We start from the raw sequence: 144,179 nt of genomic DNA on the forward strand, positions 1-144,179 counted from the left end.
AAAAGAATAGAAAGTAACTGTGTCATTCTTAATTTATAGATATGTCTGGTAGTTTTGCTAAACTGTTGGTTTCTTTTTTATAGAAAAGACCTATGGTTTGTAGGAAGGAGTTATTTATTAGAATGTGATCTGCGTGTCAAACCAAAATGCATCAATAATTTTTAAAAAGCTACTTACTGTACCCTGAGGGCAAGGGAGATATAAATAAATAAGTAGTTTTCTATTTAAAAAGCTGAGAGTCTTTATTGCCAGTATTCCTGAAGAGCGATTATATGCAAGGTTCATAATCTGAATCCGTTAAATTCAATGTGATATGATAGAAAAGCAATGAATTAGGAGTGTCATTGATCTTGGAGGAGTCACTCCATCACTCTTTGTTTCTTGGTTTCATTTCCTCAGGAGTTGTTTGTCCTTCATTCTTTTTTATTGGGGGGTGGGGGGCAGGGCAATAAGGGTTAAGTGACTTGCCCAGGGTCACATGGCTAGTAAGTGTCAAGTGAGGCCAGATTTTGAACTCAGGTCCTCCTGAATCCAAGGCCAGTGCTTTATCCACTGTGCCACCTAGCTGCCCCCTGTCCTTCATTCTTTTTTTTTTTTTTGCAGGGCAATGAGGGTTAAGTGACTTGCCCAAGGTCACACAGCTAGTAAATGTCAAGTGTCTGAGGTCGGATTTGAACTCAGGTACTTCTGAATCCAGGGCTGGTGCTTTATCCACTGCCACCTAGCTGCCCCGCCCCCTCCTTCATTCTTAAAGAGACTCCAGGACCTCAGTCTCTCTACTGCACTACCTAGCTGCCCCTCCCCAAAAGTAAAATGAGGTGATTGGACTAGACTACTTCTAAGTTCTCTTCCACCGATGATCTTATGAATCATATTTCAAGAGCCATTGAATGCTAACCATGAGCATCACCCCAAATAATATACTCTACATTCACTGTTGTCATCAAGTTCCATGGTTAACATTTTCCTTCATTGAGTACAAAAGTACCTTATCCCTTTCCTTTATGATATAGCTTTCTTATTTACTTCACATATAAATTCAATAACTTGCCTGTTTTTTATCCCAATGTGAGGAAATGGAGATTGGTCTTCTCTCAATGCCTGTTTGAGGAAGAAGGTCTCCTCCCCGCCCCTCCCCCCAACAAAATCACATGGTTCAGAAAAACCCTGACCTGAGCTGGTACAGATTAGGTCCACTCCTGAGCTGTGTCCACATAAGGGAGGAATTGAAGAATTGTCCCTGTATCATCTCTCCCATTGGCTAAGAAATACTGCATTCCGATTAGCTAGTTCTTGTGCGTAGATTATAACCGTTAGTAATCGAAATAATGGTAAAAAAAAAAAAAAAGGGAGGGGCCATTCTTGTTAGGGACTAGGAGATAAAAGGAGGTCTTCGAGCCTCCATTTTTGGTCACCTACCAGCTAGACAAGGGGTGGACCATTCTCACGAGAATGACAATAAATGAGCCTTTGATATATCACCAACACTGAGTTCCAGAAGTTATTGGACTGATATTTCTCACACCAAAAAACTTAAGAAAATTTATTCTTTGCTCAATATATTCATTCCTTTCTTTCCTTTCTAGCCCTTTCAAATTCTCTTCACACTATATTGATTAATAATTGGGTTGCCGACTACACCTCAGCTTGGCCAGATGAAATGAAGTTCAATGGTTCTTAGATATGAGAGCTAGCAGGGGTCTTAAACTAAGAAAATCTCCTCCAGTCACCTCATTTTACAGTTAAGGTTACTGTGGCCCAGAGATACACAAGTAGCAGTGTTGGAATTTGAGTTCCAATGCTTGGACTATAGGCCCAACATACTATTATATTCACTGGGCCTTATACATAGAAGGCACGTAATAATGTAAGGCAAATTGAACTAAATTGCAAGATCAATAAGAAAATGCTTATCTCCCATTCACCATGTAATCCAAAAGCTCTGTTTACTTGTATTCTATCTCTACCACTATCTCCACCTCTATCTCTACTTCTGTCTCCACCATTATCACTATTGAAATATAAGGGAATTATGCAAAAGGTTATTTTCTTCACTGGGTTGCCATGGACAAAAAAGTAATCACCTAGCAACCAACCTGCTGGTGATGAATATCTCTATCCTTAGTCAAGTTGGTCCTCAGAGATCAGGGAATATCAGGACTTTTCCAGATAGACAGAACTTGCCAGAAATTGTATTCTACTAACATATTCAAGAACCTTGGGGCACCCCTATGCTGAGGGGAGGCCTTAGAGTTGCACCTAACAATAAACAACAATCATCCGCTCTACATCAGCAGCCATCTGAACATCATTTTAGGCTCAGAGCGTTAGCCCTTTTGTCATATACCTGGCTGGAAGTGAATCCCAAAGTTCCCATGAGGTGTAATCATATCCTAATTTAAACATGCCATACAAAATAAATATTTTGTACTTCTTACCCAAGATGAGAAGCATGCTGCTAATCTGCTGTTAGGGGGGTGATTAAATTTTTGCAAAACATATGTATTTAAATTATTAGTCATCTCAAAAACAAAAACAACCCCCAAAACCCAGGTCCCAAAAGTCATTGAGTGGTACATACCCTTTGACCCAGAAATGTCACTACTAGGCCCATACTACAAAGAGAACAAAGAAAGAAAGAAAGGACCCCATGTGCAAAAAATATTGTACTGGAAATAAGGGGATGCCGTTAACTGGAGAATGGTTGAACAAATTATGATATATGAATGTAAGAGGATATTATTATGAAAGAAAACATGATGAAAAGAATGATTTCAGAGAAACCCAGGAAGATTTGTGTGAAGTGAGAACAATATACAACTGCAATATTGCAAAATCAAACAACCTTCAACACAATGACCAACCATGATTCCAGAGGACTCAGGATAAAACATACTTTGACCTTCACAACAACCCTGTGAGGTAAGGGCTGTTATTATCCCTATTTTACAGATGAGGAAACTGAGATTTAGAGAGGCTAAACCAGGATCACACATCTAAAGATCATCTGAGGCAGCATTTGAACTTGGGTTTTTCTTGACTCCAGGTCACATGCTCTAACCATTGCACCACTTAGCTGGGATCACCTCCAAAATCCCTTCTACCTCTAAATCTTTTGATAGACTCAAGTATAAGGACTCTGAAAGTACCTCTCTTAAGTATCTTGAAGGCTCTGGAAATTAGCCTCTAACTTGTTTAGAGAGGCTGCCCTCTAAATTTCCCTGATACAGTGAATAGAGTGGTGGCCTTGAAGTCAGAAGGATCTGAGTTCAAATTCTGTTTCAGACATTTACTAACTGTACATCTCCTGGCAAAGACTCAAGAAGCAAATTGATATATATATATATATATATATATATATATATATATATATATTTGCACATGGCTAATGCCGGGATTTTTTTTTTCTGTACTAGGAGGCATTTTCATTACAAGACTTTGTTTTGTTTTGTTTTTTCCTTTTCTTTCTCCAATGGTGGGGGGAGGGGGGGAGAGGTGAAAGAGGAGAAAAATAAATGCTTGTTAATTGAAAAAGAAAATTTTAATAACTTTAATCACAGCTTCACCTTAAGCAAACAACAACTCACTACATTTCTTATTTTTAAAAAATTGACGAGATTTTTATTGTTGCAATCAAGTCTAGAAGAAACTCAACTCTCTTATATAAACAAGGGACCACAGTTTTGAAGGACCGGACCACATTTCCCTCCCAATTCTCTACCATGAGGCTCTCCAGATTAGCTCCACTAATCACCAACTATTTAAGTTTTCTACCACCTAAATGACTTGGAAATTCCACCTATTTGTGGCTATATATCTATTGATTTCTTTTTCATGCTTACAAGAGTCCATATTTGCCTTCTTTGATTTCCACCCTTCCCCCCTCCCAATTTCCCTGAGGTCAAGGGACCATATCTTTGATCTTTTTTTCCTTTACATTCACCTCAGGACTCCTAGCTGGGTGTACTTTGCCTAAAAGAAAGCACTTACTTAGAAATCATTAAAGAAATAATCTAAGTTAAAGAACTAAGGCTCTTAATTATAACTGATACCCCACTGTGTAGAAGAAACCACTTCTACATAGCATCAGGGAAGCCTGAAAGGAAGTAGTTGGGTTTTGTTTTATTTTTTTCCCCAAGAACACAGAAAATAAGTCATCAAACACCCTTTCCTTTAAATATTACATTTAAACCCCACAAACAAATATATAAAGCACACTGAGACAAATGGCCAAGTTACTTTATAAACTTGAAGTTTTCATCAGGGAATATTTCTAGCACTTGGGATTTAAGGGCCCTAATTTATTGGGGTGGGGGAGGAGTTTGCAATCAGTTGATTTCTCTAGAGATGTTTAAAGGGACAAGCAGCCCTTGAAAATGACTTTCCCACTGTAGTCTCAGAGAAACAGTTCCTTTTACAGTAATCCATCTGTTTCAAAACAGCATGTGGGTTACAATGGAGAGACATGAGGTAGGTGCAAATCTATTTCTACTGATGACCTGTGCTGAAGCAAAGATATGAGGAAGTCACCAATGAAAGAGATGATGGGAAAAGGTGGAGCAAGGATAATAGACGGATAACTTGGATGCTATACTGATACTCACAAAGTATTAGGAGACCTAAAGGAAGACCTCCACCATGTTGGATAGACATTCTCAAGGATCTATGGGTAAATTTGGATAAGAATTTCACAGGATAGGGAGTAGATGAGTTATGGTCTACAGTGATGTGGGGAAGAGCCATGAGATGAGAGCCCAAATCTATTGCGGTAATGGAAGTATGCTGTATATATTTTGTAATGTGAAAATGACTCACTAAACAAGCAGACATTTACTGTGTTAGGCACTGTGGGAGATTAAAGCCTCCAGCTTTAATCTAAGATATGCCTCAAAGATACCACCGTTTACTTTGGAGCAAAAACTTTAGACACATTAAAAATTATCAAATAATTCAAGGTAGCATATAATTAAGCACTAACCCATATTACAGACCAGGGCTTCTTAAACGTTTTCCACTCGCCACCCCTTTTTATTGAAGAAATGTTTACTCGACCCCAAGTATACTGGTATATAAAATAGGTATACATAACCTTTTAATGTTGCCAAATTTTTCATGATTCCCACAGTTCCACAACCCCATATCAGGTCATGACCCACAGTTTAAGAAGCTAGGCTCTAGACCATATATTTCTTTTCTTGCAGGGCAATGAGGGTTAAGTGACTTGCCCAGGGTCACACAGCTAGTAAATGTCAAGTGTCTGAGGCTGGATTTGAACTCAAGGTTCTCCTGAATCCAGGGCCAGTGCTTTATCTATTGTGACACCTAGCTGCGCCCTAGACCATCTATTTCTTATTGTGGTGAGTCTTCAAAGAAAAGGGCAAACAGGAAAGGCTGAAAATGAGTTCCCAAAAGCCCAGTAGAGACTGAAGACCTTGAAATATGATTATTGAGTGTTAGAGTTAGAAGATCTTAGATATTATCCAGTTTAGACCCGTATTTTTACAAATGAGAAAACTGAGACCCTATGAAGTTAATTGCCCAAAGTGATATAGGCAGCTAGGTGGCACAGTGAATAGAGGTTTTGGCCTGGAGTCAGGATTAATTAAATCCTTTAAAAAAAATTTTTTTTTTGGTTCCACCAATCTTATTTTTTATCATTATTTTTTATTTTATTTTATTTTCCAGTTACATGTAAGGGTAGTTTTCAACATTCATTTTCTTAAGATTTGGAGTTCCAAATTTTTCTTCCTCCCCCTCTACAAGATTGCAATCAGGTTACATATGTACAATCCACAAGTGTTCTTTTTATCAGTTCTTTCTATGGGGGTGCATAGTAAGCTTCCTCATTAGTTCCTTGGGATTTTCTTGGATCATTGCACTGCTGAGAGTAGTTAAGTCATTGACAATTGCTCATTGAACAGTACTGCTGTCACTATGCACAATGTCCTCCCAGCTCTGCTCACTTCACTATACATCGATGTTCATTAGTCTTTCCAGATTTTTCTGAGATCATCCTGTTTGTCATTTCCTGTAGCACAAGACCATTCCACTACAATCACATAACACAGATTTTTCCATCATTCCTCAATTGATGGACATTCCCTTGATTCTCAATTCTTAGCCTCCACCAAGAGTTGTTATAAATATTTTTTGTAAAATTTCCCCCTTTTCTGTTTTTCATGATTACTATTGTTAACTGTTTCCCTTCCATCCTATTCCCTTTCCCATTGATATTTATTCTATTATCCATCTTCTTTCATCCTATCACTCTTCAAAAGGGATTTGCTTCTGTCTGTCCCCTCCCCAACTCTACCCTACCTTCTTTTGCCCCTCCCTCTTTATCCCCTTCCCCTCCTATTTTCCAGCAGGGTTAGAGAGATTACTCCACCCAATTGAGTGTGTACATAATTCCCTCTTTGAGCCAATTCTAATGAGATTGAGGTCCTTGAGCCAATTCTGATGAGTGTTAGGCTCATTTACTGCCCAGATTAAATAGATTACTCCACCCAGTTGGGTGTGTCTGTTAATCCCTCCTTGAGGTAGGTCTGATGAGTTTAAGGTCTTTGAGCCTTTTCTGATAAGTGTAAAATTCATTTACTGCCCTGCTCCTCTCCTATCTCTTCCCCTACTCCATAAGCCTTTTCCAGTTTCTTTCATGTAGGATTTCACCTCTGTCCTTCCCCCTCTCCCAGTGAATTCCCTTCACCCCTCAATTTAACCCTAAAGATGTCATCACCTAGCTAGGTGACACAGTGGACAAAGCATCACCCCTGGACCCAGGGGGATCCCAGCTAAGACCCAGCCTCAGACACAAGACAGTCACCCACTGTACGACCCCAGGTATGTCCCCCAGCTCCAATTTTTTATGGTTCTCTAGGGTCTTGTATTTGAAAGTCAAATTTGCCATTCAGTTCAGGTCTTTTCATCACAAATATCTGAAAGCCTTCTTTTTCATTAAAGTCCCATTTTTTCCACTGAAAGATAATGCTGAGTTTTGCTGGGTAGGTGATTCTTGGTTGTAATCCCATTTCCTTTGCCCTTTGGAATATCATATTCCATGCCCTCTTGTCCTTTAATGTAGAAGCTGCTAGATCTTGTGCTATCCTGACTGGGGCTCTACAGTACTTGAATTCTTTCTTTTTGGCAGCTTGCCATGTTTTCTCCTTGACCTGAGAGCTCTGGAATTTGGCTATAATATTCCTAGGAGTTTTCCTTTTGGGATCTCTTTCTGGAGGTGATTGGTAGATTCTTTCAATTTCTATTTTAGCTTCTTCTTCTAGAATTTCAGGGCAATTTTCCCTGAGAATATCTTGGAAGATGATGTCTAAGCTCTTTCCTTGATCATGGTTTTCAGGTAGACCAATAATTTTCAAATTATCTCTCCTGGACCTATTTTCCAGGTCAGCAGTTTTTCCCAGAAGATATTTCAATTGCCCTCTATTTTTCTATTCATTTGGATTTGCTTTATTGTGTCTTGGTTTCTCATAAAGTCACTGGCTTCCATTTGTTCAATCATTCTTAGGCAATTATTTTTATCAGAGAACTTTTGTACCTCCTTTTCCATTTGGCCAATTTGACTTTTCAAGCTGTTGACTTTTTTCTCATGTCTTTCCTGAATCACCCTCATTTCTCTTTCCATTTTTTCCTCTACCTTTCTAACTTTATCTTCAAAGTCATTTTTGAGCACCTCTATGGCCTGAGACCAATTTGTATTTTTCTTGGAAACTTTAGATATAGGGGCCCTGATGTTGACATCTTCCTCTGAGGGTGCCCCTTGGTCTTCCTTGTTACTGAAGAAACTTTCTATGGTCCTCACCTTTCTCTGTCTGCTCATCTTGCCTTTCTTTTACTTGACTTTTAGCTCCTTAAAGTGGGCCACTGTTTCCAGGCTGCAGTATCCCAAGCTTAAAAAGTCCCAGGTGGTATGATTTAAGGAGGATCAGGTTCTTCACTCGCCCGGCCTGTTCCCTAGTCCTTAGATGACCCCAGACCAACTTGCTAATGAACCAGCTTTGTGTGTTGTGGTTGTCAGCTCCAACAAGCCTGTGCCCCTCCCCTACCTGGGCCACTGCTATTCAAGCCTACCTTCTGGTTCTCAGCAGGGGTGTAAAATCCAAGTTCTGCCTTAGCACCAGCATAGACCCCTGTAGTCTCCCCCCTGCCCAGGGCTCAGCCCACTCACCAGACTGTGAGCTTAGTTCCAGATGACACTGGCTCTTCAGCTGATTCAGAGGCTCTGGGGGTCTCCTTCTCTGGTGAGGCCTTCCTGGGATTGGATCTGTGTCAGGGTGACTGTGGGGTTGGGCTTGACTCCTGTATTAGCACAGCAGCTCCCTTCTTCTGACCTTTTTGAGAATATTTTGACTTACTAGGGCCTAATTTGGGGGGACTTATCTATGGAGGACTAATTCGGGGACTTTTGACTGTTTGGCTATCTGACTGCTGTTAATTTAATATGGGCTGTTTATAAAGTTCCACCACACTGCTCCACTCCCAAATTGATAAGTAAAATATTAAGAAGCCTCTTAACTAAATAATCAAAGCAGAGTTTATTTATGAGATACTATTTAAAATTAGGAATACAGGGAAGTGCGCTTTGAACTTTTTTAATACAATAAGGGCCTTAGCTGCCTCCGGCCTCAGGGCACATTACACTCTCCCTGGTTTGTAATAAGGCCTGTAACCTTTTTAACACAATAAAGGCCTTAGCCCACCTCACCTCAGGGCACTCAGGTCCTTTATTCTAACTCTTTATTCTAAGCCCCTTTTACTTTGTAAATCCCCCTGCTTCTAACTCTGCTCTCCTTACTGTCACTGCTGAACCCCTGTGTTTCTCTCTCACTGACCTTCTGTCTGTCTGCTCTGTCAGTCTGCCCTTCAGCCTCTCTTTTCCCTGCTCCTAGTCCTTCTCGTCTTCTCCTTTGTCCTTATAGCCCCGTCTCTAGTCCCCAATCTTTGCCATCTCCTCAGCTGCCTCTTGACCTCTTCTTGTCTGTCCGAACCTCTTCTTAGCCTCTCTCGTCTGCCCCCCGTCTGACCAAACCCCCTGCTGTCTAACTCCCAGGTCTATATATCTTTCTTATCTCCACTCAAATCTCGGGGCTTCCTGTGCCCACACCAAGCTAATCTGCCAGTCAGGGCTGCGGCTGGGACTGGGGCTGGGGGGGTGCACTTGAGCCTCACGTCCCTCAGCCCAGCCTACGCCAGAGCCCAGCATCTCTCAGATACCTCTGCTCAGGGCGGAGGGAGCTGGGGGCTTTTTTTTCCCCCAGCTGTCGGACCTGGAGTCTTGTACAGCCCACGGGGCTTTTTGACTCAGCTGAATCTGAGGAGGAGGGGAAGAGACCCTGAGGACCTAAGGCTTTCTAATCTCAGCCTAAAGGTAGGGTCCCCAAATCAAAATAAGTTTCCACACCTTCCAAGCCATTCTTGGTTAGAAGATGATTTCAGCACATTCTTCTGTGAGTTTTGCTGCTCTGGGTATTTTTCTATGGTGTTATTTGGATGTTTTTAAAGCGATTGTATCATGAGTTTGGGAGCTTTTTTTTTTTTGTGTGAGGCAATTAGGGTTAAGTGACTTGCCCACGGTCACACAGCTAGTAAATGTCAAGTGTCTGAGGCCAGATTTGAACTCAGGTCCTCCTGACTCCAAGGCTGGTGCTCTATCTACTGTGCCACCTAGCTGCCCCCAGGAAGACTTAAATTCAAATCTGATCTTGGACACTTAGTGACTGTGTACCCTTAGGCAAATCATTTTACCTCTGTTTGCCTCAGTTTCCTCAACTACAAAATGGGGGTTGACATGGGCTTAGGATAAGTCTTTTGTGAGAAGCAAAACCAAAGGTGACCAGTTAACAGGACAGACACATTGAGGAATTAAAAGACTATTAAAGCTTAGTCTGGCCAACTAGATGTCAGGATGGACACACCTAAGAAGTAAAGAGAGATAAAATTATATAACAGGAAAATCAATTAGGTGTGGTTACTACCTGAGCTAGGAGACAGAGATTACTCCAAAGGTCAGGATTATCATTCAAAAAAAAAAATCCCCGGACTCTCAGGAATCTTTCTCCACCCCACCCTCAAAAGGAACTTTCCATTTTCAGGTGGTCACCCCATCTATCCCCTATAAAATCTTTTGCCTTCCTTCTATTCTGGGAGGAAGATGTTTCTAAGCTATCTCCTCCCCTTGAGGCTGTCTTCAATTTCCTTCTTGGTCACTTTCTCTAGTGCCCAATAATTAAGGGCTATTTTAATTCTTTTTTTTTTTAAATGAGGCAATTGGGGTTAAGTGACTTGCCTAGGGTCACACAGCTAGTAAGTGTTAAGTGTCTGAGGCTGGATTTGAACTCAGGTCCTCCTGACTCCAGGGCCGGTGCTCTATCCACTGTGCCACCTAGCTGCCCCCCATTTTAATTCTAATAGGACTGTGTGGGACAGTATAATTCTTTACAGAGGAATACCTTTTCCTCTTTTTCCCCATGACAGGGGTGATAACAACCTTAGGGCTGTGAAAATTAAATAAGATCTTTGTAAAGTACTTAGCACAGTGCCTAGTTCATAGGAGGTACTATATAAATGCTAGCTATTATCTATAATTTTTATTATTGTTGTTGTTGTCTATGTATCAAGGTCAAGATCAAGTTGAAGCAGGGGGTCAGGTCTTCTGACTCTCAATCCAGCATTCATATGTTGCAGGATAATATTGCATATTATAGACCTTCAATATGAGAGACAGCTGGTGGTACAGTGGATAGAATACCAGGCCTGGAGTCCAGAAGACTCATCTTCCTGAGTTCAAATCCAGCCTCAGAAACTTACCAGCTATGTGACCCTGTGCAAGTGATTTGACCTTGTTTGCCTCAGTTTCCTCATCTGTAAAATGAGCTGGAAAAAGACAAACCACTCCAATATCTTTGCCAAGAAAATCCCAGATAGGTCATGAAGAGTCTGAAATGACTAGATAATAACAAAAGAGATCCTTTCTTTAAAACACACACACACACACACACACAACTAAATCCTTGGTTATTGTGGATCTTAGTGGCTTCCTTTGTTATTAAGGCAGAAGAATAACTGCATTGTGTCAAAGTGCCTATCCAGAAATTGTAGAGAAAAGACAACTTAGTCATTGTGTCTGAAAGGCCATCCTCTCCTCTTTGCACCCTCTTTGCAACTCTTCAACATCTACGTCTAATTCACACAGCACATCCTCTCAGAAGTCTTCCCTAATTGCCCACTCTGTGATAATCTTGCCCCTGTGAGGGTCAAAATTAGATATATTGAGCGTTATTTGGGTGACTTGCCTTATTATTGGGGTCCCAGAAATATGAGGGACCATTTTAGATTTAATCTCCCCTCTGAAGTATTCTTTTTAGATACTTCTCCCAGGCCAATAAGAAAGGAGCCTCTAAGCTTTAGTTCACAAAAGGATCAGATTTTATTACTCGGGAATTGATTAAACAACAAAGGTGAAACTAATAAAAATCAAAGATAAGGAAATGGGAAAATAGAAATACAGATAGATGCTCTTAACTCTAAACTTAGCCTAAACTAGTTCAAAGGAATTTAGGGTTTTCAGTAAGTAACTCACCCAAGCCTGAACACCCTGCCAGATTGAGAACCAGCAGGCCACCATGACCTCAGTCAACCGCCAGAGAGAGCAGTCCAAGTTCTGGAAGTCCCCCAAGAGCTTAGCCTACCAGAAGTGCCTCACCTCCCTTCTGGTCACATTCAATCTTTCCTCCCCCAAAAGGGGAGGTCCTTCAAAAGCTGCTCATGGAGAGTTCTCCTTCTGATCTCAGTAGCATATATAATCTCAGGGTGGGCCAGGTGTGGCCCTTCCCAAATGATTCAGCTGAAACTTGCGATATTAATCTTTACCACAAATAATTTTACTACACCCTGATGTAATTTTAAAGCATTTTCCAGCTATTGTGGATTGAGCATTTTAGTTACACCTATGTGGACAAGACTATAAACTCCACCAGGGCAAGTTCTTCACCACAGGGAGCTGCTTAATAAATGTTTGCTCTCATGTCAAATAGCAAGAGGTATATGCTAAACAAGTGGTCTTGGTGACCATCATCAGTTTTCCCCAGTATTTTCTTCAGGTAGCCATTTCCCAAGAATAGAAATGAGATTTTTCCTATGAGAAGCCACTATCCAAACTAGGTAAAAGGCTAACAGGATTTGAGTTAGAGATACAAAATGCAGTCCTCACAGCCATCTCTCACCCTATTAGTAATACAAGGTCCCCATTTGCTGGGCTGCTTTAAAAAACAAACAAAAAAAAATTTGATAAAATATTTGGATGGCAGGTTAATATAAAACTGAGATAGACTGCTACATAGATTATTGTTTTTCATAGAAACACAGAGGAGGAAGGGCTTAGAGATCATCTAATCCCATGACCTTGTATTTCAAATGAAGAAACTGGAGTTTAAGGAGTTCAGGTGGCTTGCAATGCAGTCAAGTTCAATTCAGCAAACATTTATTAAGCACAAATGCTATGGGCAAAAATGAAAGCGTGTCTTGCCCTCAAAGAGCTTACCGTTTATTGGGGGAAACAATGGATACATATATAAGGAAATACAAAATAAATACAAGTAATTTAGGCAGCTAGGTGGTGCAGTGGATAAAGTGCTGGACCTGCAGTCAGGAAGAGTCTTCCTGAGTTCAAATCTGATGTCATACTATTACTAGCTGTTATCCTTAACCCTGTTTGCCTCAGTTCCTTATCTGGAAAATGAGCTGGAGAAGGAAATGGCAAGCCGCTCCAGTATCTTTGCCAAGAGAATCCCAAATGGGGTCACAAAGTGTCAGTTTAGGAGGGCGGAGAGGTACATTAACAATGGGGGCAAAGTGTTTTCAGGAAAGACCTCCCGGGGTACTTGAACTGTACCTTGGAGTGCGTTTTGAATTGCAAGAGGCAGAGAGATAAGGAGAGAGACCACCCCAGACCGAGGAGACAGATTGGAGCTTTTCTCACTGCAACAAAATAACTTCCATTTGAAAGGGAAGGACTCCCTATCCTGTCAGCATGCATAGCTCAGAAAACATATTTAGAAACTTAGAGGCCAGGATCTTGAAATGACAACAGAACAGTTTTAAATAAAGTCTCTGCCATCCTAAAATCAATTAAAACCTGATTATATGGGCATGATTAAGTAGCAGGCTGTATTATAAATTGTTTATTTCAAGTAGCATTTGTATTGGTGGGAGCAACAGTAACAGATCCAAGGGCCTTGATAAGATCAACAAATTACTAAGTGATAATTGTTTCTGCTGGGGTGTCTGGGAGGAGATAAATAGCTTGTAAATTAAACAGCGGTGCCTGAGGGTGAGTCATTTATGGAGTCGTGGGCTGTTCTCATACATATACTCTCCAGCAAAAATAATTTCCTCTTGTTCCATAATTACAGATTTTTAGCTTTTTGAACTGTACTCATCAGTGTATACGGTAACCTTCCACTGCCAAATTTAGAAGGAAAAGGGGGGAAAAAGGCAAGGGTGACAACTGCATGCTAATATACCAAATGCCAGCAAAGTTTCATTGCTAAAAATGTAACTAAGATAATATATACAAAGTGCTCAGCAAACCTTAAATCACTAGCTACATTTGAGAGGTTACAATTTTATTCCTTCCTCGTCTATATCCTGGGAGAATAAGATTGTAATCTCATTTAGTTCCCTACGTTTATCTCTCTCCCTAATGAAGGACTGACTCTTCTCATACTTGAGTGCATGATGCTCTTGACCCATGCCACAGTCTTCATGAAGCCTTCCATGATTTCTCAAGCTGGAAGTTTCCTCATTCTTATTTCTTAGCCCTTTGACCAGATCTTTGTACTTTCTCTTAAATATATATGTGTATGTATAAATATACGTGTGTGTATATACATATAAACAAATAAACAAAATTAATATGATTTTATATTTATTTATCTGTTTATTTTATTTATATTTACTTATATTTACAAGTTTATTTATTTATATTTATTTGTTTTATATCTATCTCTATCTCTATCTGTCTATCTACATCAGTGGGGGAAAGTCCTAGACTACATCTAAGGGAATTTGAATTCAAATTCTGCCCCAGACACTTACTAGATCCTGGACAAGTCACACAACCTCTATCTGCCTTGATTTCCTCATCTGTAAAATGGGGACAATAATAACATCTATCTCCCAGGATTGCCAAGAGAGAAAGATGAGATTATCTGAAAAACACTTTACAAACTCCAAAGTGCTATTTAAATGCTAACTACTATTAATTAGATTGTAAGCTTCTTGAGGCAGGGAGTACTGATGGTTTGGGTTTGTTTTTGAATCTCCAGTGTCTAGCACAGTACCTTGCACATAACAGGTATAACAAGTATTCCTTCAATTCAGTGATAAGGCTAATAATACCTTGGATTTGTTTTGCTTTTTTTTATTTTTCAAAGCATGTTCATATTCTATGACAATATCACGTGACCATATTATGTCACCTCATTACTGTTATTTGGGTTCTTTGCATCTGTAATTTGGTATTTTCAAACCCAACATGCCCAGCTAATTTTAGTTTTCCAAGCTTTCTGTATTAATTGAGAAAGAGAAATGATTGCTACTACAGTACTGACATTATGGAAAACAGATTCAGAATAGGACATCTAATGTCTTTAGACAAACCCTATAAGCTTTTTTTTTTTCTTGGTGAGGCAATTGGGGTTAAGTGACTTGTCCACAGTCACACAGCTAGTAAGTGTCAAGTGTCTGAGGCTGGATTTGAACTCAGGTCCTCCTGAATCTAGGGCAGGTGCTCTATCCACTGCACCACCTAGCTGCCCCGCAAGCCCTATAAACTTTAAGTGAAGGGGCCTAAATTTCCTCATCTGTAAACAGGGAGGTTGGATTGGATGATCTCTGATGTCCTTTTTCAGCTCTAACAGTCTATGGTTCCAGGTCTATGGGCCCTCTGATTACCACCTCTAAGTCTCTCATCTAATAATGATGTCAGGACTGAAAAAGTTCTAGTTGGACAGTATTCCTTTCCTACTCCAGGCTGTAAATAATACAGAGACTGAAAAGTGGAACAAATATCCAATAAGACAATGCCACAAATGTTTATTCAGTTCCTACTGGATTCAGAGCACTGTGCCAGCACTGGGCAGGGGGGCAGGGCAGGAGGGGAAGCTGAGATAAACTCTAAAAGAATGTGATCATTCATTCAACATTCCAGCTTTAAATCTGTGATCCTGTGATTTGTCCGGCACTTCCTTCCTGAGAAACATGGTGCCAGGGACTGATACGATGATGATGATGCGTGGGAGAGATGCCTGACTCTTCAGGAGTCTGCAATCCTTTAGAAAAGAAAAAACATGTGCCCAAGTGACTACAATACAGAGCAGCCAGCACTGAATTCAACATAAGAGAAATGCAGAAGGCTAGAAGAGCACAGAGCAGTGGCTCACAACCCACTTGGAGCCCTCAGTGGACTTCAAGCACCTCTGAGAGGCTGCAAGGTCAAAACTATTTTTATAACAATTCTAAGACATTATGTGCCTATTGTAATTACTCCTCCCTTTTCCAACTAATTATCTGTATTAAGCTCGGTTTTCTTAATATTCTTCAACCAACATCATATCACAACAGATTGAATACAAAAGGAGGGGTGAGAACCCAGCCATCTTCTACTAAGCCAGACAGTAAAGAAATTTTCAGGAATAATATAAAACAATTTCATTCTTGTCTTTTTTTTTAGGCAATTGGGGTTAAGTGACTTGCCCAGGGTCACACAGCTAGTAAGTATTAAGTGTCTGAGGCCAGATTTGAACTCAGGTCCTCCTGAATCCAGGGCCAGTGCTCTATCCACTGTGCCACCTAGCTGCCCCTATTCTCACCTTTTTTTAAAAAAAAATGTAGATTTTTTTTCATAAAAATGTGTTTTTGTTAACATGTAAAGGGGTTAATTATTGTTATGTTAAATTGAATTAATAAATATTTTAAATTGTATTAGTTTTAATTTCTCATTTTTTTTTGTCTTTCATTTTTGAAGAGGACCAATGGCATCATGGGTAATGTCTTGATTTTCACATGAATTGGATTTAAGTGAGGCAGAATTTTTCAGAGTCATCAGCCTCACTCTCTCTTCCAGAGTCATCAAAGTCCAGTGGCAGAACAAAAGTCAGGACAATTGGCAATGGCCCAGAGTGCAGTGGATGAGCTTGGCATCTTTGATGTCCGACCAAGCTCCACAGTACCTCCTTCAGCCAACTTTATGACTATTGGAACAAATTGTTCTCATTCGCCCATTTCACTGGGGGAAATCTTCATAGGCTTGGGGTAAGTGTCCCCCTAACTCACCTGTCAGCTACCCTCAACCTGGTTTAGCCTGTCTGCTGAGACAGTTTACTGGGGTATGACTGCTGTGCATGCTACAGCTTCTTGGAGGCACAGCTGAGAACTGGGTGACAGATGGACACCAAAGATGGATGAGCAGTCCTGAAAAGGGATCAGCAAGTTCTCACACCAGAGGTTCTAGTCCTCCTTGAATACCACATATACCCATAATTGCTAATATGGTAAATACTGATAGATATAACCCATAACCCACAACCCATACAAACAAAAGCCTTTTAGGGTCCTCAATAATTTTATTGTTGCTGTTGTTTGTGGTTTTTTGTTTTGTTTTGTTTTTTCGGGGCAATGAAGGTTAAGTGACTTGCCCAGGGTCACACAGCTAGTAAGTGTCAAGTGTCTGAGACCAGATTTGAACTCAGGTCCTCCTGAATGCAGGGCCAGTGCTTTATCCACTGCGCCACCTAGCTGCCCCCCCCCAATAATTTTCAAGAATGTAAAGTGGTCCCAAGACCAAAAAGTTTGAGAACCACTATTATAGAGGTAGGACAGGGGCAGCTAGATGGTGCAGTGGATAGAGCACTGGCCCTGGATTCAGGAGTACCTGAGTTCAAATCCGGCCTCAGACACTTAACACTTACTAGCTGTGTGACCCTGGGCAAGTCACTTAACCCCAATTGCCTTACTAAAAAAAAACAAAACAAAACATAGAGGTAGGACAGTTTATATCTGGCAAGAAAAATCAGCTGGTCCTTGAATGACTAAGAGTTCAATAGAAAGAAATGGCTAAAATATTCTAGTTACTTGCTTGGAGTCACAGAGGCAGGTAAAGTATTATTCAAATACTAATTCATGTTTTCTGAAATACAGAGCTCCTATTGGGAAGCAGTGGGAGATAGCCATTTGGATTTGGAAGCCATTGAATGCCAAGAGGGTTGGACTTCGTGGACAGCAAGGAGCCATTGAAGGATGGCATCAACACAGAATAGCTTAAAGGAGGGAGTCAGGAGACCAATTTGAATGCTCATAGCATCTAGTGAACTAATAAGAGCCTAAGCTATGGTGTTGAAAATGGAAAGGGAAAGAAAGAAAGGAAACTACATTGTGAAAACCAATTGTCAATCAATAAGAATTTATTAAACATCTTCTATGTATTGGGCACTTTCCTAAATACTCTCTTGGATGCAAGGGGTGATTAGCTAAATGTGAGATAGGGAAATTAAAGATAATTGAGGCTTGCAAACTGGATAATGGGGAAAATCTAAGGTCTTTAAAACTGAAAAGGCCTTTTGTTATTGTTCAGCTGTGACAGACTCTTCATGACCCCATGGACCATACAGCCCATGGAGTTTTCTTGGCAAAGATACTGGAGTGATTTACTGTTTTCTTCTCCGTTCGATTGAGGAAAACAGAGGTTAAGTGACTTGCCCAGGGTCACACAGCTAGTAAATATCTGAGGTCATCAGGTCTTCCTTGACTCCAGGCCCAAGGCTCTATCCACTGGGCCTTACTATGGAAAGTTTAAGCTCTTTATCCTTGCATTGAAGGACTACCACAGTATGTTATGTTCTTATCCTCAAGCTTTACAATTCAATCAGAGATAGGCAGAACCTCAGAAATGACAGGAAAATGAAATGAGCTGGGGAACAGCTAGAAAATGCAGAAGATACTATTCATTTTTTTCGCTTTACATTTTTGCCAGATATAATTGGACAATGACATTCACTTTGTTCTTTTGCCAGTTAAGGTTGATGTTATTCATATTATAATCATCTGTGTATATGCGCTCTCCTTCTTACTAGAGAATAGTGTCCCTCATCTCATCTATACCTTGTATCTATCCCAGCCCTTACCATAGTGCTCTGCATGCAGTAGGTGACTCATAAATATCAGTTGTTATTGAATTGAGCTTCAGTGAAGTTTATACTTAGAAGGCTTGACCTTCTCTATGCAGCAACACTTTATTTCTCAGCAGAAGCAAGGCTGTGGATGCCAGAAAGCTATTCCTTCACTCAGTTACCTCATTCATTGACTCATGCGACACATATTTACTAAATGCTACTCTTGGCTAACCCCAACTGCTGAAATGAAGGGGAAAGTGGGAATAGCTATGGTGATTGGCTAGGGGCTGGTCATGGCTTCCCTGCTGATAGGCTAGTGGGCTGAATGAAGGTCCTACCTTGAGAAAGATGGTCAGCCTGACATCCCCAGCAGATGTCAGTCTGGGAACAGAGGAAGAAGTATGTTTTTGGTTTATAGAAAAATAATAAATACAACCATGAGAAGGCTCTTTTATTCCAAAGTAAAAAAAAAAAAAATGCTTTAATGACTAGAGCATTTAGCACATGGGGGTTTTCATTGTTTTCAATTATGTGCAATTCTGAAAGGATAGCACAAATTCTTAGGCTGAATGGAGAATTGTGGTGGAGCTATTTGTGCTTTTTAAAACATTTGCTTTACTACTTTAAGAAGAGAACTGTAAAATGGAAATAATGATATATTATTACAAGGAAATTACACTGTGGAGTAGCATTAATATTGCAGTTGAAACCTAGAATTTGAAATAAAGACGGAAATATTCATTTGTACATAGTTTTTGTTCTTATCAAAAAAATGATTTGGAATTAGGGAGGGAATTACTTCTGCCAGCACACATCCAGTAAGTGTCCGGTCACCTGGCTCTGAAGCCACCTGCCAAGCTCGTCTGTCACAATGTGCCACAAACCTCCCCCAGAGTCTCCCCTAACCTCCCAACCACAGCTAATCAATGGTAAATGGGTAAGAAGTGCAAGTGAAACATAGTTACAAGAACATTCCCCATATTAGGACATTTACCTTTCTGCATTTCAGACAGTTGGGGTTAGCTGTGCCAACCCTCTTACCTTTTGTACTTCTGGCTTTAATGAGTTCTATGGGTGCATAACCTCTTCTAAAGGAGAGTTGGGGAGTATGGCGATGGATGGTTAACCATCGTATTGTAGAATCTGGATATTTTACTCCCTGGCCAACTAGGTAAGGAAGGTGGGAAGCTGGTGGCTGGAGTAAACACCATCCTCAATATCATATCATCACACTTTCCACCCCTAAAGTCCTCTTCTACAATGCAAATGATTTCAAAAGGACTTAATCTCTTACACTATTGAACGAATTACAGTTCTCCCTTCCACATCATGACTGTCACCATCGGGATTTTGATATCTCTGATAGGCATAAGAAATTAAATGGGAATTTATGGGGAGTTTTGTGGAAGTCTTAGATGACACACGAAAGTCAGCAGATGACAAAGAGCCTGTGACCAAATACTTAACCCATATTTTACAATAAGGTCCTGTACGCACACCACAAAAGAAAAAGAAGAAACTCAGACTTCTTTGGTACAAAGGGAGGGCCAAAAATTTTTGCTCAGATTTTCCAGATCTTGGTGGAGGGGAGGACCTAGCCCCTAACCCCCCACGATGTAGAAGGGATGATTATACTTCCATCAGACAATGGGGAAGGAAGGAGGGAGAAAGAAAAAAAATCATTATTCTTCCCACCCCACCCTCCCCAGCAGCTAATGCATTCCCTCAACAAATGCCTCAGTATTTATTTGTATACATTAAATGGAAAATTAGGGGTTTGATTTCCAGTGGCCTCCACTCTGTTTCTTTCCCATTCTAAATTTATGATGCTATGAATATTTTGTATTATATGTGAGCTTTGTCTGCATTGTTAGAATATAAGTTCCTCAGCACTGGGCATAGAAGGAGTATTTAATAATTGTTTTCTGATTGATTGACTGATTGATTGATAGATGGAAGGACTGGGTAGAGTAGGGTGAGCATGACCAGGAGGGCTGCATTCTTTGATGAAAGGTGATTGGATTAGAATTCCAAACCATTCGTTTCTTTTCTTTTCTTTTCTTTTCTTTTTGGTGAGGCAATTGGGGTGTAGTGACTTGCCCAGGATCACACAGCTAGTAAGTGTTAAGTGTCTGAGGCTGGATTTGAACTCAGGTACTCCTGAATCCAGGGCCAGTGCTTTATCCACTTTGCCATCTAGCTGCTCCCATTAGTTTCTTAAATGGCACTTCTAGAAAGCATTGGGAAGTCAGAAGACCTGCAGGAATGTGACCTTGCTTTGTGCCTCTATTTCCTCATTTATAAAAGGGGAAATAATTATACCTGCCCTACCCACCTTAAATGGATGTTTTGAAGATGAAATAAGATAATAGTTTTATGATGTTAAATTCACTTTGGAAATCAAAGGCATTGTAGAAGATCCCAGAATATTGCTATTTATCTTATTATACATTATTGCATTGATGTGGTAGGTGTTCAATAAATGCTTGTTGGGTAAAATTGAATGTAATACCACACACAATTAGGCCATGAGGGAGGGAGATATAAAATGTAAGTTAAAGTACAAATCCCTGGACTCAAGAAGCTAACAATTTAGTCAGGAAACAAATGCCACAGTCACCATCACTACCACCACCACCACCTTGTTGTAGTCATTCAGTTTTGTCTAACTTCATGACCCCATGGAATTTGCTGTGGGATTTTCTTCATCTTCTTTTTTTTTTTTTTTGGTGAGGCAATTGGGGTTAAGTGACTTGCCTAGGGTCACACAGCTAGTAAGTGTCAAGTGTCTGAGGCTGGATTTGAACTCAGGTCCTCCTGAATCCAGGGCTGGTGCTCTATACACTCTGCCACCTAGTTGCCCCTGTGGGATTTTTTTTTTTTAATGTATGAGGTATTTTATTTTTTCCATTACATGTAAAGATAGTTCTCAACTTTTGTTTATACATGCTTTACAATTTCAGATTTTTCTCCCTCCCACCCCTCCCTCCCCCCTCCCCTAGACAGCAGGTAATCTGATATAGGTTATATCTATATATCTCTATACATATACATATATATATATATATACACACACACATATATATACACATAATAACATTAATCCTATTTCTGCATTAATCCTGTTACAAGAGAAAGAATCAGAGCAGTGATGCAAAACCTCAAAATAGAAAGAAAAAAAAAACCAACAGCACCCAAAACAAAAGAAATAATATGGTTCAATCAGCATCTATACTCCACAGTTCTTTCTTTCTTTTTTTTTCTTGGATTTGGAGATCCTCTTCTATCATGAGTTCCCTGGAACTCTTCTGTACCATTGCATTGGTGAGAAGAATATAGTCCATCACAGTAGGTCAACACTCAATGTTGATGATACTGTGTACAATGTTCTTCTGGTTCTGCTCATCTCACTCATCATCAGCTCACGCAAGACCCTCCAGGTTTCTCTGAACTCCTCCTGTTCATCATTTCTTATAGCACAATAGTATTCCATTGTATTCATATACTACAACTTGTCCAGCCATTCCCCAATTGATGGGCACCCCCTCAACTTCCAATTCCTTGCTACCACATAAAGAGCAGCTATAAATATTTTTGTACATGTGGGTCCCTTTCCCCCTTCCATGATTTCTTTGGGCAAAAGACCTAAAAGTGGGATTGCTGGGTCAAAGGGTATGCACAGCTTTATCGCCCTTTGGGCATAATTCCAAATTGCTCTCCAGAATGGTTGGATCAGCTCACAGCTCCACCAACAATGCATTAGTGTTCCAATTTTCCCACAGCCTCTCCAACATTTATTATCTTCCTTTTTTGTCATTTTAGCCAATCTGATAGGTGTCAGGTGGTACCTCAGAGTTGTTTTAATTTGCATCTCTCTAATCATTAGAGATTTAGAGCATTTTTTCATATGGGAATAGATAGCTTTGGTTTCTTCATCAGAAAACTGCCTGTTCATATCCTTTGACCATTTCTCAATTGGGGAATGACTTGGGTTCTTGTAAATTTGATTTAGTTCCCTATATATTTTAGAGATGAGGCCTTTATCAGAAGCACTGGCCTCAAAAATTGTTTCCCAGCTTTCTGCCTCCCTTCCAATTTTGGATGCATTGCTTCTGTTTGTACAAAAATTTGTTAATTTAATATAATCAAAATCATCCATTTTGCATTTTATAATATACTCTATTTCTTGTTTGGTCAAAAACTGTTTTCCTTTCCAAAGATCTGATAGGTACACTATTCCTTTCTCTCCTAATTTACCTATGGTATCACCTCTTATGTCTAAATCATGTATCCATTTTGACCTTATTTTAGGATAAGGTGTAAGATGTTGGTCTATGCCTAATTTCTGCCATACTATCTTCCAGTTTTCCCAGCAGTTTTTGTCAAATACTGAGTTCCTATTCCAGAAGCTGGAGTCTTTGGGTTTATCAAACACTACATTACTAGTGTCATTTACTACTGCATTTCCTGAGCCTAGCCTATTCCATTGATCTACCACTCTATTTTTTAGCCAGTACCAGATAGTTTTGATGACTGCCGCTTTATAGTAAAGCTCCAGGTTTGGTACCGCTAACCCACCTTCCTGTGAATTTTTTTTCATTATTTCCCTGGATATTCTTGATTTTTTGTTTTTCCAGATGAATTTTGTTATTATTTTTTCTAGCTGTATAAAATATTTTTTAGGTAGTCTGATTGGTATGGCACTGAATAAGTAAATTAATTTAGGCAGTATTGTCATTTTTACTATATTAGCTCTGCCTATCCATGAGCAATTGATATCTTTCCAATTATTTAGATCTGATTTGATTTGTGTGAAGAGTGTTTGGTAGTTGTGTTCATAGAGTTCCTGGGTTTGTCTTGGCAAGTAGACTCCCAAGTATTTTATATTATCTACCGTTACTTTAAATGGAATTTCTCTTTCTATCTCTTGCTGCTGGACTTTGTTGGTCATGTATAGAAATGCTGATGATTTATGTGGATTTATTTTATATCCTGCTACTTTGCTAAAGTTGTTAATTGTTTCAAGTAATTTTTGACTTGATTCTCGAGGATTCCTTAAGTATACCATCATATCATCTGCAAAGAGTGATAGTTTTGTTTCCTCCTTGCCTATTCTAATTCCTTTAATTCCCTTCTCTTCTCTGATTGCTAAAGCTAACATTTCTAGAACAATATTAAATAATAGGGGTGATAATGGACATCCCTGTTTCACCCCTGATCTTATTGGGAAGGCCTCTAATTTATCTCCATTGCATATAATACTTGCTGATGGCTTTAGGTAGATACTGTTTATTATTCTAAGGAAAGCTCCCCCTATTCCTAAACTCTCTAGTGTTTTTATTAGGAATGGGTGTTGTACTTTGTCAAAAGCTTTCTCTGCATCTATTGAGATAATCATATGATTTTGGTTGGTTTTCTTATTGATGTGGTTGATTATGTTAATAGTTTTCCTAATGTTGAACCAGCCCTGCATTCCTGGTATAAATCCCACCTGGTCATAGTGTATTATCCTGGTGATCACTTGCTGTAATCTCCTTGCTAATATCTTATTTAAGATTTTAGCATCAATATTCATTAGGGAGATTGGTCTATAATTCTCTTTCTCTGTTTTTGCTTTGCCTGGTTTTGGTATCACCACCATATTTGTGTCATAAAATGAATTTGGTAGAACTCCTTCTTCACTTATTTTTCCAAATAATTTGTATAATATTGGAATTAATTGTTCTTTAAATGTTTGGTAAAATTCACCCGTAAACCCATCTGGCCCTGGGGATTTTTTCTTAGGGAGTTCATTAATAGCTTGTTCAATTTCTTTTTCTTTTTTTCTTTTTTTTTTTTTGAATTCTTTTTTTTTTTTTTTTGCAGGCAATGGGGGTTAAGTGACTTGCCCAGGGTCACACAGCTAGTAAGTGTCAAGTGTCTGAGGCCGGATTTGAACTCAGGTACTCCTGAATTCAGGGCCGGTGCTTTAACCACTGCGCCATCTAGCTGCCCCCTCAATTTCTTTTTCTAATATGGGTTTATTTAAGGATTTTATTTCCTCTTCAGTTAACCTGGGCAGTTTGTATCTTTGTAAATATTCATCCATTTCATTTAGATTGTCAAATTTATTGGCATACAGTTGGGCAAAATATTTCCTAATTATTGATTTAATTTCCACGTCATTGGTGGTAACATCACCCTTTTCATTTTTGATACTGGTAATTTGGTTTTCTTCTTTCTTTTTTTTAAATCAAATTAACCAATATTTTATCTATTTTATTGTTTTTTTCATAAAACCAGATCTTAGTTTTATTGATTAATTCTATAGTTTTTTTGCTTTCAATCTTATTAATTTCTCCTTTAATTTTCAGGATCTCTAATTTAGTGTCTAATTGGGGATTTCTAATTTGCTCTTTTTCTAACTTTTTAAGTTGCATGCCCAATTCATTAATCTCCTCTTTCTCTTTTTTATTCATGTAAGCATTTAGAGCTATAAATTTTCCCCTAAGCACTGCTTTGGCTGCATCCCATAGATTTTGGTATGTTGTCTCATTATTGTCATTCTCTTGGATAAAGTTATTGATTGTTTCTATGATTTCTTGTTTGGCCCATTCATTCTTTAGAATGAAATTATTTAGTTTCCAATTGATTTTCATTCTACTTTTCCCTGGCTCTTTCTTACATGTAATTTTTATTGCATCATGATCTGAGAAGGATGCATTTACTATTTCTGCCTTTCTACATTTGACTATGATGTTTTTGTGCCCTAATACATGGTCAATTTTTGAAAATGTGCCATGTACTGCTGAGAAAAAGGTATATTCCTTTCTATCCCCATTCAATTTTCTCCAGACATCTATCATGTCTAACTTTTCTAGTAATCTATTCACCTCTTTCACTTCTTTCTTATTTATTTTTTGGCTAGATTTATCTAATTCTGAGAGGGGGAGATTCAGATCCCCCACTAGTATAGTATTACTATCTAATTCCTCTTGTAACTCATTTAACTTCTCCTCTAAGAACTTGGATGCTATACAACTTGGCGCATACATATTTAATATTGATATTACTTCATTATCTATAGTACCTTTAAGTAAGATGTAATTTCCTTCCTTATCTCTTTTAATGAGATCTATTTTTGCCTGCACTTTGTCTGAGATAAGGATTGCTACCCCTGCCTTTTTTACTTTAGCTGAGGCATAATATATTCTGCTCCAGCCTTTTACCTTTACTCTGTGTGTATCTCTCTGCTTCAAATGTGTTTCTTGTAAACAGCATATTGTAGGGTTCTGGTTTTTAATCCACTCTGCAATTCGCTTCCGTTTTATAGCAGAGTTCATCCCATTCACATTCACAGTTATTATTACTGACTGTCTATTCCCCTCCATTCTATTTACCCCCTTTGTACTTTCCCCCCCTTCTTTCACCCTATTCCTCCTCACCGACGTTTTACTTCTTACCCCTACCTCCCCCAATCTGCCCTCCCTTTTTATCACCCCCCTCTCTTTTCTTTACCCTTTTCTCCCTTGCTTTTGTCCTCCCTTCTATCAGTCCCCCCCTTTCCCTTCCCCTTTTGTTTCCCTAAAGAATGAGTTAAGTTTCTTTATTCCAATGAACGTATATGTTATTCCCTCTTTGAGTCAAATCTAATGAGAATAGGGTTGAAACCATGTTCCCCCCTCCTTTCTTTCCCTCTATTGTAATAGGTTTTTTTCCACCTCTTCATATAATTCATCCCATTCCACCTCCCCTTTCCTCTCCTCCCCATAGACTCCCTTTTTATCCCCTTAATTCTTTTGTATCATCACATCAAAGACAATTTATATTTATACCCTCTATATAAAGTCCTTCTCTCTGCCCAAATACATTTACAGTTCTTAAGAGTTATGAGTATTATCTTCCTGTGTAGAGATATAAACAGTTTAACCTAATAGGGTAACTTTTTTTTCCTCTCTGTTTACCTTTTTAAACTTCTCTTGAGTCTTGTATGTTGAGATCAAATTTTCTATTCAGTTCTGGTCTTTTCACCAGGAAAGATTGAAAGTCCCCAATGTCATTAAATGTCCATCTTTTCCCCTGAAAGAAAATGCACATTTTTGCTGGGTAATAGATTCTCGGCTGCAATCCAAGCTCCTTTGCTTTCCGGAATATCATATTCCAAGCCTTGCGGTCCTTTAATGTTGAAGCTGCCAGGTCCTGAGCAATCCTGATTGTGGCTCCATGATATTTAAATTGCTTCTTTCTGGCTGCTTCGAGTATTTTCTCCTTCACCTGATAATTCTGGAATTTGGCTACAATATTCCTTGGAGTTTTCCTTTTGGGGTTTCTTTCAGGAGGTGATCGGTGGATTCTTTCAATGATGATTTTATCCTCTGATTCTATGATATCAGGGCAGTTCTCCTTAATAATTTCCTGGAATATGGTGTCTAGATTCTTTTTCTGGTCATGGCTTTCAGGCAGTCCAGTGATTCTCAAATTGTCTCTCCTCGATCTGTTTTCCAGATCAGTTGTCTTTCCAATGAGGTATTTCACATTTTCTTCTATTTTTTCATTTTTTTTATTCTGCTTGACTGATTCTTGGTGTCTCATGGATTCCTTATCTTCCAACTGTCCCACTTTAATTTTTAAGGCATTGTTTTCTTCAGTGAGATTATGCACCTTTTTTTACATTTGGCTAAGTGAATTTTTTAAGGTATTGTTTTCTTCAGTGAGATTATGCACCTTTTTTTCCATTTGGCCAAGTGAATTTTTTAAGGTATTGTTTTCTTCAGTGAGATTATGCAGCTTTTTTTCCATTTGGCCAAATGAATTTTTTAAGGCTTTGTTTTCTTCAGCTTCCTTTTCCAAGATGCTGATTCTTTTTTCATAGTTTTTTTGTTTTGCTTTCATTTCTCTGGGATTTTCTTAACAAAGATACTGGAGTATTTTGTTTTTTCATTCACTAGTGTGTCCCTATTTTACAGATGAGTAAACTGAGGCAAACAGGATTACATGACTTGCCCAGAGTCACGCAGCTAGTAAGTTTCCAAGAATTCAGATCTTCCTGACTCTTCTAGATTCACTGGATCACCACCTACCACCACCACCACGTATATTATATATATAAAATATATAATATGTTCATCAGAAACAAACAAAAAGTCCTTTGATGAGGTCTGAACAAGCAAGGACATCAGGGAAGTCTTTCTGGAGAAGGTGGCATTTAACTTGACATTATTTTATTTTTACCCATATAAGAATTTATTATTGAGTAATTAGCAATTGTAAGCATAGGTTGGTAAAAAAATATTATTTTTCCCTTGATAGGTAAATAATATATAAAATTTTAAATAATATTCCTACTTAAGTTATATAAGTAGGTTTTGGCCATTACCTGTGAGACTCTGTCTTTGAATTTATTTCTCAAGACTAGGTTTTGTTGGGATTTAAAACTAGATTGGAAGAACCATCCAAAAAAAAAAAAAGAAACTTGGATCACAATTTAAAACTATAAGCTGTAGTGTATTCTTTGTGTATCCTTGAATAGTTTCTTTTTTTATTTGACTATGTTGAAAAAAGGAAAAAATACCTCAAATATTCAGTTTTTATTTTTCTTATTCTCATGCAAAGAAACTTCAGTAAAGGCCATTTTAAAATAATAAACATTTTTATTTAAAGTTTTGAGTTTCAAATTCTATCCCTCCTTCCTTCCCTTTCCCCTTCCCTCCATGAGACAGTAAGCAATCAGATATAGATTATGTGCAATTATTTTATATATATATATATATATATATACATATGCAATTATTAACTTGACTTTAAAGGGTGGTCAGGAATTTAGAAGGAAAAGGCAAGGAGAAAAAGCTTTCCAGGCATAGGGAATAATTTGAATGAAGGCATGGATTATGAGCGCATTATTACATTTCCTAATATTTAGGGAACAGTTGTTAGGGTTAGCTAAAACATAGGTTTTATGGAGACCATTATATTATGAGACAAGTATAGAAAGGAAGGGTGGCACCAAAGGGTGGTTTCAAAAGCCAGTCAGGGTATGGAGGTCATGGTGAATTTTATTTAGTAAGCAATAGGGAGCCAATGAAGACTTTTGGGGGGGGGGGCGGGGCAATGGGGGTTAAGTGACTTAGCCAGGGTCACACAGCTAGTAAGTGTCACGTGTCTGATGTCAGATTTGAACTCAGGTACTCCTGAATTCAGGGCTGGTGATTTATCCACTGTACCACCTAGCTGCCCCACAGTGAAGACTTTTGAGCAGAGGAATAATATAATGAATCTATGCTCAAGAATGATTATTCTGCGGAAGTATGAAGGAGGGATTGGAAAGGGCAGACAGTAAAAGGAAGAAAACTGGAAAAGAGAGTATTGCTATGATCAAGACTGCATGTCTCAGCTTTCCCCAATTCATTCAAGCCAAGTTCCTTAGTCCAAACTAATTTCTTCTTGCCTGCTATCTCCCCATTCAGTTCCCAGTTCCCCCATTAGAATATAAACTCCTTGAAATCTGGGACTCTCACTTTTGTTTTTGTTTTTCTATTCCCAAAAGACTTAGCCCAGTGTCTTAGGCATAATGAATGCTTAATAAATGCTTGATGATTAATTGCTTGAAGAACTGGGTATGGTTGGGGGAGGAAAGAAAATATACTTGGGTAGTTGCACTGGAAATAAAGAACTGGAGAAAGAGTCAAGGGATGTATGGATGGAATCACCAAGTTCTCCTAATTGGTTGCTTATGAGAAGTGGGAGAGAGGGAATGGGTCCAAAAATAACCTAAGGTTAAGAACATGGGAGATTGGACAAATGGTGGTACCACAGATAGAGCAAAGTTAGAAGGAAGAACAGGTTTGGTAAAAATATAATGAGTTCAGTTTGGGGTTCAGGACACAGAAGATTTCATGGATTCGATGACAGTTCAGTTAGGTCGATGCGGAGCTGGTTGAATGACTGAATCCAGAGTTGTTAATGGCTTCATATTAACTTGGAAGGGCATGTCTGGATGAAAGCCCCAGGAATCTGTGCTGTTTAACATTTTTATGAGACGAATCCTAATAGGAATGCATCTACCTTCACCCAGGCAGATTTATCTCAAATAGGCCTGAACAAACTTTTTCAAAATTAATCCATCAGGGCAAGGCTACTGTAAGATAGCTCAGCTTTCTGAAGGAGCCAGCCTACTCCACTATTGCTCTACCTGATCCAGAGAACCAGACAGCTGGCTGGGTTTTTTTTTGTTTTTTGTTTTTGGGGTTTTTGGGGGGGTTTTTGTGGGGCAATGGGGGTTAAGTGACTTGCCCAGGGTCACACAGCTAGTAAGTGTCAAGTGTTTGAGGCCGGATTTGAACTCAGGTACTCCTGAGTCCAGGGTTGGTGCTTTACCACTGTGCCACCTAGCTGCACCCTGGCTGTTTGTTTTTTCTTGTTTGTTTAGCCTCAGAAATCCAGTCTTCTTGAGCTCCTGAAGGAGTACCTTTATATCAGTCAATAGGAGGCTATTCTCCACAAATTAGGAAATGGCCCAACACCAGAAATGCCCCTTTAACCCAGGCAGTGGGAAGTCCATGAATGTGACAGTCTTTCCTTAAGAAATCCTCATAGGTCCTCAGCCCACCAACAGAAGCTAAAAGTAAAGTGATGAGCACTTCAGGTATGTGAGGGGATTCTTGTTTAGGGTCAAGTTGGACTGGATGGCTTCTAAGGTCCTTCTCAGGGAAAGTGATCTGAGAAATTCACTGGGCTGCTGGGGCAGTCTACCTGTTTCCAAAGCCATTCATTCATAGTATCAGTCAATCATAAGTGCTTCTAAAGTTTTGGCTCACTCAATTCCTGGACCCATTCCCAGACCACAGATTTGTAGCCTTTAGCCAGAGGAGCAGAGCAACAAGTACCTCTGGTCATATCAGGAGAGAGGTGTGTATTCGTTTTCACTTTGGGTGTGAAACAAAATTAGTGTGTGACTGACTTTTTTGTGGAGGTTTGGGAGGGGCAGAGAGAGGACAAATGGGAGCCAGTTATGTGCCAAGCCATAACTAGGAATTCTTGTAACTGGGGAAAGCACCACAAACTATGTCTAGAGGAAGATGCGTGAAAAGTGCCTTCAGCTGAGAAGTAAGGCTAGACAACTCACCACGGGGGAAGAGAGAGACAGTTTCCTCCCACCCAAAGCAGATGGTAGAGAGGTTGCCCTCTCTCTCCTGCATGGTAGCTTTCCTGTTTTAACTAATTAATCTTTTTTTTTTTTTTTTAAGTGAGGCAATTGGGGTTAAGTGACCTGCCCAGGGTTACATAGCTAGTAAGTGTTAAGTGTCTGAGGCCGGATTTGAACTCCTGACTCCAGGGCCGGTGGTCTATCCACTGCGCCACCTAGCTGCCACTTTTAACTAATTAATCTTGGTAACTGAGTGCTAAGGTGAGTTGTTTCTTTATCCTTGGTCCCGAATAAGATTGATTTTTAGAGAGTTGGGGGTCGAGTGGTCACCCTTACAACAAACAGATGTTTTAAAATGAAAGAAAGTTTGAATCAACCTCCCCTCAAAACATTCAAAATAGCATGTTAGGACTTAAAGGGAACTTATCTATCCCTCTTCATTTTTTTTTTAAGTGAGGCAATTGGGGTTAAGTGACCTGCCCAGGGTCATACAGCTAGTAAGTGTTAAGTGTCTGAGGCCGGATTTGAACTCAGGTACTCCTGACTCCAGGGCCCGTGCTCTATCCACTGCACCACCTAGCTGCCCCAATCCCTCTTCATTTTACAGAAGAGAAAACTAGGGCCCCAGAGAAGGGAAGTGATGTCCAAGTGGCATAGTGGATAGAGTCCTGGATTTGGAGTTCAGGAAAACTTGAGTTCAAATCCAGCCTGATGGACTTACTAGCTTTATGAATCTGGACAAGTCACTTAACCTCTGTCTGCCTTAGTCTTCTCATCTGCAAATGGGAATAATAATAGCCCCTACCTCCCAGGGTTGTTTTGAGGACAAAATGTGATATTTGTAAAGCACTTAGCATGTAATAAATGCTTCTTAATTTGATTTACAATTTTAATTTACCCACAGTCACAGAGAGGCACTTATTCATCCCTTCCAGAAACTGATACTGAAGTAGAGTAATGGAGTCCAAATTTCAGAGACTTAGAGGGGTAGAACTGGAAGGCAGTTATGTGCCAAGCCATAACTAGGAATTCTTGTAACTGGGGAAAGCACCACAAACTATGTCTAGAGGAAGATGCGTGAAAAGTGCCTTCAGCTGAGAAGTAAGGCTAGACAACTCACCACGGGGGAAGAGAGAGACAGTTTCCTCCCACCCAAAGGAGATGGTAGAGAGGTTGCCCTCTCTCTCCTGCATAGTAGCTGCAAGGAACTTTAGAAACAACCTTGTTCAAATTCCTCCTTTTGCTGAGGAAACAGAGGCCCAGAGTCAGAATCAGAGCAGGATTTAGAACTCAGTTCTCCAAAATCTTAGGCCAGTAGTCTTGCTGCCAAGTGGCTAAAATCCAGCCTCCTCCAGGATCATTGGTTCATTCTGAACAAGGGCCCCTAGTCTCATGACTCAAGATGAATAACTCATGTATATATGTGTGTATACACACACACACACACACACACACACACACACACACACACAAACACACACACAGTATATGAATTCAGTACTGACCAGACTTTGGCCTGTAACCCTCTGAGTTTAGTTGTAATATTCAGTGCCATGGTCCATTCTACCCTAGGTCTCTGTATATATCAGGATGTGGATTTGCCCAGTGACTTGAGGTTTGTCCATACCTGTGGTTGAAATTCATGAGCTATGGTTTTTATTTCCAACTACATTGAGATCTACCTTCCTTTCAAGGACTCTCTCATTTATTGCTATCTATGTTCCTGTGATTTTCAGGTCTATCTTACAAACTAGAGTAAATTTGACCATTATTGCCCTTCCACGTTGTCTGGCCCATTTCCTTCTTAGTGGATTGTGTGGTGCTCTAAACTTTTACTTTTTACCAAATTTCACCATCAAGCTACCTGATTTCTTTAACATATATTATATTATGCATATATCATCATAACATTTTATTATAATATATATTATATATGCACATATACTATAGTAATAGATGTTATATATGTTTGTGTGGTTAAATAGAGACGTATACACACACCATTTATACAGTAATATATGTACACTGCAATATATATATATATATACTATATCATATACTATAATATAGAATATATATGGCTTCAGAAAGGGCTGAGGAATGGTTGATATGGTGTTTGCTGCCTGACAACTCTGGGGGAAATGCCAGCAGCAGAACAGGGGTCTGCACACAGCATTCATAGACCTGACAGAGGCCTTTGATACTGTCACTTGTGAGGACTTATGGAAAATGATGTCACAATTTGGTTGCCCGGAGAAGTTCATCAGTATTGTTCATCAGTTTCACAACAGCATGCCTGCCCAGTTTCTAGATGATGGACAATTCTCTTGCACTTTCCCAGTCACCAGTGGAGTGAAACAAGGTTGTGTGCTTGCTCTCATGCTTTTCAACATGATGTTTTCAGCCATGTTGTCAAACGCCTTCAATCAAGGTCAGCTACTGCACTGATAGTAAATTCTTTTTTAAAATAGTATTTCCCCCAATTACATGTAAAGATAGTTTTCAACATTCATTTTTATAAGATTTTGAGTTCCAAATTTTTCTCCCTCCTTCCCTTCCCTTCCCCTCCCAAAGACAACAAGCAATCTGATAAAGGTTATATAGTACAATCATGTAGCCATATTTCCACATTAGTCATGCTGTGAAAGAAGAATCAGAACAAAAGGGAAAAACTATAAGAAAGAAAACAACAACAACAGTGAAAATAGTATGCTTTAATCTGCATTCAGACTCCATAGTTCTTTTTCTGGATATGGAGAGCATTTTCCATCATAGTCTTTTGGCATTGTCTTGGATCATTGTATTGCTGAGAAGAGCTAAGTCTATCAAAGTTGATCATCAGACAATGTTGCTGTTACTGTGTACAATGTTCTCTTGGTTCTGCTCACTTCATTCAACATAAGTTCATGTAAGTCTTTCCAGGTTTTTCTGAAATCTGCCTGCTCATCATTTCTTACAGTTAGTATTCCATTACATTTCATATACCACGACTTGTTCAGCCATTCCCCAGTTGATGAGTATCCCCTCAATTTCCAATTCTTTGCCATGATGTTAAATTCTTCAACTTGAAAAGACTTTGAGGCAAGACTAAAATGGAGTGTTGGTGCATGACTTTGTGTTTGCAGATGATTGTGCATTCAATGCAGCCTCTGAAGCTGAGATTCAACAAAGTATGCATAGACTCTCTGCTGCTTGTGATAATTTTGGCTTAACAATTAATACCAAGAAAACACAGGTGCTCCATCAGCCAGCACCATACCATCAATGAGTATAACCGTCAGCTACAAAAAACGGAGAAATTATGAATACTGTGGATAAGTTTGCTTACCTTGGCAGTACACTTTCCAGGGATGTACACATTGATAATGAAGTTGTCACATGCATTGCCGGAGCTAGCTCAGTGTTTGGGAGGATCTGAAGGAAAGTGTGGGAGAGAAGAGGTTATTAGGCTATCTACCAAACTGAAGATCCATAGCGCTATTGTGCTGACCTCACTGTTGTATGCCTGTGAAACCTGGACAGTTTCCCAATGCCATGGCAGGAAACTGACTTGCTTCTGTTTGATTTGGCTTAGGAATTGCCTGGCAGCATAAGATACCAGATAACGAAGTCCTCTCTTGAGTTAAACTGCCAAGCATTCAAACTCTACTACAGAGAGTTCAACTCCAATGGACTGGCCATGTTGTTGGAATGTCAGATGTAAGCTTGCCTAAAAGACTATTTTATGGAGAACTCATAGAAGGCAATCACTCACATGAAGGTCAGAAGAAGCAATATAAGGATACTCTCAAGAACTTTGGAATTGATTGTGTGACATGGAAGACATTAGCACAGGACTGCCCAACATGGCATGTCCTCTTCAGAAAAGGTCCTGTGCTCTATGAGCAAAGCAGAATTGAAGTAGCTCAAAACAAATGCAAGATGCTCAGATTTAGAGAATTCAACCAAAATGTTCACATGGATTAATTTGTGCTTGACCTATGGTAGAGCATTCCAAGCTTGTATTGAATTGGTCAGCCACAGTAGGACACACTGTAACTTGACTCTAACATAGTGACATCATTTTGGTCCTCTTCCAGAACCAAGGAAAACAACTTTACAGTGGTATGTAAATATATACACATATATGTATATGCATACATGTATATCTGTATATACACGTGTTTATAATTTGTATAAAATAGATCTCCTTTCTGTTTCCTCTGCCACCATTCTGCCAATGGTCTCCATTATCACTCAGTGATACTATTTCTTTTTTTTCTTTTTTTTTTTTAAGTGAGGCAGTTGGGGTTAAGCGACTTGCCCAGGGTCACACAGCCAGTAAGTGTTAAGTGTCTGAGGCCAGATTTGAACTCAGGTACTCCTGACTCCAGGGCCGGTGCTCTATCCACTGTGTCATCTAGCTGCCCCTCAGCTATACTATTAAGATAGCTTCCTAATTGATGTTTTTACTTGTGCTTCTTCTCTCAATAAATCAATTGACCAATATACATTTAAGTGTTTACCATATTCCAGGCACTGGCCAAGTGTTGGGGATGCAAAAAAGGGCAAAAGATAGTTCTTGGCCTCAAGGAGGTTACACTCTAACGAGGGAGACAATATGCAAATAAATACATACAAAGCAAGCTATATACAGGATAAATAGGAAATGATTAACAGAGGGAAGGCACTGGAATTGAGAGGTTGGGAAAGGCTTCCTATGGCAGGTGAAATACTCTAATCCATCTTTCATTTTGCTACCGGGTTTATCTTTCTTATGCAGAGATACTGCAGTATCACTCCTCTGCAGAAAACCTTTTGATAATTCCCTATTGCCTAGCAAATACAATTCACAATCCTTCGTCTAGAATTCAAGTCCTTTTACCATTTGGCCTTGCCTCACTTTTGCAGGCTTCTTGTATACTCTCTCATTCACATATTATACATTTTAGACTATCTAGATTGAGTAACATCCCTTAAACATGACCATAACTTTTTTCCCTCCGTGCCTATTATTCCTATGCCTAAAATGTCTGCCACATTTTAGGAATTCTTTAAAACCCATCTTAAATGTAATATCTCCTATAAAATTTCCCTGACACCTACTTAAAAATGATCTTTTTTCTTTTGGACTTCATGTTGTATTTATAGTTCTCTAGATGTCACATTACCTTGCTCAGCTGAAAACTCCATGGAGGTAGGGATTGTATCTTCCGTAAGATTGCTTTCTCCTTTGTTGTTTTATACAGAGAAATGTTCAATAAATACTTGTTGAATTCAATTGTTGGGGACATTGTGAGCAACTATTTAAAGTTTAAAACAGCACCATGACTTTTTGCATACATGGTATTAATTGAGGTATTAATTGACGATAAGGAAGAAGACACTTTGGGTCATCAAGTTGACAATCCAAGATCCTAATTAGCATAAAACATTGTGTTAGGTTCTGTGAAGATTGAAAGTAAGTAAGAATTAGTCCCTGCCCTTAGGGACCCTACATTGTCTTTGGGGAGACTAGGCACAAATGCATTTAAAGTTAGATAATACAGTTCACTCATACAAGAACTCTCACAAGCCTGTCCTTTGATTAATTGCCAAATGAATGATGAAGCAATTATGTCTCAAAAGTTTAGACAGAAGAAATTACTATGGTTTGTAGTAGACTGGAAAAAGGCTTTATATGCCCAAAAGTTCTTGAACTGAGCCTTGATGGATGTGCAGGAGAGGAGTAGGGGCAAGGTTCAAATCCTAGCTGCAACATTTTCTAGTTGTGTGACCACAGGCAAGTCACTTAACTTGTCTAAGCCTTGGCTTTAAATTAAAAATTTTCAATTAAAAATCTATTTTATACCTTTCTCACCTACCTTCTCTTTTCCATCCTCCATTGGGAAAAAATTTAAAATATATACATAATCAAGCAAAAACTAATTCCCACATTGGCCAGATAAAAAAAAAATACATGTCTCATTTTGTACACTGAGTCCAAACCTTTCTGTTAGGAGGTGGGTAACATTCTTCATCATCAGTCCTCTGTCCTTGGACTTTTCTCATGGGGAGATGGGTCAGAGACCTGGTTCTCTGAGATACCTATCTCCCTGAACAGGAGAAAGGCAAAAACTTTTATAGAGGATGGATGGTGGAGGGCCTGATGGGGTGATCATCTGACTGTGGAAAGTTCCCTTTGGGGGTAGGGAAAGCTTGAGTAAAGGCTTGAATGAGAGGGCTTCTGGAGTTATCGCTATCCCCTAGGCACCACTTAGCCAGTAGCCCTGCCTAATAGGACGATCTCCCAAGGGGTGGGGGAGACTGGCTTCTTTAGGTGTCTGTGTCTGTCCTTTGCTTTAGCTTCTCCAGAATAAGGTTCCCTGAGTTCCCTCAGAAAACTTCTGAGGTACATACCCCAGGCCCATAGCACCATGGCTGGTCATTAAGTAATATTACATCAGAATGCAAACTCCTTGAGATTTTTTGCTTTTCTTTGTATCTGTCAATCAATCAAAAGACATTTATTAAATACCTCCTATGTAGCTGGCACTGTGCTAGGTGCCAGGGATCAAAAGACAAAAAAACAAGGCACACACACAGTCTCTGCCCGTAAGGAACTGCCATTCTTTTGGGGGAGACAACATATACATAAATAAGTACATATCAAATGGTGAGCATAGCCACATTCTGGTTATATCCTCATTTCTCAAAATGGGGCCAGAATTGGGACTTGTGAGGTGTATCTTACTGATCTCAATTGGTAAGGAGGAGGCTTCTGCTCTAATCTCTCCTCTCTAGGAGAGAGGTAGGGAGGAAAATTTAACTAAAGCCTTTGGTGGTGGTGGTGGTGGTCGTGATGGCGGGACAGTGTTTGGCTATGGATTTAAAAGCTAAGTTCTTAGAAAAGTAGTCAGTAACATAGACTGCTTCACCTTTGAATTCAATTCATGCAAGATTGGAGCTGCTAGTGGCCACTAAAAGGGAGGAATGCTTTGAGATTTCCTCAAGTAACACTCCCTAACACAGAAACAGAAATTCCAAAGGAGTATAAGAAACAGGGACCTTTGCCCAGGACTTCAAGAAAATGAAGAAATTTAGAAGAGGTGGGGGAGGGGGACGGCAAATCCTTGTGTTATAAGTCAAACTCCAAGAGTGGGTAACCAGCCCATTAGTGTGGGAACCTGGAAACTAGCTTTTCTGCCATCTCACCAAACACACCTACATTCATTGGACCCTTGAAAGATCAAGGTGCCTGAAAACCACTCCATTCCCTGAAACTCCTAATTTATATTGGGAGCCAGCTGAAAAGCACTCTTTGGCCCCCATCCTTCCCTGCCAATGATAAAGAGTGTATCACATCACACCATATGAGACACTTAATCAAAACCCATCTTCTTTAACAAATCCTTAACCTCCGGCACACAGAGTCACTGAGGCCAAGGGGACAAGACAGAGTTCCAGCTAAGGGTGGCGCATCCTTTGATTAAGATGATACACAGCTAGCCTCTTTTTTTTTTTTTCCTTCAAGGTTACAAATTCCAGATCTGTCCTCTTTTTGATTTGACAACATCATATTTCAGCAGAGGTTGACACCAAAAAGAGACCATGACTAGTTCTGTCTTCAACTGGGGATTAGGAGATAATTTCTCACAATCCTTTTCAGTAATGATGTTCAGATCTTCTGATCTTCCCATAAGCAAGGTTCTTTTTCTTCTACGAACCGGGTTTTAAACTATGGCACCGACCCTCCTTGCTTCTAATTCCTTTCTTGGGGCGTATCTAAATATACTTAATCTACAGACCCTGGACAAGGCTTCCTCTTTCCCTCATCTTTTCCTTCCCTTTTCTTAGCTTTTTTTTCCCCAGAGACTTAAACCTTCAAGTGAGTGGAGCTTTTACTCTCTTGGATTTGGGAGGCAGGAGGAAGCTTGACTTCCCCTACCATAGAGCATTTTAGACAGGAGCCGGGAGCCGGAAGTCCCAGGGGGGCTTCAGCAGTTTCCATTATCTGTAGCCTAACAGAATTCCTTTCAGCACAATGCATAGCATATGCCTTCTGCCATAACTTAGACTAGGAATTTATCTTTAAAAAAAAATCATTCAATGAACAAATATTGACTGAATGCCTTCTGTGGATGGGAGGCAGCATGACATCATGCATAGAGAGCTGGCCCCAGTCAGTCTAAGTCGTGACTCAGGCACATCCTGTTGGTGACTCAGGACAAGTCTTAACCTCTCAGTGCTTTAGGCAACAACCTGAGACTACAGGTGACAGAGAAGGAGCTGACCTGCCTTGCTACACAGTTTCCTCTTTAGGGAGTTCCTTATAACTATGAAATGACAAAGTCCAATCCCCATACCATCTTCCGGGTCTACAGCTCTGTACCCTGCCCTCTAGAAGCTCACAATCTGGTTAGTGAGCCAATATAAATAGATGTGTGTTTAAGTACTGAATTGCACCGTATATCCTAGAAGTGCTCAGGGAGTTTAGAGGAGGAGAAGATCAATGAGCAATCGTGGAAAGGTACTTGAACTTTAGCAGGACATTGTAGAATAGGATAAATAGTGGAGAGGGAAAATTGTGATTCTTTTTTGTTTGTTTGTTTGTGGGGCAATGAGGGTTAAGTGACTTGCCCAGGGTCACACAGCTAGTAAATGTCAAGTGTCTGAGGCTGAATTTGAACTCAGGTCCTACTGAATCCAAGGCCAGTGCTTTATCCACTATGTCATGTAGCTGCCCTGAAAATTGTTATTCTACGAGAGAATCACAACCTGAGCAAAAGCAGAGTGGTGAATTCATGGGAAAGTGAGGAGGCAGACCCCATTATAGAAAATAATATATTGGTGAGCAATGGGAAATAAAGTTGGATGGATAGAAGGAGGTCAAGCTATAGAAGGCCTCAAAAGCCAAGCAGAGAAATGTATAATTGGTACAGTAAGGAATTGGGGAGTCATGAAAAATTTTGAACAGGGAGCGAGCAACAAGATGAAACTACATTTAAAGAAAATTAGGTTAGTAGTGGTAGAAATGCAGAGATAAAAGATTGTTATATGAGCTCAGGCCTAACACAAAAAAGGCCCTGAATAGTATATTAGCAATAGGCATAGAGAGGAAAGGATGATTACTAAAGGCATTTCAAAAGAAAAGCTGGCAGTAGTGAGTAAATACAGGGCATGAAAGAGCAGGATAGGTCAAAGACTCAATAGTTTTAAGCCTGAGTGAGAGAGAATGGGTAGTGCTATTGTCCCAGAAAAGGAAGTTGGGAGAGGAAGCTGGGAGGAGGGAGAAAATTTTTAAAAGGATAGGTTTGGTTTGGTTTTGGTTTTTGACCTTGGAAGGAATACTGTACCTGTTTTCCTAAAGACAGGATTATTTCTTGAGGAAGGACAAAGGACCAGAAATGTCCATGGTAAAGCATAAAACACGTATTCTAAGTATTTTGAAAATTGAACAGAAATCAATGGGAGTTGCCTTTAAGATGCTGATGAGTGATATGGACTCCTCATAGGGGATATTACAAGGGAATATAACATCCAAGCTGGAGGAAAAGGAGGGAAGAAAAGGAGGGGGGAACCTTCAGTTGGACAGAATTGAAAAGGGAATGCTTTTAGAAGAACAGAGACAAGAACTACACCCGCAGGCAAAGACCACTAATAAAGAGGAAAAAAGAAGACACTAAAAAAATAGATGAGACTACCTCAGTATGATTTAACTCAGAGATGTAAAAGGTGGGGTAGTGGATAGAGAGGGGAGCTTGGAGTTAAGAGATTCAAGTTCAAATCCTACCCTAGATATTTACTAGCTGTGTGATCCTGGGCAAGTCACTTAACTTCCTTAACTTCTATTTCCTCAACCATAAAATAGGGATAATAACAGTACCCGCCTCCCATGGTTGTTGTGAGGGTCCAATGAAATAACAGGTAAGGCCCTTTGCAAACCTCAAAGTGCTGTGAAATGATGCTATTATATTATTTTGTAAAAAACTGGCATCCTCCGGAAACATCTTCAGAGGAGACCAGCTCCTTCCCTAATGAGGGAGGAGAGAATGTGAAATGTAACCCAGAGGCCGAGGAGCTGGAGGGAGTAAGGAGGCCAGACTGTTCTATGGACCCTGTTCCTCTGCTCTGGTGAGAAGTTGCTTCACTCCCTCATCTTTGGGGATCCAGTGACACGGGCCTCCCCCAACTCCTGACCTACTGTCTCCTTGGTCTAGAATGCTCTCCCTCTTATCTCTGCAAAAAGCCTGTCCTGAATTCCCTTTTATGCCTCTCTTCTGTTGATTATTTCCAGTGGATACTGTACATAGCCTGTTTGTACATAATCATTTTCATGTTGACTCTCCTATTAGATTGGGAGCTCTTTGAAGGCAAGGACTGTCTTTTGCTTTTCTTTGTGTCCCCAGGGCTTAGCATAATTCCTGGCACAGAGTAACAGCTTAATAACTGTTTATTGACAGACTGCCCTGTTCACTCAGGGGCAGCCAGATAGCTCAGTGGATAAAAGCACTGGGCCTGGAGCCAGTAAGATCTGAGTTCAAATTATCTGATGGGGGGCAGCTAGGTGGCGCAGTGGATAAAGCACCAGCCCTGGATTCAGGAGGACCTGAGTTCAAATTTGGCCTCAGACACTTGACACTTACTAGCTGTGTGACCCTGGGCAAGTCACTTAACCCTCATTGCCCTGCACACAAAAAATAAATAAATGATTTTTTTTTTAAAATCATCTGATCTCAAATACTTCCTAGCTGTGTGACCTAGGCAAGTCACTTAATCCCGTTTGCCTCAGTTTCTTCATCTTAAAATGAGCTAGAGAAGGAAATGGTAGATAGCTCCAGTATCTTTGCCAAGAAAACCCCACGGACAACATGGTCCACAGAATCACAGAGTCGGACATGACTGAACAGCAACAATAGCAACCGGGTTCGCTCCTATAAGGTTTCTTTAGATGTCATTAAAATGACTCCAAGTTAGTTCGAATTGTGCCCAGTGATAAAAGGCCAATCATGGGGTGGCTAGGTGGTGCAGTGGATAGAGCACCGACCCTAGAGTCAGGAGTACGTGAGTTCAAATCCGGCCTCAGACACTTAACACTTACTAGCTGTGTGACCCTGGGCAAGTCACTTAACCCCAATTGCCTCACTTAAAAAAATCTTTAAAAAAAAAAAGAAAAGGCCAATCATGGATGTCCTTAGCTGATTCTCTTTGTATTTTAAAAGCATTATTAAGAGGAAAAAAAGAGATAACCTACTGTTGGAATAGAGAACTGGCTTTGGAGTCAGGATGACTTAAATTCAAATCCTTCCTCTGATGTACTGGTCTTGTGTGCTTGGGCAAATCCCTTAACCTCTCTCTGCTCTGGGCAATTCTCTAAAAAATCTAAGTTAGGGCTGACTTACAGATCCACATTGGTGGAGGCACTTCCTATATGGAGAGTTCTTCATATCAGTGAATTCACAGATGGGGGCAGGACGGGGGAAGGGAAGAAGAGATGAGAAATAAAAGAGAATCATTTCTTAAATTTCCAGAGAGATGAGACATGGCCCCTTATTTTTTCACCCCATCTCTTACATGATGCTCTTCATCATAGCCCCTCCTCCCAACTTTACCCACGGGACATTCTAATAACAAAGTAAACAAAGGCCAGAAATAGTCCTCTTTAACAAACCTCTGGAGAGGGGACTTAGGACCATCCAGAGATAGAATGGAAAGTATGTGAGCTGGGTCAGCAACAATGCAGAAAATAGCTCAATTTTCAGGCTTAGCCATTCCAAATAACTTTGATGAATTTTTTTCTTTTTCCTGTCTGGTTCCTGACTAAGGCTGAAAAGACCATTTCTTGAATGGATTCAGGGCCCGTCTATAATATGGTATTTATCATTTTTGTTGATAATACTATTTACCAGCTTTGGTGGGAGGTAATAGTAGAACTTAGAAATTATTCTTGGGGGACCCAAAGAAATTCAGACTGCATAGTGATGGATGGAACTTTGGGAAGATGTCGCTCTGCTGGTACCCACATGTAAGTCAGTTATCTTGGCAGCTGCTAATCTGGTCTGCATCTGATCAATTTTATCTACAAAGTATTCAGAAAATTTCTCCCAGGAAGAACATGTTGACCTTGTAACCAGGAAAATGCAATCTGGATTCACCAGTCTGAGTGCACTCACAGTTTTGATTAAGCTTTTGTAGAAACCATGGGAGATGAGTCTCAGAACATGAGCCAAACTGAGGAGGCAAAGGCTATTGGGGAAGTGGGGGGGGGGGGAGAGGGAGAAGACTCGACTAACAACAAAAAACCACCAGAGGCCTTTGGTGAAACTGCATCTTCTCCCGCCTTCCATTTTACGTGTTTACCAATTGTGAAAGCAAATCCAGCTGTTGGGAGCAATTGCTTCCAGATGATTTTATGGGAAAGAAAAGCACTTTATAAAAAAAAAGCTGCAGAATAAGAAATAGGACATGTGTGTTTTGTGGGCCAGGATGTCATATGGACTGTTTCCTGATATTGTGCAATAAGGCCCCAGCTAGGACCCAGGGTCAGTAACAAGATTATTGTAAAGATTCACTAGCCTAGAAACAGTAAACTGAGGCAGCCCCTAACTCTGTCCAACTGAACCTATGGGTTCACTGACCTCGATGCTCAACCAAATCCACCCCCCACCCCAATCCTTTCTCCTTACCCTACCTCCTTCTGTATATAGTTCTGAGTGAATGTTTCATACATGCTGAATTCCTTTGATAAAAAACAGTGAGTCACGCAAACAGCTTGGTTTTGCTTCTAAAGGCAGCACGTATTTGGTATTTGACAATATGTTGTGTTTGCTTTCTCTACTATCTTGGAGGCTAACAGGCTGGAATCAGGGCTTCTCTTCTCTAATTTGGTTATACAGGTCACAGGATAAAACCTACTTAGAAGGGTTTAGAGGAGGATTACAGTATTTACAGCTCTCTCAAGTTGACTTTGTAGGCCGGGTCACTTAGCAGCTGGAGACTCCCTTGGCTAGGAGCCTGTTTTGTTTTATAAACTGGAAGTTTTAAAAGGGTTGGGTCCATGTCTCTAAAAACTCAAACCAAAAGCCTGGTCTCAAAAAGGCCACCTTGGCTCGGTGGTCAGAGGGTCTGGGTTTAAATCCTCAAATCAAATGACACTTACTAGCTGTGTGACCCTGGCTTATTAACTGACTTCCTGGGCCTCAGTTTTCTCATCTGTGAAATGAAAAATTTGGACTAAATGACCTCTGAGGTTCCTTCCATTGCTAAATCTATGATTCTCCATGGAATTCTATGACCAAAGTCATGTGACTGTGCATCTATGTACAAAAGGTCATGCATTCAGACATCTATGAGACAAATTTTTCCAGTGACTTGCCTGGCCAGACAAAAAGAAGGAAGATTGGGATCAGAGGGGAGGAGGGGATGGGCCAAGGGGAACCTGCCTGAGGCATGACACATCGGTCAATCTCAGTCCTTAGTTCTCTAGGCCCTGCTCAGTGAGACAGAGAGGCAGAAGCAAGAGGCAGAGATAAAGGAAGGGGGAGGGGGAAGAGAAGGGAGAGAGAGATAGACATAGAGGAAGAGACAGAAAGGCAGAAAGAGAGGATGGGGGAGGGGGAGAGACAGAGACAGACACACACACAGAGGAGGGGGGAGAGAGAAAAAGAGGGAGAGAGACAGAGACAGAGGAAAGAGACAGACAGAGAAGCAAAGGAAATGAATTTAACTCCTTAAACCAGAGTGAGTAGGCAGGTGGCCCTTGGCAAAAATGCCAGCATGCACTTACTATTTAATCTACGTGCATGCATATTTTACAAAGATTCTCTCTCCACCCTGAGCCACAAAAATGTGTGGCTGGGTACAATAAGTGCATTGGAACCGAATGCTGCATTTGAAGCGTTTGTGCTGTGATCTCTGCCTTGGAATACTCCTCCCTCCATTCCCCTGGTCCACTTTCCTCTTCTCTTTCCCTCTCCACCCAATCCGGTCCCTATCCATCGGCTCCTTTGCCTCCCGTCTCTCTGGCTCATCAGGGCTAAGTCTCATCTCCACCAGCTGGAAGACAGATGTGAAAGCCTTGGTTTGTGGGGCTGGGACTTGGAGGCTTAATGAGTGGGACTTGAGGTCCCACCCATTGCTTTCCCAAACCACTGTTTCTTGCCTCCACTTCACTTCCTCTGAACTAAAATGAGCCTAGCCACTGGCTTTACCAAAGTGAAAGTCTTAGAGATTCCTAGATGCTTGTAACAGAAGCAATCATTCAATGTGCTAGGCATTGCAGGGCAGGAAGAGGGAAAGACCTCTGCCTTCAAGAAAGCTTCTAGTCTATTAGGGAATATAAGAGAAGGTACACAAAGAAGCCTCAGATGTGTTATTGTTCATTAATCTGTAAGCACTGATCCACAGAACAGCTTGTGAAGATCCAATGAATTTGCTTTGCAAACTTTAAAGTGCTATATGAAACTTGAAAGCTACTCTAAAATTTGAAAGTACATATTTATTTTCCACTCATTTGTTTTATTGAGATTTATCTCTAACCAATCAATCAAGAAACAAGCATTTATTCAGGCCTACTACATGTCAAGCACTGTGCTCTAAGCCAGTGGTTCTTCCAGAGGAGTCTGAGAGACACTTTCAGCATTAGTGTCTGTGAGGTGGAAATAATTTTCCCAATGATATTGCTGTTTTGTTCAGTCATTTCAGTCGTGTCCGACTTTTTGTGACCCCATTAAGGGTTTGCTCAGCAAACATACTAGAGTGGCTTGCCATCTCCTTCTCCAGCTTACTTTACAGATGAGGAAACTGAGGCAAAAAGGGTTACATGACATGCCCAGAGTCACACAGCCAGTAAGTGTCTGAGGCTGGATTTGAACTCAGGTCATCCTCACTCCAGGCTCCACATTCTATCCACTGTACCATCTAGTTGGCCCTCACAATGATATTAAGACTTCTTAATTTCCAATATGGTAACTATCAATGTAACTATTAATAAGTGCTACCCATATAAGCGAAAAGCTCTTTGGGGGACTTTTCAGTTTTTAAGAGTGTAAAGGGGACCTGAGACCAAAAAAGTTTATAAATCACTACTCTAATGTAATCCACAGCTTTCTCAGTTTTTCTCAGAGCTTATGATAGTCCCATAATTATCCTCTAAAAGGAAATCTGTGAAGCATATGTTTGAGAAGCAACATGTATTTGTAGCTAGGTGGAGCAATGGATAGAGTGCTGGGCCTGGAGTCAGGAAGACCTAGGTTCAGATCCAGCTTCAGACACTTACTATCTGTGTGGCCCTGGGCAAGTCACTTAACCAGTTTGCCTCAGTTTCCTCATCTGTAAAATGAGCTGGAGAAGGAAATGGCAAAACACTCCAGTATCTTTGCCAAGAAAATCCCAAATGGGGTCATGAAATCATTGGTGACTGTAATGACTGAACAACAAACGATACTTTCCTGATGTTGACTGTGTAATTTAAGATTCTAAATGTGGATTCTAATCTGTTCCCCCAGTTTGGGGGAAACTGACTAAAAATCACTGATAAAACGAGTTTAGGTTTTTAAGGGTTTATTGGAAAATAGAAAGAAAAAGATTGAGAACAGAATTCTAACAGCCTGGCATTCCTAGCTTTCCTCAAATTTCCTGTGAAGTCCTCTGCCGCCACCACCACCAAGTCAGGAAGCCAAAAAGCCCAGCGCTCTCTGCGCAGGCTCCCTTTCCTCCTTCCTGTCTCCTCCCAGACCATAGGAGGCTCCTCAAGTTGATTGGCTGGTAGCCTTGATAGACAGCACCCATGAGCAAACGTCATTTCCTGACGCCAAGGAAAAGCCACAATGCCTCTGAGGCATTTTCCTCATGGTGGAGCTTTCCCACAGCAAGTCTCCAGTAGGTGGCATCATTCCAATCATTACATGACTATTGGAATAGGAGGCATATCAAGGAACCAGAACCTAGTTGCCTGTGAGAGACTGTGCTGAGAGACCAATCTAGAGTATGCAAAAATGAGAACCCCCATGGAGGGTTAATGCTTTTGTTTTAGTGACTGAAGCAGAGAATAATGGTGTAAGTTGCATAGAGAGGGGTGGTAGTGGCCTGTGAATGAGGCTGTGTTCAGGTTTGCGAGCATGTCTTGTGGGATGTCCACATGCAGATTCAGTGCAGAAATGGGGAGAGTGGGGTCCCCCCCAGGAGGCACTTATCCCCAGACAAGTGAAATGGAATGAGTCCTAGATGCTAGGGCTCCTTTGAGCTATTCTGGTTCTGGTGAGAAGAGTGATTATTACAGAATCATATCAGAGAGGGTATATCCCAGATGGCATAATTCTGAGCCCACGCAAGTCTCCCATGGGAAAAGGGACCTTGGTAGGGGGGAATTTCAAATGGGAGTATGAGTCTCTGTGACATGCCAAGCCAGATTCCTTTTTTAACACACCCCATCAGGCCATTTTGAGCCTTTGCATTTTTATTTAAGTCACCAGACTCCATGTATGCAATCAGCACATGAAAGCCCACCTGCTTGGGTCTGGCAGAGTTCTCAAAGTCCTTCTTAGTGTGGGTGGGTGTATAATTCGGAGGGAGAACAATGGAGTGATAATTGCCAAGATTTTCCAAACTGTCTTTTTTCAGATTCAGGATAACTCTTGAAGATTTCTGTGCGGGAGAGACTGGACTCCTCACCAGGAAACATTTGAATCTTTCTGCAAATGCCCGGTACAACATTTGTCTCTCTACCCCAAAATCTCCAGAACAGACTTTGTCATTTCTGGGGTGTTTCCCAATTGGCCTCCACCTAAGGAAGGGCCTTGGTCCCTTCATCCTTCTTGATATGCTTGATGTTTCAATAGGGGGATCAGAGATTGAAGCAGACAGCATTCTTTGCAGGCGCTGTTCATTTGCTCACGGCTCTATGGTCGGTTTGCTGTTCTCATCTCTCAGGGTGGCTTAGCATCCTCAGCTTTCGGACAAAGATCTCCATGTATCATCTTCAATCTCGGCATCTTCTCAGCTGCCTTTGGGAGGTGAAGACTTCTGAATTCTCACCAGTCTTTCTGCAGGGCCACCTGGATTTCCTGGCCCAGCTTTTTGTAGTCTTCTCTTTCAACCTTTCTGGTGGCTTTCATCTGCACCTTCCTTGCCAGCCTGTGTTTTGTAGCCTCACCAATTCACCTTTTTCAGGCTCCAGAAGGTCTTTCACTTGTTCTGTCAACAGCTGAGGTGAGTTCCTTAATGAAGCTCTTCATAGTCTCTGCTGACCCTTTTCTCCTTGAACAGATCTGATTCCAGTGTATGAGCCATTGCTTTTGCACAAAACTGGTTCGTGTTTCTTCCTCTCTGTCTCTCTGTCTCTCTGTCTGTCTCTGTCTCTGTCTTTTATTTTTATTTTTGCTTCGGGGGTAGAGAACAAGTCCTTTGTGCTTTTCTTATCCTGTCTTCATTTACTATATATAGGGACAAAGATGCCCTGTGATATTGATGGTCCAATCAGTTACAAATCTTTTTTTCTTTCTATTCAGTGTCCTCCTCTTAGAAATTTTCTATATCCTTAGGCATATTTTTTTCATCTTTTGAAAATGTCTTCATGATACAGAAACAGTTACTGCTATCTTGTCCCCAATGAGGGTGGCAGCCCAAGCCTGGAACCAGGGTCTTCAAGCCCCAAGGCCAAATGGAAAAAAAAGGAATCTTAATCTAGAGGCTGGTGAGTGAACCTAACTAGGAGCAAGCAGCACAGGTGCTTAATTGTAGTCAGCAGCTAAGGAGATAAGGAGATCAGAACTCTGTACTTAGGACAAAGTTCAGGATGAATTTAAGCTGGTGGGGCAAATTCACAAATGAAGGAAGAGCTGAGAGACAGAGGTTTGTGTATGTTATCCAAAGGGGGAGGGGGTTCAAGGATAAAGCAGAAAAGATCCATGGAGGCACAGCTGCCTCCCTGAAAATGTGGCCAACTCTGATGTCAGCTCGAGAGCAGCATCTTTGAGAAGGGGGGGGGGAGGTGGGAGGAGAAATGGGAGGGGGAATATAGGAGGCTTCACATCCGCCTTCTCTCCACTCTGGGTGCTATAAACCGTCTGTGACACCTCATGATAAAAAGGAGCCAAACAAGATCCTCATTCATTGTCTTTTGTTCTAAATTCATGTAAGTAACATTTATACAGCACCTGCTATGTGCCAGGCACTGTGCTAAGTGCTTTGATCCTCTCAACAATCCTGGGGTGTAGGTGCCATTATTATTCCTATTTTTCAGATGAGGAAACTGAGGCAGAGATGAAGTGACTTGCCCAGGGTTATACAGCTGGTAAGCGTCTGAAATCAAATGTGAACTTAGGTCTTCCTGATTCCAGAGTTGGCACTCTATCATCTTGTACTCCTCAAGTCCTTGTCCAATTATGATGATGGGATTCCCTGTACAGTGTGCAGATCATTTTTCCAGAGTCTTTCAAAATCTCAGTAGTGGTAGACTTTCTGATTCCTCAACTACCCCACAAAATAGGACCCACCCTCTTGTTTGACAGATTGGAGACTAATGCCCAGAGAGATTTAATGACCTGACCTAGGTCATCCAGAATAAAAGAAGTCAGAATTTAAACTTAAGCCTCCTGACTCCAAATTCAAATCTCTCCCTTGGAGGTTCTTGTGCACTGGAGCCTACATCCTTTTCAATGACTTGCATCTCTGTAGTTTTGACATTAGTACTGCTATTCAAGGGGACAAGAAACAGCCGACTTTAACAAAGCATATAACATACTTTCAAATAACAAAGTCAACCCCACTTGCCCAGGGAACAGATCCATTCTGACAAAGAGTTGTTGCTTTTTGCTTTTCCCATAGGACAAGGCAGTGATGTCCAAGGAGGAGCTTCTTTACATGGGAAGACAACACCTTTCTTTATCTCCCATAGAATCTCTCCAATAACTAGATGAGATGACAACTTTTGGTAGAGAAAAGCTGGACCCTCTAATTGGTCATAACCCCCAGAAATTCAAGTCACAAGATTGTTGGCTCTGTGCAGTTAGCCTCAGAACACAACAAAGAACAGCCAAATCTAAATTCATCACTACTTGCTGACATCTTGCTATGAGCTGTTGACCAATAACTATAATTGAGACACATGCATATTTGTCTAAGAGCGGTGCATCAGTTCACACTAGCCAGAGGTGTCAGGGTTGGGGCTCTTTAGAAATACACTAAATCTAACTGTTGAAAATGGTAACTTGTGATCAGTCAAGCTGAAAGGCTCATTTTTTTATGGGAAGAGAAACTGTTAGTGGCAAAATAATTAGGACATAGGGTAGATGTCTGACAATGAGAGAAACTTTGTTGGAGAAAATGACAGGACATTAATAGAGAAATAAGTGATTTTCTATCGCAATATGATGGTTGGTTATACTAGAGGGAAATCACTTAACCTCTCAGAGCCTCAGTTTGTCCATCTGTAAAAAAGATAGTATCTACATTCCAACGTTGTTGTTATGTTGCAATGAGACAATGCATAGAAAGTGCTTTTCAAACTTTAAAACGCTATATAAATGTTAGTTATGATCATTATTGTTGTTTTTGTTAAAAGCAAAAATACAATTAAAGATACAAAGGAGATTTCCCTCCATGGAGGAGACAGGCCCATCCATGGACTCTTTATCATCTTATTGACTAGAAGGCCTTGAGTGAGGTTTCAGGTCTCACCTCTGCCACATACCTGAAAGGATTTATTCATTTACTGCTGACAAATGTTAAGGTCCCTCATAATCTTAAGGGATTCAACATGGAGTCAGTGCAATGGTTAATTCTTCAAACATTCATTCAGCATCCAGGAAGTACAAAAGTACCATGATTGGTCTTGGTAATACCAAGACAAGACTTATATTCTAGGACAGAGTCTCTTCATCTTTATTCTATCATGGACTCCTCACACAGTATAATCAAACCTAGGGACCCCTTCTCAGAATAATATTTTTAAACTCATAATAATACTAAGGATTACAAAGGAAACCAATCATATTGAAATATTCTCCATCCAAGTTCATAAACTCACAGGTTACTAAGAGGGTCTATGGACCCTACGATAAAAACCTCTGTTCTACTAATTTAATCTAGAATCCTATCTAATCTAATCTAGAACTAATTAAGAGCTCTAATCCCAGAATATTAGCACTGGAAGGGATAAGGAGGAATCAATCCAATTATCTCATTTTGCAGATCCAGAAACTGAGCTCAGAAAGAGGGTCACACCATTGAGAGACAGACCAGGCACTTGAACCAAGATTCAACCCCAAATTCAGTGTTCTTTCTGTTATACTATACTTGTTCCTGCAGTTGATCAGTGAGCAAAGTGTGTGATTATAGGAGGAAAATGGAAAGAGTAACTTGCTTTCCTACTCTGCCTCTCAAATAATTTCAAAGAATAGATAAATAGGGCCCCAAGTTCAGTAGTAGAACACATCCTTTGATGTTTTTCTAGCATTTTTCCCCCTTAGCACGATATACTTTCTTTACATAGTGAACTATACTTTTCCACCACACTTCCCTCTTTGGTGAATTTTGACTTACACTGGCCAATATCAATTTTAAGTTCCTAAGTGTTTTTTCTTTGCTTCCTCCCATCACCATTCCCCTTAGCTATTCTTTGTAATTTCCTCTCTTGCTTGCCATTTACCCAGCTCTAACTGTCCAATGAGTTGAGGCCAGAATTGAATAAGAGAAAGATAACATCTTTCCCAAATAAAACGTATTGTATTTTAATTAATGAGAAAGGACTAGTAATGATATGACAATAGAAATTACCACTAAAAAAAAAAATCAAAGATTTTTAGTTCAAATATACACAGAGAAGTTTGTGCCAGAGCGGAGAATAGCAAACACTATTATTGAAAAAGATTCATTTATAAAATATCATTAATTACTGATCTATATGTCTCCTTTTCCATCACTACAAAATCTTGAGAAAAAAAATCTGTACATACATTAAGATGTGCTTGATTAGGGCTTAATAATTCTTCTTCCAGCTCTGTTTCTGACTCTTTGGATTTCAGCCCAATACTTCCCATCTGCCTTCTCATCTTGGAAGTTCCCTCAGCCCCTGTGATCTTCTCACCCACAAAGCATCCTTCCATCCTGTGTTCCCCTTTTTCCATTGGTGTGTTCTTCTTGGAACCTCCATTTTGAGGAAAGGCCTAGGCCAGCCAGCCATCCTCTATTCTTCCTGCTCTGATTCTGACTCAAGACTTTGCCATCATTCCCTGTTATAGGTTCCTTTCCCTCCCACCCCTAATCCCACTTTTCAGGTCTCTTTTATGTGTTCTTTCTCCATTAGAAGATAAGCTCCATGGGATCAAGTACTATCTTTCTTCTTCTTCTTTTTTTTTGCAGGGCAATGGGGGTTAAGTGACTTGCCCAGGGTCACACAGCTAGTAAGTGTCAAGTGTCTGAGGCCAGATTTGAACTCAGGTACTCCTGAATCCAGGGCCAGTGCTTTATCCACTGCGCCACCTAGCTGCCCCCAAGGACTATCTTTCTTTATGCTTGTCTTTGTATTCTGGGCTCTTAGCACAGTGCTAAGTACATAGTAAGCACTGAATAAATGCATGCTGACTTGACTTGGCAAAAAAGAAAAGGTAGGCTTTGCCAATCACATGCTTGACCGAAAGGTGCAGAGACCATGAGATCCCACTGTTCTTACTGTTTATTGACTATGAAAAAGTATTCAACATGGTAGAATGAAATGGCATTTTAAATATGCTTTCTCCTCCAACAACATTTATTCCATGCAAATGTTAAAATCGCACAGGATTCCTTGAAAGATGTAATGATAAAGACAACTTTTTCAATAATTCTCCAATGGTTAATACTAAGTGAAATATAAAACAAGGAGATGTAGCCTCACCAAAATAGTTTGTTTGCCTCTCATTTGGGATATCTAGTGCAGTGTCCAAACTGAAAGAGTCCTTATATCATTCCCTATGGGTGAGATCCTCCATTTCCTCTGATGGTGGATGATATTGTGCTGATTATACCAAGACTCAGGATGCTGCAGGCCTCCTAAATGAAAGTCACAATTACTCAAAAGAGTCCAGTCTAGCTACACAAGACAGAAATAAGTGGTTGCAGAATGACTATTGTTTAGACATGCAGTTGGATGAACAACTCATGAACCATCAGCAAATATATCTTGAGTACTCTAAATGTAGATGTCCTACTTTTCTTTTCCTTAAAAAATATTACTGATGCTTACTTATATCATTGTCATATCATTGTCACATCCTAATGACTCTCTCACCACACCAAGTAGAACTATTGTTTTTATAAATAACAAAAGCGTTCAGTTGTTATTCAGTCATTTTTCAGTTGTGTCTGACACTCTGTGACCCCATTTGGGGTTTTCTTGGCAAAGATACTGGAGTGTTTTGCCATTTCCTTCTCCATCTCATTTTACAGATGAGGAACTGAGGCAAGCAGGGTTAAGTGATTTGCCCAGGGTCACACACCCAGTAAGTATCTGAGGCCAGACTTGAATTCAGGAAGATGAGTCTTCCTGACTCTAGGCCTGGAGCTGTATCTGCTATTCCACCTAGTTGTCCCAATAACAAAAGTAAACTTAAACCAAATTAACACATTGGCCAATGCTAAAAATACACCACATCTCTATGCACGTCTCTGTCAAATCTCTGTCATCACAGTTGGTAATTACATTGATCAGAGTTATGTCTTTCAGTGTTGTTTCCCTTTACGTTATTGTGGACATTGGGTCATTGTGGAAATCTGTCTCCTGAATCTGGTTACACTGTTCTCAATCCTATCTTTCTTTGAACCCTTTAAAATCTGTTTTCCCCAAATCTAGGACATGTGCTAGTTTACACATGGCTGTCCTTCTTATTCCTATCACTATCTCTCTCACTGAGCAGCCATTTACTCCCAAGGGGCCTAGACGTTTTACTTCAGAATCAGCACTAGAATGGCAGAATTACAGAACCTCAAAGTTGAAAGGGGTGTCGGTGGCAACGATCCCCAAATGAATCCAATGCATACCCCCAAAAGAATCTCCTTTACCATAGACTTTACAATGGTCCCCCAATGTCTCTTGAAGATCTCCAGGGATGGGGAACATAAAGCAGACTATTCCACTATTCAACAGTCCCTTAAGAAAGGTTTTCTTCACATTGAGCTTAAATTGACCTCTTTGCAATTACATCTATTACTCCTTTTTGTGTTTTTGGTTTGTTTGTTTTGTTTTGTGGGACAATGAGGGTTAAGTGACTTGCCCAGGGTCACACAGCTAGTAAGTGTCAAGTGTCTGAGGCTAGATTTGAACTCAGGTCCTCCTGAGTCCAGGGCCAGTGCTTTATCCACTGCGCCACCTAGCTGCCCCACATCTATTACTCCTAATGATGTCCTCTTGGGTTAGGCCAAACAGAACACATCTAATACCTTGCCCCCATAACAGCTCTTCAAGTAGTTGAAGACAGCTATCATGTTTCCCTTGAGTTTTCTCAAGGATAAACATTCTCAGTTCCTTCATCTCACCTCTCTAAAAAAGATCACGAGTGAAACAAGAATAAGGTCTCCAGTATCATTTTTTTTTTTTTGGGTGAGGCAATTGGGGTTAAGTGACTTGCCCAGGGTCACACAGCTAGTAAGTGTCAAATATCTGAGGCCGGATTTGAACTCAGGTACTCCTGACTCCAGGGCCGGTGCTCTATCCACTGCGCCATCTAGCTGCCCCCTCCAGTATCATTTGACATGGTGCTAGAAATGCTTACTACAGAAAGAATGAAAGAGGAAAAAAAGTTAAGGAAATAAGCAAAAATAGAGAGGGAATAAAATTACTTCTATTTGTGGACAGCATTATGTTTTACTTAGAAAACCTGAAAGGATCAACAAAAATCATTCAAAGCAATTAATATCTGTCATAAAGTAGCAGGATACAAAATGACTGCAGGAACGATCAACATTTTTGCATAAGAGATAAAGAGACAAAATTAATTTTAAACAACAAAATGCATTAGTTATCTGTGACATAATGTACTAAGATGCTTGAGGACATTCTCTCTCTCTCTTTTTTTCTCTCTCTCTCTCACACACACACACAATTACAAGACTGTTTTCACTGAAATGAGACTTAAATGAATAAATAGTCAATGTACATGGCTAGGCTTTGCCAATCAAATGAAAATGATGCTACTGCCCCAAATGCTCCATACATGTGCAATTGACCAAGTTGTTACTTTATAGAATTAGACAGAATAATAGAATTAATATGGTGGTATAAAATGTTAGTAATAAGGCAAATCAATAATTAATCAGAGGGTCCTACTTTTTGGTAAAGTGAAAATTTTAATAGATTTCTATAAAGGTGATGTGCCCTTTCACCACTAGATTATGCCTTTGTGTCAAGATCATGGTCTGTTGTTTTTTCCTGGTTTGCCTCAGACTCTCCAGATTTAACATCATGCCTCTTCTTAATCTGGAACCAAGCTCTACTGTGCTGGTCCTTTTCTCCACTGGTAAATTCCTTCAGGGTCCTCCATTTAGGTAGGGGATCAGGCCTTTTCACTCTAATCAGGTCTCTGCTTCTGATTTTCTCAACCTCAATTATGCCCCAGTGCAGGTACTTTTCCTCCCCCTCTTTTTCAGCCCCCTTTTCTGTATCTTTCTCCATCAGAATATAAATTCCTTTTGAGGGTAAGGACTGTCTTTTAGTTTGTACTTACTTGTATCTCAGCCCTTTAAATAGTGCCTGGTATAGTAAGTATAGTAAGTAAGAAATGCTTGTTGTCTGACTTCCTGTTCTCTAGACTTTTTGTCTAACTTTTGTCCAGTTAATATGCTCCAATAACACTTCTGCCTCTTCCTCTGTTCTCACCCAAATGATACCATCATAATTCTCCTCCTGCACCCCACCTGCCACCCAGTTCTTAGATTTCTTCATCAGTTTATCTTTTTAATATAAAATCTGGCTCCACCACATCTTTGGTTTGTTCTTTTGCTTTTGAATCAGGTCTGCCCTCCCAGAATCATATTCCAGATATAAATAACATTCCACCAAGTCTTTGAGTTCAACACCAATGAGATAATATACTGCCTTGCATTAGTTCACCTAGTTTGTTACTGAATATTTGTGCATTGGTATATAGATATCATAACTGCCTCTGACACTAACAGAGCAGCTGGCCATGGCAAATCATCAGATGTCCTTGAACATGTGTTTCTTCCTCTGTAAAGTGGAGGTACTCTGGGTACTATCAAACAAACAGTTTGGTAGTTAGCCATGACCTGTAATAAGAACCAACCTTCCTTCCTTCCTTCCTTCCTTCCTTCCTTCCTTCCTTCCTTCCTTCCTTCCTTCCTTCCTTCCTTCCTTCCTTCCTTCCTTCCTTCCTTCCTTCCTTCCGGCTCCTCTGAGTAGTTCTTAGTATAGAGGAAGAATATGAAGTTGTTTCCTGACTTGGACTGACATAGCCCAGGAAACATAGCTTGGACTTCCTGACCCTGAGCTGTCCAGTTCATTGGGCTACCCATCCTTGTGCTAAATGGCAATGCAGCTGGGCATTATCTCTATTAGACCTGGTATAGATAACTGGACTAAATAGTACAGGTGTCTGTAAAGGTATCTCTTACATGACTGATTTTCCTAAGAGTCTTGAAGGTGATGAACAGATGCTGAAAACAAGCTTAGTGGTTTCTCTCCCAGGTAGAAAGGGTTCCTTCCAGAAAAGGATGTGGTTGGCATGCTAATCAGAAAGTATCCCAGGCTTGCAAAATGGGTGTAAACCAATGAGCAGGTCGAGAAGATGTTTGAGGAGCTTGGTGTTTTTTCCTATTATTTCTATCACCTTAAAGCTGGTCCTTTAGAATTCTCTTACCTTAGCTCTCACTTTATCTTAATTTTTGTTCTACCTTCTCCCCAAATGTACCCCCCACCTCTGTCTGTCATTTTGAAAAAAATGATAGTGAGCCATGTAGACAATTTCCTTCTCTATCCACCAACAAGGCCACCTCTACATCTTAGTTGTATCTCTACTCCTAACCAAATAATTTCTTTGAACTTATCTGTCAGTTCACAGAAATACCATAACTACATGGCCTTTCTCCCTTAGATATTTTATTTGTACAACACTATTACAATTTTAAAATAAACATTATTCGAGTAAAAAAAATGATAGTGGGTTAAAAAGTAATTTGGTTTGGAAAATGTTTTGAAAATCTGATGACGGCCCCTGGGGTCACTGGAGATACCCGGGAGTGTTGCAGAATCGGTGCTGAGATCCACTCCCTGCCTTAATCTTTAACCCTCCATGGCTTTGCTGCCTTTCCTCCGTGGTCAAAATCACTGCCCGAAGGCCCTTCCCCATCCTCTAGGGGAAAGGGTGAATCAGTGATTCTGGGTTCAACTCTTGCCCCTGGTGCTTATCTAATTTTGAGACAAGGGATCCCTAATGAGGAATAAAACCCCAAGATTCCGAGTTAGAGATGGCTCCGGTATGCTTACTATTTTGTTTGTTTGTTTTGTGAGGCAATTGGGGTTAAGTGACTTGTCCAGGGTCACACAGCTAATATTAAGTGTCTGAGGCTGGATATGAACTCAGGTCCTCCTGACTCCAGGGCTGGTGCTCTATCCACTGTGCCACTTAGCTGCCCCTATGCTTACTATTTTTGGCACTCTGGGCAAGACATTAACAACCTCCCTGGGTCCCAATTTCCTCAACTGGAAAATAAGGGGACTGGAGTAGATGACTTTTGATTTCCCTTCCAGCTCTAAACATGTGATCCATGGGATCCGTGGGAGGAGACAGCTTAGAATTGTGGCATGAGCCCTGGTCTTGGTGTCATAAGACCTGGGATCCAGTCCAAAAAATACTATGTGACTGTGCTGTCGAGTGAGTCATTTCCAGTGTCTGGGCCTCGGCTTATCCTCTCTTTAAGATAGGTAGGTTGGACTAAATGGTCACTAATTTTCCAAGCATTTTCCAATTTAAAAGAGGATTGATTGAAGATGGTCCGAACATTAAGAGTACGAGTCAGCGCTGGCCAGATAAGGTTCAGACTTGACCAGAGGACCCCCGGGAAGCAGGCTGGGTAAAGGTAGGGCCACGGCTTCCAGAACCTTCTCTTTAGTCACTGCTCACCACTTCCTTTGGCCAGTTGGCCTCAGCAAAAGCCCAGTATGTGGCCACACATCCCCTTGGTGCTTAAGACGTTACAATATTCTCGGGGTTTCTGCTGCCAACCCCCGTTTGGTAGGGGTAGAGTGGTTTTTGCTTTTTGTGTTTTAATTTGCCAAGGATAGCCAAGCTTGTGAGAAAAAAAGGGGGGGGGGGGGGAGAAACCAAAACAACTTTGCTTACTTAAAAGGAGCCACCTCTTTCAGAATAAATCACTGTGAGCTTCCAAGCCTGGAGCTCCCTTGGCAGACCCGGCTCTGTTTTTCCACAGAGCTTCTGTTTCAGGGAGCTCGAGGTGGGGGTGGGGTCTGGAGGGAGGCACGTCCCCTGAGCTTGAGCTGTTTCAAGCTCCCTTGGGTGAATTTCGCAAACTTGCCCCGAGGTGGGTGCGCTAGGCTGGGGAGCGGGGGGGGGGGGAGCTGGGAGGATGGGGAGCGCCTGTGGGGGCGGTGCATTCTCGGGGTGGGTGGGGCTCTGGCTCTCAGGCCTGAGTCACCCCAGCTCGTGCTGCTGGGAGCTGAGATAGTTTAGACTCCCCACTGCTCTGGAATGCGCACCTACCATCCTACCATCCTCCCCTGCCTCCCGCGTATGGCTGCCAGGCTTACAGTGGGGCTGCCCCACCGGGGGACCCGACTGGGGGTTATTTTGGGAAGTCAAACAGCAGAGGCCGGGTAGCATGTTTTCAACATCAAAGTCGGAAAGTGGCTTTTATTTTCCTCTGGCCATCTGGAAGCCTTATGGCATTCCCTAGCAAAGCACACATCCACCTTATATTCTCTTTTTCATTTATTGGGAAGAAGGGGAGAATTGGGTTTGGGTTTTGTGTTGTTGGGTTTTTTCCCCCCTACTCCCTCCCACCAATCCCCTCAATGAACACAAACTCACTGGGAACCCAAAAGCAGCTGTTGGAACTTGGGTTATATTGCCCCATAGGAAGCAGGTTAAATAACAGTAGCAAGCATTTATGTAGAGCTTTAAGGTCTACAAAGCACTTTACATATCTCATTTGATCCTCCCCAAAACCTTGTTATCCTCATTTTACAGATAAGGAAACTAAGGCAGAGAGCCATTCAACAACTTACCCAGGGTCGCACAGCTAAGTGTCTGAGGTAGGATTGTGAACCAAGGTCTCCTGGCTTCAGCTGTGGCACTTTAATCCACTGAACTACCCTACTCCCTAATTTGTGAGAGCAATTTTAAGAGAGTGGTAATTGCAGAAATTGGCTGCCCTCAGGAAATAGTAAAAGGCTATAAAAATTGGGAATGAGGCATAGATGGAACTGGGGAACCCAGCTGCATGGCGATGAGAAAGTTTCAGTATCCAAATTCTATTCAAACAGGGTTCTCATTTCAAAATATACCTTTCATTTATTACTGGTTTTGTCTGTCCAATAATGAGAAGAGCCTTAATGGCTAAGCTTTTTCTACAGAAAAACTGTAGGTGAGACCTTCAATCTCTGTTCTCCATGCCCTCAGCTCTGTAACCTTGACATGTAACTTATTAAGGATTGTGAATATACCCATGACCAAACTCATCTAACCAACACCTCTCTCCCTATTCCACTGGCTTCTCTTAACTTTCTTTTTTCCCCCCTATTACTATGAAGACTAGAAGCTGAGTCATCTTTGACCCTTCCCTCCCCTTGTATCTCTCTCCTCCCATACCGCAAACCATGTCACAGTATTTCTGGCCTCCTTCCCTTCTTTCCAGTTCCTACTTTGTCCACCCTACTGAGTCTTTGTTCATGCTATTGCTGGACTAGATTCATAATCACATAGAATTTAGGGATGGAAGGAACATTAGCAATCACTTCATTTTTGTTTTGTTTTGAGACAGGTGGTACAATGCATAGAGTGCTGAACCTAGAGTCAGGAAGAGGAGTTCAAATCTGGAATCAGACACAAGTTATGAGACGCTGTACAGATCACTTAACTCCAGTATGCCTCAGTCTCCTCAACTATAAAATCGGGATAATAATAGTACCTATCCCTCACAGTTGTTGTGAGGATCAAATGAGATAATGTTTGTAAAGTACTTAGTCTGATGCCCAACACATAGTAGGTGTCATATAAATGTTGATTTGCTGTTGTTAGACTGGGTCTCCCTACATTACCCAAACTGGAAGGGCAGAGTCCACTTAGGAAGCAGATCCCATTGCTGATCCCATGGAAATTTTGAACTGCTCCATTTCCTACTTGGGTAGATTCATTCTTCTTTAGGCAGCCTACTTGCCCTCAGACTCGCCATATTGTGGCCAGGATTAGTATAGACATCTGACTGGCTTTGGTCCTCCTGCAGCTGAGAACTTCTGAGCTCAGTGATCCACTAGCCTCAGTCTCCCCCATAACAGGGATTACAGGTGTGGGCCCCTATGTCTGGCCACTTAATTGCATTATAGGGAAGAGACTGGCCAATGGGGATCCAATCTTTGGAGAACGTGTGGTATTCTTGCTTGCTGCTAATCTATATGGAGACTAGGTAAATCTGCTTCTAGAAGGATATAATGGAGGGTTGGCCCTTTACCTCCCTTGTTCAGAACACGCATAGGTATTATCTGTCTCCTGCTGGTCTACTTACTATATGGTGATGAAAAGCCTTTTAATTGGCTCATGAGCCAATCTCTTTTTGTGTCTCTCTGTCACTATCTGTCTCTATCTCTGTCTATGCCTGTGTGGCGATTAAAATTATATGGGGTTGCCCTATGTACTGTCCCAAGTTTAGGGAAACTTAGCTGGGGTTCTAATATGTAGCTACTTGGAAATTAGAGGCTACTGCACCAGTCTGGGGACATTAAACATTTATTAAAGCATATTAAATATTAGTAAAGAGATTGCACGTTGCTCAAAAAGATCAGAAGCCCCAATGGGCAGCGTCCCAGGTTAAAGAAAGTGAGATTAGCTGTAGTAAACTCACTGAGGTCAGAAGAGGTAGCTCTTCCACACTGCTCAAAGCTAATTGGCTAGCATCATTCAAATCTATTGGTTTACTGGATTTGAGGTTTTCTGGTAGGTGTGGTTTTAGCCTCTATTCATAGTCCAAGGTCCAACTTGACTGACTCTAGGCCTGTCTTAAAAAGTTCAGGAAAGGCTCTCTGGGTTAGGCCCTCGAGCAGAGGCCTCTGGGTCTCATAGAACCCTATTATTTTCTCACACCTGTATGTCTCCCTCCACCACCATCCCTGTCTCTGTGTCCCTCTGTCTCTCTTTTTCTCTCCTTTGAAGTGAGATGGCAGAAAAGCTGTGGACATCACCAGTGAGACAGGTCGAAGCAATGACACGTGCTCCTGCAGCTGGTTTATCTTCCCCCCTGGGCCTTGATATGAATCTGTAGAATCTATATTTCTTCTGCTCCTGTTTTTTCTTTTCTTTCCCAATCTTAGGTGAATGCATATTGGAGATGGAATGGGCCAGATTATGACCTTGTGAGTCTCAAAAGGTCAGAAGTCACCAGAGATTCATGAACTGGAGTTCATAGAAAAGTTTGCTGGTAGTCACAGTAACTGAGCCTGGTGAGTAGTCAGCTCTGAGGAACCAGTCCCACATGAAGCAACCCAACCCAATAACTGAGACATCATGTCCTAAAAATGAGGGAGTGATTCATCCTTCGCTAGGCCCCACCCCGGAGTTAATTTGGTGGGGAGGGGAAAGCCTTCCAGAAACCACTTTTTAATCTGAGCCCACTCTCCCAGGGACTGAGTGGTATTTAGAAGAGAGAATGTAGCCTGATTGGAAGGAATATTTTTGTAGTTGTGTCCTTGCTTTACTCTCTTAGGAAACATCCCTTTGTACTAGCTAGTAGATGTCACTTGGTTAGCTGACATTGAGGAGATATCAACAGGTTAATTGGTAATGGAGAAATACTAACTCGCAATTGGTATTGAGGAGATATTAACTGCTGATTAATATTGGGGAGAATATACTGTGGGGGGGCAGCTAGGTGGCGCAGTGGATAAAGCACCAGCCCTGGATTCAGAAGGACCTGAGTTCAAATCTGACCTCAGACACTTGACACTAGCTGTGTGACCCTGGGCAAGTCACTTAACCCTCTTTGCCCCACCCCACCCCCCAATTGGGGCTTGTGAACTATAATATTAGGGAAAGATATCTCTAACCCCTCAGGTTACCTCAGGTGTCCTAGAACTCTGTGTGAAAACCCAACCTGCTACTTGGAAAATGAGGCCTGGAATATATGTGCTATATAATCTAACCCTTTAGTTTTACAGATATGGGAACTGAGGTCTAGAAATGCTAAATTATTGGCTCAAAGTCACTAGGCTAGTAAATGAGAGAGTCCAGAGTAGAAACCTCTGAATGCAATGTTGGGTTCTATCCATTAGTCCCACACTGGAGAGGGGAGGGAATAAGCATTTATATAGCACTTAATGTATGCCAGGCACTGTATTAATAGCTTTTTTTTTTTTTTTGATGAGGCAATTGGGGTTAAGTGACTTGCCCAGGGTCACACAGCTAGTAAGTGTTAAGTGTCTGAGGCCGGATTTGAACTCAGGTACTCCTGACTCCAGGGCCCGTGCTTTATCCACTGTGCCACCTAGCTGCCCCATTAATAGCTTTTTAAAAATATTACCTCATTTGATCCTCACAACAACCCAGGGAGGTAGGTACTATTATTATTCTCATTTTGCAGGTGGGGAAACTGAGCCCCAGGATCACACAGCTAGTAGTTATCTCTCCTGGATTTGAACTCAGTTCTTCCTGACTCTAGGCTCAGGGCTTTACCCACTATACCACCAGCATTGTCTCCTTAGCCTCCCTGAGTGTCTCCCTGCTTTTACTCCCCACCCCCAATGCCTTCCAATCCATCTTGCACTCTGCTGACAAGTTAATCTTCTTAAAATGTGGTTTTCAAATTGCCTGCCATTTTTGGAAGAGGGGAGGGAGGGAGGGAGGGAGGGAGGGAGAAAAATTTGGGACTCAAAATCTTGTAAAAATGAATTAAAAAATTGTCTTGACATGTAATTGGGGGAAAGATAAAACAGTTTAAAAAATAAATAAAAAATAAAAAGTGATTTTGTTTATGTTCCTCCCTCAAAAGCAAGCTATCTTTCTAACCATTGTCAGTTCCATTCAGTCCAATTCAATAAACAGTATTAAGTGCCTACAGTGTTCAAGGCACAAGTCCCTGCCTTCAGGGAGTTTATATTCTACTATGATGAAATGAGATTTTGCAGATACTCAAAGACCCACCTGGAGATTAAACTAGACTGATTGAATCAAGTGAGAGTGATTAACTGCTGATTAGCCTACTTCAAGTTAACTGGATTGTAATCACACCTTGAGAACACATTCAAAACCAATGGATTTGGATGATGCCAACCAATCAGCTTGAAGCAGTGTGTAAGGACCACCTCTGTTCCAGACCTATAAAAAGCTTCCACAATCAGTTTGCTGGAGAGAGTTTGTGATTGAAGCAGACTTGTGGCTGGGGACTTGAGGAAGAACCAGACCAGACCAGGCTGGAACTCTAGGCTAAATAGGCTTTTTTCTTAACTTTCTGAACTCCATGGGAATATCTGTATGCTTTAATAAATGTTTAATGCCCAAAGACTGGTGCTAAAGCTTCTAATTTAAGGCAACCACAATTTAGATTTTAAACACACTACATAAACAGAGACTTTAATGTATATCTTGTACTCCAGCTGAATTAGTGTATTAACCATAAACCCTGAACACAGCTTAAACCTTCCCTGTGGTAGAGAAAATTAGATTAGACCTAGTTTCAGATTCCATTTCTGACACTGACTACATTGTCTGACCCAAGTCACGATCTCTCGGAGTATATTTCTGCATTGGTAAAAGATAAAACTTATTTATAATGAATGCCTACTCTATAAGGCTCCTGTAAGGATCACTTGAGGTAATGTATACAAAGCACTTTGCAAACCTTAAAAGGTCACATGTATCAGCTATTTTATTACTGTAATAGAATATAACAGTCCTTACTGGAAAGGACTCCCATCTCTCTTGTAAAAGTGGTGAGGAAGAAGCAATTCAGGAAGACGTGAATTAAATGTGGCTTTGGACATTTATGAGCCACATGACCCTGGGTAAGTCATTTAACTTCCTTCTATGCTTTGGTAATAATAACGCCTACCTCCAAGGGTTGTGGTAAAGATTAAATGACATAATCCAAGCAAAGTGCTTTGCTTTATTTGTGTTGGCTACTATTGCTATTTTCATGTAGCTGAATTTTAGCAAAGTTTGGCTGAAGTTACTCCTCCTCCACCCTGCCGCTTGATCTGTGAAGCCTTCCCTCACTATGTTAGCTTACAGAGTCCTTCCCACCTATGAACTTCCAAACTATACTTGCTGTTGTACATCCTTCATTCTCAAAGAGGACCAATTGTTACTGCACACTTGACACAGAAAATACTCAGCCAGGTACTCGAGGTGGAGAGAGAGTTTATTATGGGCAGACCCAAGGGGGGGATTTCATCCCTCCAACAATGGGCAGTGAGTCTTGTAGCCCACCTGGATATATACAAAAAGAGTAGGCATGGTATAGTGGCAAGTTTATCAAACAAAGATGAGTTCAGTTATCACCAAACAAAGGATGCATAGTGGCGCTTAGTGGTTAGGGGAGGCTTGGCATTGCAGCTGGGGTACCTCAAGGCCAGAGCCTAAGACAGACAAGGTGGGAAAGCAGAGATTACAGACTGCAGCGGCAGTTTGGAATATAGCAAGGCCAGGGTCTGTTTGAGATAGACAAGATCAGAGGCTATGTGTGATATTCTACATCACAATGATATCACAAGGATGATGTCTTTAGACTGAATTGTATTTCAGTGAGACAGAGATGCTCAAAGTTGTAGACCTCACACTCTCCTCCAGTGTCATTGAAGTCCATACTATACTTAGGTTCAATCAATCAATCAACATTGATTACTTTGTGCCAGGCATTGTGTAAAGCACTGAGGATACAAAAAGAGGTAAAAAAAACCCCAAAAAACAAAACAGTCCATGCCCTTAAGGAGCTTACAATCTAATAGGAGTCACTAGATGTAAACAAATATATACAAAGCAAACTAGATACAGGATAAAGAGGAAATAATTAACAGAGGGAAGGCAGTAGAATTAATAAGAGCTGGGAAAGGCTTCCTGTAAAAGATCTAATTTTAGTTGAGACTTAAAAGAAGCTGAGGAAGTCAGGAAACTGAGTTGAGGAGGAAGAGCGTCCCAGGCATGGGGGCCAGCCAGAAAGAACAGCTGCTATGGAGAGATGGAGTGTCTGGTTCCCAGAACAGCCAGAAAGCCAGTGTCATTAGATCAAAGAGTATGTGGTGGGGAGTAAGGTATAAGATGACTGGAAAGGTGAGGGGGCTGGGGGGAGGCTTTGAATGCCAGAGGATTTTGTATGTGATTCTAGAAGTGACAGGGAGCCACTGGAGTTTATTGAGTAGGGGAGCAATAATGGTTAAATTAAACCTTTAGGAAAATTGCTTCGAAAAGAAGAAAAAATTAGGGGCAGCTAGGTGGTCCAGTGGATAAAGCACCAATCCTCAGACACTTGACACTCACTAGCTGTGTGACCCTGGGCAAGTCACTTAACCCTCATTGCTCCAGGAAAAAAAAAAAAAGCAAAATCGCTTTGGTTGCTAAATGAGGGTGGAAGGGGTGGGGAGTAGGGAAAGACTTGAGGCAAGTAGGCTCACCAGCAGGCTATTGCAATAGTCCAGGAATGAAGCTTACTAATCACTCATAGGAAACCTCATATTATTTTTATGTATATATCTTATCTCCTCAAGTAGACTGTAAGCACCTGAGGCCAGGAACTTTTATCTCTACATCTCCCCCTCCAGAGGATGGGATTGTATTCCCTGAGGCTTATATTGCCTGAGAATTAAATTAAATTGCCTTCCAGAGGGGAAAAAATTACCTTCTCTCACTGCTCCTTTCCTCCCATCCCCTGCCATGATAAAGAGGGAGTAGAACTTTGGAGAAAATCAACATAATGTCTAGCTGTAAAGACACTTTAATCATTTAAGTACATGAAATGCTTTGTTTCACCTTGTTTATAAAATTAGCATTTTTGACATATTTAAAGGAGGAGACAGCACGATTTGTCACATAGACCATTAGATTGGGAGGCTGAAGACCTGGTTTTGAATCCCAGGTCAGCTACTTTTATCTGCATGACCCTAGGCAAGTCACTTCCTTTCCCTATGCCTCAGTTTCTATAGCTCTGAAATGATCATAAGATCACAGGCACAGAGTTGGAAGAAACTTTAGTGTCAATGTAGTTCAACACCTTCACTCTACAGATGAGGAAACTGAGGCACAGAGAATTAAATCACTTGCCAGAGGTCACACAGTTAATAAGTGGCAGAGTGAGGATTCATACCTATACTGATTCCAAACCTGGCACTTTTTTTTTTTTAAACCACATCTATACTGCCTCTGTTGGAGGAGGTTGGACTGTGTGAGTGCTGAGATCTCTGCCAACTCAATTCTAGATCTCAAATTTGGAAATAACATTAATGATACAGATAACACACGTTACATATTGTAACTGTCTACAACAAGTCATCTTGAGGCCATTGGATGATAATAAATGTTGCAAATGTACAAGATACTTTTCCTGGTCTATAGCACACTCTGGGGCTTCTGGATATTAAGATACCTCTTATTTGGAATTTTCCATCATCCTAACATGTCTCATCCTGTCATGGTGCTTGAAATCAGTCACTTTTTAGAGATCACATCTTAACTGGAGTAAGGTGTCATGTACTGGGCAGCTAGGTGATAAAGCACCCAGACCTGGAGTCAGGAAGACTCATCTGAACTGAACTCAGACACTTACTAGCTGTGTGACCCTGGTCAAGTCACTTAACCCTGTTTGCCTCAGTTTCCTCATCTGTAAAAATGAGCTGGAGAAGGAAATGGCAAACCATTCCAGAATCTTTGCCAAGAAAACCCCAAATGGGGTCAGGAAGAGTTGGACGTGCCTGAAAGAAAAATGACTAAACAACAACAAATTCAGGTGCTTCATGAAAGAAGGATGTTGGAGCTATAAGAGACATTAGAGATCATGGAGCCCAAAACCTCTCATTTTGTAGGTGAGGTAATTGAATGCCCAAGAAGTAGAGAATCATACGTGAAGTCACATGACTTGTAAGCAGTCACTGGGGGACTAGAACCCAGGTCTTCTGACCCCTGGGCCTCTATTTTTTTTGTGTGCGTGGGGCAATGAGGGTTAAATGACTTGCCCAGGGTCACACAGCTAGTGTCAAGTGTCTGAGGCTGGATTTGAACTCAGGTCCTCCTGAATCCAGGGCCAGTGCTTTATTCACTTCCCCACCTAGCTGCCCATGGGCCATTATTTTTTAGCAGGGATTTATTTATCTGATTAGCCGGAGAAGTGATGTAATGGAAAGAGAAGACCTAGGTTTGAGTCAGACTGTCCGAGTTTGGACATGCCACTTAATAATCACTAACATTTATATAGCACTTACTGTGTGCCAGGCACTTCGTTTTACATAAGCACTTTACAAAGATTCCCTCCTTTGATCCTCACAACAACCCTGTGAGGTAGATGCTATTGTTACCCCCATTTTACAGCTGAGGAAGCTGAGGCAGACAGAGGTAAGTGTCTGAGGCTGGATTTAAATAGTCTACTTGACTGTAATTTCCTTATCTGTAAAAGGGAGATAATTCTTCACAGGTCTGGGTGAGGATCAAATAAGACAATGAAATTGAAAAAGCTATAAGCACTTTACAGTGCTACACAAATGCAATTTATTAATATTAATAATAAAAATCACAACCCATTTTTATCTAGCAAAGAACCCTAAGGTGGGGTGATAGAGGACATTTTTTGGGGGGGAGGGGCTCCAATTTTTATTCCTCTTTCCCTCCTTGAGGCAGCAAAAAAATCAGATATGGGTTATATATGTATGATCATGTAAAACATGACCATATTTGTCATTTTGTACAAGCAAACTTGACTAAAAGGAAAAAGAGAAAGAAAGCGAAAAATAGCATGCTTCAGTCTGTTCCATCAATATCAGTTCTTTCTTTGGAGTTGGATAGTATGTTTCACCAATAGTCTTTTGGGATTGTCTTGGATCATTGTATTGTTGAGAATAGTCAAGTCATTCACAGTTCTTCATCAATCACTATTGCTGTCTCTGTGTACAGTGTTCGATAGAGGACATTTTCTACCATCCATATCCAATGTAGGGTGTAATGAGGGGTGAAGAGGAGGTATGGATTGGAAAATATTGGGAGCAAAAGATACCAGGGAAAACCTAGCCTGGGCGGAACCCCTCAGTGGGGACTTTGAGCAGTCAGAAAATATTAAATACCAAGGGCTGGGTGTTTGGTGGGAGCCAGGAGCAGGGGTGAGCGGGGAGAGGAAGGGGATGGTAAAGACCAACTTTGCCAACTTCACCCTTTTATATAGGTTTGGCCTTGACTATGGGAATCACTTTCCTCACTTGAATTCTCCTTGTGTAATTTTCCATCGCTTCCCTTGATGCATCTTTTGATCTATCTGTGACCAAGGTCAAAAGAATCATGTCCCCTCTCCCCCAACCCTTCACCTTGAGTGTGCGCTGAGAATGAGGGAGTATCCATTCCCACCCTCATGCTATAATGCACTCCCTACTGACTCAGGGGCCAGGCTGGAATGGTGCCAAACCCAGAGCTGGATGGTCTCCAGAAAGCAGCCTGGGAAAATTCCCTCTGCTCCTAAGCCTTGGAAGGCTGCTGCTGCTGCTCCTTCACTGGCAGAAGCCTAGCCTTTCTCACAGGTCACTGGCCAAGTGACTGATCACTCTCCTATATGTTCTGATCGCCCCAGAGTCAGAGTGAGCCTGGGTGGAGGGACAGCCGGAAGAGTCCCTGGAACATCCCTGAGTGAACAGAGCTCTGCAGCACTAGGACCACAAAGGGACTGGCTCCAGTGAAGGATTCAAATGAATTCAACAAATATTTCCTAAGCCCTTAAGCACTTGCAGAAAGCTTTGAGTTAGATGGGAAGAGAAATGTACAGGACGGTTAGGACAATCTTGTGGAGGACACGCCACATTTATGAATGATGTCAAAGGATACATGATAAATGCAGAAAAAGAGGTCTGCTCATCTAACCCTGTGCCATTGTCTGAGACCTTAGCAAAACAAGTCAGAAAGACATGATAGCTGTCTTCTAGGAGTATAGGCTTTCAGATAGCCCTGAGTCCAACTAACAGATAAAGGACATTGAATAAACACATACATATGTAGTAAGTATATTTTTGTATAGCCTTTGAGCTAAGAAAATAAAGTTTTATTATATTTAAAAATGTAAGACCTATTCTTAACCCCAACTCCCCCATACAAACTGTGAGCCACATTGGACCCTCTAGCTCTCCTGTGTTAAATCAGTGAGGAAGTCTCGTAGGAGAAAAAAAAATGAGTGCATTTAGTAGGGGCAGTAAATGGAATGAGATCTGCATGGTTGTAATGGGTGTGGGGGGAAATCTTTACCTCTCACTTCCCATGGCTCCCTTGGGCCAGTTATTGATGTCTCTGGGTCTCAGTTTCCCCATCTCATTGGGGAGTGACCCATTCCACTGCATCCTCTCCTCAGTAAGACATTTATAGTTCCAGTAAATTACTAGAGGTACATTTGGAAATCCATGGACATCATAAGCAACACGAATGGGCATGAGTTATATGTAAATGTCCCAACACTATGGTACAGGACACATGGTGTTCACATGTTTGCATGCGGCAATCATGAACACATGCAACAATATAAGCCACAGCACATAATCAAAAGCAAATATACAAGTGTCATGCCATTCATAACATAGCTTCTCATAACAGCGTTTCATGCAGAAACTCACCATACAGGTCATAAGTAGAAAAACAAAAGTGCACATATGACAATAATATAAGCATAGCATTTTATATTAGCATATGTGGCAAAGAAACATAACAGGAGGGAAAACAACTTCTAGCAAACACACGTCACAAATGTGTGATGTATGTGCAGAGTACACATTATGCGTATCCCATCAGTGGGCAGCATTTGGCTGGTAACTTTGCCCAGTGGTCTCAGCACTGTTGTTTGGTCTGGTTGGTCACTAGCTGAATAGTCCTTGCACATCTCCTAGGATCTCTGGACAGTTCTGCACCCAATCCTGTGCTTGTCATTGGGCCGATGCAGACTGAGGCGATTAGGACCAGAGCACTGGTCCTACAGTCAGGAAGACCTGAATTCAAATCCAACTTCAGATATTTGCTAGCTCTATGACCCCAAACAAATCAACCTCTGTTTGCCTCAGTTAGCACCATCTATAAAATGGGGGTGATAATGATAGCACATACATCCCAGGGTTGTTGTGAGGATTAAATGAAAAATTATTTATAAAGTGCTTTGCACAGTGCCTGGCAGGTGCTATGCAAATAGTAGCTATGTCATGACTATTATTACTGTCAGCATCGTTTGGTCTACTGACATGCAGTCCCAACCAATCCTGACTCCACTATATATAAAATCAGGGTTTTGAATGAAATGAGCTCCAAACTCCCAGAGCTCTTCCATTTCTCTCTTAGGATTGCTCCTTATGGTCCCTTTCCCAATTAGTGAAGAAAGACCTATATGCAAGTGGAAAAGTGGACAGTTGTGCCAGGGTGCTGGTGGCAGGGGCAGGCAGCTGCCCTCTGCTCTTCAGTAGGCCAGTAAATTCTCTAGCTATTCTCAAGAGCATTTACATGGCCTATTCCTTTGCCTTTGGCTATCCAGTGGGCTTTGCATAGTGGTAATGAGATCTAACCTGGCTATATTAATGAAAAGAGAGTAACAGTTGTTGAATGAGTTGAGTAATAATAATAGCTTGCATTTATTTATTCATTCATCTATTTATTTATTTGTTTGCTTGTTTATTTATTCACTCATTTATATGTCTATTTATTTATTTTATTGTTGTTGTTTTTTTTTTTCTGTGGGTCAATGAGGGTTAAGTGGCTTGCCCAGGGTCAGTAGCTAGTAAGTGTCAAATATCTGAAGCCACATTTGAATTCAGGTCCTCCTGAATCCCAGGCCAATGCCTGCACTGTGCTACCTAGCTGCCTTTGCATTTATTTACGTAATGATTTTAAAGTTTTCAAAGATCTTTAAGAGTATTATCTCATTTGAACTTCACAACAACCCTGGGAGGTAGGTGCTATTATTATTTCTATTTTACAGATGAGGAAACTGAGACAGGCTGAAGTTAATTAACTAGCTCAGGGTTTCATAGCTATCAAGCGTCTGAGTCTGGATTTGAACTCAGATCTTCCTGACTCCAGATCTAACACTGTAACTACTACTCCCAATGGGGATTGCAAGAGAAAGCCAGAGAAACATCATGACATGGATTAGGCAGAGTTTCTTTAAAGTGAGATTATGAGAGAGGGTGTAGCCAGTGGGGGTAGAGTGGGAATTACTAGAATAAAGGGCTAGGGGCTAGATTTTAGGGAGGGTAGAAAAAGTGGGTATGAGGGCTGGTAATTCAGTACTTAAAACCTGATATAATTTTGGGTTCCAGTGTCCTCCCATGTAGAGATATTGGAATTGGGAGAAGGCAGCTAGGTGGCGCAGTGGATAGAGCACCAGCCCTGGATTCAGGAGTACCTGAGTTCAAATCCAGCCTCAGACACTTAACACTTACTAGCTGTGTGACCCTGGGCAAGTCACTTAACCCCAATTGCCTCACCAAAAAAAAAAAAAAAAAAAGATTATCAGCAGGAATTGGGAGAACAATGAGGAAAGAATCCTGGATGATCAAGAGACCTGAGTGGCAGAGTTTTAAGCTTCTGGTGGTCTCTACATGGGAGAAAAGAAGTTCAGAGGGAGAAGCCAGTACACCCAGAACCTGGATAAGTGTGTGTATGTGTTATAGGGCAAGCAGGAAGGGCTCTGCCCTTAAAGAGAGAGTCTATTGGCCCTAAGAAGGGGTACCTGATGGGAATGACCTCCGTGGGAAAGGTATGTCTGTCTAACTATCCACTTTGAAATGAAGGCCCGCTGATCTTGGCAGGAAGTTTCTCTGGCCTCATCAGTTGCCTGTACTCATGTGGTATCAAGCTCTGATAGTTTAATATTAGCATGAGCTATCCCTATTCCTCACCAGAAGGGCTCTGGTTCACTGGGATGAACCTTTTTGCCTTAGGTAGTTAAAAGGCATTCATATCCTAGACACCAAGATGAAGGGGCTGAAGGAAGCATCTTTGTGTTCACATTGGAATAAACTATCCATTTCCTTTGCTATTGTTTAGTCATATCATTTGTCTGACTCTTCATGACCCCATTTGGGGTTTAGTTGGCAAAGATACTGGAATAGTTTGCCATTTCCCTCTCCAGCTCATTTTATAGACTAAGGCAAACAGAGTTGAGTGACTTGCCCAGAGTCACACAGTTACTAATTGAGATCAGATTTGAACTCAGGTCTCCCTGCCTCCAGGTCCTGTGCTCTATCTACTGTGTCATCTAGCTGCTCTTTTCCTTTGCCTATGCTGACATAATATATTTGATTACAAACCAAACTTTAAGCCTAAAACCCTTGGAGAAAGCAGGGGGAAAAATAAGTGATCAAGTCAACTTCAACCTAACATTTCAATACCTGATAGGTTTAGCAGTCAGAAGTATATTGATTCAAAGGAGAAAATGTTTTTTGTTAGCTTGAATCATAATTAAACCATTACTTCTTTTTTTTTTTTATTTTTGCTAAGAAACCACTTTAAAACTTTGGTGGTTCTTTATTCCTTCTCTCCAAAAGGCTCCTGAACACATCGTTAGGCATGAGTAGTGTTTACATAAGGTATAGTATATTTTGGGTAGGGCAGGAGCGTCATGGCTATCCTTTTATTAGTCCTTCAAAATCACTTACAATCAATATTGCCTTTCACAAGTAGAGTTGTTATTAAGAGAAGAGGGAGCCATTTTTAGTACAAGATGTGAAAGCAGAAGTATACTTCCTCTCATGTGGAGATTCTAGCTCATTTCTGAATATGCCTGTCTTGCTACTATCAACCTCAGAGGAGTCCAGCACAGGTAGTGCTGAATGAGAGGTCAAGCTGTCACCAGTGGAAAAAGCAGGCAGGAAGTTGAGAGGGAGAAAGAAGGCTCAAGGCAGCAAAGATGGTGAGGTGACATTGTCGATGTAGCTAGAAATGAAAGGCACTCAGGAGAAATGTCTGCCCACTCATAAATACAGTTATAATCCTAATAACTAAAACGTATAGAGAATTTCATCATTGCTTTGACATATGCCCTGGAATACATCTAGCCTATCTTAAAAACTCCCCATGAGAACTTTCCCCAGACTATTTCTGCTCAAGATCAAAACCTGTCACTTAGACCAATAAAGTAATTTTCTAGGCTGAGGAGACACTTGAAATCTGGAAGCAGTGAAAATAAGCAAATGAATAATTCTTACAATAGTTTCTTAATAGGAACAGAGGCTGAATGAAATCTTTAACAATAAACACTTGAGCCTGAATTTCTGTCACTGGTGGTGCAGATATCCAACTTATCAAATTCTTAACTTGCAGCTTGATTTTTTCCTTCCATAAAATCCATAAATACATGGCCAAGTGAAAGGTACAACATGATGTGTAAGCTGTGTGATAGCTTGTTATTTCCCCAGTCAGGGGAATTTTCATAACTCATTCATACTCCATTGAATAAACGTGAAGACTTACTGTTGGCTGTTAATTATCCTCTACAAAAATCCGGTTATTGTGTTCAATCTTGGTAAAAGAGCAGTTGTTACTATAGTGTATGGAGGAAGGATGGTACCTGTGGGAGAAGAGGCGAAGAAGCTTGGCCAGAATTTTAACAAGGGGAGCTTTAGAACACAGAAAGGATTCTTGGGATGGAATTTCAGCACACTTTGCCTCAGAAAAGGAAGTTTTCTGCTTGTTGCTGTTGGGAGTGTTTTAAGAACCACACAAAACCTTGTATATTTAGTCTCAACCTAATTCCCTGCCCTGGATGCTTCTGCAATGTACATCCTAGGGTCTTATTGATAATTTAGTGCTTGATGTTTTTAAATGATTTAAAATTTAAGGTTTGCATCTCAATGGCAACAAATTTATCTCTGTGCAGATGAATTATCTGTTCCTTCCAATCTCATTCTGTTGATGTAGAACAATAGCCAACTCTCAGGATTTAAGCTCAAAATTGGGGTCCATGAGATCAAATTTTAGTCAAAGTAGCAATGCTGGCTACCATGGTTTCTTTTTTTTCCCCCTCAGGGCAATGGGGGTTAAGATTTCCAAGGCACAAATACTCACACAGCAGATTTTACAATCTGCTCAACTCAGTTCCAGCTGACTCGAGAATACCCTTTAAGATGGGAGACATGTATTTAGGTATTTAGGATATTCCTTTTTCAAAGTCTCTTTAAAAATGTTTTTCTTGGGGGGCGGCTAGGTGGCGCAGTGGATAAAGCACCGGCCCTGGATTCAGGAGTACCTGAATTCAAATCCGGCATCAGACACTTGACACTTACTAGCTGTGTGACCCTGGGCAAGTCACTTAACCCCCATTGCCCTGCAAAAAAAAAAAATGTTTTTCTTTCCTTGACCTCAGGACTCTCAAGAAAATCCATGACAAATGGTTATAGTATATGGGAGTACGAGATGGACAAAGAAATAGCAAGGAAAACTAACAAGAGTAGAGGAAAATGGGGGCCAGCTAGGTGGTACAGTGGACAAGGCACTGGCCCTGGATTCAGGAGGACGTAACTTCAAATCCAGTTTCAGACAGTTGACATATACTAGATGTGTGACCCTGGGCAAGTCACTTAACCCTCACTGTCCGGCAAAACAAAACAAAAGAGTAGAGAGAAATGAGAGAAGGTCAGGATGACAGAGTCAATTGGTAGAAGGCATCAAACCATGGTAGCCAGGGGCAGCTAGGTGGTGCAGTGGATAAAACACCAGCCCTAGATTCAGGAGTACCTGAGTTCAAATCTGGCCTCAGATACCTGACACTTACTAGCTGTGTGACCCTGGGCAAGTCACTTAACCCTCATTGCCCCAAAAAAAGAAAAAAAGAAAGAAAAGAAAATTGGCAAATGCTACAAATCAATTTATTGTTTTGTTGATTATCTAGACTTAGAAAAGTGATGGAGAAAATGCTCATAATGCAAACTACATTTAAAAGTGCACTGGGATATATATATATACATATATATATATGTATGTATATATGTGTGTATATATATATATATATGTATATATATTATATTGCTCAGAGAGCTGGTTGTTAAATATTTACTGGCACACTTCTCTCCATAGTTCTCTCATGATCTCAATTTCCCTTCTCTGGATACTTTCCAATTTGACAATATCCTTCTTGAAATATTGTGACCAGAACTATGTTATTCCAGGGATGGTCTATTCAGAACAGACCACAGCAAGGCTGTTGTCTTCCTTATTCTGATTGCTATTTCTTTCTTAATTCAGTCCAAGATCTTGTTAGCTTCTGGGGCCACTATATTGTACTGTTGAATCCTTTTGAGTTTATAATCCCCTAAAATCCTGGGGTCTTTTCATGCGAACTCTTGCCAAGGAAAAGCTCTTTTATCTAGTACATGTGAAGTTGACTTGTTGAACTTAAATGTTCTCTCCACTGGCAATATTCTACTAGTCTTTTCACAGGGAAATAAAATTCTACACTTCCTTCAAGACCACAGTTCAACAACTTCCTCTCTGATGAAGGTAACTATCATTTCAATTCAATAAACATTTATTAAGAATCTATTATATTCTGGGCAGCTAGATGGCGAAGTGGATAGAGCACTGGCCCTGGAGTCAGGAGTACTTGAGTTCAAATCCGGCCTCAGACACTTAACACTTACTAGCTGTGTGACCCTGGGCAAGTCACTTAACCCCAATTGCCTCACTTAAAAAAAAAAAAAGAAGAAGAAGAAGAATCTATTATATTCCAGGCATTGTGCTAAGCACTGGGGTTACCAAAAAAGGGCAAAATACAGTTCTTGCTTTCAAGGAACTTATGATCTAATGGGGAAGGCAGCATGCAAACAAATATATACAAAGCAAGCCACATACAGGATGAATAGGAAATAATTAACAGAGGAAAGGCATTGGAAGAGGGGTTGGAAAAGGCTTCCTTTAGAAGATGGGATTTTAGTTGGGACTTAAAGGAAGCCAGGAAGGTCAGTAATTAGAGTTGAGTAGGGAGAGCATTCAAGGCACGGAAGACAGCCAGAAAAAATTACAGGAATCAAGAGATGGAGTGGATTGTTAACAACCCAGAGGCCAATGTCACTGGATTGAAGAGTGTGTATTGGGGAATATGGTGTAAGAACACTGGGAAGATAGGAGGGGACTAGGTTATGAAGGTCTTTGAATGCCAAATAGCTAATTTTGGATTTGCTTCTGGTGGCAGTAGGAAGCCACTATCATGAATTATGTCTTTGTCTTTTCTTAAAACTCCTCCATCCCATGTATTTTTAAAAAAATCTTCATTTTATTGCTTTATTCTCCTTTTTAAAAACATTTATTATTTGTTTATTTTAAACATTCTTTTTTCTTTACATTTTGCGTTTCAGATTTGCTCCCTTCCTCCCATCCTCTTTTTTACCCCCTTGAGAAAGCAAGAAATATGATATTAATTATACATATGAAATCATGCAAAACATATTTCCATTAGCCATATCGCCTTCCCCCACTCCAATAAAGAAGTCAAGAGAGCAAGAAAATTATATGTTAATGTGCACTCTGAGTTCATCAGTTCTCTCTCTGGAGGTGGATAGCATTTTTTCATCATGAGTCTTTTGGAATTGTCTTGGATCACTCTATCGATCAGAATAGCCAAGTCTTTCACAGTTGATCATCATTACAACACTGCTGTTACTGTGCACAATGATCTCATGTTCTTCTTCACTTTGCGTTACTACATATAGATCTTGCCATGTTTTCTTTTCTGAACTCCCTCCCTATCATTTCTTTCTTTCTTTCTTTCTTTTATTTTGTTTTGTTTTGTTTGGTTTGGTGAGGCAATTGGGGTTAAGTGACTAGCCCAGGGTCACACAACTAGTAAGTGTCAAGTGTTTGAGGCCGGATTTGAACTCAGGTCCTCCTGAATCTAGGGCCTGTACTCTATCCACTGTGCCACCTGGCTGCCAGGTTTTGTTTTGTTTTGTTTTGTTTTGTTTTGTTTTTGGTTTGGTTTTCCCCCCCATCATTTCTTATAGCACCATAGTAGTCCATAACAATCATATGCCACGACTTGTTCAGCCATTCCTTAATTGATGGGCATCCCCTCAATTTTCAATTCTTTGCCACCACAAAAAGAGCTGCTCTGATATTTTTGTGCATATAAGTCTGTTTTCCTTTTCTTTGCTATCTTTGGGATATAGACCTACCAGTAGTATTGTGGGATCAAAGTGTATGCACAGTTTTATAGCCCTTTGGTTCCAGATTGTTTTCCAGAATGGTTATGCCAGCTCACTACTTCATCAACAATTCATTACTGTACTGTTTTTCCTTTCTCCTCCAGTATTTGTCATTTCTGTTAAGTATGAGGTGGTACCTCAAGGTTGTTTTAATTTGCCATTCTCTAATCAATAGTGATTTAGAGAATTTTTTCATAAGACTATAGATAACTCATTTCTTCTGAAAACTGTCTTCATATTTTTGACCATTTATCAATTGAAAAATGTCTCTTATTTTTATAAATTTGATTCAATTCCCCATATATTTGAGAAATAAAGTCTTTACCAGAGAAACTTGCTGTACATTTTTTATATTACTTCATTGTCTATGTTTCTCTTGTGTCTTCTGTTTGAATGTCAAATTTTCTATTCTTGCCAAGACTTGTCTTTTCATAAGGAATGCTTGTAAGTCCCCTATTTCATAAATATCCATTCCCCCCCCCCCACCCCCCCCCCGCCACTTACCCCGTGGTCCCCATAGGTTTATATTCAGTTCTGCTGGGTAGGTAATTCTTGGTTGTAATCCTAGCTCCTTTGCCCTTCATTATCATATTCCAAACCCTCCTCTCCTTTATTATGGAAGTAGCTAAATCTTGTATGATCCTGATTGTGGCTCTATAATATTTGAATTGTTTCTTTCTGACTGCTTGCAACATTTTCTCCTTGACCAGTGAGCTCTGGAATTTGGTTATAGCATTCCTGGGAGTTTTCATTCTGGGGTTTTGTTCAGGAGGTGATGAATGGATTCTTTCAATTTCTATTTTATGCTTTGGATCTAAGAATTGGGGCATGTTTTTGTTTTTGTTTTTGTTTTTTAGCAACAAACATTTATTTTATTTTTTCCAGTTACACATAAGAGTAGTTTTCAACATTCATTTTCATAAGATTTAGAGTTCCAAATTTTTCTCCCTCCCTCCCTCCTTTTCCTCCCCCTTCCACTAGATTGCATCCAGGTTATATATGTACAATCCACAAGTGTTCTTTTTATCAGTTCTTTCTATGGAGGTGGATAGTAAACTTCCTCATTAGTTCCTTGGGATTGTCTTGGATCATTGCATTACTGAGAGTAGTTATGTCATTCACAACTGCTCACTGAACAATACTACTGTCACTATGCACAATGTCCTCCCAGCTCTGCTCACTTCAGTATACATCGATGTTCATTAGTCTTTTCAGGTTTTTCTGAGATCATCCTGTTTGTCATTTCCTATAGCACAAGACCCTTCCACCACAATCATATAGCACAGCTTTTTCCATCATTCCTCATTTGATGGACATTCCCTTGATTCTCAATTCTTAGCTTCCACCAAGAGTTACTATAAATATTTTTTTGTACAATTTTCCCCCTTTTCTGTTTTTCATGATTGCTATTGTTAACTGTTTCCCTTCCATCCTATTCCATTCCCCATGAAATTTATTCTATTATCCATCTTCTTTCATCCTATCACTCTTCAAAAGGGATTTGCTTCTGTCTGTCCCCTCCCCCACTCTGCCCTACCTTCTTTTGCCCCTCTCTCTTTATCCCCTTCCCCTCCTATTTTCCTGCAGGGTTAGAGAGATTACTCCACCCAATTGAGTGTGTACATTATTCCCTCTTTGAGCCAATTCTAATGAGATTGAGGTCCTTGAGCCAATTCTGATGAGTGTTAGGCTCATTTACTGCCCAGATTAAATAGATTACTCCACCCAGTTGGGTGTGTGTGTTAGTCCCTCCTTGAGGCAGCTCTGATGAGTTTATGGTCTTTGAGCCTTTTCTGATGAGTGTAAAATTCATTTACTGCCCTGCTCCTCCTATCTCTTCCCCTACTCCATAAGCCTTTTCCAGTTTCTTTCATGTAGGATTTCACCTCTGCCCTTCCCCCTCCCCCAGTGAATTCCCTTCACCCCTCAATTTAACCCTAAAGATGTCATCACCTAGCTAGGTGACACAGTGGACAAAGCATCACCCCTGGACCCAGGGGGATCCCAGCCAAAACCCAGCCTCAGACACAAGACAGTCGCCCACTGTATGACCCCAGGTATGTCCCCCAGCTCCAATTTTTTATGGTTCTCTAGGGTCTTGTATTTGAAAGTCAAATTTGCCATTCAGTTCAGGTCTTTTCATCACAAATATCTGAAAGTCTTCTTTTTCATTAAAGTTCCATTTTTTCTGCTCAAAGATTATCCTGAGTTTTGCTGGGTAGGTGATTCTTGGTTGTAATCCCATTTCCTTTGCCCTTTGGAATATCATATTCCATGCCCTCCAGTCCTTTAATGTAGAAGCTGCTAGATCTTGTGCTATCCTGACTTGAGCTCCACAGTACTTGAATTCTTTTTTTTTTTTCTTTTTGGCAGCTTGCAATATTTTCTCCTTGACCTGAGAGCTCTGGAATTTGGCTATAATATCCCTAGGAGTTTTCTTTTGGGGATCTCTTTCTGGAGGTGATTGGTAGATTCTTTCAATTTCTATTTTAGCTTCTTCTTCTAGAATTTCAGGGCAATTTTCCCTGAGAATATCTTGGAAGATGATGTCTAAGCTCTTTCCTTGATCATGGTTTTCAGGTAGACCAATAATTTTCAAATTATCTCTCCTGGACCTATTTTCCAGGTCAGTAGTTTTCCCAGAAGATATTTCACATTGCCCTCTATTTTTTTATTCATTTATATTTGCTTTATTGTGTCTTGGTTTCTCATAAAGTCACTGGCTTCCATTTGTTCAATCCTCATTCTTAGGCAATTATTTTCATCAGAGAGGTTTTGTACCTCCTTTTCCATTTGGCCAATTTGACTTTTCAAGCTGTTGACTTTTTTCTCATGTCTTTCCTGCATCACCCTCATTTCTCTTTCCATTTTTTCCTCTATCTCTCTAACTTTATCTTCCAAGTCATTTTTGAGTGTTTCTATGGCCTGAGACCAATTCATATTTTTCTTGGAAGCTTTAGATATAGGGGCCCTGATGTTGACATCTTCCTCTGAGGGTGCACCTTGATCTTCCTTGTCACTAAAGAAACTTTCTATGGTCCTCACCTTTCTCTGTCTGCTCATCTTGCCTTTCTTTTACTTGACTTTTAGCTCCTTAAAGTGGGCCACTGTTTCCAGACTGCAGTATCCCAAGCTTAAAAAGTCCCAGGTGGTATGATTTAAGGAGGATCAGGTTCTTCACTCGCCCGGCCTGTTCCCTAGTCCTTAGATGACCCCAGACCAACTTGCTAATGAACCAGCTTTGTGTGTTGTGGTTGTCAGCTCCAACAAGCCTGTGCCTCTCCCCTACCTGGGCCACTGCTACTCAAGCCTACCTTCTGGTTCTCAGCAGGGGTGAAAAATCCAAGTTCTGCCTCAGCACCAGCATAGACCCCTGTAGCCTCCCCTTGTCCAGGGCTTAGCTCTCTCACCAGACTGTGAGCTTAGTTCCAGATGACACTGGCTCTTCAGCTGATTCAGAAGCTCTGGGGGTCTCTTTCTCTGGTGAGGTCTTCCTGGGACTGGATCTGTGTCAGAGTGACTGTGGGGTTGGGCTTGACTCCTGTATCAGTACAGCAGCTCCCTCCTTCTGACTTTCCAAGCTGTTCTTGGTTAGAAGATGATTTCAGCACATTCTTCTGTGAGTTTTGCTGCTCCAGGCATTTTCCTATGGCATTATTTGGATGTTTTTTGGAGCAATCATGTAATGAGTTCAAGAGCTCACTGCCTTTGCATGTTTTCTTTATAATTTCTTGAAATATGATGTCTAGGCTCTTTTATATATACATATATGCATATATATATATATATATATATTTGCATGTGTGTATACATGTATATAAAATGGCTTTTAGGTAGTCTATTCTTAAATTATCTCTCCTCAAGCTATTTCCCAGGCCAATTGTTTTTCCAATGAGATATTTCACTTTTTAATTTTTTTCATTCTTTTGACTTTGTTTCATTATTTCTTGAAGTCTATGAAATCATTAGCTTCCATTTGCCCAATTCCAATTTTTAAGGAATTATTTTCTTTATTGACCTTTTGTACCTCTTTTTTCCTTTTGGCCTACTTTGCTTTTAAAGGAGTTCTTTTCTTCAGTGAATTTTTTGTTCCTCTTTTGCCATTAAGTCAATTTTGTTTTTAAGGTAATAATTTCTTCAATATTGTTTGTGTTTGTGTGTGTGTGTGTGTATGCCTCTTACCAGACTATTAATCTTTTTTTCATAATTTTCTTGAATCTGTCTCATTTCTTTTCCTAATTTTTCCTTTACTACTCTTAGCTTTTTCTTTAATTTTTACAGGAATTGGACATGGGTCCAATTAGTATTTTTCTTTGAGGCTTTGCTTGCAGCCATTTTCACACTCTTGTCTTCTAGGTTTATGTCTTGGTCTTCCTTGTCACCATAATAGCTTTTTATAGTCAAATTATTTTTCTATTGTTTGCTCATTTTCCCAGTCTATTTCTTCACTTTGATCTTTATGTTAAGGTTGGGCTCTGCTCACCTGTGAGTGGGGAGGCACTGTGCCGAGCTTTAGGTTTTTTCAGACTACTATTTTCAGAGCTAATTCTGAAGGTTTAATTTTCAGTACTTCCAAGGTTGTATTATCTTGGGAGAGGTGTGGTCCACTGCTCTACTGGTCTGTGCTCTGGTCTTTACCCAAGAAGGGCCCCTGCTCCCCTGTATTGTGTTGATGTCCTCTGCTCTCCTGTAGCCATGAGTACTACTTCTTCTCTTGGCCCCAGCACTGTGACCAGGGCCCCTGGTCCCTTGTGATCCCAAGTGCCCTTCTCCACACTGGAATTATGATCCATAACTCTAAGACTTCCCAATTGGTGCCAGATGCACCCAATGCCAGCAAAGGATCTCTTTCTTAGCAGTTGTCTGACCCCCTTCCCTTCTCTGAACTGAAAGCTCTTGAAAGCTGAGGCTCCTTTCACAGCCAGCTCCAAGGTCCACAGCCAGAGCATTATAGACCTCTCCTGCAAACCTCCTAAGTTGTCTTAGGCTAGAAAAACACCTCCTTCTGCCCTTTTGTTGGCTCTACTGCCCCCAAATTTGATTTGAGGTATTATTTTAAAGTTATTGGGGGGAATATTGGCAGAGATTGGCTGCATCCCAACCAGTACTCCACCATCTTGTCTCCACTCCCTATTCCATGTATTCTATTTTTAAAAAAATGCTTCTTGAGTGTTGAATATGTGTGAGACTCTATACCAAATGCTGAGGGGTAGACATAGTCAGATAAAACAAGGTCTCTACCTTTAGCAACTTTACTGTTGAGCAGGGAAACAAGACATACACTCACACACACACACACACACTCCAAGTAGATTATTTAATGCCTTTTCTTTGGAGGTCTTCAAGCAGAAGCTACATAATCATTTATGTATGTTATAGAAGGCAGTCTTCTTCAGGGAGGCATCTGACTAGGTGGCTTCTGAGGTCCCGGCTAGTTCTAAAATTCTCTGAGACTAGGTGAAGCTGCATTTGAGGCAGAGGTGCCTAGAGCCAGTTCACACCCAAGTGTAAACATTTACACCTCTGAAACTGACAAACTGCAAATCAGGATTTGATTGATTGTTTGATTAATTGTTTAGACTAAAGAAGTGATGGGGTGAGTGTTAATATAGGTCAGACACAAAACTCTGTCATGTGTACATTTTTTTAGCTGATTGTAAAACTTTTACCAACACACCTCTGATTAGAAGTACACACAGATTATGACCAAAGATGAGATAGAGAATATTATAAAATGCAGCATGGATTATTTTGAATATATTAAATTTAAAAGGTTTTGTACAAACAAAAGCAATGCAAACAAGAATGATGGGAAACAATTTTTATGGTGTTTCTGATAAAGGCTTCATATCTAAAATATATAGAGAACTGAACCAAATATGTAAGAATATAAGTCATTCCCCAATTGAGAAATTGAGGATATGAACAGGCAGTTTTCAGATGAAGAAATTAAAGCTATCTATAGCCATATAAAAAATGTTCTCAATCACTACTGATTAGAGAAATGCAAATTAAAACTACTCTGAGGTACCACCTCACACCTATCCAATTGGCTAATATGACAAAAAAGGAAAATGATAAATGTTGGAGAAGATGTGGGAAAATTGGAACACTAATGCACTGTTGTTTCTGTGAATGGATCTGACCATTCTGGAGAGAAATTTGGAATCATGCCCAAAAGGCTATAAAACTGTGCATATCCTTTGACCCAGCAATACCACTACTAGGGCTATATCCCAAAGAGATCATAAAAATGAAGAAAGGACCCCCATGTACAAAAATATTTATAGCTGCTCTTTTTGTGGTGGCAAAGAATTGGAAATTGAGGGATGCCCATCAATTGGGGAATAGCTAAACAAATTGTGGTATATGAATGTAATGGAATACTATTGTGCTGTAAGAAATGATGAGCAGGGCAGCTAGGTAGTGCAGTGGATAAAGCACCAGCCCTGGATTCAGGAGGACCTGAGTTCAAATCTGGCCTCAGACACTTGACACTTACTAGCTGTGTGACCCTGGGCAAGTCATTTAACCCCACTTGCCTCATCAAAAAAAAAAAAAGAAAGAAAGGAAGAAAGAAAGAAAGAAAGAAAGAAAGAAAGAAAGGAAGAAAGAAAGAAAGAAAGAAAGAAAGAAAGAAAGAAACGATGAGTAGATAGATTTCAGAAAAACCTGAAAGGACTTACATGAATTGAGCTGAGTGAAATGAGTAGAACCAAGAGAACACTGTATACAGTATCAACAACATTGTGTGATGATCAACTGTAACAGACTTAATTCTTCTCAGCAATACAATGATCCAAGACAATGCCGAAAGCCTTATGCTGGAAAATGCTCTTCACATTCAGAAAAACAACTATGGAGTCTGAATTCAGATCGAAGCTATTTTCACTTTTGTTGTTGCTTTTTTGTTATTCTTGTTTATTCTTTCTTGCATTTTTTCCTTTTGTTCTTATTTTTCTCTTATAACATGACTAATGTGGAAATATGTTTAACATGATTGCAATGCATAACCTATATCAAATTGCTTGCCGTCCTCAGAATAAGGGAGAGAAGGGAGGGTGGGAGCAAAATTTGGAACTCAAAAAATTATTTTTACATGTAATTGGAAAAAAATTTAAAAGAAAATTTATAAAAAAGAAAAAAAAAGTGGCAAACCAGAATGACCCCATAAAATGCTGACATGGAAGGAAATGATAAAAAAAAAAATAACACTATTATAAAGCATCTGACAAGTTAAACAGTCACATCTAATATTGTTCCTAATGAATAAACAGTTGTGTATATATATATATATATATATATATATGAATTACACACAGAGTTCTATAAGCATTCATAGAACAGAGGGAATCTGTTCTGTACAGTCTGTTTATTTCACAGTTGTTTTTCTTTAAATGATATAGCCCTATAAATTGTTCTTCTGTTCACTTTACTTTTTATTACTTCATACAGGTCTTCCTAAGTTACTCTGACTTTATCCCCTTCCTCATTTCTGTACAGTCTATATTTGCATCTATTTTATTCTTTAGGTCTTTCTATAAGTACATTTATCACCTCCCCATCTAGACTCTAAATTCTCAGGAGGCATTCTGCTTTATCCTTTTTTTTTTTTTTTTGATCTCTCTCACAGTTCTCAGACATCAGGAAATGCTTTATTAAATGAACATAAAGTGAGGGACATCGGGATAGATGGAGGAAGACAATCAGTTGCCCTATTATCTCTTTCCTGTTGGTTTCTCATTTTCCTCAAGAAACTGGTTGGTGCGCTTCCTCCCCATGGAATCTTTTAGCTAAGATGAACCCTTTCACTGGGCAAAAAACCCATAGGGTGAGAACATGGTTATTCTTTATAATTCGGGTTACTAGGGAAGATTTCCAGAATGGAAGGTGTTTGAATTTTTAGCTAGTGCCAGTTGATAAGGTGACAATATTTTCCAAAGCAAAAATCAGAATCCATAACCTGATGAAGTATCTTCCTTTTGAAAAGTCTTGTTAAAAGTACTTTCTTTTAGGGCTATCAGGAATGTCCTGGAAAACCCAGGATGGATGGTTGTCATACCTAAGTGGCCATAGCAAAGCATAAGCCGTGACTCCAATTTGGCCCGTCAGAGATGGAATTAAAACCAAATTTGAAGTTTCACAACATTGTTCTCTTCATTATGGGTGCTGCTGTGCGGTAAAATCATCTGTGTGAGGATCACTGGGATGGGCAGAAATTCAATCACCACTAATGCCTAAGGAAATGGGGTGGGGATAATTAGGGTCATCCATCCCAATGGGACCAAAATCAGGAAGAATTGGGGAAGTGTTTTTCAGCTTCTACATCCCAATAGCTGGGACTAGAGGGAAATGTTTCTCTGAATTCACTGAGAAGTCTCCTCACTAATCACAGTGAAGACTATATTCTAGGAAAATAGAAGTCATTTGTGTGGAACCTGGTTAGTGACTTGTACCTCACCCACATAGACTTATGTCAGTCATTGTTATAGAGAAATATATTGTACTTTCTGAGCCCTGCCCCATTGCAGAGAGACATTTGGGATATTCCAAACTATGTTAGGAGTTAGGGCTCCTTCAGATCCTGGCTCAGGTGTTTCCTCTTTTATGAATCATTTTCTGATCACCCTAGTCATTAGCACGACTTCTGCAATATTTTTAAAAAGCTCTGAGAGACATAATTTCTGAGTAATTTAATCATTTCATTAATAATGACAGCATTTTAATAAAAGGATGGTCATTTGGCCATCTCTCTTAGACCAACAACCCCTCAAGGTTGGTGGGCTCACAGCTTATATGCCATGGAAGATTAGGTTTTCATCAGAGTGGCAATCAACTCTGGTTAACAATTAATGAGAAAATGAATATTACAATGAGAGGGTGGGTTGTATTACAACGAAGGTCTTGGGGTATGTGACTTGGATCACCCAAGTCTTGGTCAAAGAAATTTGTGAGATTCCATATGACTTGTCGGACAAAAGGGAGAACCAACATTTCCCCAGATCTGTCAGAGTAAACACAATGAGCAGGAATGTACACGTTAGCCTAAACTTAGAATTTCTTTTACCTTTTGAATAGACTCCGGCTTGGATACATCTCTGCCTAAAATTTCCCACACTGGTTGATTTCTGGATGAGGAAGTAGAAAAGGAGAAAAACCTTGGTTCTAATACAATAATTAGTTATTAATACCAGGGAGAAATAATTGCTTCTCACACTTCTTGATATTACTTTGTATATGTTTTATATTTACTTGTATATACTTGGCGAGTGTCCAGAGAAGGGCAACCATGAAATACTGACTTGGAGGGAATAAGAGCCTCTGGGGGAAACATGATTGCTACCTGCAAACCTTTGAAAGGTCTCCTATGGAGTAGGGATTAGGCTGATTTTATCTGGTCCCAAAGACCCCAGATAGGAGTCATAGGTAGAATTTGCCAAGAGCCCAATTTAGGCTCATTGTTTAGGAAAATTTCCTTGTCAGCACTATCCAGAAGTGGATGGGCTGCCTCTAAAAGTGGTAGGTTTTCCCTCCTTGGAGGCTTTTCTACAGAAGCTGGGTGATTACTTGTTGGGTATACGATGGCAGGGATTCCTTTTGTGTATAGATGGGACTAAATGGCTGCTGAAGTCCCTTCTTATTAATTAATTCATTCATTCATTCATTTGTTTGTTTATTTATGTACTTATTAATTTTTTGCAGGGCAATGAGGGTTAAGTGACTTGTCCAGGGTCACATAGCTAGTCTTATCTGAGCTAGGATTTGAACTCAGGTCCTCCTGAATCTAGGGCCGGTGCTTTATCCACTGTGCCACCTAGCTGCCCCCTGAAGTCCCTTCTAACTGTCAAAGACTGGAATTTAGCCTCTGTGGCTTACCAGCTGTGTGATTATGGGCAAGTCACTCAACCCTTCTGTGTTTCAGTTTCTTTCTCTCTCAAATGGGGAGACTAAAAGCTGTAGTATTTTTTGAACAGCGCTAATATGGGAATCAAATGAGACATCAAAGCATCAGAGGTTAATAGAGAGAGGGTCCCTTTCAACACTAACTCTAGAAGACATCATCTAGTCCAAACCCCTCATTTTACAGATGATGAAAATGGGACCTAGAGAGGGAAAATGATTTTCCCAAGGTCACACAGTAAGTAGCATAGCTGGTTAAAATACAACAAAACAAGAAAAACTATTGCTACTATTGTTGTTGCCTCAGGTCTGCCCAGGGATGGGACCGGGGGCAGGTCTAGTTAAGGGGTATAGCCAAACCTAGAATGTGCCTTCCACTGGGCTATCTAAAGCAGGAACACCTGGTTATGAAGGGCCAAAACCATGTGATGAATCTCTTGTGTCAGAAGCCCTGTGCTAACATGAAGAATCCAGATATATTTAACGTACTTCTCTTAAGCTTGTCAGTCCACATCCAGATGAAACCTGGTCATATTAGAATGTGTCACTCCCCTCAGTCTATGTCATGGAAGTTGTTTCTGATTGAGGCTTCTCCAATTTCTGGCCATGGGCAGAGCCCGGCTCACCTCCCATTGCTCACTATTGTAGCTGCACCTCACAAACTCTTACTCTTCATGCCCCCTTTCCCCTAAGAAATGGTGTCACCTCTCAAGCAATTGCATTGTAGAGACACTATACAATCAAGACTCCTCTAGAACCCTGGGGCCAAAATAGCTCCAGGTTATTTACTTGTATCCTTTATACCAGATTCCATAATCCTACTCTACAAACAAAAGGTTTGAACCTCTTCCCACTTGCCTAACTCATTCCCCTCTGAGTTAGGGAGAGTCCCCCTCATTTATTCCCTCTATCCCCAGCTTCAATGGGGGGGTTCTTCCTACTTGAGGTAGCTCTAGGGTGCTGCACCCTTTCTTCTTCTCACTGAGCTTTCTAATCTCCTGGGTCACTGAAGGGAAGTCATGCAAAGAAGCTTGTGATTATTTCAAGAACTCATAAGTATGTGGGAAGCGGGGAGGGGGAAGGGGAAAACAGGTGTCCATGGGAAAGAGGGCGGGCGGCCACACCCGCCTCCAGGTACTGGTGACCAGAGCCATAAATAGGAATGTTTGTACCTGAGGCAAATCCTACAAGGATGCCCACAGCAAGTAGCAAGAAAGGAGCCTTCCATTAAGGATGGTAGGGTGATAGAGGGAGACAAAGACCCCAGAACACTAGCTCTTATTAGGGGTATGCAAAATTTCCAGCTTAATAAGACTAAATACTGACAGAGAAACCAGACGGTAGAAAATATTTCCCTACCTGGAAGCCCTCTGGTAGTTGACTGGGCAGACCAGTGTGTTCTTGGGAAAGTTGACTGAAACCATTCAATGCTTCTTATGTTTTGCTGGTCCCCTTCTAGAATCAAGAAGTCTGAGTATGGTCCCTATAAAATAGGGATTTTTAATCTGGGGCCCATGGATAGATCTCAAGGAGTTCATGAAGGGAGCATTTTCCTTTGAATGGATTGGGCAAAGGTGACACACTTCTTTATATCTATTGCCATTTGGGGGCCAGGAGAATCTGTTCTGAACCAGGTTCATAGTTTTCTCCTGCCCCTGAGGCCCCAAACCCCACAAATGACTATAATTGGCAGATCAGAAGACTTTGGGCAACACTTGAGTAGGGTATTTTATGGTCTGAACCAGGGTTCCATGACAGGTCTAGCTTCTGTCATTCCTGCTGCAGTGGTATTACTATAGGGGCACTAGGACTCAGGGCTAATTCCAGATGTAGAAAGTTTTCCCAGGGTTCCCATGTGTGTTTGCCCCTGTGGAAGTTCAAGGTTGAGGGGCAGGAATTAATGTGATAAATGTCTAGGTAGAATATTTGGTTCCACCATAAATTCTTTTTTTTTTTTTTGGTGGGGTAATAAAGGTTACGTGACTTGCCCAGGGTCACACGGCTAGTAAGTGTCAAGTGTCTGAGGCCAGATTTGAACTCAGGTCCTCCTGAATCCAGGGCTGGTGCTTTATTCACTGTGCCAGCTAGCTGCCCCATCACCATAAATTCTTATGTTTTCTCTCCAACCTACCTGCCTCCTTGGCCTTCTGCCAGACATCCGGCCAAATAATATTGCCATAACCCATGGAACAAGCGTGCCCAACTCAGTGAGGGGCCAAGTCCATTCAGCTGTTGTAAGCTTGGGCCAGACCCCCCCAGAGTTGTCTGGGCTCCTCTGAATCAAGACCAGTATATTTGTGGTCAAAGTGTGGTCCAGGCATAGCCCCAAGTGAGACTGTAACCAACCCCACCACAAGTTGGAATTGGTCTCTCTGAGTTTACCATTTAATCAGGCCTGGTAGGATCTGTTTCCCCCACTTGGGCTAATTCATCTTTCTCTCCATCTAAGCTCCCTTTTAAAAGAAGGTCTATAATCTTTGAGTAAAAGATCCTCAGTACATAAAGGGCCTTAGGACACCTTAGGAGATTTTTCTCTTTGCTTGGCCTTCCTAACCTTCAACCAGAAGACCCGAGAAAATACTTTCCTGAATACTGAAATGAATTCCTCCCTTTTAAGTTCAGAGTTCACAATTTTACTGAAGGAAGTTTTATTTTTAAACAGGAATACAAAGCAGAAATCCTTCACTGAGTGACCTTTAGTCCCAGAGATGCATGTAGAAATCCCCGGAGTAAGATAGAGTATTGAATATGAGGGTCCTTCGGTCAGAGCCTTTCCTCCAACAAAAGCCCTGCCCTGGCCTCTGCTCCAAGAAGGTCTACCCTGGAGGGCAGCATTGAGGAGTACTTTCTGGAGAAGCTCTAAAGCCTTCTTGAGAGCCAGTTGTTAAATCTTCGGTGTGATTATTCATACCTCAGAATGTAAACACTACAAATAGCGGTTTGATTTGTTGTTTTCTTAATCATCTAAGCTTAAGAAAGTGATAAAAAAAAGTTAATAATGAAGATTTAATTGAAAATGCGGTCAAGTGTACATTTTTCTTTTTGAGAGCTGGTTGTTAAACATTTACCAGCTACCCCTGATGGCATTCCACCCTTCCCTTTTCTTTCCAATATCCCACAGTTCTGCGTGATGCTCCTAACTAGCCCAAATGCACTGGTTTTTGTTTTTGTTTAGGAAAGGCCCCGTAAGCCTTTTCCCATCCTTCCATGGCATATCCCCAATGAGAAATGAGAGTAAAACACTTCAGAGCCTTCTTCTCTAGTTCTTCTCTTCTTTTTTTTTTTTTTTTTTGGTGAGGCAATTGGGGTTAAGTGACTTGCCTAGGGTCACACAGCTAGTAAGTGTGTAAAGTGTCTGAGGCCGGATTTGAACTCAGGTCCTCCTGAATCCAGGGCTGGTGCTCTATCCACTGCGCCACCTAGCTGCCCCTCTTCTCTTCTTTTTGATCTCGTCTCCATTAGTTACCAGCATCACCCATGGCCATGCATACCTGTCAGCTGACACCATTTATTCTCCTTGGTTACTTGACTGGGAGGGGAAAGAAGAAACTATGCCAACAAAGGAAGAGGAAAGGGAAAATATTAGAACATCTTCAATAGGGCCAACTGATGCATGAAGTCCTGGGTCAGGACACTGTGTGCTTGAGTTCTTACTCTTCCTTTCAACATGTCTTACTAATTTTATTTCTGCCTAGCTGCTTCAGCAGACTCCCCAACATATTCCAATTGCACTGAGATCTAGTCACAGGACAGTGGATTTCTTTATAGTCACCCAGGCTGCATTTCAAAGGTCCATCCTCTCCCCAAGAAGCACTTTTTTTAAAAAACCAAAACAGAATACATTTTGAAAAAGGAATCAGATTTGTTGATCAATCAATTAACATTTATTAAGTGCCTATGGTGTGGCAGGCACTAGAGAGAGAAGTACAATAAATTAAGCAATTCCTACTCAAAAGGAGGTAGATGCATTTTGTTGCAATTGTAGCCATTATGCTCTGGGGCTGCTAACTAACTAACTAACACTTATATGTCAGCTCCCCAGAGGACAGGCTAGCTATATCATCTCTTCAAGACTCTAGGGGTTCCCCTGAAGGGCTAGGGTGTTTTTTCTAATGCTATTAGCTTAAACCCCCATTCCCATGAGTTCCCTCCAATAACAATTACCAGTGCCAGTTAATCTCTTCATTATCACTCATATTGGTTATGCCTCAATACCATTTAACCAATTAACATCAATTAGCTTTTACAAAGGGATATTTAGAATGAAAATAGAGCAAATATATCTCTCCCGAACCAGAGTATACTCTCCCCTATACCACCTTGGTCCCTGGGGAAAGTAGGTTCAAACTTAGAGCAGTTGCTACAAAGCATTTGCCCCACCAAGTTCATTTCCAAACAGGTTTTAGTCAATGGATGAAGCCAACTTCATGGCTGCCAGGTCTGATTCCCTCGTAGGCTATACCCTGTAACTTCTTCAGGGTTGCACTGGTGTGGTTACCTGGCTCAGCAGTCAGTTGCTTTGCTATTGATTCCCATTCCTAAGTCCCTGGTGTTTTTCTGACTTTTCAAAACCCACAGTCATCCCATCCTCCTTCACCTAAGATCAGGAAAGAATGAATGCAAGGAAACCAATAAGAAAAATAGCATATGTTCGTGGCTATGTGTGAGCTTGGGTAGGGAGATAGTGGCCAGCAGTTCCCAGAGGTTCACAGCAGGCCTTGCCTCAGCTGCCATCAGGAACTATAGTAGTCAACTTGTCCATTTGGTGTCTTTTGTATGCATGTCCCATTTTGACTCAGAAGTCAATCCAATTTCAGAAAAACCTGGAAAGACTTAAGTGAACTGATGCTGAGTGAGGTGAGAAGAACCAGGAGAACACTGTATACAGTAACAGCAACATTGTGCCGTGATCAACTGTGACAGACTAAACTCCTCTCAGTAATACAATGATCCAAGACAATTCCCATGTGTTCTCCACATCCAGAAAAAACCAAACCAAACCAAACCAAATCTGTGCATTCTGAACGTAAATTGGACCATATGATTTCTACATTTTTCTTCTACTTTTTTTTTGAGGTTTTCCTCTTTTGTTCTGATTCTTCTTTCACAATATGACTAATGTGGAAATATGTTTAATGTGATTGTACATATATAACCTATATCAGATTGCTTTCTGTCTTGGGGAGGAGGGAGGGAGAAAAATTTGGAATTCAAAATCTTATAAAAACAAATGTTGAAGACTATCTTTACATGTAACTAGAAAAAATACTATTGAAATAAAAAAAAAATAAAGCTCTTTACAAGGTCAGAACAAAAAGGAAAGAGAAGTCAATCAGAAAAAGCCTTTTCTTCACTGTGTGGTAAGTGCACAGGAAACAGGCATGGGCTGCTTGCACGTGCTCCAAAATCCACGTGGGGTATTGCATCAAACAGAGTGCTTCATGGCCAGTCCCCCATTACATAATCAAATATAATTACAGTAGAAAGGGATGGATACCTGCACAGCAATGTTTACCCTTCAAGTACCACTGTTTTGCAATCCACAAAACATCCTATTTGTCTTCTTTTCACTGTAATTTAACAAACATTTGTTAAATGCCTAATGTCAGGTCCTGTGAGAATTATGTAAGATAGAAAGATGGGATTCTCTGTCATCGAAAAGTCTATAACCCAATGGATGGGATCATGCATGTATGTAAGTTGGCATGCTAAGAGGAAAAATGTCATCCCAGGCAAAAGAGAGATCTTAACAAAGTGTTCTAAGAATTTGAACAAGGTCAAGGATACATTCCTGTCTTGCCTCTGACACTTCCACTGCTCTAGTTTCAGGCCCTCATTGTCTCATGCCTCCATTACTACAACTGTTTGCTACTGGGTCTTCCTGCCTCCAACCTCTCCTTGCTCCAATCCATTCAGCCATTGAGGTGAATTTCCTAAATCTAATCATGTTCCTGTTCCTGTGCTCCCTAAGCTCCTGTGGCTTCCAATTGCTTTCACGAGCACGTACAAAAGGTTCTGTTTGGCATTCAAAGATCTTCATAACTCTTTCTGTCTTTCCAATCTTCTTACACCTTCCTTCCCAACACATTCTGCCTGATCCAGCGACATTGGCTCTCCGACTGTGCCACAAACAAGACGCTCCATCTCTGGGCTATAGGCATTTTCCTTGGCTGTCCCATATGCCTAGAATGTTCTTCCTCTTTCATTCTTGGCACTGACCTCCCTGGCTCCCTTTAAGTCTCAAGTAAAATCCTCATAGGAAACCTTCCCTAACCCCCTCTTAATTCCAGTACTTTTCTTCTTTTAACTATTTTAACTATTATTTTATATTTATTTGTTTGCATGTTATCTCCCGTATTAGATTGTAAGCTTCTTGAAGCAAGAACTGTCTTTTGACTTTTTGCGTATCCCCAGTGCTTAGCATAGTTCCTGGCACATAGTAAGTGTTTAATAAATGTTTATTGAATGAATGAATGAAAAAAAGAAAAAAATATGTCCCATTTCTTTCTTTTCACAGTGGAGCATTGTTTTAGAATATCGTATTTGCTGTCAGACTTGGTTTATATGTTGGTTAGTTTTGTTGAACTGCTTGCCACCCTCCTTTCTGTTGAAAGAATTAACACACATTTATTAAGTGTGCAAGATGTGTCAAGCAATGGGAATAAAAACATAAAAGCAAAGGCAATTCTGGTCATCAAGGAAATTGTATTCTAATATGGAGTTGGGATAGGGTGAGGATAGGAGAGAAGGGATCAAGTTGGGGAACTTTGGTCCTGAAAATTATCTGGATGCTAACAGGGAAGTGTATAGAGTTGAGTAGATTGACACCCATACAGAAACAATGACAAAGTTGGTTGGGTCATGATTCATAGTTCCAGAACAGAAAGGAATGGAGAGGTAAGGGCATAGATAGGCAAGGCAGTTGTTGAGGCCATGGAGAGGACTGGACAGTATGGAGTGAACTGAAGCATGACCAGGCTTTCCTGAAATAGTGAGCCAGGAAAAGCACTTCCTAATCAGGAAGATGGAGGGAAGGCAGAGTCAAAAGTTCCAATGATGAAAAAGTAAAAGCCCCTTGTAGGGACAGCAAGGCAATCAGCAAGGCAAAAACAGAGATATCTATAAAATGGTAATCACAATAAAGGAAATCTGAGGCAGGAAAGTCCAATTTCAGTTAGGGAAATCAGAGAAGACTTTAATAAAGAAGGTGGCACCTGAGTTGGACACTGGAGATACCGAGGGATTTCAATAGAACTAAGGATTCCAGACCACTTTCTCTCATTTGTTACTGTTTACAAAATCACTAAACACACACTTTATGTGAATTTTTAAAACAATTTTAAAAATAGAGCATCCTTCCTTCACATAGCTGTTGTTCAGCCATGTCTGACTCTTTACGACCCCATGGAAAATATTGTCTGTTGGGTTTTCTTGGCAAAGATACTAGAATGGTTTGCCATTTCCTTCTCCAATAGATTAAGGCAAATAGAAGTTAAGTGAGTTGCCCTGGATCACATAGCTAGTAAGTGTCTAAGGCCAGATTTAAACTCAGGTCTTTCCAATTCCATCCTCAATAGTAGGCACTTAATAAATGTCTCCCCTATTAGACTGTAAGCTCCTTGAAGGCAGACACTGTCTTTTGCCTCTTTTTGTATCCCTAGGACTTAGCACTGAGCCTAGCACAAAGTTTTTTGTTGTTGTTCAGTTGTTTCGGTTGTATCTGATTCTTCATGACCCCATTTGGGGTTTTCTTGCCAAAGATACTGGAGTGGTTAGCCATCACCTTCTCCAGTTCATTTTACAGATGAGGAAACTGAGGTAAACAGGGTTAAGGGACATGACCAGGGTCAGATAGCTAGTAAATGTCTGAGGACAGATTTAAACTCAGGTCTTCATTACTCCAGGATCAACGCTCTATCCAAGGAGCCATTTAGCTGCCTCTCAGTAGCAACTGGCTTCCATTTTTTGGTCCTTTGGAAAGCATATTGGCATGATAATCAGCTGACGAGATTCTAGTTCCAGGTTTCCCACTAATTAGGTTGTATGAGATTAGTCATGTTATAACCTCTCTGGATCTCAACTTCCCCACCTTTAAATTTATTTCTATATTAACATACTTTATGCCAGCACTTTTCAAAATGGAATCCTCAAGACCCTTTAATGAGGTTCTTGAAGTCAAAGTGATTTCCATAATAATACTGTGACATTTTCATTTCTAATGTGGTAAATATATAATGCACATAAGACATATAAAACTATTATCCACTTAAAATTTAATCCACATAAAACCTATTTTGGGTGTTTCTCAATAATTTTTAAGATATAAAAGTTTCTTGAGACCCCCAAATTTGAGAATTATTGCTCTATGAATATAATCATATGAATGAGAGATCATGTCTTCTTTTTTTTTTAGTGAGGCAATTGGGGTTAAGTGACTTGCCCAGGGTCACACCGCTAGTAAGTGTTAAGTATCTGAGGCCGGATTTGAACTCAGGTCCTCCTGACTCCAGGGCCAGTGCTCTATCCACTGTGCTACCTAGCTGCCCCAAGAGTTCATGTCTTCTTAGCCCTTCACAGTTTAAAAAGGGCTGTCCTGATAACAACCCTGTGAGATAGGTAATGTCAAGGGTGTTTATCTCCATCTAATAAATAAAGAGCTCTGTGCTAGGCACTGGCAGGAAAAAAAAAAGATAATAGGACACGACTTCTGTCTTACAGAGTTTATAGTACAGAAGGGGGATAGAATACATGTCATAATTATAGAGTGGTCTAAGTATGTAATAAGATCCTAAGAGATGTATGAAGCACTATGAATTCAGAGGGGGTTGGAGGAGATGATCTCTAAGTGCTACTTCAGCTGCAGATTCCCTAATTAAGTACGGTTGAACTTGGGCAAGGACAATATGGCAATAATATGTGTTGTTAACACTATCATCCTAGAAAGCTATTCTTGCAACTTTGAATTCTAGAGGAGAGGTATAGCTTTAGGCTCTGGTGGTCGTTTTTGTTTTTGCAGGGCAATGAGGGTTAAGTGACTTGCCCAGGGTCACATAGCTAGTGTCAAGTGTCTGAGGCTGGATTTGAACTCAGGTCCTCCTGAATCCAGGGCCAACCCTTTATCCACTTCACCACCTAGCTGCCCCTCCAGTGGTCATTTTAAGGAAAATCTAAATCTGTTGAGGGGGCAGTGAAGTGGCACAATAGATAGAGTGCCAGCCTTGGAGTCAAGAAGATTCATATTTCTGAGTTCAAATCTGGCTTCAGACACTTACTAGCTGTGTAACCCTGTTTACCTCAGTTTCCTCATCTGTAAAATGAGCTATAGTAGGAAATGGCAACCCACAGCAGTGTCTTTGTCAAGAAAATCTCAAACGGGCTCACCACTACCCAGTGACAGAGTGGTCCTGAGATTGCTGCCTTTAAGGCAGCCTCTAGAACATCATCTCTATGCATACAGAACTCTAGCTTGCTGGTGTTCAGTCCGTCAGTTGTATCCCCATGGAGCACAGCACACTAGGCCCTTCTCTCCTCCTCTTATCTCCTGAAGTCTGTCCAAGCTCATGCTCATGGTTTCCATGACACTCCATCCATCTCATCCTCTGCCATCCCCTTCTCCTTTTGCCTTCAATCTTTCCAAGTGTCAGGAGTTTTTCCAAGGAGTCCTCTCTTCTCATTATGTGGCCAAATATTTATACTTCACCTTCAGCATTTGTCTTTCCAATGATAGTTGTTCTCAAAATATGAACCTCAGTCCAGTGGTATTCTGTAAATTCCATCCAGAAGGTGGAGATTATAGTGAAAACCCCAGGAAAGGAAGAGGCTTGAGGAATTGCTAAAGTTATAGTGACTGATAAAATTTGAAGAGACCTTGTGTAATTGCGTCTCTGATGTATGTATATATTTTCTTCATTTTTTTTTGGTGAAGCAATTGGGGTTAAATGACTTGCCCAGGGTCACACAGCTACTAAGTATCAAGTGTCTGAGGTCAGATTTGAACTCAGGTCCTCCTGAATCCAGAGCTGGTGCTTTATCCACTGTGCCACCTAGTTGCCCCTGTATGTATATATCATGAGATGTGTGTGTGTGTGTGTGTGTGTGTGTGTGTGTGAGCACACAGCTAGGGTGCACAGTGGGTAAAGCCCTGGACCTGGAGTCACTGAGATCTGAGTTCCCATACAACTTCAGACACTGGGCATATCATTTAACCTCTGCCTATCTCAATTTCTTCATCTATAAAATGGAGATAATAATAGCTTCTTCCTCCCAGAGTTGTTATGAGGAGAAGATGAAATAATATTTGTAAAGCCCTTATGTAAACCTTAAAGTTCTATTTAAATACTAGCCATTATTTTTATTGTCATTATGTAGAACTTTCTGTGTATATATACACAGTATGGTTACTCATGTCTGCCCCAGGGTGTGTGTGTGTGTACAAATATATATATATATGTACATGTCCTAGAATATGCCCCCCTTTTCCCTCTGTCCCCCCAATTTCTGTACATTCACTAGTCCCCCTTTAATATTTCATCAGCACCCTCCCCCCGCCCCTGACAGAAGTGAAATAAGCAGCCAGCTATATTGTCTATTTGAAGACACCTAAAAGGTCCTTAATCATTAAACACCCTCTTGCTATGGCTTTTTTGTGAGACTCCCTGCCTCTGTTTTCTCCTCTCCTATTTTATGACTACTGCTGCATTCTACTTTGACACTTTGCTGGGTGTATAATCTCATCGGTGTAAGTCCTTTCTCCAATGGTGGAGATTGTAACCCATCTTCATCCCTCACGCTATGTGACTCTTATTCATGTCCTATTGTAAATCTTTTAGAAGGGTCCATCAGATATGCTGAATCTTCCTCTAGACCTTTTGACATTTCATGGAGCATGTAGGCTATCCATCAGTTATCCATTCCTTTCTCTATGTGATCAGCCCACTACCTTTCTCACACCTTTATGATGATACCCTTTACACTACCTCTCCTGTGTCATTGTCCATTGGTAACATATTGCAGCTTCCTCACATCCACCATGTCCCCCTCCTTTGCCCATTTGGGAGAGCTGAAGCTTTAATTCTTTGGGGACAGCAGTATTCCATGACTCAAAGCCACATGGCTAGTCAAAAGATGGGCCTTCATTTTGGAGAGGACCTAAGATTCTATGAAAGACGGATTCTGAATTGACTTAGCTCTGCTCCACTAATTTGCTATGGTGGCTTAAGCAAGTCACTTAACTTTTTTAGGCCCCCGAGTTCTCATTTGTAAAATGAGCTTATACTAAATTTTTTCAAAACCCTTTCCCACTCTAAAATTCATTGAATTTATATACTTCTAATTACATAACACCCATATGTGTATATGTGTGTGAGGGGGGAGGGAAGGAGGATGGGAGACAGAGACAGACAGAGAGACAGAAAGACAGAGGGGGGAGAGAAAGATACAGAGTCAGAGGCAGAGAGGGAAAGACAGAAGCAGAGAGGAGGAGAGAGAAATAGAGACGGGGGAGGGAAGGAGATAGAGAAGGGAAAGAGAGAGGTGATAGAGAGAGGGAAGAGGAGGAGTAAGGGGAGACAGAGGGTGTTGAAGAAGGGAAAAGAAGAAGGGAAGAAGGGAGAGACAAAGACAGAGAGAAGAGACTGAGAGACAGAGGGGGAGAAAAACAGAGAAGTGGAGAGAGAGGGAGAAAGGGAGAGAATGAAGGAGGAGGAGGAGGAAGAGGAGAAAGGGGAAGAAGAAGGGAGAGGAATAAGGGAGGAAGAGATATACAGAGAGGAAAGACAGAAAGACAGAGATGGATGGAGAAAGATAGAGGCAGAGTGAGAGACAGAGAGGGGAAGACAGAGACAGAGAGGAAGAGAAGGAGATAGAGGCACAGGGGAGAGAGAGGAGGAGAGAAAGGAAAGAGAGAGGGAGGAGGAGGAAGAAGAGAAAGAGGGGAAGAAGAAGAGAGAGGAAGAAAGGAGGAAGAGAGAGACAGAGAGCAAAGACAGAAAGAGGAGAGAGAGACAGGGGGAGGAGGGAGGGAGAGAGAGAGTGAAAGAGAGAGAGAGAGAGAGAGGGAGAGAGAGAGAGAGAGAGAGAGAGAGAGAGAGAGAGCTTATACTCTATAAACTCTTACAACTATAGTAAAGATGTTTGTTTTTTATTCATGACAAATAGCTGTGAAATGGATTATGTGTGACATAGTTTGATGAGGGAAAGGATTCTGTTCCTGAAGCCATAACCGTGAGAAGAAGCCTTGAGTTCTTCAGTGGCACCCATGTGTGATAGTGAAAAGATCCCTATTTGGGGTGTGAGGAGATCCAATTTTAAATCCTGTTCCCAATATTTACCAGTTCTATGATTTCAGGCCAATCTCATAAGCTCTCTGTGTCTCAGTGTTCTTAATCTATAAAATGGGGTTTAAAATTTTAAGTTACTATTGAAATGTGACATATACTTATTCTAAGAGTTCTGTCAGGTAAGAGCCTGACTTTGGAGTCAAAGCCTCCTCCTGAGTTTGACCTAAGGAGGAAGCTTAGGGTGTGGGCCTGAGAGCTGCTGTCTCCCTTCTCTCCACTCTGTCTCATTTTACAAATTAAATGCCTTGCAATCCTATTAAGAATTGGTGGACTGTAAGCTCTCTGTGAGGAGACAATATGATACATTCGTCTTTTGATGGATTTGGGTCGTTATCCATGTGATCACTCTCTCCATTACTGCTGACCACAACTCATTTATCTCTGTCCTTTCTGTGTGATTCTTGTCCATATCCTCCCATAGCTCTGCCATGGGGGGATGGAGGGGGACCCAGCATGCTAACTTCTCCACAAGCTTTCTTGACAATGCCTGGATACCAGTGGAGCTCCAGGATTGATCACCACTTACCTTCCCATCGGTTATCTTCTGTTCCTGCTACACAACTGATTCACTTTTTTTTTTTTCCTGGTCATACATTTGTCTGATGCTATCCCTTACACCGAACCTTCTATGCTGTCCCTTTTCTATCATGCGTTGTAGTCTGGTCGAGCCCACCTGCCACCCTTCCATTGCTCTCAACTTCAATGCTTCAGAGATAGTGACAATGCAAGACTCACAGCCGTATACCACCATTCAAAAGATATTGGTATTAAGAAGACAGACCTTTGTTTCAAGCAAAAGTTTGGGATCATTAAAAGAATTTTGCAGTTTCCCAAAGGCAATCTAGTCGAATTTCCTCTTTCTATTTAATACTGTGCCCGTTTCATTTTCCATTTGCAGAGTCTGACATGCATAAATATGTATGTATTGTATACACACTGCATACATGTATAATAAATACATATGTGTGTATATGTACACACACTAATGGACCAATCTTATAGATTAACTATAGAACTGAATATTGTAGTCTGGATAGTGGACATTTTTTATTCACTTGTTTTTTTCCTGCGTATATTGTTAGGCTGAATCCTTTAGAGTAATGCCACATCTGGTTTAAAAGGCTCTGTAATGTTCTGGGCCTTGGTAAAATCAACATAACTTTATTTGCAAAAAAAAAAAAAAATAGCATCTGGAGGACCTCACTACCTATAGGAAATGTATCTTCAATGTAGATTCCACCAGTGCTTAGCATATTGGAAGCAAGCCCCTTTGGAGAGCCTACATCTCTCTGTTCTATGCCCCACATGGTATTAGTTATCAAGGGTTCATTGAACAAAGCTACTTCTAAAGGAATCTTGTATAATTGTGACATGTACACAGGAGACCCCATGGAGGAGAGCCTTCGATTTGTCAGTTTGATCTATCAACTATGTTTATTTTATGGTCAACAAACAGTAAACATAGCATAGAGATCTTGCATTCTTTGCAGCTTTTGGTCCACTGTGTAAATTGCAAACACCTTCTTGTTCTCTTCTCCTGCCTTCTTCAGGGATGCCCTTGATATTTATTCTCCCTAAGGTTTTGGTAAAAATGTGAAGGAGGCATGCAGGTCAGTAGTTGTTGTTATTCTCTTGGTCCCCTTTTTTGGGGGTAAGAATAATATATGAGATTTCCCTCCACGCACCTTTCATATCCTCCCATCTTTTAGATACCTTAAGAACCACCATCAATACCCTCAAAGTTATGTTGCCTCCAAGAAAGACCTCTTTGGTGCACCCTGGGTCGGGTCCAACTGATTTTTCCCATCATTGGTTGGTTGGGGTTTTTTTTCTTTTCTCATTGCCATTTGTTCTTTCTCTTACAGTCTCATATCTGGAACTGTGATGTTAGAATCCAAATGTGTCGGCTCCACTGTCCTTGATAGTAACAAGAATTTGATAGAAGTATTTTCACAAATGTTTTTCATCATCTATTTGTTGATGTCCTTCCAGATTCTTTCATAAGTGCCCTCAGGATGACTTCACTTACTTGGACCTCTTGCCAAACCTTTTTTTAAATGTTTTTTTCCCTTCACTACTCATCACTTTGTATTGCTAACATTTAGCAAAATACGGGATACATAGAGCTTAATAAATACTGGTTGACTGGCTTTTATGAGGTGCTCCTGCTTACATTTTTCTATCATCCTTTACTGTAAGATTTTACAAATTTATATTTTAAACTGATGTTTTTGCTGATCTGTCATATCCTTCTGCTTTGCAAGGGAATGGAGTGAATATTGGCTAAGCCAATTCCTAGGCCTTTTTTGTCTCTTCATTATGACAATTGATTTAGTTAAACTTCCTGTAGGAAATACTTATAATTTATGTCAGTGTCCTTTCCTCCTTCTGTTTCCTACTTTTTAGCATCACTACCTAGTTTAAATAGGTCAGGTTGGAGTTATTTTTATTGCACACCATATCTTTTCTTCTTTTTCTTCTTCAAGATTTGTACTAGTTTTGATTTTACTGTATTTGGTGGTTTGACTTTATGCAGAAAACTGATTAGAGAATGTCTGGCTCCCATATCAATAACAATTCATGTCTCTTCCATTAAAATTTTATTAATCTGGGGCAGCTAGGTGGCACAGTGGATAGAGCGCTGGCCCTGGATTCAGGAGGACCTGAGTTCAAATCCAGCCTCAGACACTTGACACTAGCTGTGTGATCCTGGGCAAGTCACTTAACCCCAATTGCCTCACCAAAAAAAAAAAGATTATTAAAATATTATCAATTTGATTTTTTGTAATATTATTTGGCATTTACCACGTCTTGGCTCTTTTCTTGAAGAAAATATTTATGATATGTGGTATAGCCATGAGGCTTTTTTGTAGTCTGCAAGCCTTTGACCTTTCTTGTTTCTTGCTTCTGATCTGCTTTTTCCATCATATATCTGGTTATCATCACTTCTGCTCACCTTTTTATTGAAGTCGGTGAGTATTGAAGTATTTGCTGATTTAATCTGGAGGCTTTTTTTATCAGGTTCTTTGCATAATTTCTCTACTTCATCTTTCTCTGAAATAGAAGTTGGCATATAACCACGTTGATATTTTTACATATGCTTATCATGAGCTCAGGGATGCAAGATAACCAAATGTCCCATGAAATGATACTTCTTGTTGCTTCTGAATGCAAGATAAACCAGCTCCGCCAACTCATTTAATTGCCTCTGTGAGAGAAACTGTGAGCCATCCTTCCACTTAAGTTTCATTTTTTCTTCATTTCATTTATAGAGAGAACATCAATATTGATATGATTCAGTTTCTTCAGTAGCATGTCCACTAATTGGTCCCTGAATAAGGATCTCACATTTTAAGGAATAATAGATTAGCTAATTTTATAGATGGTCTAAAAACTGGGGCAATCTTAACACTTTCTGCCAAGTTGTCACTATGGAAGCCCCCCCCCCAAAGCAAATGAATGAGATCTTAGCCTACATTAAGAGAGACAAAATGTTTACTATTATTGAGGTGCTAGTGTCAGGCAGCTAGGTAGAGCAGTAGATAGAGCGGATAGAGCAGATAGGCTTGGAATCAGGAAGACTCACATTCTTGAGTTCAAATCTGGCCTCAGACACTTACTTACTAGCTGTGTGACTATGGTCAAGTTGCTTAACCGTGCTTGCCTCAGTTTCCTCATCTGTAAAATGAGCTGGAGAAAGAGATGGCAAACTATTCCAGTATCTTTGCCAAAAACAAAAACAAAAACAAAACAACAACCCAAAGAGGAGTCACAAAGAGTCAGACGCGATTGAAACAGCATAAGTAGTCTCACTGTCCTTTGCCCTGGTTAAAAAATACCTAGAATCCTGTTTATTGGTGAAGAGCCTCAAGGTGATGTCATATGAGGACCCCTTGAAGGAACTGGAGGTATTTAACATAGTGTAAAAAAGACTCAGTGGAGCCAATGATAGTCATCTTCATATATTTGAAAAGGTGATCACATGAAAGAAGTAGTAGGCTTGTCTGCTTGACCCTAAAGAGCAAACCTAGGAACAACTGTTAAAAGCTCCAAAGAGACAAATTTGATAATGTTCTAACACGAATCACTATCCAAAAGCTGACTGGGTTAGCTTGGAAAAGAGTGAGTTCCCCTTTCACTAAAAGTCTTCAAAGAAAAACTGGATAAGAACACATCAGGTTTTGTATAGAGGGAATTCACATTGAGGTAGGTATGTTTGGGCTAGATGTCCTCTGAGATCCGTGTTGACTGAGCTTCTGCGAGTCATATAGGAATCCTGTGGGCTATAGGCAGGGGTGTGCTGGAACTAGCTTGAACTAGGTTCTTCAGTTTGGTGAATACAAAATAGTTACACCCTCCCCCACAGTTTCTACAGTTATTGTGAGTCTGCCAGATAGACGTGGAAGACTCTCAAAGCTCGTGAGGAATATGGCCTTGTTAAATTTTCATTGGGAGCATCTATATCAGAAATCAGCAAGTGCTACAGATCGGGGCTTCATTTACTGTTTTGTTGATTAGACGCAAGAAAATGAAGGGGGAAATGTTAATAATGCAGTTTAAATTTAAAAGTATGTAGCAGGAGGTCTTTTTTTTTTTTCTAGTGAGTTGTTAAATGTTAAATGTTTACTAGCTCAGCCCTACTTCGGAGGCCTGCAGCAGTGTCTGATACAGACAAGGTGCTGTGTTATAGTCAGCATGCTCCCTGAGATTTATCCACACCAAGGAGAACCCACCTTTAGGGCATTCCTGTCCCCAATCTTGGCATGGTATTCCCCTGATAGGTTTGAAAAATGAGTTAATCATTTCACCTGAGTCATGCTGTCTCTGAATGTCAGGTCTTAGTGTCATTAATTTCCTGTTTGAAAACCTACTTAGAGCTAGGAGTTTGTGAGTCCAGCATGTCAATGGAGGCGAAATAAGAGTCTCAAAAGAGAACTGTGGCACTTAAAAAAAAAAAAAAAGAGCCAGGCAGGGATAGTTTTGCTGAAGAAGCTGGCCATAGTCAGTGCCCTGAGTTAGTAGAGTGTTTATGGGAAGGTGTGATCAGCCTGGGCAGACACATGCCAGTTTGTCAACAAAGGAACATTTCACTGACTGAGCCCTCCGGCGAGTTTATGATCTGAATGTGTGATCTTTCAAACACATTTCAGCTTTGTTTGAATTCCTCTTGGAAAATCAAAACAAAACAAAATAGGAAACCAACAACTAACAGGTAATGAAACTTCATTAAAATCAGAAATGGTGGGTTTACAAGGAAGGGGGCAGAAGACTTGTAATGGTGCAAGAAAATTCCAAGTGGTTACCTCCCCCAGCCCCCACAACTGGAACTAGGCCATATTGCACATCTGCATTAATCCGGCTGCTGCTTTTCACAGTAGCCTCCGAGGGGAAGGGCCTTATTTTGGATGCTCTCAATTTGAAGAACTGTGCCAGGGGAAACCCGGCTCCATTCAGTGGCTTGGTTTGGTGAATACAAAATAGTTACACCCTCCCCTCCCGTTTCTCCAGTTATTGTGAGCCTGCCAGATAGAGGTGGTAGGTTCTCAAAGCTCCTGAGGAATATGGCCTTCAATATCACTTTGAAAACCCCTCTACATAGGCCAATACTCATATGCAAATTGAACACTTATCTATATAAGGTTCCCGATTGAACAAAAAGGTCGTTAACAGCAATAAAGACAAAGAGAGGCTAAGAAATGAGAAGCCAAAGCTATGGGGCAACGGCAATCCTCCAGTTCCTCCACAATCTATGGGATAGAAGGAGTAGGGGGGTATCTACCATGCAGCAACACAAGGACCCTCTCCCAAAAAATATCAGAAAGGGCTTCCTTTGAACGCGATTAGCAGATTCCTTAGTAGAGGGGTGGTGAGGTGACATAGTAGATGAGCATCCTGCCTGAAGTCAGGAGGACTTTCACTCATCTTCCTGAATTCAAATCTGGCCTCAACACTTAAAAGCTGTGTGACCCTGGGCAAATCACTTAACCCTTTTGCTTCAATCTCCTCATCTGTAAAATGAGCTGGAGAAGGAAATGGCAAACCGCTCCAGTATCTTTGCCAAGAAAACCCTAAATAGTGTAAGGAATAGTCAGAGGAGGGGACTGCCCACAGTGGTCAGGGATACATGATTGCCTTTTCCTTGTCTTCCTCTAAAGTAAAACATCAAGCATTTTACAAGTGGAATGTGGAGTCCGAATGGAGAAAATATGGCAGACAGCTGTATATTGCTCAGATGGTCATTTGCATATAAAATCTCATTTTATTGTTGTACTAGAATCTCTTACATAAATGTCATTCAAATGTTTAAAAACTGGCCTTCACTGGCTTGGATCTTAGTTTTCTCTTTTGGGGTCTCTTTTGCTTAACTCCAAATAATATGTTTTCCCCTGGTGTTTGTTTCTTTTCTCTTCTACCACAGCAGTCCCTCCCCCCCCCCCCCCCCCCCGGGGTTGGCTACAGGAAGTGTAGCAGGAATGTGAAGATTCATCCACCCCCTAAACTCTTAGGATTGTCAGATCCCAGTGGCATGGTATGTCCTTTTGTGTTCCAGATGTTATATCCTGGAAGGGAGGCACTAACAACAACCAACTCTCCCTTTTCCTCCTGGTGCCAACCACTCTTCAGGACCTCCATGAAAACAGTCCCTTTCTGCCCCCCACCCCCATCTCTAGGCCTCTTTTCCTAAGGGCTCTGAGCCTCCCCTTTATTCCTCATTTCCAAGTCATGTTGGTGAAACAGTGCTCAAAATTTAAGGCTTATTGCTTAAAAGAAGAAAAAGTATGATATGGATAGAACACTGGAATTGGAGTTGGAAAGATTTGGATTCAAATTCCCCTGCAGACACTTCTTAACATGTTACTATTTGAACCCGGGGTTTCCTCATCTGTTAAATGGGTATAAAATAGCATCCACTCTAAAGATATTGTAAAGTACATTGCGATCTTTAAAGCCACCATATAAATGTCAGCTATTATTTTCTAGAAGATGATTCACGCTAAAACATAGAATTCAGCATGGCCAAAACCCTCTGAGAGTAGCCCCACGCTCTGCAGTTTGCTTGTTTCACCTTTACTTACTGCACCTATTTTTGTGTGGTTCAAGTATTTATATCTGCTTGTGGACACCAATGGACCTATTTTTTTTTTTTTTTGGTAGATGATGTGGGATTATTTTCTTCTTGGGTCTCCCTGGTATTTCTTTTTTTTAAAATAAAAGTATTTTATTATTTTCCAGTTACATGTAGAAATATTTTTCAACATTTGTTTATATAAGATTTCCAATTTCAAATTTTTCTCTCTCCCTACCCTCCCTCTCCTCCTTCCCTAGACAGCAGGTAATCTGATATAGGTTATATATACATAATAACATTAAACATATTTCTGCGTTAGTCATGTTATAAGAGAAGAATCAGGGCAAAAAGGAAAAACCTCAAAACAGAAAACCAACAGCACCAAAAACAAAAGAAATCGTATGGTCCAATCAGCATCCATATTCCATGGTTCCTTTTTTTTTTTTTTTCTGGATTTGGAGAGCCTTTTCCATCATGAGTCCTTTGGAACTTTCTTGTACCATTGGTCCCTGGTATTTCTTTATCACTGATGTGGGCTTTATTTTTGTTTGTTTTGTTTTGTTTACCCATTTTTTTCCAGCCTCATTTCCTGACTTGGGTCTTTGGGTCAAACTAGGTCTGGAAGGAATGATGAGGCTCTTTTTTGGTACTGATCTCTATTTTATAGAGCTCCTGGTACTATTTCTGGGTTTTACTGTGTTCTTTAAGGACCTCCACTGGTTCCATCCAATATTTAATCATAGTATAATTCAAGGTGTGGCCTGTTTGTTATCTTCTGAGTCTGAGACTACAGGTTCCTGACCCCTAATCTGAGGTCAGAGAAATACAACTGCAAACTTCAGTTATTCCTGCATAGACTTTGCCTCCCATCCTCCTACCCTGGCTAAAGGCTTTCTTGGGTTGCCTAGGTCTTAGACCTGGAAGGCTTCTTTCTGTTCATTGAACTTGCAAGTAGGGTTTTTCTGGCTGAATCCTTTTCCTAGCGTCTATAGGCCTCTGACTGTCTCTTTGTGTGGGCCTGAGCTAGAAAAATGTTTCTGTAATTTGTTGAATTTCCTGATCAAAATTTGATCTGGTGGGGTTTTTTGTGTTTGTGTTTTGTTTTGTTTTATCCTTGCTGGAATAGTTGTAAAAGAGCTAGGCTGTTCTGTTTCTATTCAGTGTGCTGTCTTGAAGAGAGTTCTTATCTTTTTTTTTCCCGTCACTAAAAACATCACTTAGCCCAGGGTTCTAAAACAAAGTAAGAGAGATGAAGGTTCATCAGTGTATTTCTGGGACACCACCTCTCACCCCACACACTGTGAAGAATGTATTGGAAGTTGAGCAGAGAGAGAGAGAGAAAAAAAGAAAACTTTAGAAGATTTGGAAAGGGTTGGGTTTTTTTTTCCCCTTACATTTCAAAATAAAATTGAGTAGCAGCAAAGATAAAAAAGAGGGAAAAGCAGAAGAGATAACTGCTCAATTCCCAGTTCTTTGCCATGGCAATAAAATTCTGAGAGAGAATTAGAGAACTGGGAAGGCTGAAAATGTAATGCAACAAGCACCCAAAACAAACCTGTCCTTCAACCCTGCCAGAGAGAAATGGTGGCTAAGAAAGCACAGCTTTTGACTCCAATGATGAAAAATTCAGGTGCTTCTCTTGAACTTCTTACCCCAACCCCTTGGAAGTCAGTTCTACTTCTGGTGACCACTTTGTTGTCCCTAGCTGATGGCTACTAGGAAGCTTACGGTGGACAGACATTCCTATGTGTTGCAAAAAGACATTTGATGATCTAGCTGGGACCAGAAATAAGAAACTGGTGAAAAGGGAAGAAAAGGGCATGCCTGAACATTCCAGACTCTCCAAACATATTTCAATAATATAACAATTTAGGGGATACCTTCAAACAGTAGGTAGGGGCGGAGTTTTGCTTTAGGACTACTTATGGACTGATTTTCTAACATTCAGGTATTTCTGCCAGATAAAGCTATTATTGAAGGGAGTATATGCTTGCGGGCATGCATGTAAGTGTATGCCTGTGTATGAGTTTGTATGTGGAAAGAGGCTAGTGAAGGAAGGGAGGGATGCATGGATATGCAGTTGTATATGAGGGGATGTATGGATTTTATTTACAGTTTCTTTCATTTTATGTTTTCTTACATTTGAGTTCCAAGCTGTTCTCAACCTTCCCTCCCAAGCCCACACTAGAGAAGGTCAACATTTTAGAAACACACATATATGTGAAACTATATAATACATAGTTCCATATATCAGTTCTTTTTTTTTGGACGTGGATTATAGTTTCCTTTGTAGTTGATTTAAATATTCATATAACTCAGAATAGCTTAGTCTTTCATATTTACTCTCCAAACTGTATACTGTATACAGCATTCTCTTGGTTCTGCTCATTTCATTCTTCATTATTTCATGCAAGTCTTTCCATGTTTTGTTTTTGTTTTTTGGGTTTTGTTGCAGGGCTATGGGGGTTAAGTGACTTGCCCAGGGTCACACAGCTAGTAAGTGTCAAGTGTCTGAGACCGGATTTGAACTCAGGTCCTCCTGAATCCAGGGCTGGTGCTTTATCCACTGCACCTCCTAGCTGCCCCCCATGGTTTTCTAAAATCAACCTGCTCATCATTTCTTATATTACAGTAGTATTACATCACAATCATACCACCACTTGTTTAGCCATTCCCCAATTGATGGAGATCCCCTCACTTACCAGTTCTTTGCCACCACAAAGAGAGCTATTATAAATATTTTAGAACATATCAATTATTTTCCTTTTCCCCTGATCACCTTGGGAAACAGAATGAATAGTAGTATTGCTGGGTCAAAGAGCATAGTTTTATAACTCTTTGGGCATAATTCCAGATTGTTCTCAAAAATGGTTGCATCAGTTTACAGTTCTACTAGCAGCGTATTAGTGTCCCAGTTTTTCTACATCCCCTCTAACATTTGTCATTTTTTCCTATCATTCTGGTCAATCTGATAGGTACGACATGGTAACTCAAAGGTTTTTTTTTCCTTTTTCCTTTTTTTTTTTTTTTTGGTGAGGCAATTGGGGTTAAGTGACTTGCCCAGGGTCACACAGCTAGTAAGTGGTTAAGTGTCTGAGGCTGGATTTGAAACTCAGGTCCTTTTGAATCCAGGGCCTATGCTTTATCCACTGTGCCATCTAGCTGCCCCTTCAAAGTTGTTTTAATTTGCATCTATCTAATTAATAATGATTTGGAGCATTTTTTTCACATGCCTATATGAAGCTTTGGTTGATTTCTTCCTCCAGAAACTTCCTATTCATATCCTTTGACTATTTATCAATTGGGGAATGACTCATACTCTTATAAAGTTGACAAAGTTCTCTATACATTTGAGATATGAGGCCTTTATCAGAAAAATTGTCTATAAATCTTTTCCCCAAACTTTTTGCTTTCCTTCTAGTCTTGGCTTCATTGGTTTTACTTGTACAAAATTAAAAAAAAATTAATGTAATTAAAATGAGCTATTTTATTTCTCACCATGCTATCTCTTATTTATTCATAAATTCTTATCCTAGCCATAAATCCAATAGGTAATATGTCCCTGATTCTTCTAATTTATTTATAATATCTTCCTTTATGTCTAGGTCATATATCCATTTTGACCTTATCTTGGTCAAGATATTATATAAGATACTGGTCTATACCTAGTTTCTTCAAGACTGATTTTTAGTTTCCCAACAAATTTTTACCAAACACTGAATTTTTATCTTAAATCTTTACATTTCTCAAACCATTTCAAACCATATAATCATTTACTACCATCTATCTATTTATTTTTATTTATCTACTCTATATCACTGATCTACCATTCTATTTCTTAACTGGTACTAGATAGTTTTGTTAATTACTGCCTCATAATTAAAAAAAATTAACTATATCTACTAATCTGAAAAAAAATATATAACTGTACTTATATGAAAAATTATAAGTTTAGAAAAATTATAATTGGGCCATAAGTCCCTTTGTGGTAGCCATTCAAATGTGGAAATATTTTAACTTACTAGCCTAATTTGGAGGGACTAATCTGTAGATGACTAATCTTGGGACTTTTGACTGGCTGGCTATCCGACTGCTATTAATTTCCAAAGCCAATCTGTTAGGGCCTTTTAAAAATTTCTCCACACTGCTCCCAAATTGATAAGCAAAAGATTAAGAAGCCTCTTAATTAAATAATCAAAGCAGAATTTATTTATAAAAATCAATGTAAATGATAAGGATTAAGAAATGCAAATTATACAACCTGTCTGCTTTTAATATAATAAGAGCCTTGCAGCCTCTTGCCTTAGGGTATGCTCTAGCATTCTCCAACTTTCACTCTTTTTCTCCTTCACTCCAGCTTCACTTTACTGCTCAGCTCCTTTCTTCTAACTCCAAGCCCCCTTCACTTTGTCAACCCCCCTGAAAAGCCCCTTAGCATCCTCACCTCTGTTGCCAACACCCCCCCCCCCCCGTCTCTAGCGTCTCTGTATCATAGCCTTTCCTCGCTTTCTCCAACCGCCATACCGTCTCCCTTACTGTCTTCTCCCACCTCCTGTATCATCTGCCCCTTCACTGTCTTGCTAGCTCTCCTGCTTTGCTTTTTCTCCAGAGTCCTTTTCTTGTCCGCCCCCTTCAGCATCTCTCCTTTCTCTATCCTCCAGAGCCCCCTCCTCTGTCTGTCTCCCCTCTTGCTTGTCAGCCCCCTTTTTATTAACCTGCTCTTCCAGGGGAAACTCAGGGGCCAGCCAGCCCTGGGCCAAGCTGGGGGTCAGGTGAAGCAAACCCCAGCATCTCTGAGGGTTTTTGTGTGCCTCTCCAATGTGTGCATGGGTGTGCCGTGTCTCACCTGGAGCCTGAGGTTTTTCCTGCATGTAGCTTAGCCCAGCTCAGAGGTCCCCCCCACCCTGCAGCTGAAGAAGAGGGGGAGGGGCCCTAGCCCCCTTACACAGAAAAACCCCCTGAGGGCCTAAGGCTTTTTAATCTCAGCCCAAAGGCAGGGTCCCCAAATCAAAACAAATTTCCACACCTCCTTTCTTTACTTTTTTTTTCATTAATTCCTCTAATATTCTTGACCTTTTGTTCTTCCAAATGAATTTTGTTATATTTTTTGCAAGTTCAATAAAACATTTTTTTTGGGTAATTTTAATTGGTATGGCACTAAAAAAGTAGATTAATTCATATAGAATTGTCATTTTTGTTATGTTGGCTTGGCCCATCCATGAACAATTAATATTTTTCCAATTATTTAAATCTGATTTTATCTGTATAAAAAGTGTTTTAGGGGCAGCTAGGTGGCACAGTGGATAAAGTGCTGGCCCTAGATTCAGAAATCCAGCCTCAGACACTTGACACTTACTAGCTGTGTGACACTGGGCAAGTCACTTAACCCTCGTTGCCCTGCCCCCCCCCCCCAAAAAAAGTTCAATGGCTTAAAAAAAGGTGTTTTATAATTATGTTCATATAGTTCCTGGGTTTATTTTGGCAGGTATACTCCCAGGTATCTTATATTATCCACAATTATTTTAAATGAACTATCTCTTGCTGTTTCTTCTTGCAGGGCTTTGTTGGTAATATATAGAAATGCTGATGATTTACATGGGTTTATTTTGTATCCTGCTACTTTGCTAAAATTTTTAATGGTTTCAACTAGCTTTTTAGTTAAATATCTGGGATTTTCCAAGTATACCATCATATTGTCTGATACCTTCACTTTCTTTTTCTTCTCTTATTGCTATCGCTAGCATTTCTAGTATAATATTGAATATTATTGGTGATAAAGGAAGGGTATACCACTTCACTCTTGATCTTATTGGGAAGGCTTCTAGTTTATTCCCATTAAAAAATAATGTTTGTTGATGGTTTTAGGTAGATGTTTCTTAGCATTTTAAGGAAAAATCCATTTATATGTATGCTTTCAAGTGTTTGTTTGTTTGTTTGTTTGTTTTTTTAGTGAGGCAATTGGGGTTAAGTGACTTGCCCAGGGTCACATAGCTAGTAAGTGTTAAGTGTCTGAGGTTGGATTTGAACTCAGGTACTCCTGACTCCAGGGCCAGTGCTTTATGCACTGTGACACCTAGCTGCCCCTCAAGTGTTTTTTTTGTTTTTGTTTTTTTTTGGTGGGGCAATGGGGGTTAAGTGACTTGCCCAAGGTCACACAGCTAGTAAGTGTCAAGTGTCTGAGGCCAGATTTGAACTCAGGAACTCCTGAATCCAGGGCCGGTGCTTTATCCACTGCTCCACCTAGCCGCCCCTCAAGTGTTTTTTAATAGGAATGAATGTTGTATTTTGTCAACAGCTTTTTTCTGCATCTATTGATATGATTTTTGTTACTTTTGTTATTCATATAATCAATTAAATTAATAGTTTTCCTTATATTGAACTAGCCCTGCATTCCTGCTACAAATCCCATTTGGTCATAATATATGATCGTTCTGATATATTGTTGTAATCTACTAGCTAGTATTTTATATAGGATTTTTGCATCAATATTCATTGGTGAAATTGGTCTAAAATTTTCTTTTTCTATTTTTGCTCTTTCTGGTTTAGGTATTGGCACCAAATTTGTTTCATAAAAGGAATTTTGCAGGACTCCTTTGCCTATTTTTCCAAATAATTTATTTAATATTGGAATTATATTTACAGTTTAAAAAAAGAAGGACACTTTCTCTTGAAAGAAATGATGAATAAAAACAACTCTGAGGTACCACCTGACACCTATCAGATTGGCTAAAATGACAAAAAAGGAAAATAATCAATGTTGGAGAAGCTGTGGGAAAATTGGAACACTAATCCATTAGTTGGTGGAGCTGTGAACTGATCCAACCATTCTGGAGAGCAATTTGGAATTATGCCCCAAGGGTGATAAAGCTGTGCATGCCCTTTGACCCAGTGATACCACTTTTGGGTCTTTTTCCCAAAGAAATCATGGAAAGGGGAAAGGGACCCACATGTACAAAAATATTTATAGCTGCTCTTTACATGGTGGCAAGGAATTGGAAGTTGAGGGGGTGCCCATCAATTGGGGAATGGCTGGACAAGTTGTGGTATATGAATACAATGGAATACTATTGTGCTGTAAGAAATGATGAGCAGGAGGAGTTCAGAGAAACCTGGAGGGTCTTGCATGAGCTGATGATGAGTGAGATGAGCAGAACCAGAAGAACATTGTACACAGTATCATCAACATTGAGTGTTGATCTACTGTGATGGACTATATTCTTCTCACCAATGCAATGGCACAGAAGAGTTCCAGGGAACTTGTGATGAAAGAGGATCTCCAAATTCAAGGAAAAAAAAAAAACTGTGGAGTATAGATGCTGAATGAACCATACTATTTCTTTTGGTTTTGATACTGTTGTTTTTTTCTATTTTGAGGTTTTTCATCATTGCTCTGATTTTTTCTCTTATAACATGACTAATACAGAAATATGTTTAATGTTATTATGTGTACATTTATAACCTATATCAGATTACCTGCTGTCTAGGGGAGGGATGAGGGCAGGGAGGGAGGGAGAAAAATCTGAAATTGTAAAGCTTATATAAACAAAAGTTGAGAACTATCTTTACATGTAATGGAAAAAAAATAAAATACTTTATTAATTAAAAAAAAAGAAAGAAATGATGGTGGTTCTAGCAAATAAGCCTGTCAGTAAAGTTCTGGAATCTTGCAGTACTGATTTACAGAGTCAGAATATAGGGGCTCATAAATCCCCCTGAACCTGTAATATGGTGATAACAGCTTATGGTTATTGCTAGAGTGATAAACTATTGTTATTATCACTCAAAGGACTCTGAACCAGTCAGGTCAATAGGACTTTTGCAGAGGTTCTGCCTAGGAAGACAGTAGGTTCTGAGTTCTTTCCTGGTCCTTCCCCCAATCCTACTTCAGAAAACTTTCTGCTGCAGCACTGCCAGAGCTCCTTCTTTCTCAAGCGACCCAGCCTTGGAGATATAGGGACTTCCCTACCATGCTGCTCTCTCCTGGGAAGCAATATTTAGGTTGCCTTCTGTTGTGTTTTTAAAATTAGTTACTAGTTGTTCTCTAATATTTTCGTTATTATGGTGTACATTTTCTTTACTGTCACCCTGGGGGCATTTCAGCAAAGATTAAAAAATCAAATAAAATTATGTGTCATTAGGCCCTGGAGGTTAGTGGCTATATACTTAAGAACTGCATTGCCCTTAGTCACATGCACATTAAGAAATATCTGCATATCGGTAAACTTGTCTGGGCAGCTTAATCAGTAGAGATGATTCAGGCATCTGGAGTTGCTGATGGTGACAAAGCTTTGCTTCCCTCAGCAAAGAGTGGTCTTAATGCCTTTTGGGCCTGAAATAAGCAGTTTCGTTTAGGAAGCTACAAACTAAGTGATCTAGGGACTATGATTTTCCTGACTATTGAATGTGAGATAGCTTGGGAAGCTTGGAAAGACCAGCTATTGACAAAAGGAAAGATTTATTTCTGAGTCCCTTGCCTGCAGAAGCTAAAAAATACCATTTTCTTTGAAGCGTTATTGTTGTTGTTCAGTCGTGTTGGATTCTCTAAGACATCATTTGGGGTTTTCTTGTCAAAGATACTGGAGTGGTTTGCCATTTCCTTCTCCAGCTCATTTTACTGATGAGGAAACTCAGGTAAACAGGGTTAAGTGACTTGCCCAGGGTCACACAGCTAGTAAGTGGCTGAGGCTGGATTTCAACTCAGGTCCTCCCTGGTGCTCTATCCAAGGTGCCATCTATATGCCAAAGTTTTCTTCTTATACCACCTTCCCTCCTCTCCTCCAGTTTTATCTTTAAGTATAGTGTAGTGCAGAAAATTTTAACCTTGGGGTCTACCCTCACCCAAAGGGTCTTTGGATAGATTTCAGGGAGTCCTTGAACTTGGAACTTTCAACATTTTGATAATTTTATTTCCATATAATTGGTTTCCTTTATGAGCCTATATATTTTACTTTATTCATTTAAAACTTTTATGGGGAGAGTAGGGGAGAAAATATGTCTGCCATTTCTCCCAGGTTGGATGTATGGCTGCCATTTATTGTAAGATCCCTAGGCTGATGAGCACAGAAACTTTGGCCTGCTCTGTTTCCAAACTGGACCAGTTTGTCCCAGCTTTGCCAGCAATGCTATTCCTCCCCTGAGGCTTACCTTATTGGTGCAGAACAACGCATACACCCAAACAGCTTTAGCCTGACTGCAGTTCAGAATCTTGAGTTCAAGGAACCTAACAGCTTCAGCCTCCCCAAATGATGGGTTTTACAGGGATGTACCACCATGCCCAGACTCTAAAGACATTATTCTGAGAAGGTATCCATAGGCTGCACCAGAATTCATCCAGAGTAAACTTAAATAATTTTTACTAACTTTGTGACTTTGGGGGAGTAATTTAGTTTGAGTTTGAGGCTCAGGCAATCTTTCATGAAGACAAATGATGGAAAGTACAACAAACAAGTGACATTTTACAATCCCTGCCTTTTAAGGATGTGGTGAGGAAAAGTTTGCTAACCTTAAAGCACTATGCTATATAGGTGTCAGTAAGTAATTTTTCATTAAAATAACAGGTTCTTTCTTTCTGTTTAAAAATGAGAGAATGAGCCCACCCATGTGAATTTATTTTCTTTTAAATGTAGATTGAATTATTGGCTTTTTATTTAAGTATAATAGCCCAAAGTAGACTTCAGGCTTATCTTTCCACTAAAACTCAAGAATTTTTAATTAGAAAGGACTCTAAGGTTGAGTGAATTAATTAATAGTTATTGTCGAAAGCAAAAGAGACGAATTCAGGTATTGTACATAACACTATTTCTTATTAGCATGTTAAATTTTGTCAGAATACTCTAACAGAAAACCCTAGGTTGCAGCAGCTCAACATGTTCAGCCATGTGTGTAGCTCTTCTATGACTTTTATCTCCCTATCTGTTCTAGTTCTACCAACTCTTTCTGTGAACCCAAGTTGGGATAGTCTTCTCCACCACTGAAACTGGTAGGGGAAGACATGTATCCCCACCAAGAAGGGGGAGATCTGTTTTCCCTTGGTTTAGGCAGGACAAGGTTGAGATTTTTCAAGAATAACTTTTATTAAGAAAACTAAAAGAAACATACAAAGTCATAGAAATGGATGAGATGAGAAAAAACAGGATTTTTTGTTTTGTTTTTAAATGCCAAAAAGTCTAAACAGGATCACTGTTAACTCCAGTCTACTTATTTTGGTTTTCTGGTGATACTTCTAGGATATCCACTATTGGTTTGTTTTCCTTTACTCTAGATGAGATCAAGATTCTGACTCTTAGCCCAAGGTAGATTAGGCTTGGTGTCATTGCTAGGATGGGGTGGGGTGGGGGTGGGGGATTCTCCTAGAACCTTTTTTGCTTGTATCAGTCCTATGTATCTGCCCTAAGGCCAATGCCTCTCTGGTCTTGCACTGTTCTGTATTTCATTCTGTATTCCTTCTTGGTTACTTGCAAGTCTTATCCTTGTGCCTCACTATAGGGTGAGGAAGAAGATGTTTGCCTTCCTGGCTTCAAGAAGTCCTTTCTTAGGGGGGGCAGCTAGGTGGTGCAGTGGATAAGGCACCAGCCCTGGATTCAGGAGGACCCGAGTTCAAATCCGGCCTCAGACACTTGACACTTACTAGCTGTGTGACCCTGGGCAAGTCACTTAACCCCCATTGCCCTGTCAAAAAAAAAAAAAAAAGAAGTCCTTTCTTAGACCTTTAGGTCATCATGCAGCAACTCTATAATTGACTTCTTCTCCCCTCCTGAACATCTCTTTAAATCACCCATGCTATCCTTAACCCATTTATTCTGATCAGTGTGCAGAAAACACAGATTCAGCAGATAGTTGTGAAGATTGACTTTACCCTCATGGTGGGCCATAGCTAGGCTTGTGCACATTACCTAGGTTTTAGCAGGCTTTCTGACACAAATAGAATTTGAAGAGGGGACATCCCTAGACTGTGAGACAGGATTACAAGCCACATGAGAATTAGGGCATGCCGCTGACCAGTTGCTCCAGCAACATGGGCAGCTTGAACATAAAGGTTTCTTTGTTTCATGTATAACGGATGGCTTTACACTGATGACATGGTCCCTGGCATCACTTTGAGCCTATAGCTTTGAAGACCTTTCAAAAAGTGTTATATAAATGTTTGTTGTTGTTATTACTGCTGCTGCTGCTGCTGCTAAATTCACCTAAGGATTGGACTCTCCACCTCCTTAGATCTGGAAAATTCTATCACCATAATGGCTGTACTCATTACCACTCTGGTGTTGGGGATGATTGGCATGCATCCTTGTCCTAAGTAAGCCTGATTTTTATCCCTTTTCCTCAGATTCCTGTCTTCAGAACTACCAGCACCTATTGAAAAGAGTCTGTTGCTGGGGCAGCTAGGTGGTGCAGTGGATAGAGCACCCTCCCTGAATTCAGGAGGACCTGAGTTCAAATCTGGCCTCAGACACTTAACACTTAACTAGCTGTGTGATCCTGGGCTAGTCACTTAACCCCCATTGCCCCGCAAAACAAAACAAAAAAAGAAAAGAGTCCGTTCCTGAAATTCAACTTACAGCTTACTTTAAAAATGTGTGTCTAAGTTAATATCTAGGTCCAATCTCCCTTGTGGCCATGTAGCCTCATTGGCAATTACTTTTTGCTGGAACCTGTCTGCACCAGGTCTGTTTACTCTGCTACCCAGAAGCTGCCTCCTCTTTCTTGCTGTTTCCAATTATATGTCCAATGTTGCATGGATCACTGGACTCTTATTTCCTGTCTGAGGGAGATCTCTCGTTCTCCATTAATTTGCAGAATAGAAGTGACTGTCATACTCTAAGAACAACAAATAGTCAGGACTTTCTTAACCCAGGTCACTAGCAAGAAACACTTCTCCAGGTTCTTTTTAAAAAAGATTGATCACGGGGAGGCTAGGTGGCTCAGTGGATAGAGCACCGGCCTTGGAGTCAGGAGTACCTGAGTTCAAATCTGGCCTCAGACACTTAACACTTACTAGCTGTGTGACCCGGGGCAAGTCACTTAACCCCAATTGCCTCACTAAAAAAAAAAACCCAAAAAACAAAAACAACAAAAAAAAGATTGATCATGTATGCTCCCTTGGGATAATCTTATCATCCTAGTACTTTTGTGGGTAAGAGTTTATAATTCTGACATTTAAAATGGAACCCAGGGAAGATGCCAGGCCAGGTTCAATCTACAGGTAGTTTCTTAAAGTGGCATGGTATTTTCCAAGCCTGTTAGGTTTTAATAGTGTGACTTAAAAGAAAGTCTTTCCTTGTTGCTACAGAATAAGGGCCTGTGATTTCATTGAAGCAAGGAGGGTCCAGTAAGGAAGTACCCTCTCTACCAATGAAGATCAGCAACTACTCTGCAATTTATAATTTTGAGCCTTTCTTGGTTCACTATCAGGTTAAGTGGCTTGTTCAGAGTTACATGGATAGTATGTGTCAAAGGTTGGACTTGGCCTGGGGTCTTCTTAATTCTGAGACTGATTCTTTTATTCACTGCCCAACACTACCTGTCATTATAGTTAAAAAAATTTTTTTCAAAGTTGTTTTCAATGGAAAATCTATTCTATCCCTTTCCACCTACCCCCTTTTTGAAAAAGAAAAAGAAAATCTCTATAACTATGCATTGTTAAGTGAAACAAATTCCCACACTGACCATGTCCAAAAATTGATATATCTCATTCTGTTCCTGTCACCTCTCTGTCAGGAAGTAGTTAGATTAGCGCCTCATAATTTTATAATACTGTAAAATGTGTTTGCTCTGGCTCCATTTTCTAAGGGCCAGTGTGTTATAATTCATCCTCCTCCAGGGTTCTCCAGTATTCTCAGAGTGTGGGGGCAGAGTCTCTCTTCTCTGCCATTGTCTAAATTCACCCCTCCTCCATTTTAGAGGTCTGATGACTAGCACCCCAATTCCATTTAACCACTTAACATCAGATTAGTTTTGCAAAGGAGTATCTGTTTCAAAGATATAGGAAGAACAAACATATGAACCCACAGCCCAAACACTTCCGGGGCATAATCTCTCCTACACCTCCACAGTCTCTAGGGAGGGGACTGGAATTAGGCTTATAGTTAAACTCAGTTCCTTCCAATCTGTGTGACCCTGAGCAAGTTACTTAACCTCTGCTAACCTCAGTTTCCTCCTCTGTAAATTGGGAAAAATAATAGCACTTGCATCTCAGGATTCTGGAGAAGGGAAGTGACAAGATCAGACCTGTATTTGACTGCATGCATGTGCTTAAGAGAAGGCACAGGGCAGCAGGCGGGCAGATCAGCCGGGAGCTGCTTCTGTGCTGGCAGACCTCTATAAGGTGAACTGCAATGTCAGCAAGTTGATCTGGTCTGGGTGGGACAGACTGCAGCTGTTTATCTCAGTAGTGTGGGTCTAGAAGCAAGAAGTGTGCATTTGGAGCAAAAACATCAGTCGGTTACATTTGGAGCTCTCAAAATGTCATTTGGGTGACAGGGCAGAGTCTCATAACAATTGTTAGATCAGAAAAGCAGCCCGAGTTCTTTCTGAATAGCCTTGCCATCTCTGATTTGCCCTTACTGGGAGACTGACCCCCTTCTCCTAGGGAAAGTGACAAGTCAAGCCACACAGCACAGAAGATACTCAAGGGAAGAAAATGCAGAGGCAACACACCCCTGGCTGCCTTCCTTCAAGTCAGCCCACCAGAAGAAAACACAGAGACACAACCACATTGGAGAAACTTTTCTAGGAATCCCAAAGAAATCATGCCCTACTTGCACTCTGGAGACTTATGAGGATGTGATTGTCATTCTGCCACTAGCCAAATCTGCCCAAAAGTAAAAGGGTTATATTTAGCCTAATCATTCACCAGAGACAGTCACCACCCTTTCTCCTCTTCAAATATCTTGGCTACGTGCTCCAGAGGTGGTGGTGTAATGGATGACTATCTGGTTCACTTGCTGCTTAGCTATGATGCTATCAGTTTAGCCCGTCCGTCATTCAGGCCCTAGACTCAAACACTCTGAAGCCAGGTTTGCTTTTGGTCTGTCTCTCATAGATCTCGCTCCTTCCTGGAAACACCTTTCTCTCTTCCTGTCTATGACTCCTCTTCTTTCAGGATGTGTTGTCTTCCCTCCAGGTCCTAGTGGCCAGGTCTCTGTCCTAACCATGAGACTGTAGCTCCAACTCCCAGAGAATGTCTCTGCATCATCCTATGCCTCCATCTCTTGATTCTCATAGTTCCCCATAGGGGTTGCAACGATGCACAGGCCTCTGATCCTAGGGAATCGGGTCTTTCCTGTGTCTGACTCCCAAACATTAATACTCCTTATCTTTATCTTGCCTTTTAAATCCCAAGCCCAGGGACATCATTTACAATGCATGCCTGGACAGACCAACTGCATTCTCCCCTGAGTTAAAGAATTTGCAGTACCTGCAGATTATACTAGTATCCTGCCCTTTACTGGGAGTCACTGTGGACTACATAGATTACTCATTAAGCCCAGGACATTGTACGTTAGGCTGCCACTTTTGAATAATCAATAAATGCTTGAAGTTTAGAAAAAGGTACACTGAGTAGAGAAAAGGGACTCATGTCTGTGGCCCACTAGCAGTGAAACAGTCATAGCCCATCTTTCAGTTAGTGCAATTGCTTTTCTCCCACCCCCAAAGGAATTCAGCCAGTCTCTGCAAAACTTAGAGCACCAATGAGTCAAATCTCTACCTTTTGCAATACTAGCCCCAGAGCTGGTTCATTGATTGGCAGCTGTTCTCCTTCTTTCTAGGGTTACCTTAGTTCCAAGGTCCACTATCTTCCTCCCAGATGTCAGTGACTGCTGCCATCTCCCAGCATAACTCCTCAATTGTGCTATTTCCTGAAGCTCCTGGTTTGGTTCATGTACTCAGTAGTGATCTGTCAAAAAATGCTTCTGCCACAACCAAATCCTGTCCCTTTTTGCCATGCAGCATGGAAACCCCTTCTTCCTCTCTGTTATTGCATGTTTCTTGAATTTGTAGCATCAAAAAAAAAAAAATTGCCTGATTTCTTTTGGAGCAGCCCACTACTACAGTATCCCTGGGCTCTTGGTCATGCCCACTTTTCTCCTTCAAGCAAAGATGGATGCTCCCTCCATGGTACATCTGGTGAAAATTTTCAGTTAGCTCCTGTGTATAGTTCTCTAGGTAATAACATCTTTTCTGGTTAATCAGATAACAGCATTATCACCTCAATTTATGTCAACGATCTACAATCTGCAATCTCATGCAGAATACACTCTTCTCTGGATCCCATTTAGACAGGAGCAAGTGGTACCATCTGCTGCTGTGGAAATTTAAGGGAATGCACAGGTTTGAGGGATGAGATATGTACGTTGGGGCTTCCAGATTCAAAGTCATCCAAACTCACAGATTATAGTCATAGAATCAAAACTGGCAAGGGTCTTGGAAGTCATTTAAGCCAAACTTCTCATTTACAGGCCAGGAAATAGTCTCAGGAAGCTTCCATGACTTGTCCAAAGTTGCTCAAGTAGCAAAATATTTGAATCCCAGTTGTCTCACTCCAACTCGCAGCCTGATTTTCTCCATACCACACTCATTCACAGTGAGAGGTGGAGAATAGGCTTGAATAGTTATCTTATAAATTCTAGTACAGCCTAAATAGTAAGAGATAAGTGTGATCTAGCTTGGTTGGGTTTGTGGGTTCCAACAATGGAGCCTTTGTTCTTTGTCAATCCCTGATTGTCTTCCCTGTTTCTGCCTCAGTGTGTGCTGAATGTCCCAGATTCTCCCATCTTCAGGTGTTCCCAATTAATCATAGGTGCCCTGTACTGAGTCATGAGGCAGCCTGGGAATGAGAAAGAGATAGGTTCATATGGGTTCATATTCTTCTTCTGATGTATACTACCTGTGGGATCCTAGGCAGGACACTTAAGTTTTCAGTGCTCAGAGGTCAGTCACTAAGACTATGAACTGCAGAAGGGTTCCTGGTCTGCCCTGGGAGAACTGGGGTGAGGAGTTCCCCACAAGAGTGAAATAACAAGTTTGAACCCCTCTGAATTCCCTCCCTGCCCCCAATTGCTGAATTTCTGTTTTGTCTACCAAGGATATATATGGGGAGAATCTTCTTGTTCAGTCTACAGACTACCCAAAGAAGTGAGTTTCCAAAGGCAGAGTGTATTGTGATATAATTGGGCAAACTCTAACATATATCTAACCCCTTATCTAACCTCATACCTCATCCCTTATCTAACCCTAACCCTACTCTGAGGACAGATACTTGTTTTCTCTTGCCTGGAGGGTGAAGAAACTGGAAAAACAGTCCTCATGAGCAGAGCAGTGAAACCTCAACCTCCACAACTATTTGAGGTGGTAACTGAAGCCTTCTCCTTGATCACAGCCTCCCTTCTCCCAAGACCTCCTTTCCCCACTCACCTTCTGCTGTTTGAGGGTGCTACTCTTGCCTTTATTGACCTCTTCCCTCAATGGCAGAGTGTCTCCTAACACCACGAGGGTTCCTCCTTCTCTTCTCTCTCCTCCCCTGGAAAGAAGACATTAAAAAACAAACAAACCAGAATTCACTGAGTCCAGCTGCACTGAAGTGCAAATTGTGGATGAACAAGAAAAGGGCCCTTCTCCTCCCCCTTCCTCCCTCGTTCCAATAGTTGATTCTTCCACTGGAGTGGATTCACCCAGTCATACCTTGGTTACCAGCTCTAGATGAAGTTTTTCACTGACCAGACCCCCTAGACCACAAGGCCAATTCCTGGAGCCTCCGCAAGATGAGTGTGACAATACAATGTGCTGTTGTCCTCATAGAAGCCACATCCTGGCTTTCCCTCCCCCTGCTTCCCATGTTTTTTATTTGTTTGTTTTGGGGGAGCTGAGCTATACTCTTTTTGTTGATTTTCTGAAGATAATTAAAACTTTAAAAAGTTTATAAAAATCAAACAAAAATCCATTTCATATTGTTAAAAGAAAAAAACCAAAAATTCAGAAAGAATCTGATCCACTCCTGCTGGTAGTATTTGTAGTAGTAACAGAACAAAAACTATTTGCTGTCCTCGTTTTGCAAACTTGATGTGCCAGTTGGCTTGCGGGTGAGGTCAGTGAGAAGCCTTTTTTGAAACCTCCTGCAGAGCTTGGAGGTAAACCTGGGGCCCCTATTTTAGACAATCTGGGGAGTCTGTGCAGGTGCCTGTAGCCTTCAGAAAACACCATGCTGTCCCTAAGGCAGATGGGAACTGGGGATAGGGGACTGATAAGCACATTATTGAAAAATGATTCACTGTGAAAGGGAGGGTGGGGCTCCCTTGTGAGGGTAGTAGATTAGTTTTATAACTCCATCCTCCAGTTCAAAGCAGGATTGACAATGGCTATATGGGTTCCCATGGCTTCTGCCAGTGCCTCTCAGTGCACTGGTACCAGCCGCTGCCTTGGACACAGTGGTAAATGTCTGTCCGGTGCTCTGTTTGATCATCAATAACCTGAAAAAGAAAATTCTTAGTTCTTAACTCTCCTAAATGTCCAAATGACAGAGTGTCATGGAAAGTCTATGTGATTCCTTTTTAGTCATACATGGTGGTATGAACTGACCCTGGAGGCATCCTAACCAAGCTGGTCTCACTTCTTCATCACTGCTGCCCATCCCCTGGGGGCAAATTACGACTTTGTTCAGGTGATGAAGGTGAACTTCATCAGTATCCAAACCTTAGCTAGCTAAAATGTTTCCCACTCTAGGAACATGTATAACTTTTTTTTCAGGTCAATGAGGGTTAAGTGACTTGCCCAAGGTCACACAGTTAGTAAGTGTCAAGTGTCTGAGGTTGGATTTGAACTCAGGTCCTCCTGAATCCAAGGCCAGTGCTTTATCCACTGTGCCACCTAGCTGCCCCTATGAACATGTATAACTTTTTTTTTTAATTGGAGTTAAGTGACTTGCCCAGGGTCACATAGCTAGTAAGTGTTAAGTGTCTGAGGCCAGATTTGAACTCAGGTACTCCTGACTCCAGGGCCGATGCTCCATCCACTGCGCCACCTAGCCACCCCCATGTATAACTTTTTTTTTTTTTTAGTGAGGCAATTGGGGTTAAGTGACTTGCCCAGGGTCACACAGCTAGTAAGTGTTAAGTGTGTGAGGCCAGATTTGAACTCAGGTACTCCTGACTCCAGGGCCGGTGCTCTATCCACTGCGCCACCTAGCTGTCCCCATGTATAACTTTTTAAAAGAATCTGTCCCCTGGGCAAGCCACTTAACCCTCATTGCCCTGCAAAAACAAAACAAAACAAAACAAAACAAAACAAAACAAAACAAAAAACAAAACAAAAAAAAGGGAGCAGCTAGGTGGTGCAGTGAATAAAGTACAGGCCCTGGATTCAGAAGGACCTGAGTTCAAATGCGGCCTCAGACACTTGACACTTACTAGCTGTGTGACCCTGGGCAAGTCACTTAACCCTCATTGCCCTGAAAACAAACAAAACCAAAAAGAACACCAAAGAATCTGTGAAAATAATAGATTATTGGACATGACATCCAAGTAAGATCCAGACTTCCATGACATATATTGGTTTTGTGGTCATCTAAGGCCATAAATGGATAGCCAACTCTCTCTAAGTGATGTCATCATGTCTCCATGATATAAATGTATTTTTATACAAGAGTTATATTAAGGATTCTGGTAAGTAAAAATCATGAATGTGTGAACACAGAGAAAAAACTTTTTTACTCCTACAATAATAAGGGATTCATTTCCAATATATGCACTGACATTTTACAAGCAACATTTTTACTGACTTATATTTCCCTCTACTTATGACTTTGCATACTGTCTCATGTCCTCCAAGGACACGCCTCTTTTTCATTTTCAATCTTTCTTTATCTTCCCTCCCTTGTCTACATATATGTCAGGGCCCCCCCATCCTTAAAAAAAACTTCAGTTGACTCTGCTATTTCCTCAAGCTCTTGTAAGATCACTTCTACCTCTCCTTCATCTCAAATTTGTAGAAAAATTCTATCTATAATCATGCCTCCCCTATACCACCACCCAGAGACTTCCCAGGTTGCCTTCTTTTTTTTTTTTTTTTTAAGCATCATTTTTTTTTTTTAAACTGAGGCAATTGGGGTTAAGTGACTTGCCCAGGGTCACACAGCTAGTAAGTGTTAAGTGTCTGAGGCCGGATCTGAACTCAGGTACTCCTGACTCCAGGGCCGGTGCTCTATCCACTGCGCCACCTAGCTTCACCTCCCCAGGTTGCCTTCTAATCCCACCATTCAACAAGTACTTTTTGTAAAGCTACCAACGATCTCAAATACTAAATTTGATGGACTTTTCTCAGTCCTCATCCTACTGGATCTCTTTGAAGCTTTTGACACTGTTGATTACTCTCTCTTTCTGGTAATCCTCTCCTCTCTTCACTCCATGACATGTGTATTCCATTAGAATTGTTCCTCACTTGTAGGGATTATTTCATTGCATTTGTGTACCCAGCACCTAGAATAGTCCTACCACAAAGTAAGCATTTAGTAAAAAACTTGTGGATTGATGATGAGTTCTCTGCCTGAATGCTTCTTCTCAGTTTACTTTGCTATATTACCATCCATCTCCCATTTCCTAAGCACGAATGTCCCTTAAAGTTTCATCTTAGGCCATCTTTACTTCTTTCCATTCTTTTTGCTTGGTTATTTAATCAGCTTTCATGGGTTGAATTATTAGTATAGACCAGATGTCTTCCTTCAAATCTCAACTAAAATCCCACCTTCTACAGGAAATCTTTCCCCATCTGCTTTAATGTCATTGCCTACCTCTCTGTTGATTATTTCCTTTTTAACTAGTCCATAATCTGATTGTATCTATTAATTGGCATGTTATCTCCCTTGATGGGTCTTGAGATCCTCAAGGCAGGGATTGTCTTTTGTCTTTTTTTGTATTCTCAGGATTTAGCACAATGACTGGCACATAGTAGTTAACAGATTTTTCCTGCCCTTGTCTCTCTCTTGAAATCCTTTATCTCCAGTGATGCCCCATTGGACCACTCTCCCTGGATGTTCCATAAGCATTTCATATGCATCATATCTCAAACAGAACTCACTATTTCTCCCCTTAAACCTACTTCTTTTCCTATTTCTGTTGAGGGCACCACAATCCTTCTAGTCACCCAAGTTTACAATTCTGAAGTCGTCCTTGACTCTTCTCCCTAGTTTTACCAAAGTTAATCAGTTGCTCAGGTGTAGATCTCACCTCCCTAACATCTCTCACATCAGTTCTATCTATGCACAAGGCTACTATTAAAGTTCAGGCCCACATCACCTCTCATCTGGATTATTGTAGTAGCCTTTTAATTGATCTCCTTGCTTCCAGTCTAACCCTCACCAAACCAACTTCCAAAGAGCTTCCAAAATAATTTTCCTTAGACATAGAACCATATCATGCACCTGCTCAAAAATTTTCATTACTTCACATGTATAATTGATATCACAAGGGTTTGGAGAGAGACAGGAGGGAGAGAATTTGGAACTCAAAATTTTTTTTTCCACTCAAATTTTTTTTTAAAGAATGTTAAAATTTTTAAAAATGTAATTAGGAAATACTTAATGACATAAATAAAAATATATTAACAATATTTTTTAGAAAAATTGTCAGTAGCTCCCTACTCACTTTGAAACAGAATACAGACTGCTTGGTCTGCCATTTAAAGCCCCCCACAACCTAGATCCAACCTATTTTTTCAGATATTTCACATTTCTCTCTTTCATGTACTTTCTGTCTGCTCTATAGCATCATACTTTAATGCTATTTTTTTTAATTGTATGGATTCTGTCTTTATTTTTAGAACCGTTTGTAGTTCCTATAATCTGAAAGCGTTATTTCTTTAAGGGGACATGATTACCAACATGTAAATCTGCGTTATCTTCCTGACAAACTGGCTTCCTGGTTATTTCCCAAACCCAGCCTCCCTCCTTGACTTTGCACAGACTGCCTCTGTGGCTAGAATGAACTCCTGCTTCACCTTTCACAATCTTTGTATTTTTTTCCAGGGTTCAGATTAGGTACAATATAACATGTGATTCCTTTCTTGATCCCACCTCCAACCCCAATTCTTAGTACTCTCTCTCCTCAAATTACCATATATTTATGAATATGTACATGTTCTATTCTCCTTCCTTACCCTCTGCCCACACAAACCTCTCTAGAATATAAACTCTTTGAAAGCAGGTATTGTTTTGGTTTTGACTTTGAATCTTAAACACCCAGCACAGTGACTTACCTATAAGACATATTTCACAAATGCTTATTAAATGTTAAGCTGATGCCTACATACTATTTGGCCTTCAGTGGCTCAGCACAGCTCCAATGTGGAGAAATGAAGCATTGATGGCAAGAAGCCACAGTTTATCCTCATAGTAATGTCCTAATACAGACTTAGAAGTCAAGAACACCTTGAAATTCTAGAAAGTATCCTCATGCTGTTCAGTTCCATTTCACAGAACAAACTTTTCAAATAGGATATAAAGGAGCTTAGCAATGACTTCCTTTTGTGGGAAAAAAAAAACATGGTGGAAATTTAGTAGACCTAAGGAAAAGAATGCTTTACTTTGGTTTTGGATTGGACATATTTTTGGAGTGGTGTGATATTGATACAGTAGCCTAAAAATAATGTGATCCTAGAAATTATGATTTCATATTTCTCTTTTTTTGCTCAGATGTCTAATGTAGTAAAATAACATAGGACTTTTAAAAATCTTTCAACATATTCATACTTTTTCCTTCCAAGATGAGCACAACCTCAAAATATGGTCTTACACTTGGAATCCTAGAAAGAAGTGTTCTCCATGATACATTGGGAAATTCCAGAGACAAAGAAATTATGAACTACCACAAATATAGGATACAGCAAATGTTTATTATGTGCTTGCTATATGTGAAACACTAAAGACACTTACCTTAGAATACTCCTTGGTGAATGGTAGTTGCTTGGGTTACCTCTATAGTACCATCATGAGCAGCTATTGATAAGCCAGGACTGGGTCAAATTTTGCCAACATCTTTCCTCCAGCTAGGGCAGCTAGGTAGTACAGTAAATAGAGTACTGGGCCTGGAGTCAGGAAGACACATATCTGTGATTTCAAATCTGGCCTCTAACACTTACTAGTTTTGTGGCCCTGGGCAAGTCACTTAACCCTGTTTGCCTCAGTTTCCTCATCAGTAAAATGAGCTGAAGAAGAAAATAGCAAACCACTCTAGTATCTTGGCCAACAAGACCCCAATCGGGGTCACGAAGAGTCAGGCACAACTGAAAAGCGACTGAACAACAACTTCCTCCAGCTAGAACAGCAAGAAGTTGATAACAGATATGAAATATGGGTACTGCATAATTGTCTTATTAAAAATGTACTTGTGGATTCCATAAAGCTTCACTTGACTGTTATTTTTTCTCTATTTTGAAGATCCTGTCTTTGTTTTTGAATCCTTTGTTTTGAATAGTTTCCACAGTCATGGCTAGCCCCATGTAAATTTACCTCAAAGGCTTGTTCCAGCATAATCTTACTCCTAATTTGCTTGGTCTGGCTCAGCTTTCCTGACACTTGTTCTGACACTTTACTGTATCTCTTTTCATAACATCTCTCACATTTGACCTTTCCTCTCTAATCATACAACTACCATATTAATTCAGGCCCTCTTTACCTCTTACCTAAATTATTAGAACCACATCTCAATTTGTTTCCCTGCCTTTAGTCTCTCCCCATTATTATTGCCAAAGCACTTTTTCTTAAATAAGTATCTGATAATGTTACTTCCCTTCAGCTCTTCCTGGGCCCATGGCTGGTCTTTATTCTTCTCCTGTCCCTTTTCCTGACTTCCAGATTTCAAAACCATGCCTTTTCCACTGTCTTATACTGGAATTTCCCTCAGTGCCTGGGGTCTTCTTTTCTTTGAACATCCAGGCGCACCTGTGGCCTTCTTGACTTGGGATATCTCTCTGGAAGGCCGACTCCTGTTGTTCTGTTCCTGGCTTTTAGACTTCCAAACCATAACATAAGTGTATCCCCCTCCCCACCTTGCACTTTTTAGCCCCCTTCTCTGTATTGCCTTCCCCCTATTAGAATGTAATAATATCTTTGAGGACAGATTGTCTTTTTCACTTCAATTTTATCCTCATCACTTAGCACAGTGCCAGGCACATAGTTTATATTTAATAAATGCTTGTTTCAGAGCAGCTAGATGGTGCAATGGATAGAGCGCCGGCCCTGGAGTCAGGAGTACCTGAGTTCAAATCCAGCCTCAGACACTTAACACTTACTAGCTGTGTGACCCTGGGCAAGTCACTTAACCCCAATTGCCTCACTAAAACAAAACAAAACAAAAACAAAACAAACAAACAATAAATGCTTGTTTCCTTCCTTCCTATTTTTTCCTCCAGTGTCTTCCTATTTCCTCTAGGATAAAATAGAAACTCTTCTGTTTAGTTTTTAAAATTCTACACAACCAGGGGCGGCTAGGTGGCACAGTGGATAAAGCACCGGCCCTGGATTCAGAAGTACCTAAGTTCAAATCCGGCCTCAGACACTTGACACTTACTAGCTGTGTGACCCTGGGCGAGTCACTTAACCCCCATTGCCCCCCCCCCCCCCAAATTCTACACTACCTAGCTGCAACCTATCTTTGCAGCCTTACTGGACATTACTCCTCCTCCCACACTCTACAACAACCCTCTATCTTTGTGGTGGCTGCCTCCCCCCTCCCATGCCCCATGACTGGAGTATACCCCCTCCTTACCTCCACCTCAGAGTTCCCCTCTTCCTTTAAGATGCAGTTCAAGAACCACTTTTTGCATTATCTTTCCTAACCCTGCTTCCCCCTTCCCCAACCCCAAACTGCTAGTTTCTTTCCTCTCAAATAACCTTGTATTTAACTACTTTGTATATATTTGTATTTATTAATTTTATATTTATGGTATGTGTATGTTTATACATACCTTTTATCTTCCCCATTAGAATGTAAGCTAATTTTGAGGAAAGATTGTTTAACTCTTTGTACTTGTATCACAGTACGTGGCACATAATTTTAAAAATATTTGTCGGTAGACTGATTGATTGATTGATTTCTCTTGGGCACACAAATCCTGTGCGCCCAAATGAGTCTGCCAAGCTCCTTGCCTGTTCCTGCTATGTCCAGTGATGTGATGACTCCTCTACCTCTGTTGCACTAGTTTGTGACCCTTGGCACTGTGCACTGACCACTCATTCCTTCTGTGCCCTTCTGAAGCTGTTGCCTGGCAATGATAGCAGCCAAATGACTTCTCTTTCTACCTTTCTTGACAATAGTTCTTTTCTTGCTCATTGCAATTGATGGGACAGAGCATTTTGTACTGGGACAGTTGATACAGCTCTCCAGGAAGAGGGAGCTTGGTTTGGGGCACCTTGTTTCATCTTTTCATGTTTTTTATTTTTATTTTATTTTTATTTTTTTTAGTGAGGCAATTGGGGTTAAGTGACTTGCCCAGGGTCACACAGCTAGTAAGTGTTAAGTGTCTGAGGCTGGATTTGAACTCAGGTACTCCTGACTCTAGGGCCAGTGCTCTATCCACTGTGCCACCTAGCCACCCCCATGTTTTTTATTTAAAAAAAAATGCAATGGTCGGATGGATCCCCATGGAATGACCCTGGCTCCACTTGTAAATTTCTAATTCCTTCGTAAACATTTGGGAAATTGAAGATTCCCCATAGTTGGCATATGTTTGTCCCCCAAAGAGTGTCAGAAGTGCAGCATGCTTTTGCTCAAGGGAGCTTCCCTTTTTGTTTCATAAGTATTTCTTCATAACAATCTCATGACACCTGGTGACTGCAAGCAAGCTCTTCGTTACAATCCAAAGCAGCTACCCTAAGCCCAGGGTCAGCTTAGGTTCCAGAGGAGAGTCCATAGTTGTTTATCACGAGTTCTTAAGAGTGGAATTATACTGCCCGTGATTATCCAGCTTTAGCTGTATCTCATCCCACTCAACAGAACGAGGGTCGGGTACCAGTGTGTGTACAGTATGCAAGGGAGTTTTCAACATGATTGAACTCGACTGCTGTAGACTCTGCAAGGTATAAAATCCTGCCTTAGAATCACTGTATCATTAATCATAGAACCTCAAAAGGTACAAAACAAAGCAACTCAAGTCAATTCAAAATTTTAAAATACTCATTAAGCCCCCGTGTCCCATGTGCTCAAATAGCTTATATTGTACTTGGGGAGTGGGGGAAATGCAAAACACAACATGTATGTAGATAAGTGAAGTCTATACAAAATAAGTAGTTCCAGGGATGGGAATTGATTGCTAACAAAGCTGCATGATGGAATATCCTCCCTGCCCTCCCCCCCCCGCCCCGCCCCATACTCACAGTATATCACATAACAGCTACTTATTGGCTAAGTTCACTGAGTTTTAGATTTAGGCATATTTAAAGCAAACAAAAAAACCCCAACCCATACCTACCTATAAGACCATCCTCAAACTCAGGATATTCACGCTCTCTTTAATTAGCTTTGTTTGATCAAGTAGTAATATAGACAAGGCATATATCACATTTATTTAAAGAGGGACTAAAGCCTTTTTTAAATGTTTATAAATATAACCACTGCAGAGTCCCTGGGGCACAAATGCTAAATCCTCTCAGTGCTAAGAATGCTGACTCCTCCTCACTCAAATCCATAATCTAGCCTTGCAGAGATTTCCACTCTCAGAGGCATCCTTATAAGTCTTAAGATTTGAGGCCATGTGTACACATGGTGAGGGGGTTTCTGGGAGGATTAGGCTGGAGGGTGGGGGTGACCTTTGCAAAGTTTTGCATGAGGGACCGATACTATAAACTCATGCTACTGCTTGGAAGCACCAGTGCTGAAAGGATAGACATTTGAGGGAAATCTTTGAGAAAGATTCATTAAAAAAAAAAGTTTGTTGTTTTCCTGCCCATTCCATTTATTTTTCTGATTCTGTAAGGTCCTTGTGGTCAGGCACTTGAACACCTTCCACACCAATGCATGTCATGTCAGGACCATGGTAGTCCTGTGATTCTTGTTAATAGAACAACGATTCTCATGATCTGCATTTGAGCATCTAATAAGTAGGTTTTCCTTTTCCTTATACTCCACTTCTGAGCATTTCAGCTCAGTAAATTACAATGTTTCATTCCTAAATCCCTGCAATCTAGATGCTCATAGAGGCAGTTGGTGGGGTGGTAGATAAAACTCTAGACCTGGAGTCAGGAAGACCTGAGTTCAAATCTGACCTCAGACACCCTTACTAGCTGTGTGACTTTGGGCAAGTCACTTAAGCTCTATCTCCTTCAGTTTCCTCAACTGTAAATTAAATTGATCTACCTCACAGTGTTGTTTCAAGGACCAAATAAGATAATATTTATAAAGTGCTTAGCACAGTGCCTGGTAAATAGTAAGTGTATATAAATGCTTATTCCCTTCCCTTTTCCTTCATAGGACAATTACAGGAATACTGTGGGTATGGCTGCCTGTATATTTAGACAATATCTTTCTCTGTTCCTGGTAAAGATTTAGAATTCATTCCTCATACTCTAAGGTCTCAGTTACATTGGTTTAAAATTTCATTTGATGACCTCTTATTGGAGAGTAGACCTAAAAACCACATGTAATCTTCAATAGCTATGACTTCATTTAATAATGGAATGTATGCACTAACATTTTTTAAAAGCAATATTCTTAATAATAACACTAGAAAAATGTTTGCAGTGCTAACTGTGTTTTTTTTTCTTCTTTTCTGCCTTGCAGTTAAAATTCCTCAAACTCAAATATATTTTGCTCTACTGGATTCTTTTAATCTGACTCATTGAATAAACATTTTTTGGTGTCATCTCCATCAAGTTCATTATTAATGTTCCTTCAGCAAGAACTTAGGAGAATTTGCTGACTCCTCAATCATTTATTTGATTCTTGCTACAACTTTTCCATTAGTTTTATGATTTTAGCTTCCTCCTCATCCAGAATTCTAATAGCACCCCCCATAACTATTATTTGACCTATTTTGACCCTGCTCCTACTTATCCAGTAACTAACCTAGCCATAGAATCACAAAATTTGAGAGCTGGAAGACACCTCTGGGGCTATCTAACCCAGCCAATATCCCAAATAAGTACCCATTATAACATATCCAACAAGGGGGAACGCAGAGAAAGAACCTAATGCCTCAGAGGCCATTCATTTCACTTTGGGAGAACTTTAGCAGCCAGAAAGATTTTTCCTGACATCAAGCCTAAATTTGTTCCTTTCTCCTGAATCCAGGGCCGGTGGTTTATCCACTGTGCCATCTAGCTGCCCCCTACAGTTTTTCTCTTTTCACCAATTCCTGCCTTCATACTAGGGCACTTTGACATATATATTGGTAATCCCTCAAACACCCTCACCTCTCAATTCCTCAACTTATTTCTCATGATTGCCTCCATCTCACCGCAGTTACACATAGAGATGGCCATACCCTTGATCTTTCTATCCCCCACAAATGGACCACTACCATGTTCATGAACTCTGGAATTCCCTTATCTAATCGTTATCTGTCGTCATTCTACCTTTCTGCTGAGCAACCCTAAACCCCGTTTTTTGTCCTCACCATGACCAATTCCTTAACCTTTCAGTGCCTTCTTTGGCTATCACTCCTGCACTGGATACACTCTCCTTCCTTCTCCTTGTTGGCCCAGTTCAATATACTGTTTTCTTCTCTAGAGTCCCTTGTCCCCTTATCCTATCAATGATCAAGCCTCAGCCTTGGATTGCTCCCATCATCCATTGCCTTCACTCCTACTCATATACTGCTGAACACAATTTAAGAAAATAACAAAACCATTTTGACTGGAACCACTACAAATTTATGTTGCATAATCTCAAGGGTGTCTGGGGGTGTTCAGGAAGGACTAGCTCCTCTGGTATGAGGGTTCATTGAGCCTTTTTCAGGGCTGCTCATCCACCTTTAGTGTCCATCTTCAGTCAACTCTCACCTATGGTTCTAAGAAACTGTAGCATGTGCAGAGGCCTCATGCTGGTAAAACTGTCTCAGCAAATGGGCTGAACCCGATTGAGGGTAATCAATAGGCCTCAAACCTGTTGGTGAGTTAGGGGGATGTCTACCCTAAGCATGTAAAGACTTCTCCAGATGGAATGAGCAGATGAGAACAATTGACCCAACAGCCATGGTGGCTGAAGTAGGCACTGTGGAGCACTTAGAGCTTAGTCAGGCATCCAAGACACCAAGATCATCCACTGCATCCTGGACCATGCCAATTGTCTTGACTTTTGTCCTCCCACTGGACTGCTATAACTCAGGAAGAGAGAGTAAAGCTAATGACTTTTTTTGTTTTTTTGTTTTTTGGGGTTTTTTTTAGTGAGGCAATTGGGGTTAAGTGACTTGCCCAGGGTCACACAGCTAGTAAGTGTTAAGTGTCTGAGGCCAGATTTGAACTCAGGTCCTCCTAACTCCAGGGCTGGTGCTCTATCCACTGCGCCACCTAGCTGCCCCAAAGCTAATGACTTTGTGCATCTCTTCCCCATTTAAATCCATTTCCTGAGCAAGTCACTGGTCCTCTTTCAAAACAAAGGACAAACAATAACAACAAAATTTCAACTGGGCCTTCACTTCAGCAAGGCATGCCTTTTATACCTCTCTGATTGACTCACTATCCTACTCTTCACAGTGGATTTTCCAAACCTTTTATCCCTCCCCAAAACTTCCTCCCCCTGCCCAGCCCTACTTCTACCATATCTTCACCTTTCTCATTCTCAAACTTTACCCACAGAATTATAGTTACAATATTTCATCTCTTCAGAATTTTGTTCCATAACCTGATCACTTTTCTGGATGTTGCCCTTCTTGGTTCCTGTATCAATCATAGATTCACTGTTTTCCACCTATCTCCCATACTCCATTCATCTGTCTGGTTGTTAATTATTTCTGGTGTGTCCATGTAAGCAGAAAGAACAGCAACAAAAATGGAATCTGAATTATGCATCATTATAGTGACTGAGTTTGCTCCTCAAGAACATCTATAAGAATAGATTCCTTCTCTCCTTTGTGGAGGTGGAAGATGATGGAGGTAGGTGGTACACTGCATATACTGTTGGACTTGATTGATGTTTTGGTTCTATTGAACTGCCTTTTCTTTCTTTTTTCTATCATAAGGGATTGTTCTCTGGGTCTGAGATAGAGAGAGATAAATTTGGAAACATGGGTGTTATAAAAATTAAAGATATCAGCAAAATGCTCTTGAAAAGAAAGTGCTCTGGATAACTTTGTATTTGCATGTGCACATGCAATTCCTTTATTGCCAAATCCTTTATTGCTTTTCTCAGTCCAAATGTCTCTATCACATTTGGCACTGTCACCCCACCCCCCTCCTCCTACATTCCCTCCTCTCTTACTTTTGTGATATAGTTCTCTCTGAGTTCTCTCTCTACCTATCTAAGTACTTCTATCCCCTAAATATGTGTGTACTCCAGGGGTCTGTCTTATGACCTCTTCTTTTCTGTAACCCACCCCCCTCTCTCTCCTGCTCTTTCTCTCTCAGTTATCTCATTAGCTCCCTTGGGCTCAACTATTATTTCCATGTAAATGATGCCCATTATCTCTGTATTCAGACCTCTTCTTCCTTTGGGCTCCAGCCCTGAATCTCTAACTGCTGCATCTTTAAGCTTCTCTATCTGTTGGTTAGGCATCTCCACTCTGATGTGCCATGGGCATCTCAAACTCAACACATCTAAGAGAGAACTCCTTTTTCCTATCCCCACCCCTTCCCCAGCCCATTCTTCCTCCTAATTTCCTTCTTTCTGTTGAAGACCCTACCATTTTACCCGTCACCAAGGTTTGAATCCTATCGGTCATTACTAACTCTTTACTTTCAGCAATCAGTAAATCAACAAGGATTTATCGAGCATCTGCTACTGCTGGGCAATGTGCTGATTGGATGTGGTGGTGAGTGACAGTGAAGAGCTGAGGATGACTCCTACATGGAGAGATAGGTATTTAGATGGAATTGCAGATAGACCAATGGACCTGGATTCAGGAAGACCTGAGTTCAATTCTTGCCTTAGATACTTACTACCTATGAGGTCTCAGGCAAGTCACTTCACCTCTAAGCTTCAGTTTCCTCATTTATAAAATCCAGACAATAATAGCACTTATCTCCAGAGCTGTTGTGAAGATAAAAGGAGATACACTCGTAAAGAGCTTTGCAAAGCTTAAGATGTTCTATGAGTGCTAATTATTTTTATTACTATGTAGCAGGCATTGTACTAAGTGCTGGCAATGTAAATATAAGCAACCACCATAGTTTGTACCCTCAAGGAGGAGTGAGGGGAAGACAAATATTAAGGAGATTTAGAAATTAAAGATGAGGGGAGGAATGAAGGGCTCCTGAAGAGGTGGCAGGGCTATTGTCCAATCAATCATTAAACATTTATTAAGCACCTAGTATGTGCCAAGCTCAGTGCTAAGCACTGGGGATTCAAAAAGAGGCAAATGACTGTCCCTGCCCTCAAGGAGGTTACAGTCTAATGCAGAAGACAGCATGCAAACAAATATATACAAATCAAACTATATACAGGACAAATAGAAAATAATCAACAGAAGGGAGTCTAGGAGGTGGAAGAGAAGTCAAGTGAGTTGCCCTGGAGGTGAAGTATGACGCTGTCTTCTGGAACTGGCAGTTTGGTTAAGGGGTGTCTAATCAGGAGAAGGGTGGGCTGGGTCTCAGGGTAGAGGAGTCTCCAAGGTGGGAAGGTTGTTGGTGAGGAGATGGAGGAGTTTGGAGAGAGAGGAAGCCTGGGTGGCCCTTGAGCTGAGGAGCCTTGAAGGAATCGAGGGTTTCCAAAAGCAGAAATTAGGATGTAGATCATTACAGGAAGGAACATTCCAGCACTAAGTCATCCTAAGCAAAAGCATAGCGAAGGGGGATGGAATCTTATATCTGGGTGTGGGAAATGTACCCCCCCTCAAAGTTAATTGAAACTGTCTGGGGAACTTAAGTGTCTGGGAAGTGAATGCAGAATAGAAAGAGATACTCAAGTACTGATATCCACAAATGGGGGGGGGTAATTAAAATATAGAGCTTTTCAAAGAGCATGGGAAGTTCCCATGAGAAAATTGGAAGTGAGAGGGATGCTGCTTTGATTGACTAGCCATTCCCTGCTCAAAGATTGTAACCCTGGGGGGTGGGGGGTGGGGGAGTTTAGAGGGCTGGCTCTCTCTGTGTCGCCTTCCCCCTCATTGGCCACACTGTGTTCTGATTGGCTAGTTTTTGGCACCAGTGTCTTGGCACACAGATTGTACCTGGGAAAGAAGGGAAGGGACAGTCACAGAATAAAAGGGGCTCACTAAGCGCCATTTTTGCACCATTTCCACTAGGGAAAGGGGCCCATTCTCACGAGAATGTAAAGTTTTATTCTTTTTTTAACATCCCAGGGCTGTGTCTCAGAAAATCTTTAAACACTGTTTTTCACAATGGGGAAATAGAAAGTAATCCAGCACCTAAGAGTGTGTAAAGATCAGGGACCAATAAGTGCAGATCCAATCAGGTTACCTCTCTCCCCTGCCTCCCCTGCCCCTTCAAATAAATCCAATGGCTTCCTCTTGCCTCCAGAATCAAATACAAAATCCTTTGGTGCTTTGGTAAGAGTGACCCCCACCCCTTACCTTTCCAGTCTTCTAACACCTCCTTCCCTGCCACATATTCTTTGATCTACTGGCCTCCTGGCTGTTCCACTCCAATCTCTTGGCTCTGGGCATTCCTTTTGGCTATCCCATCTGCCAGGTATGGCAGACCAGACCCTTGAAGTCTGTCCAAGCTCATGTCCATTGCTTCCATCACACTATCTATCCATCTCATCTTCTGCTGTTCCATTTTCCTTTTGCCTTTAATCTTTCCCCAAAATCAATTCGATCTTTGCAATGAGTCCCATCTTCCCATTATGTGGCCAAAGTTTTTAAGCTCCAACTTCAGTATTTGACCTTCCAGTGAAGAGCCGGAATTAATTTATTCAAATAATTAACTGATTTGACCTCTTTGCTATCCAAGGAACTCTCAAAAACGTTCTCCAACACCACAATTGGAAAGCCTCTGTTCTGTAGTGCTCAGCTTTCCTCTTAGCCCAACTCTTACAGCCATACATTGCTACTGGGGAAACCGTAGCTCTGACTATATGGACCTTTGTTGGCAAGCTTTTCTTCCAAGAAGCAAGTGTCTTTTAATTTCATGATTGCAATTGGCCATCTGCAGTGATCTTTGAGCCTAAGAATATAAAATCAGACACTGCTTCCATTGCTTTTCACCCTCACCAAGAGGCTTAACTCTTTTTCACTTTCTGCCATCTGAATGGTATTGTCTGCATATCTGCAATTATTGATATTTCTCCCTGCAGACTTAATTTTGGTTTTTGATTTGTCCAGCTTGGCACCTCACATGATGTATTCTGCATATGTTAAATAAATAAGGTGACAATATACAGCTTTGTTATACTCCTTTTCCAATCCTAAACTACAGAAAGGCTTTATAAATGTGCCTTGTTGATAGTAGGTACTTAAGAGATGTTTTGAACTGAATTGCTGAATGGAATGCCAGCAAGGAGTTGAGGACTAGGGTGGCAACTGCCCTTCCCTATTAGGGATTTACCCTCTCACTTACCTATCCCCAGACCTTTTAGCATAATTTGGGATTATAAGGCTTTCAAGAAATTTAAAAAAAAAAAGAGCTCCTCATTAGGAAAAGGCTAGGGACTCTTCCCTGATTTAAGAGGTAGCTCTTTCCAAGGTTTTTTCTTATTATTGTTGTTGTTTTTATTTAACATTTTGATGGACAGTTTCCCAGAAATGGAATGATAGAATTTCAAGCATTTCAAATTAAAACAGGTAGGTGGGTTACTCTAGTAGGGTCAGGTCTTTTTTTTAGCTTCCATTTAATGGAATGCTGCTACATCTTTAAAATGACCATTTCTGGATTTAAAAAAAAATGTTTTCTTTATTATACTTCCTATTCCTTCTTCCCCCTCCATTCATTTTCATTCCTTCCCTTTGCCAAGAGTCTTAAAGAAGGAGAGAGGGAAAAGGGAAACAGATAAAGCCATCCCACCACTATTCCCCACATAGACAATTCTCTGACCCTGTCACTTGGCTTGTAGTGACCCCGGACATCCTTTACCTCGTGGAGGACTCTATCTGGAAGTGCTTGATTGCTGAGCTGCTTGAAAGCAGCATGTTGGGAATCCCTTCCTACTCCATCCCTCATCGAAGTCATTACAACAAGCTATTTTGGGTTTGTGAAGCTGAACTCTCCTGAGCCTGGAGATGGGCTTTCTCAGCCTAGGATTGCTGCTATCTTTGGAATTTATTTCCTTGGAGGTCCATGAGAGCCTGAATTTGGCAGCCTTCAGGACAGCGTGCCTTCTATTTAGCTTTTGAATTTGCTTTTGTTTCTTTTTTATCTCTTAAAAATTGGGGCTGTTCAGACCCAAGGGTATATATCTACATTGAGCAAAGCAGCTCATTCAACAGAGGTGGGGAAATGACAGTGCTATTGAATTCAGCAGAATCATGAGCATTGTCCTGAGCAGGTACATATGAGATTTAGAACTGAGCTCATCAAGGCTAGAGGGAAAAAAAAAAAAAAAAAATATATATATATATATATATATATATATATATATATATATATATATATATTAAAAGGCACTCAGCTTTCAAAATCATTCTCCTCCCTCTCCTTCTCCCCTTGCTTAGGGTGGCATGGTTGTGAGCCAGTGATGACTGTACCACCAACTCAAAGATAACTTAGATAGCATACTTTGCCACTTTCGAGGTTTTAATTAGCAATTCATGAGACTAACATTTGTAAGAATTTAAAGGCTCTGTCTCTGGATTTTAGCTGTATGAGAACTGAATCTGGAGCTGGGAAATTTCATTCTTGACTTGTGTTGTTTCATTTAATTATTTTAACTATAAAACTGAGATAATAGAGAAAACTTCTCAAAAGCACTAGAAAGATTAATTGGTTCATGTGAAAAATCATCCCTGGGCATTAGAGTGCAGAATTAAACATGCAATTGGATATGGCCAGTGTGTTGGTTTTGTTGTTTGTTTTTTTATTTGTTACAAGAAAGGGCTTATATTTGAGGAAGAGGGCAAGTTAGTAACAGTGATAGAGATGCCAAGAAAAAGAAAATTCAAAAAATAAAAGCATTTTTAAAAACATATAGAAGAAAAATGAAATTCAGTCAAGAATACAAACAGGACAGTTTTAAAAACTATATTATTGGGGGCTGCTAGGTGGCACAGTGGATAGAGCACTGGCCCTGGAGTCAGGAGTTCAAATCCGGCCTCAGACACTTAATACTTACTAGCTGTGTGACCCTGGGCAAGTCACTTAACCCCAATTGCCTCACTAAAAAAACCAAAAACCAAAAAAACTATATTATTGAATTTTACAAACACTTTACAATGAACTGTGTAATAAGCATCCATGGTTTCATATACCATATTCTTCTTCTTCTTCTTCTTTGGTGAGGCAATTGGGATTAAGTGACTTGCCCAGGGTCACACAGCTAGTAAGTGTTAAGTGTCTGAGGCCAGATTTGAACTCAGGTACTCCTGACTCCAGGGCCAGTGCTCCATCCACTGTGCCACCTAGCTGCCCCCTCTTTTTTTCTTCTTTTTATACTGAAATATTTGTATTTATTGGTGATTTTTAAAGTTCATTTTATAAAAGAAAATTCAAGAAAATGATGTTCTTTTGAAGGGATGGTTAATGGTGAGCCCAGGAGAAACCCTTTCCTTACTGACTTCTACAAAAGTAACAGATGCTGAGCAGTCACCACAACATATTAATGACTCTGTCTGAGAGGGCAGGAGTAGTAGACCATCCTAGGGTTCTTTCTGGTTGACAAACTGAAGACTGGGAAACCAGGACAAAGATAAACATCAGGAGGCTCAGCTGGTCTAATAGTGACTGGGTCCCCAGAAACCATCCCGGTTCCTGGAGGGGTGTGTGTGTGTGTGTGTGTGTGTGTAAGTATAAGCCAATTCAAATTGCAGGTACTAATGCTTGAGATTCAATAATAGCATCTTTGTATACTAACAGTGGCAGTATGTTGATATTATTATTTGAAGAAACATCGCTTGTATCCTAGCATGTTTCCTTATTCATTGGAGGGGGAAGTTGAGGAGACTTAAAATTTTGATTAGGTCCTGATTCACAAAAGGAACCTCCGGGCAAGAATAAATTGTTCTGAATTTTCTTCGAATGACAATTAGGACAAATTAAGAGTGGTGCTGCTAATATTTGAAATAGAAAATATATAAATCACCCAAGGCAGTGGGTTGAAAGAAATAATTGAGGGAGGGAGGAATCAACCAGGATGATAAATGCTCTGGATGAGAATAGGAAGAACCATTTTAACAGACAACATAAACTTGAAATATATAACCTTCTGATCCATAAAGGTGGCACAGTGGATAGAGGGTGGGCCTGAGCTCAGGAAGACCTGAGTTCAAATGTGGCTTCAGAAACTTCCTATCTGTGTGATCCTGGGCAACTCACTTAACCTTGTTTGCCTCAGTTTCCTCATCTGTAAAATATGCTGGAGAAGGAAAAACCACTCCAGTATCTTTGTCAAGAAAACCCCAAAGAGTTGAATGTAACCAAAAAAATGAATAAAATAGAAACTTAAGGATAGTGATAACCCTGGGTAGAAGAGTTAGGAAGCCAAAGTACACTTTGAAAATTTTGTTTTCTTTGAATGGTTAATTCTTTTATTATTCAACATTTAGTAAGCACCTTCTGATTATACTTTTATTCTGATAGAATAGCTACTAGACCTGTAATTTCATCTGTATAAGTAACTCCTAGGTAAGGAAACTAACTCTACCAATGCAGGTTAGCTAGCACCTGCTCTGGAGGTCCACTTGGAGGGTAAGTGACTTGCCTAGGGCTACACAGCCAGTATGTATCTTAAGTGGCATATGAACAGAGTTTTTTTGAATCTATGGCACCCTCTCTACCTACACCACACTGTTTGTGATTTAAAAAAAAAAAACAACATAAACTGGTCCTTAACTTTAGGAAGGTTCCACTCCTAGTGAGGGAAACATGCCTGGAACAAATAACCACAATAACAAACAGAACATGGCAAGTGTATGAGAAAGGCACAAAATACCACAGGAGTCCTGCAGAGAGATTACATTCACTTTCATGGATCGGGGAAGACTTCTGTGGAGGAGAAGACAGTTGAGCTGACTCCTGAAAGGTGTTTGAGTGGGGACCATCAGAGGGGAAGAATGAGTTAAGAAAGCAGGCACGTGGGTCAGGGCCTGGGGCAGCAGTCATAGCTCAGTTGAGGCTTATTCCACAGAGGCTGGGCAGGCTGGGCAGAGGTGCTAACTTATGAATGGGTAGGGGTGGGGGTGGGGGAAAGGAGCCTTCCAGGGCCTGGCTAGAGCCTTGTCTTTCATGTACATAGTGAAATGGCTGTCCCTGATCATCTGTTTCATTAGCCTGGCCATTGGAGCTGGGCTCTATTACGCAGTGGAATTATCAAACATCTGGATTTCTGCTGTGCTAGTTATCCTGTTTACCCCTTGGAATGTTCCCCCAGCAATGTGGTCATCACCGGCCTCTTTACCAACCATTCTGTACTTTGGCTTTCTTTGGAGTTTCCCCTTCTTCAAACTGACTTTATTCAATTTCATTCTTGTGTGTAGGTTATGGTCAATCACTACTTCCACATTGATGTTCATAAATTTTGTGGAGTAATATTGACCCAGAAGGGAGATCCTCGGTTCTTGTGAATTCTGCCTATTGTTAATACCACGTGCACTTTTGTGTTACTGTCAGCTAAAGAGAATTTGTCCCTTGTACAGTTTGGAGGAGATGGCATGATTTTCAACTACTTACTAAGGGCTGGCTGGGGGAACCTTTGGGAATCCTGGTTGTCTTTTCTTTCATCATCAATGCCATCTTACCCAGTAACCAGGAGATGTACTGATCACTTAGGGGGTCAGCTTAGGGTTGCTAAGGGAGCCAACACACTGAGCTTTGGCAGGGAGTCCAAGAATTGGGCCTTCAGGTAACATGAAACTTTTTGTTGTGGGATTCTTCCCCAATTCCTCTCCCCAACCCCCTACCCATCCCTTCCTTGTTGTGATGGGGTGGCAACCCCCATAGGACTGGAAAAAGCTAAAGGCCATGAGACCTGGGCATAGCTTTAGGATATGTACAGAACTGGGTGTCCGTGTGTGACTTTGGCTAGAGACTTTCCCTCTCATGCCCCTTTTGGGATCTTGGGAAGCTTTCAGGCCATTAAACTGTAACTTGACTCTCACTCCCTCTTTATGGGAGTTATGATGGGGACTTGGAGGCTAAGATCCCTGTCTAATTCATTGTTCCTTCCTGTCACTCCCCATGTTTCAGTCTACTGTGGGTCAGGCAGGACTGGGATTTAACTGGCAACAGAGAGAGGATAGAAACATGTTTCTCTGAATTGAGGGTCCTTAGGGTGAAGCAATAGTTTGGCATATTTTTTAAACAGTTTTTTTATATTTAATTGGACTCTTTTTTTGGGGGGGGGGTAAAATACCAATATCTTGAATAAAAATACTAGGGTTCAATAAGTGAAAAAAAGCTAGGGGGTATTGAGTAGAAATACTGTATTAGATTCTGTTTCTGGTTTTTTGATATCTGAGTTTCTCAAAGGATAAAACAAGGAAAAGAATCTACTTAGACATTATTCTTTTTAAGAATTTTAAGACTTAAGCTACTCTGAAAAGTGCTAGAGATCATTGGGTGAAATGTATGATGTTTACTTTCATTTTTAAATGTCAACATGAAGCCTGACCATATTTTTCTTAGAATCGCAATAACCTGAAAGGCAAATGTACAAGAAAATCATGAGAAAGGTGAACGTATTTATGGGCCAAAGTGCAGATTATGTGACAGTGTGGTGGGATATAATCTGAAGCTTTGAGTTCATGTCTCAGAGATTTGTATATGAAGGGATAGTTTTGACCTTCTATCAGGTGTTTCTTT

Source organism: Dromiciops gliroides, chromosome 3 (genome assembly GCF_019393635.1).
Source record: "Dromiciops gliroides isolate mDroGli1 chromosome 3, mDroGli1.pri, whole genome shotgun sequence".
Lineage (NCBI taxonomy): Eukaryota > Metazoa > Chordata > Mammalia > Microbiotheria > Microbiotheriidae > Dromiciops > Dromiciops gliroides.